The 108112-nt window shown below is 35.2% G+C and overlaps 3 protein-coding genes and 1 long non-coding RNA gene across 7 annotated transcripts; 1 reads left to right on the top strand and 3 right to left on the bottom strand.

The window, feature by feature from the left end:
- Positions 1–18285: 18285 nt before the first annotated feature.
- LOC121731141 (origin recognition complex subunit 3) lies at positions 18286–36091 on the bottom strand. Of its 3 annotated transcripts, none has more exons than XM_042120497.1 (13): positions 36055–36091; positions 35737–35858; positions 35508–35651; positions 34455–34633; positions 33667–33769; positions 33127–33347; positions 32321–32468; positions 31984–32109; positions 31585–31899; positions 30708–31085; positions 29535–29768; positions 28795–28979; positions 18286–18425 (listed from the first exon to the last, which is right to left on the bottom strand). In XM_042120497.1, exons 2-13 carry the CDS (start codon positions 35761–35763, stop codon positions 18329–18331), a joined length of 2157 nt encoding a protein of 718 aa, XP_041976431.1. In that variant the 5' UTR covers positions 35764–35858; positions 36055–36091; the 3' UTR covers positions 18286–18328. The 3 variants fall into 3 exon arrangements, with proteins under 3 accessions (XP_041976431.1, XP_041976432.1, XP_041976430.1); XM_042120498.1 differs by having other exon boundaries at positions 35737–35827; positions 35972–36085; XM_042120496.1 differs by having other exon boundaries at positions 35737–35817; positions 35972–36085.
- A 6234-nt stretch (positions 36092–42325) lies between these two features.
- On the bottom strand, positions 42326–72192 carry LOC121731072 (T-related protein). The gene is made up of 8 exons (XM_042120402.1): positions 72021–72192; positions 53578–53743; positions 50033–50153; positions 48451–48594; positions 46791–47067; positions 46257–46370; positions 44102–44423; positions 42326–42655 (listed from the first exon to the last, which is right to left on the bottom strand). The coding sequence occupies exons 2-8, from the start codon at positions 53736–53738 to the stop codon at positions 42421–42423; spliced, it is 1374 nt and encodes a 457-aa protein (XP_041976336.1). The 5' UTR covers positions 53739–53743; positions 72021–72192; the 3' UTR covers positions 42326–42420.
- Positions 72193–89422: 17230 nt separating this feature from the next.
- LOC121731078 lies at positions 89423–89687 on the top strand. The gene is made up of 2 exons (XR_006036186.1): positions 89423–89493; positions 89608–89687. It is a non-coding gene; the product is annotated as an uncharacterized LOC121731078 (long non-coding RNA).
- A 3810-nt stretch (positions 89688–93497) lies between these two features.
- Positions 93498–104486, bottom strand: LOC121731073 (coiled-coil domain-containing protein 6-like). 2 transcript variants are annotated; one of them, XM_042120404.1, is made up of 11 exons: positions 104303–104486; positions 104104–104233; positions 103873–103963; positions 103561–103710; positions 101075–101218; positions 100819–100958; positions 99660–99737; positions 99283–99397; positions 98091–98183; positions 96249–96371; positions 93498–93677 (listed from the first exon to the last, which is right to left on the bottom strand). In XM_042120404.1, the coding sequence occupies exons 1-11, from the start codon at positions 104325–104327 to the stop codon at positions 93546–93548; spliced, it is 1221 nt and encodes a 406-aa protein (XP_041976338.1). In that variant the 5' UTR covers positions 104328–104486; the 3' UTR covers positions 93498–93545. The 2 variants fall into 2 exon arrangements, with proteins under 2 accessions (XP_041976338.1, XP_041976339.1); XM_042120405.1 differs by having other exon boundaries at positions 99660–99728.
- Between the last annotated feature and the right edge of the window lie 3626 nt (positions 104487–108112).

The following is a 108112-nucleotide window of genomic DNA, read 5'->3' as shown; positions in this document are numbered from 1 at the left end:
GTAGGGAAGGGAATAGGGTAGGGGATTGGGCCTCCGGTAGACTCACTCACTCGGCGAAACACAGCGCAAGCGCTGTTTCACGCCGGTTTTCTGTGAGAACGTGGTATTTCTCCGGTCGAGCCGGCCCAAACGTGCCGAAGCATGGCTCTCCCACGTATGAATACTACCATAAATAAAAGAGTACAATTCGTGTGTATAGGCTTGTCAATCAAAATTTCCTAGTGTGTTTTGTAATGTGTGTAATGTTTTATTTCTTAAAAAAATGTGTGATAAAAACATAATTTCAAAATAATATTAACTCGGTGCACTCCTTCACCATATTATAACTGTGCAAAATTTCATTCACCTACGTTTCCGCATTTTTCGTCAAAAGGGATCCAAAGTTTTTCGCTCGCGTATTAATATATCTAAGAATAGTGTTTTCGATGCATATTTATATTAATTTTAATTAAACATTTTAAGTTTGTATAATATGTTTCCATTATTTTAGAAATGGCTATAAAACGCTTAAACATATTATTCATCTAAAAGTTAAAACAATTTAAAAATCTTACCCGTAAGTATTTTTACCGTCGATTGTAAAGTATTGAATTGCGTATTTTTAATATTATAACCAAGTTTTTTAATTTCCTTATTAGCAGCTATTTTTCGCTTATGACCTAATGTTTACTCTAGAGAATCGCTTTATCAAAATCTTGTGTTAACTAAAAAACATTATTATATTTCCTGGTAGCGGACGAAAAGTAATCGAGCTCACTTTAAAGCCGCAAGTTTATGCTAGCTACACTCTATGTATTATCATTAAATTTCCTGTTATCCATGTCCATTGTCCATGTCATATAAAAAATTTCCTCTGTCCTTCCCTTTGTATGTCTGCTTACACTTAAACTGATGAACCGCAAAATGACAGAAAACACATTTTTCCGGAAAAATGTACGGTTCCTGCTGTGCATGTAGTAATACTTAATATGCTGGACTAGGATTTAAGTATAAAACAATAAAGTGATCAATAATTTAAAAAAATTGCAATGGCATTGTGAAAACTGTCGGTAGTCTTACAATAAAATTAATTGCAAACAATTTACAACGCGATTACTACAGAAAACCGCATCTTGAGAGGCGCAAGAGGCGAAATAATGTGATGAGCACTTAACCTTTGCTAAGGTTTTTCGAGGCTCGTGAAATTTTGATTCAAGGTTATTATCGAAACAGTGGTCTCGACTCTCGAACCTCACAATACGAAATCGGTAAAGCTGCCAGCAGAAATAGGTAGATTCGCACCAAACGGACTCCAAAATCTGTACACTATGCAAAAGAATTTAATTAAGTAATTAGGTAGTTCGAGCGAGAAGTATTTAAACTATCAACGACCCATAACTATTGTGAATCCGTCTGTGCAGTTCGTGCATGAAATATCAAGGAAATTGATTAATGAGCAGGAGGTGGATCTAGTTTATTTGGTAGGGCTATGACAAGTCCAGCCGAGTGATTAGAAAATTGATTTTAATCCAAAGAAGAATCCCATAAAATAATTTCTATGATCGCCTAATCATGTTTTAGCCCATTGCGCAGACAAGTCAAAAAGGTTACGTAAATGTAATTAATAGTGAAATAATGACCATCTCTGTAGAATCTGATGATGCTGGGACAATTCTGTTGACCTTAAATTACTTAAGTAATAATTAATTGATGGCTGCGATAGAGGTGAAGTTTTAACACATTCTTATGGCACATCAAGTCACTTTGAACTTTAATAAACAGTCGAAATATAGCATCTTCGTCAATTTTAATTTAAATATAATACAAATTAGAAAAATATTAAATACAATTTGTGATTTTAATAAGAAAACGAGTAAAATAATCACATATTAATAGTCTTCGTGTCAATAACTTACTTGAAATTGTAAATATATGGAAATATATTTACAATTTACAATGTTTTTGTCATTTTACTTAATCGGTTATCATGGTTTTATTTTCTCGTTTTATTGAAGTTCACTAAAATATTTTTAAATATTAATCTTGAAATTAAACGTGTTTATAGAATCGTGCTGCAGAAATAATCATTAAAATTAAATAGAAATATTATATTCAGCATAAGTATTGAGTTTTCTGCATCTAATCATAATAATAATATTATAATATGGCTGACCCAAAACCAGGCTTTTGTTTGGATTAAGCTTCTGTATATAATATACAGAACCCTGAATCCAAACAAAAGCCGACAGACATCCAATACAATATGCCGATACCCTGTCCTGCATGCCGTGACAGTTACCTTTAGTTTTTTAAAGGCTTTTATTTAACTTGCTCTGTATGTATGTAAGTATGTATGTTGCGGTGGAATTTTGGAACTCAATTTTGAAGTAGGGAGATATATTTAACCGATTGAGCTGAAATTTGGCATACGCGTTTAGTTTGGATGACAATGTACGATATTATGGTATGTGGCATAGGGGGGGGGGGGGGGGTACATCCAATAGGGCGGCTCATCCAAGATACGGGAATAGTTATTTTTAATGCACTTCTTATGGGTATCAAATGCTTATTGAGTGTAAATTAAAAAGTAATAGTCAAGTCGTATCGTGTCGTGACGTATCATGTGTCATGCCGTGTCGTGTCGTGGCGTAACGTGACGTGACGTGACATGACGTGACGTGACTTCAAGTCAAATCCAGCTGGGTTTCAGAAATTGCTCAGTTGAATCCGGTCACTTTTGTTAAATTTTAACTTTTTAGTCATGTACAAAATAAAATATAACAACTCGCTAAATATAGATTTTTCACTGGTCAAAGTCGAGTACGTAAGTTAATCAGATTTTAACAAATTCTTGAAACAAAACATATTACTATTAAACAGACTATCTAGCCAGACAACTAAAAAACAAAAAAATAAATTATTAACAAAAAACTTTTTGAAAAAGCCTTTATTTAAATAAAATAGAATAAAAGAAGAAAATTTTCTCCTTAAATTTTTTAATTATTGAGTTATAATCCTCAATATAATATAAGAGTTGCATGATAGATAATAAAAGCTTGTCGCGCGATTTGTAAATAAACTAGTATCAATTTATCTGAGTAAATTGATGTTATATTTCTATTTTAACAAATTTATCAAGTACTGATAGATTGTCGTGCAAATCGTATACTACAGAGGCGTGGTTATAGTTATAGTCAAAGTTATGGTTATAGTTAAGGCTAACTTAACTTTAACCCTAACTTTGACCACAGAATTTGACAGATGTCTGTTGCTGGTAAGGCTTTAAATGAACGTGGGTGGGGGCGCTGCTGGTAAAGGAGAACTGTCAAGAATGGCGTTTTTGTATGATGACAGCGTTAGTTCCTTTTTTCGCCACGTTTCGTTTCGCCATTTTTAAAGCCTTATCGAGCTCTATGGTTATAATACAATGTGTCCCGACACCGGTGTCCGATCCTTTAATGTCATAATCTATGGCATATTTTATCGACAAATTAGCTCTCAAATTTTTTCTCTCTCTCACGGTTGTAAAATGGCAGCCATTTTAATTTTTCTCGGGCTTTCACACTAATCTGACCAGTACTTCACATGTAAATATCCTATGAAGATAAAAAAGGTCTCATTTGATAGCTGAATTTGTGGACTACGCTTACATAGGCAATATGTTATAAATTTCGTGGAATTAAACATAGAAAAACCCAAGTTGAAGAAAAAAAAAAATGTGTATTTTTTATTAATGGCTTTTTGTGGAAAATCTAGCCGATTAAACTGGTTCTTTTTTATTTTAAATAGATAGAAGAAGTTTTCATCTTTTAAAATTCTTTTATTTCAATGCTCTAAGTCAGATAGTTTAGAAGTTATAATGATTTTCTTATGGTGAGGTGGTCAGATTAGTATGAAGCCAGAGAAAAAATTTTTTGTTCAAAAGTTGAAGAAAAAAAATTTGAACTCATGATGTATGGCTTATATTAGTGACAAATTGGCTTTCAGATAATTTTTTTCTCCAACTTTTGAAAAAAAAATCTCTGGATTCATACTAATCTGACTACCTCATCTTAAGAAAATCGTTATAATTTCTAAACTATCTGACTTAAAACATTGAAGTAAAAGAATTTTAGAAGATGTAAACTTCCTCTATCTTTGAAAAATAAAAAAGAACCAGTTTAATGTGCTAGATTTTTTACAAAAAGCCATTACTTAATAAAAATACACAATTTTTTTTCTTAAACTTGGGTTTTTCTATGTTTAATTCTACAAAATTTATAACATATTGCCTGTGTTAGCGTAGTCCACAAATTTAGCTATCAAATGAGACCTTTTTTATCTTCATAGGATATTTACAAGAACGGTTCTGGTCGGATTAGTGTGAAAGCCCGAGAAAAACTAAAATGGCTGCCATTTTACAACCATGAGAGAGAAAAAAATTTGAGGGCCAATTTGTCGATAAAATATGCCATAGATCACGACATTAAAGGATCGGACACCGGTGTCGGGACACATTGTACTTATATTATATTTTAAGGAGAAATTTATTTTCGTCTTTTTATACTATTTAATAATTTATTTTATTTAATTTTTAATTTGTTAATTTTTCAAAAAGTTTTTTGTTTATAATTTTTCAAAAATTATTCGACACATATTAAGATGTATTGGGGCAATCTCGTAAAGTTTTTGGAAGAGTGAGTATATTGTGTCATTGTTTCAAGTTTAGAAGACGAATTTGTATATATTGTTACCTATAAGTTATAACTGTAACATTTTAGTTATAATAAACATATTTCCATGTCAATTGTATATTTTTTAGTTCAAAAGTATTTACGGATTCTGATATAACTACCCCTTTAAAATATAACCCTATTTCTACTTTTCATGGGTAATTTCGAATACTCAAGGGGTAATTTCGAATAACAGCCGAAACACGACCTAATGTAAAAATACATTTAAGGCACATATTTATTTTTATTCTATTTTACCCCATACATGAAACATTGTGCATACAAGCCATAGAAGACACCAAACTAATTTTTGTACCGAAAAATTTTCGAAATTACCCCATCGGGGATGCAGATGTCCTCAACATTTGGAGCAAAGAAATAAATAGAATAAGAACAATAAAAAAGCCAACGAAAGTGGTAGCTAACAGAGATAGAACTATTAACCTATCAATATACAGAAAATCAGCTGGTTAGAGTTGCGTTTTAGTGTTCCGTAGTCAACTAAGTTTTGTTGATTAGTGAACTAAAACGACTAAAACGGTACCCTAACAAGCTGTTTTTTTTTGTATAATGATAGGTTAATAGTTACATAATTCAAGAGTAACCTTGTCCTACAAATAGAACAATCCATATTTTAGGACCATCAAATCGGAATATTATATTATGTTGCGCACCCCTGCAAAAGACTATGAAAAAATTTTTGGGGAAATTTCGTTAACAAATTTACCCCACTGGGGTTATTTCGAATGTTTATTAAAAATCATAGCTAGAGCAACATAACCTATTCTTAGGAAAGCAAAAAACGTCAAAGCTTCTTTAAAACAAACAAAATATTACGTAACTTACCTAATTTCTGTGTAAAACAATACGGGGTAATTTCGATAATTTCGATAATCCCAAAAAAATCATAAAATTGCACTTGGCGCGAAAAAATGAACTTAGCGCACATACACTGCCGGCTGACGGCTCGAGGGAAAGGAAGTGGGGGAGGTGATTAAATTGGCGTCTGGGTTAATGTAGCCAGAGCTCAAAATTACTTTCTGTTTGGTAATTATTTGCCATTTTCGGAATATCCCCATTTTTTTTTTCTTCCGAAGTTACCCCAATGCACCTAGTACATTATATTTTTACATCATAATTCATAACTGTAAAATGTTACATTTATGATTAAACTTTCTAAGGACCACTTGTGCCTATCTGGACTATTTCGACTATTAGTAATCGTTTGTCCAATCGTTATGCTATCTCTTTCATAAACTGGAAGAGAATGATCGTAGCATCATGCATGTATTATGAACTAATTGACGCCCGCAACTCCATTGCGCCAAAATCTGTTTAGTTTTCCGGGTTTCAAAGTATCCTTTCAGCTTTGTCTTTTTCCGGGACTTAAAGTATCATCAAATTTCAGTAAAATCGGTTCAGCGCTTTGGGCGTGAAGAAGTAACGTACGAACGGACTTTCGCATTTATAATATTAGTAGGAAATTGTGAATATACGGTATACCCCAGATTAGCGAAAGTGGTTTTATGGCTTATGACTTAAGAGTCAGTTGGGTTGGTCGGACGAGCGTGGGCGTGCTAGCTCACTGTCACTGTCAAAGTATGTACAACGGATGTCATCTGACACAATAGGAGCCTGATGCAGAGTATTATGGTATTACCGTGGTATTACCCATTGCATAACAGATCAAGAAGTTCTCAGTAGGGAAAGATACTCATCTCTGAAGGTTGCGAAAGTATTTCGGAGAATTCATCTAAGCTCTACATTTTTATCATAATATTCGTAAAATAATCTAATATATAAATAAAAGCTTTTAAAATAAGTCGGGTTTTCCTTCCTGACGCTATAACTCCGAAACGCACGAAGCGAATTCCACGGTTTTGCATTCATTGGAAAGGTCCGGGCTCCGTGAGGTCTATAGAAAAAAAAAACTTCAAGAGAAAAGCAGGAAAACAGGGAAAATCATTTTATGGCAAAACAACGTTTGCCGGGACAGCTAGTTCTTGATAAAAGTCGGCCAACAAGTTTAATGAATGTAGGCTAATGGAATGGTTTGCTACGTCAATTTATTTGAAACTTTTTCTTAAAAACTTTGACATAGTTTTTTGTCTATTATTTTTAGTAGGATTATCACACAAACGCAATAAATACTATGTAAGAAATCCTTTTTACAATTCTTATCTTTTATGTTTAATCGTATCTATAGTATAAGGCTGCTACGAATTTCAATTTATAAATTTGTATTTAATGTAAATTTAAACCGAATTAATTCTAAAAATGTTTCATTACTTATTGTGATTTATTTTACGTCTAGACATATCACAGACGATTTGGTTGTACAGTAGGCTTTATCAACTTCAGTTTTCAAGGCTGACTTTGTGACACATTACCTAGTTTATGCTAGAGAGTATATTTAATGAACAAATATTACAACATATCAGTAAACTTATGTACCTACAGTCTGGTCAAATTACTACATTTTGGTGGGTATGCCGTATGTGAGACTTTCCTGTAACTCTAGTATTGGCCTATCTTAAGAAAACCCACCTGCAAGAAAATTCAGTTTGTATTTTACGTAAAGGTAAGAACCTTATGTAAAAAATAGGCCCAATATTTTCATATCAAGCTCTCATCTAGATAGGGGAATGTGAGGTAAAACGATCCCTACGGGTCAAATGATCCCTCTCCTTAAATCAAATTAAACCAGAGGCATTTTTTTTAAAGTGTCGCTCTGATCTTAATTAAGCCTGTTTTTGGACTTTCATAACTTTTTACGAATTCGTGTTTATTTAAATGTTATTTTGTTATAGGGTATTAATAGCAGTTACCTAATATTTAAACAGTTTTAGATCACCCCACGTGGTTTGATGGTTGTGTTTTGATCGATTTCTTGGAATTTGGTATATGGGGTGAAATGATCCCTATTTGTGTGTATAAAATGATCCCTGGATATAAAGTAGAAATTGGCGAATATTTTTTTTTTGATGAAATTGTTATTTTGTTTTAATTTTATTATTAAAGAACAAATGTATTATCAAAGACATTGATTTCAGAAGTCACAACTATCGTGTTTTGCCTTGAGACGGACCGATAAACCGACAGACAGCAAGATCTTAATAAATTTGCTCCCCTTTTTATCCTTTGGCTACCGAAGCCTAAAAAACTTGCTAATAAACTAAAATATGCGTGTTTCTTACTTACATGCTTAAATTCGCAATCAATAATAAATATTATCTCTGGGATTATTTTACCCCAATTCAAGGGATCATTTTATACATAGGGGTGTATAAAATGATCCTTTAGTTAAACTTTTACAAAAACCTCTAGTACAAAAAAAGTACGTACATATGATAAAAAATAAGTATGCTATCACGAAGTTTGGTAAATTCACTACATCCAGCCATATAAATATTGCGATTTTTCCTATAGGAAAAATCTTTAACTTTAACTTTAACCACGCCTATAGAATAGGCGTGGTTAAAGTTAAAGTTATGGTTATAGTTAAGGCTAACTTTAACTAAAGTTAACCTTAACTTTAACTTTGACCACAGAATTTGACAGATGACAGCTGGTCCGACAAGGCTTGAAATGAACGTGGGCGGGGGGCACTGCTAGTAAAGGAGAACTGTCAAAAATAGCGTTTTTGTATGATGACAGCGTTAGTTACTTTTTTCGCCACGTTCATTCAAAGCCGTCGAGCTCAAGGTTGTGGTTAAATATGGCGTCCATTTTTTACTTTAACCAAAGACTTGACATTTTGCATTGTAGTTATAGTTAAAGTTACAGTTATAGCTAAAGTAAGTTGGTGCAACCCAGGGTGGGTTAGGTTATTGTGTTTTCCCGTGTTTGGTGCGAAAACACGGTAGGTAAACGTAAAAGTTAGTGGATTGGTTAATTCAGACCTGTTGTAAAGTTACTTCAAGATATTATATATTTTTATAATACGTCCAAATATATTCTTTCATAAAAGCATAAAACTTATATTCATTGATGACAGTCTAACTATAAAAGAGTCTTTGTTTTTCTTGGTGGAAATTGGCTGGCGATGTAAATAATTTTATGATGTCCATTCCTCTATTATTATTAGCGCCAAGCCGGTTTTATCTTCGGTCAACCGACCGCAAAGAAAAAAACTGTAATTGATAGACGCAACCTAACGTCCTATTAAATGTTAACAAAAACTATTTTAAGGAATTATTTCAGAACTAGATAAAGCCTGCGACTCAGTTGTGCCAATTTTGTTTATCACGTGGGAACCGCCATTTCCGGGATAAAAAATATCATATGTCCTTTCTCAAACACAAAGTATCTTCAAATCTATCTCCAAATTTAATCAAAATAGGTTAAGTGGTTAAGGCCCAATTTTATTAACGTCTGTTAATGTTAACAGCTTGTTAAAATGGCATGTCTTCTTTTTTATTCGTATGAAAAACGAAAGAGATAACGTGATACTAATTCGAGCATTAACTTTAACAATTATCGTTAGTGAGCGTGAAGAGATAGAGACAGACAAACACACTTTCGCATTCATAATATTAGTATTGTAATTATTTATACCTATTGTGATTTAAAATGGAATCAATATTGCAAAGAATGGACATAATATATTATATTTTGAAGTGCTGAAAGAATCGCTGTAATTGAAAGTTCTGCCAGAGCTTGTATTGTAACGTGTATTAGGGTAAGAACAGAAGAGCTTTGAATTTGTTTTTTTAATAAAATTAGGGGGCAAACGAGCAAACGGGTCACCTGATGGAAAGCAATGGAACTCGCAACATCAGAAATGTTGCAGGTGTATGACTGCAATGAGCCGTTAGAAGCTTAGATTGTTAAAAATTTGATTACATTATTATAAAAAAATCAGTAGAAATTTGCTTATTAATAGAGAAAATTTTACGTACTTATTCTAAAAAATACAATAAGGTGCTCTTACAATATACAAACTACAGTCTAAAAGGTTCTAGTTTGTCTTGTGCTCTTTTGTAAGTACTTACTATAAAAAAATTAAGTATAAAACTTCTGCTTCAATTAGGTAGATATGTAGGTACTTAGGTAGGTACTATGTATTCCTTGGATGCACTATTTAAAGTTTCTTAAAAAACCTGTTGTAATGTTGTAGTCTCATAATAATGTTTTAAATAAGTATTGAACATATATTTTCTATTATTATCTGTACCGATTACTATTAGCTTAATTTATTAAAGAATTAACTAAAGTAAGAGGATTTCGTCTTATACTAAATAATATTATTATATTCTTTTTGGTTAGGTTAGATATACATGGTTTCCTTACGACTATCGAGGTGCAAGTTGCAACTGGTCTTAGGCAATAAAAATATGCGTTTCACTGTACATTAGGTAAGTAAAAACAGATTAGAAGTAGGTAGTCGCTTAAAATATACCTAAGGTAAGGTGAGAAAAACCTTTATAATATTTAAATTGAATAAAACTTTAATGGCAACCTGGTATATTTTTTTTAGAATACTTATATAAGAGAACTATAAAATGAAATCAGATAGTTTTATTGGTTTTTATTTGGCAATTTAATTTGCAAGGACTATTCGGTGGACATCACAAAGGACAAATTCCTTATAAACAAGTATCCATTAAGATTTTTTCCATCGTTTTGTGCACGTCCGAATTAAAGATAGGTTAAAATACACTTCGATTGTAGAATACAAATTTCGAATAACAGCCGAAACACGACCTAATGTAAAAATACATTTAAGGCACATATTTATTTTTATTCTATTTTACCCCATACATGAAACATTGTGCATACAAGCCATAGAAGACACCAAACTAATTTTTGTACCGAAAAATTTTCGAAATTACCCCATCGGGGATGCAGATGTCCTCAACATTTGGAGCAAAGAAATAAATAGAATAAGAACAATAAAAAAGCCAACGAAAGTGGTAGCTAACAGAGATAGAACTATTAACCTATCAATATACAGAAAATCAGCTGGTTAGAGTTGCGTTTTAGTGTTCCGTAGTCAACTAAGTTTTGTTGATTAGTGAACTAAAACGACTAAAACGGTACCCTAACAAGCTGTTTTTTTTTGTATAATGATAGGTTAATAGTTACATAATTCAAGAGTAACCTTGTCCTACAAATAGAACAATCCATATTTTAGGACCATCAAATCGGAATATTATATTATGTTGCGCACCCCTGCAAAAGACTATGAAAAAATTTTTGGGGAAATTTCGTTAACAAATTTACCCCACTGGGGTTATTTCGAATGTTTATTAAAAATCATAGCTAGAGCAACATAACCTATTCTTAGGAAAGCAAAAAACGTCAAAGCTTCTTTAAAACAAACAAAATATTACGTAACTTACCTAATTTCTGTGTAAAACAATACGGGGTAATTTCGATAATTTCGATAATCCCAAAAAAATCATAAAATTGCACTTGGCGCGAAAAAATGAACTTAGCGCACATACACTGCCGGCTGACGGCTCGAGGGAAAGGAAGTGGGGGAGGTGATTAAATTGGCGTCTGGGTTAATGTAGCCAGAGCTCAAAATTACTTTCTGTTTGGTAATTATTTGCCATTTTCGGAATATCCCCATTTTTTTTTTCTTCCGAAGTTACCCCAATGCACCTAGTACATTATATTTTTACATCATAATTCATAACTGTAAAATGTTACATTTATGATTGAACTTTCTAAGGACCACTTGTGCCTATCTGGACTATTTCGACTATTAGTAATCGTTTGTCCAATCGTTATGCTATCTCTTTCATAAACTGGAAGAGAATGATCGTAGCATCATGCATGTATTATGAACTAATTGACGCCCGCAACTCCATTGCGCCAAAATCTGTTTAGTTTTCCGGGTTTCAAAGTATCCTTTCAGCTTTGTCTTTTTCCGGGACTTAAAGTATCATCAAATTTCAGTAAAATCGGTTCAGCGCTTTGGGCGTGAAGAAGTAACGTACGAACGGACTTTCGCATTTATAATATTAGTAGGAAATTGTGAATATACGGTATACCCCAGATTAGCGAAAGTGGTTTTATGGCTTATGACTTAAGAGTCAGTTGGGTTGGTCGGACGAGCGTGGGCGTGCTAGCTCACTGTCACTGTCAAAGTATGTACAACGGATGTCATGTGACACAATAGGAGCCTGATGCAGAGTATTATGGTATAACCGTGGTATTACCCATTGCATAACAGATCAAGAAGTTCTCAGTAGGGAAAGATACTCATCTCTGAAGGTTGCGAAAGTATTTCGGAGAATTCATCTAAGCTCTACATTTTTATCATAATATTCGTAAAATAATATAATATATAAATAAAAAGCTTTTAAAATAAGTCGGGTTTTCCTTCCTGACGCTATAACTCTGGAACGCACGAAGCGAATTCCACGGTTTTGCATTCATTGGAAAGGTCCGGGCTCCGTGAGGTCTATAGAAAAAAAAACTTCAAGAGAAAAGCAGGAAAACAGGGAAAATCATTTTATGGCAAAACAACGTTTGCCGGGACAGCTAGTTCTTGATAAAAGTCGGCCAACAAGCTTAATGAATGTGGGCTAATGGAATGGTTTGGTACGTCAATTTATTTGAAACTTTTTCTTAAAAACTTTGACATAGTTTTTTGTCTATTATTTTTAGTAGGATTATCACACAAACGCAATAAATACTATGTAAGGAATCCATCTTTTATGTTTAATCGTATCTATATATTCGTAGCAGCCTTATAGGCTGCTACGAATTTCAATTTATAAATTTGTATTTAAAGTAAATTTAAACCGAATTAATTCTAAAAGTGTTTCATTACTGTGATTTATTTTACGTCTAGACATATCACAGACGATTTGGTTGTACAGTAGGCTTTATCAACTTCAGTTTTCAAGGCTGACTTTATGACACATTACCTAGTTTATGCTAGAGAGTATATTTAATGAACAAATATTACAACATATCAGTAAACTTATGTACCTACAGTCTGGTCAAATAACTACATTTTGGTGGGTATGCCGTATGTGAGACTTTCTAGTATTGGCCTATCTTAAGAAAACCCACCTGCAAGAAAACTCAGTTTGTATTTTACGTAAAGGTAAGAACCTTATGTAAAAGATAGGCCCAATATTTTCATATCAAGCTCTCATCTAGATAGGGGAATGTGAGGTAAAACGATCCCTACGGGTCAAATGATCCCTCCCCTTAAATCAGATTAAACCAGAGGCATTTTTTTTAAAGTGTCGCTCTGATCTAAATTAAGCCTGTTTTTGGACTTTCATAACTTTTTACGAATTCGTGTTTATTTAAATGTTATTTTGTTATAGGGTATTAATAGCAGTTACCTAATATTTAAACAGTTTTACATCACCCCACGTGGTTTGATGGTTGTGTTTTGATCGATTTCTTGGAATTTGGTATACGGGGTGAAATGATCCCTATTTGTGTGTATAAAATGATCCCTGGATATAAAGTAGAAATTGGCGAATATTTTTTTTTTATGAAATTGTTATTTTGTTTTCATTTTATTATTAAAGAACAAATGTATTATCAAAGACATTGATTTCAGAAGTCACAACTATCGTGTTTTGCCTTGAGACGGAACGATAAACCGACAGACAGCAAGATCTTAATAAATTTGCTCCCCTTTTTATCCTTTGGCTACCGAAGCCTAAAAAACTTGCTAATAAACTAAAAAATGCGTGTTTCTTACTTACATGCTTAAATTCGCAATCAATAATAAATATTATCTCTGGGATTATTTTACCCCAATTCAAGGAATCATTTTATACATAGGGGTGTATAAAATGATCCTTTAGTTAAACTTTTACAAAAACCTCTAGTATAAAAAAAGTACGTAGGTACATATGATAAAAAATAAGTATGCTATCACGAAGTTTGGTAAATTCACTACATCCAGCCATATAAATATTGCGATTTTTCCTTCAACTATAGCCATACTTAAGATTTTTCCCTTAAGGCGATCATTTCACCTCACCTTCCCCTACTTAGGGTGGGTTGCACCAGAGGCGTGGTTAAAGTTAAAGTTATGATTATAGTTAAGGCTAACTTTAACTAAAGTTAACCTTAACTTTAACTTTGACCACAGAATTTGACAGATGACAGCTGGTCCGACAAGGCTTGAAATGAACGTGGGCGGGGGCACTGCTAGTAAAGGAGAACTGTCAAAAATAGCGTTTTTGTATGATGACAGCGTTAGTTCCTTTTTCGCCACGTTCATTCAAAGCCGTCGAGCTCAAGGTTGTGGTTAAATATGGCGTCCATTTTTTACTTTAACCAAAGACTTGACATTTTGCATTGTAGTTATAGTTAAAGTTACAGTTATAGCTAAAGTAAGTTGGTGCAACCCAGGGTGGGTTAGGTTATTGTGTTTTCCCGTGTTTGGTGCGAAAACACGGTAGGTAAACGTAAAAGTTAGTGGATTGGTTAATTCAGATACCTGTTGTCAAGTTACTTCAAGATATTATATATTTTTATAATACGTCCAAATATATTCTTTCATAAAAGCATAAAACTTATATTCATTGATGACAGTCTAACTATAAAAGAGTCTTTGTTTTTTCTTGGTGGAAATTGGCTGGCGATGTAAATAATTTTATGATGTCCATTCCTCTATTATTATTAGCGCCAAGCCGGTTTTATCTTCGGTCAACCGAACGCAAAGAAAAAAACTGTAATTGATAGACGCAACCTAACGTCCTATTAAATGTTAACAAAAACTATTTTAAGGAATTATTTCAGAACTAGATAAAGCCTGCAACTCAGTTGTGCCAATTTTGTTTATCACGTGGGAACCGCCATTTTTCCGGGATAAAAAATATCATATGTCCTTTCTCAAACACAAAGTACTTATCTTCAAATCTATCTCCAAATTTAATCAAAATCGGTTAAGTGGTTAAGGCCCAATTTCATTAACGTCTGTTAATGTTAACAGCTTGTTAAAATGGCATGTCTTCTTTTTTATTCGTATGAAAAACGAAAGAGATAACGCGATACTAATTCGAGCATTAACTTTAACAATTATCGTTAGTGAGCGTGAAGAGATAGAGACAGACAAACACACTTTCGCATTCATAATATTAGTATTGTAATTATTTATACCTATTGTGATTTAAAATGGAATCAATATTGCAAAGAATGGACATAATATATTATATTTTGAAGTGCTGAAAGAATCGCTGTAATTGAAAGTTCTGCCAGAGCTTGTATTGTAACGTGTATTAGGGTAAGAACAGAAGAGCTTTGAATTTGTTTTTTTAATAAAAATAGGGGGCAAACGAGCAAACGGGTCACCTGATGGAAAGCAATGGAACTCGCAACATCAGAAATGTTGCAGGTGTATGACTGCAATGAGCCGTTAGAAGCTTAGATTGTTAAAAATTTGATTACATTATTATAAAAAAATCAGTAGAAATTTGCTTATTAATAGAGAAAATTTTACGTACGTATTCTAAAAAATACAATAAGGTGCTCTAACAATATACAAACTACAGTCTAAAAGGTACTTAGGTAGGTACTATGTATTCCTTGGATGCACTATGGAAAGTTTCTTAAAAAACCTGTTGTAATTTTGTAGTCTCATAATAATGTTTTAAATAAGTATTGAACATAATATTTTCTATTATTATCTGTACCGATTACTATTAGCTTAATTTATTAAAGAATTAACTAAAGTAAGAGGATTTCGTCTTATACTAAATATATTATTATATTCTTTTTGGTTTGGTTAGATAGGAGATACATGGTTTCCTTACGACTATCGAGGTGCAACTGGTCTTAGGCAATAAAAATATGCGTTTCACTGTACATTAGGTAAGTAAAAACAGATTAGAAGTAGGTAGTCGCTTAAAATATACCTAAGGTAAGGTGAGAAAAACCTTTATAAAACATTTAAATTGAATAAAACTTTAATGGCAACCTGGTATATTTTTTTTACAATACTTATATAAGAGAACTATAAAATGAAATCAGATAGTTTTATTGGTTTTTATTTGGCAATTTAATTTGCAAGGACTATTCGGTGGACATCACAAAGGACAAATTCCTTATAAACAAGTATCCATTAAGATTTTTTCCATCGTTTTGTGCACGTCCGAATTAAAGATAGGTTAAAATACACTTTGATTGTAGAATACAAAGTGCCAAATTATTCTGTTGAAGAATTATTTTCTATTCAGGTGAATTTTAAATATGGACATATATATATATACAAGAATTGCTCGTTTAAAGATATAAGATATAGTATGATGCAGTTACAGTTTTTATCTAAATTAGTTAAATTAGTTATAGGTAGGTACCAGTATAACTAGAAGCAAGGCTACGAATAATAAGTTTATTATACACGCATTTTGTATCTACCTACCTACTTAGGTAGGTATAAATGCACAAATTTATACGTGGGAGAGCCATGCTTCGGCACGAATGGGCCGGCTCGACCGGATAAGTACCACGTTCTCACAGAAAACCGGCGTGAAACAGCGCTTGCGCTGTGTTTCGCCGAGTGAGTGAGTTTACCGGAGGCCCAATCCCCTACCCTATTCCCTTTCCTACCCTCCCCTATTCCCTTCCCTTCCCTACCCTCCCCTATTACCCTATTCCCTCTTAAAAGGCCGGCAACGCACATGCAGCTCTTCTGATGCTGCGAGTTTTCATGGGCGACGGAAGTTGCTTTCCATCAGGTGACCCGTTTGCTCGTTTGCCCCCTTATTTCATAAAAAAAAGGATAAAATATATTGAAAATGTATGTAGGCTAAGGCCTAAGTCCGAAAAGGAAATAGATGGAAGGTAGGGTCTGAAAGGAGCCTTGAACACTATTTTAATAAAATATATGATTAGGGTACTAGATAATTAGGTAGAATTCACAAAAATTATAATCTGTATATATGTATAATGTTCTTTAAATCTTCACCACTTCACTTCAGACAATATCACGTACCCTGGCTGACAGTCAAGGTTGCGTTACCAATTTCTCCAATATTACGGGGAATCACGTACGTGCCCTCAGCGCTATGTGCCTACCTAGAACTTACCAGTCGCCACAAAGGTCATAAGAATACGAAGTTTTTTTTTTACTCAAACGCAAACTCTTAAATTTAAACGATTAATCTAAGTGACGGTTTTAATTTAATGAACATCTGTATTTGAATATTATTACCGAATAGAAGGTAAAGGTCAATGTCCACGCTGCTCGTTTTCAGAGATCCTTTAAGGCTGGCCCTGTACACACGTTTTCCGTATTCGATTTCCGAATTAGTTTTCAGTATTCGGAATTCCGTGAGACTATCACTAACATTCGTTTTTTTCACGAGCGAACGCGCCGGCTTGCACTTGAGACGTTCGTGTGGAATTCGTTGCGTTCGAAAAAAACGAACGTGTGCGCCAGTTAATGTATTTTCTAATGATTCTATGAATTCGGATTTCCGAATACGGAAAACGAATTCGGAAATCGTATGCGAAAATGTGTATATGGTGGCCAGCCTTAATGACGTAATTTTTTTAAGTAAATCAATGTCTATAACATTATAAAGGTCCCTCTTCATGTTGGGCCATGATGGATAACCACTGGGCTGCAGCTACTGCCCTGGCGGGAGACCCGCCGCGGGAGCTGGTTGCAAGGGTCTTCGCCGAGTTGCAACTCCTCGTTTCATAGAGGAGGTCGCTGGGCGAAGGTCTGCAATGGGAGGAGCTCCGGCGGGTCCGAAGGCTGGGAGAGCAGGCTGGAAGTTGAGGAGGTGGGGTCAGGATCTGGCCCAGGCCCAGTACGGTCAACGTACTGCACAGGCTCTATGTCCGGCGTGGTTTTAATGGGTAAGCCCGACCCTCTCGCTGGGAGTCCCATATACCTTTGGGGTGCTTCAGCTTAACTGAGGCACACCCCCAACCCGGGGCATTCATAAATGGTTTCCCCTGCACACCAAAAAAATATGGATAACCACGATTAAACCATGATTGCGAAACTGTATATAAATATCTATTAATATATTTTCGTCAAAATAAATTGATTAACCATAGAAACTTGGTCACGCGAATTAATTACATGGAAAAGCCTTTTTTTTTTGGGAATTTCCAAGTCGTAAAACAAAAATTGTTTAGAATGACCCCCTTTCTGCTGTATATGTTCCTTCCGGGATGAAAAGTAAACTATTCTACTAAATTTGCTGTTTTATGGTTAATTTCCCATACACAATTAATTTAGATTAGGTATTGTTTATATATATTAATACACATTTTCTTACTATTATTACCAATAATAGTAAGAAAATGTGCCCGTCTGTCTGCTTGTTATCTATTCACGCATAAGGATTGGCTGAATCGATTTAAATTAAATTTTGCCCGAAACGACATGAGATAATTTTCAGACTTACGTCTTGTATTCGGTGTATACGTACAGTCACTTCGTTAAACATCCACCAACTATCTAATTGCTGGTAGTTAGTTTAAACCCAATAGTTTTTAAAAATAATAATTACTAACAAATAATTAAAAAACCCGCATTTACATGGTACAAGAAGGCAATCTTAAATACTTTAATCCTTAGACCTTTAGGGTCAAATATTTTGTCACAGGCCGTAAAAGGCCTAGAGGTATGTTAATTAAAAGACATTAATAATAATGGATGACAAATCATTTATTAATTTTGACAATGAAGGTCACCACGTGAGGCGCATGACGTGATCGGTCTTCCTCTTCGACGACTTGATAAAACCTAGAAACTGCAGCTCCGAAACTGCGCGGGTGAAGCGGGCTCTGAAACAAAATTATAGATATTATAATATTTTATAGGCTTGGCTTCCTTATTACATTTCATGTTTATGGTGGGATATTTTATACTAGACTAAAAGACAATCCCGCGTGATACAATTCTTTTATCACGCGGTTACCTACGTTTTCGGGGGTAAAAAGTATCTGCATACAAAATTTTAGCAGTTCAGCGGTTTGAGCGTGAAGAGGTAAAAAAAAAGAGACAGAATCATAACAGAGACAGAAAGACGGACAGACACACTTTCGCACACATAATATTAGTATGGATGTTGGCCGCTATGTTGACTGCGCAGAAATACGTTTATCGGGCGGAAAGGTCGCACGGGTTTTTTTCGCTAAACGAAAATTAAAAAAAGCATACTTAATTATTATTGTAATATATAAAAACCGAGAAAGAACTGGATAATTGCATATTTTGGTGGTTTTGTTACAACTTATTATTATTCAATATGATATATTGAATAATAATAAGTTGTAACAAAACCACCAAAATATGATCATATTGAATAATAATAAGTTGTAACAAAACCACCAAAATATGCAATTATCCAGTTCTTTCTCGGTTTTTTTTAATTTAGTCTGGTTTTCCAGAAACATAAATAAAATAAAAAATATATTTAAATAAAAGTATTTCTTTTATTTGTATATTTTAGTTATATATTTTTTAGTTTTGTAGAAAAAAATAAATACTTACTTAATTTTTTTTATTTTTCTTAGTATCTATTCAAAAGCAATTATTAATAAAAAATTGATTTTTATTTATAGCTGATACTTGATAGATACGCCGGTTTCTACTGTATCATCGGTCAATAAATTCACCAAGTAAGTTTTGTAGAGAATCTGTTCAAATCACAGCAAAAAAACATAAGTGCCACAAGGTTTTTTCAAACAAAGTTATGTATATCATGTGAATTATTTTTTAAAAGTTAATAGCCAATGAACAACCGACAAGGAGGAACTAATATTATTATGGAACAAAATATTTATAATTGCTAATGAAATCTGTTTTGTCTGTGAAACATAATCAATTTGGAGGAAAATGGAAATTACTGAACAGCTATTGAATGTCTCCACGGCTTTTAGAATAGAAATAGCTCATTTAATATTTATAAATATTAAATACATGTTATAATCAAATTAACTCTGTAATAATAAAACTAGCGCCATGTCTAAAAAAGTATGTCTGTTATGTGATAAGTTATATTCTGACAAATCAGACATTAAAATTTATAATAGACGAGCTTTTGCCCGCGGCTTCGCTCGCGTTAAGAAGTATTATTATATACAAACTTTCATCCCCTATTTGAACCCCTTGGGGTTGGAATTTATCAAAATCCTTTCTTAGCGGATGCCTACGTCATAACATCTACCTGCATGCCAAATTTCAGCCCGATCCGTCCAGTGGTTTGGGCTGTGCGTTGATAGATCACTATGTCAATCAGTATATATATATATATATATATATATATATATATATATATATATATATATATATATATACAGTGGATTTCGTTAGTAACGACTTCGGTTGTAACGACATTTTGCTTATAGCGACGCCAAACTTACGCCCCTTGAATTTAAAGCATACTGTCGCAAGAAATTCTTTCGGAAATAGCGACTTCGGATGTAGCGACGATTTCGGGTGTAGCGACTTTTTTTATGAACCCTTTATGACCGGTTCCTAGAAATCCCATGCGGACATTGCGACTCAGTCGACAAAGGCGCAAAGACGCGTTAATAAAACCATTAAGCTTTCTTATCCTTTACGTTCACAGATGTTCAAACAAATGTTAAGCATGTTTCTTTAACTTGTGAATATGGCTCCTAGACGTAAATTTACAACCAATTATTACAATTATTATCAGCGTAAGCAATCTTTGTGGATTGTAAAAATTATATGAATATTGACATATGTGAAGTGAAGGCTAAAATAATTTAGATTTAGAAGGAATTGTGAAAATAGAATACACTCTACAGCGTGCACAAAAAACTAAACTTAAACAGTGCACTATCATACGTTTTTCAATAAAACCCATGTACTTATAATAATACTTAAATAAATAATAAGTAAATATGTACATATTATTGTATTTGTTTTTTTATTATTTCGGATATTGAGACTTCTGGATATAGCGACGACATTAACATGGTCCCTTCGGCGTCGTTACATCCGAAATATACTGTATATATATATATATTTTTTTTTTTGCGCAATACACAAGAGCACTCTGGTTGTTACGCAGGAGTTATGTTATAGTGCCCAAGTGTGTGCGCAATACACAATAGCACTCTGGTTTCAATGAAACCAGGCCAGTTAAGCAGGAGTAATTTTATAGTGCCCAAGTATGTGTGCAATACACAAGAGCACTCTGGTCGTTATGCAGGAGTTATGTTATAGTGCCCAAGTGTGTGCGCAATATACAAGAGCACTCTGGTTTCAATGAAACCAGGTCAGTTATATATATATATATATATATATACAGTGTGTAACAAAAATAAGTGATAATACTTTAGGGTATGTACGTGTTCCTTGTAGAGAGTTCACTGTGAAAGTAGCAGCGCTGAAAGACGAAACATTTTTTTCACTTTTGTATGGACAAGGGCGCGAGCGTCACGAGTTTCCCCATACAAAAGTGAAAAAAAAATTTGGTCTTTCAGCGCTGCTACTTTCACAGTGAACTCTCTACAAGGAACACGTACACACCCTAAAGTATTATCACTTATTTTTGTTACACCCTGTATATATATATATATATATATATATATATATATATATATATATATATATATATATATATATATATATATATATATATATATATATATATATATATATATATATATATATATATATATTTAATATCTATGGACGCTTCACACCTTCCGTCACACGGGCCGTCAGTCTGGCCCCGTGCTAAGTACCTAAAGGACTTGTGTTACAGGTACCCCAGACAACGGAGAAAGATCATAACGACAGCTCATAAATGTTCGGTAATTTATGAGCTGTCGTTATGATCTTACTCACGTACTCCTCTACATTTAAACATCCTGCTAGTGTAGTATTGCAAAGGTCTCGCAGTAGGCCGACCCGGCGTGTAAGCCCAGAATCGTCAAAAGCACTGGATAAATTAGTCCATACTTCTTTTGCAGTTGTGCATTCTTGAATATGAATATAGTTGATTGAATCAACAAGAAGTATTATCTTGGATCTAGCCTTGGTGTCACGCTTTTTGTCAATCACAATGGAGTCGTCATGTTCCACGCAGTCCCACAACTCTTCGTGCTCTAGGTAGGTTTTGACTGCAAAACGCCATGTGGCATAATTTTCACGGCCGGTTAATTTCACAATTAATGCAAGTGACTTATTTGCGGACACTGTGACCAATTTTGAAATGAAATGAAATGGAATGAAATATATTTATTGCAAGAATGTAGTGCATTACATAGGTCTTCAAATTAAAAATACTGTTCTATACATCCTGCCATCCAGGTGGCGTGCAAAAGTCAAAGTAAACATTTAATATAATATTGAAAATTAATTTATAGAATTACAAAATTAGAATCGATTACAAAACGAAGTCCGTAATTATTAAATTAGCATTAAAATATCCATTAGAAGTCAAAATAAGTAAAATTCATAAAAAATAAGTAGCAAAATGTCAAAATTACAGTAATAAATTCAATTATAGTTCATATATTCTTGGATACTATAAAAACTTTTTTCTGCAAACCACTTTGTAATTTCTCTTTTGAATACTAGGTTATTAAGGTCTTTAAAATGATTTGGCAATTTATTATATATTTTGATGGCATTAATATATACATTTCGTTTAAAAATATCAAGCCTACACTGGGGCATATATAATTCAAATTTATTTCTTGGTGGGGCGGTTCTTCCATTTGCATTTGCACTTAGTATAAAGTATTCTGGATGCTGTTTCACAAATACATTAATATCTCTTAAATACATACAAGGTAAAGGTAAAATGTGAAATTTTTCAAATAATGGTTTACAGTTATCCAGTGACCACGCTCCACATAAAAAAAGACAAATTTTTCCAATTTACTACAAACATGTTCTACGTGTAATTTCCAGTCGCAGCGATCATCAATTATTAGTCCTAAAAATTTTGTGTTATTTACCGTGTCAATGTTTGTATTATTATATTGTATGTCAAGGTTAATTTTTTGTGTCTTAGAGTGTCCGAATTGTATAATTTTTGTCTTATTTAGATTTACTTTTAAGTTATTGTTTTCAAGCCATTTTAATATTTTGTCAAGTATGTTTTTTATTAAGTTTTGAAATAATTTTTATTTTTACATTTAATTGCCAAAGTTGTGTCATCAGCGAATAATACTGTTTTATGATCGATAGCATTGGGAAGGTCATTGATATAAAGTAAAAATAGAAAAGGGCCTAGGATACTTCCCTGAGGGACGCCAAACGCATTAATTAAAAATTTTGATCTGATAACTCTTTTAAAACCATTTTTTAATCTGGATATTTCTACACATTGTAGACGATTGGATAAATAATATTTAAGCCAACTATTTGCCTTACCTCGTATGCCGTAACGTTCAAGCTTGTAGAGAAGCAGTTTGTGATCTACAAAGTCGAACGCTTTTGTCATGTCCAGAAAAATGGCTGCTACAAGATTCCTGTCATTTATCGACTCAGTAATATATTTAATGAGATCAAAGCAAGCTAATGTGGTATTGCTGTTCTTTTTAAATCCAAACTGTTCGCTTTTCAGTATTCCATGGTATATGAAAAAATCATATAATCGTTTTAGTATACTTTTTTCAAAAATTTTCGACAATACCGGTATCAATGAAATAGGACGGTAATTATTCATATCAGTAAGGTCTCCCTTTTTAAATAGCGGTTTAATAATAGATTTCTTTACTAATTCTGGAAAGCTGCCTTCCTCAAATGATAAGTTTATTAAGAAACTCAGAGGTTGGCTTATATGTTTGGCGCATGCCTTTATTATTTTAGTTTTAAGATTATCAAATCCTACTGCATTTGTGTTATTTAAGGTTTTAATAATACTATTTACTTCGTATTGGTCTGTCGGCTTTAAGAATATAGTATTTGTTAAAGTCGAATTAATATAGTTCCTATCAAAGTTAAATTTAAATTTGCACTAAAAGTTAAAACAACTGAACACGTTTTAATGGCAGCACGTGTGTAAAATTTTACAGCACTGATTTTTGCACCAAGTCTGATTTTTTACTACAGTGTTTTTATTTATCGGGCTTTCTGGGCCCCTAACCTGTTGTTTATATATTGAAATAACTTATAAGCACTGACAATAACACTTTATTTAATTAAGTTTTACAGAAATGCAACTCACGCTAATAATGTTCACAGAGCAGAGAGATGACATTGGTCATAGACCACAGATCAAATAAAAATATAAAGGGCGGGAAATTTAAATTATTACAACAAAAATATTTGGGTTATATAATTCGTCTTTGCCCTATATAACCTTTAGCTGTCAACTAGGTCTTGTTCAGAATATTTATGCGCCAAGTTCTGTTGGATTCTGAATAGTTTTCAAAAAAAGGTCTATGTATTTTAGGTTGTGTAACTCTAATAAAAATATAGCTGCCTGTCTCTGTTTTCCTTGACAAGACGCGAGATGTCGACTACAGCGCCTATAGAAAAATCTCCCAGCGCGAATAAGTTTTGTCACCAACGTATACAGGGTGTAACAAAACTAAGTAATAATAATTTATGGTCTGTATGTGTTCCTTATATGTATACTGTACTTATACAGTATACATTGTGTAACAAAAATAAGACGTGATAATACTTAAGCTTGCTTGGCTTGCTTGGCTTGATTGTGAAAGTAGCAGCTCTAAAAGATTTTTTTGTAATTTAAGTTACGTTTTAACCACTGCTACTTCCACAGTGAACTTAATACAAGGGACTCATACAAACCCTAAAGTATTATCACTTTGTTTTGTGACACCCTGTATACATTTTATTGCAAAAGACTTTGCGACGCGACGCAAGTTAAATAGGGAATGAAGGGTGAGCAATGAGCAGGAAAATAATATTCATTTCGAAACATTTGATTATCAATACTAATATATGCGCAATCATGAAATGTATAGAAGTCATTAAAAATTCTTACACAGTTAATCTTTTTTTTTGATAATCGATAACGACCAACAGAAAACTCATGATCGATGATCATCCCTCAGATGCAGTGCCGTAAATAGCCTTTTTTGCGCCCTGTGCGAGGGCGCCCTGTTTTTTTAGATACCTAAGTAACTTTTTTTTTTTTTTTTACGCAGAGAAATGCTGTGACGCATTCGACGCAGGGGATGGGGACTCCCACTGCGGATATGTGGGGCTCGCCGCGGCGAAGATGGTGAGTGCCGCGGCCCTACCCACTAAAACTCTGCGGTGCTCCTCTCCACCACTTTTAACGGTGACGTGGGAACTGTACAGACACCACATCACCGTCAGTGGACGTCTGCTTGTTGCAGACTCCTCTCTGTGGGGGCGTTTACTCGCCCCCCAGGCCAAACAGAGGCCCCTGTAGGGGCTTGCTTAGACCATTCCACTGCCTTTTGTCGCGATGCACACGAGCACCCTGCGCATCACGACCCTCTCGGGGGCTCAGTGCAATGGACGACGGCATCCCCATACCGTCGCCCTGAGCACCCCGGTTATGGCGGGACGTTGTTGTCGCCATTGTTGGCACGACGTCTTCGCCTTGGCCGTCTTCTGGGGTCGAGCGCCTCTCTCTCTCTTGTGCGCTCGGCCTCTTCTTTAGCAGAGATGACCTCTTCCGCGAAGTCTTCTACCGCTTTCCATTCCGGGTCACCGCGCAGCATTGAGCGAATCAATGCTGGCAGTGTCAAGTCGTGTCCAATGGCGGCCTCGAGGGCCGCACGTTGTCTAATCCAGGAGGGACAGGCCGTCACGGTGTGCTCGGCCGTGTCCCTGTCCGCGTCACAATGATGACAGCGTGTGGTCTCTTCTCTTCCAGCGATCTCGCACAGGTACCGACCGAAGCACCCGTGCCCGGTCAGCACCTGTGTGAGGCGGAACGAGAGTGCTCCGGCTTCTCTGTCAATCCATTCTTTCAGAACAGGGCGGATGGCTAGGATTAGATCCACGCTAACTCGTGGATTTTCTACCCGCTCCTTCCACTGTTCTATGGCCCTCTCTCTTGCGTCGCTCCTCCACCGACGTACGGCGTCCGGTAGGGGGTTGCCGCTCCCCGCGCGGAACGCTGCGCAACGCCAGAAAACGTCGGCGAGGGCACGCGCGTCCAAGTCCCAGGGGATGGCTCCCGCGAGTAGGCACGCCGCATCCTTAGAAATTGTGCGGTAGCCTCGAACGGCTCGGGTAGCCATCACCCTTTGCAGCCTGCCCAATGCGAGCTGATTTTCATGCTGCAAACGATCCGCCCAGATCGGCGCACCATACATGACCAAGATACCTAAGTAACTATGCTATGTATAGGCCTGTTTTATTTCATTCAGGGTGATAAAATAAAACATGGTGTTGACTGTTGGTAGACCAATTATTATACTATACTAAATTTTTGGAAAACATACTTTTTTTAAAGAACTGATATGGGCAAACAAGCAGGCGAGCCGTCTGATATCAAGTAGACCTTTCGCCTGTTATACCACCCACACTGTGCAGCACTAGGGGCGCAGTGGGAACTTATCAGAAGCAAAGCGAAAAAATAATAGTCCTGCCTGGTCTGGCGATTTTCGCGCCCCCTCAGAGTCTACGCCCTGTGCCTGGGCACCGGTGGCACCGCCCTATTTACGGCACTGCTCAGATGACGTCATATAATTACGACCAACAGGTTTATTTCATAGATATTCGTTAGGTAAACTGAGAAGTATTTAAAATATTCAACATCCGCATAATGTTCAGTGAAAAAATCGATGTGTATTCTAGTCAAACTGAGACACATGACTCAAGGTCGACGCAATTATTTAATCGTTTACCTTAATGTATCGAAACGTGTGAAATTATTAATAGTTGTTATTTTAATACGAATACGATTATCCGGAATCGGAGTTACTTAATTAAAAAATTGTGATATGACATCATATTAATATTATTGTTTTTGTCCTCAAAGAAGATATAAACTCGATATTGACCTCACTCAAATCAAATCGGTACATGCGTAATAGGCCGCTGCTTACTAGACCATGGCATTTTTAACCGACTTCAAAAAAACGAGGAGGTATATATATTCGGCTGTGGATATTAGATAAGTATATATTTTTTTTGTAAGTTCGACCACTACTCCGCCGTTTGTGAACCGATTTTCAAAATTTTTGTTTTGTTATATTAGGTTTCACTCCAATTTTAACGCATAGATAGCACTTCTACTACGGGGTGTAACAAAATTAAGTGATAATACTTTAGGCCAGGGGTCACCAAATGGCGACCGCGGTCCGCATCCGGACCGCCGACCCGTTGTGTGCGGACTGCGGACCAAGCATTTTCGAAGATGAACTTCGTTAAAAATATATTTTGGTTTCGACATACTCGGTCATGCGACATTATGCGACATTATCGGTCGATAATATCGCATGCGTTATTGCGATACCTGTTTTCAGTACATTTTGTATTAGGACCTAAAATGCATAGACGTTTTATAACAAAAAGACAGACTCATTCGCATTTATTAGTAGGTATAGACTGAGAATATGAAATATCAATATGGAAGCCGAATATAGAATATGGAAATTGAAAAGAGAAATTAATGACGAAAAGTTAATTATGAATTACTAGACGACGCCCGCAACTCCAAAATTCGTTTATCGCGTAGGAATCGTACATTTTTCCGGGATAAAAAGTATCTTATGTCCTTTCCCGGGACTCAAACACACTCCATACCAAATTTCAGCAAAATCGGTTCAGCGATTTAAACTTGAAGAGGAGGAGGAGACAGACGAACAGACAGACACACTTTCGCATTTATAATATAAGCATAGATATATATTAGAGGGTATAATATATAAAGGCCGGCAACGCACCTGGAGCTCTTCTAATGTTGCGAGTGTACATGGGCGACGGTGGTTGCTTTCCATCAGGTTACCCGTTTGCTCGTTTGCCCCCTTAATTTATAAAATATATATATATATATATATATATATATATATTAGACCGGTTCAAAAAAATCGACTATTTTTTTTTTCAAAACCCGCAGTGAAATATCTTTCTAGTAATGAAAAAAGAAGCCTGTGAAAACGGGAGCTCTTAATATCAATTTTGAAAGGTCGCTCATCGTGAATTTCTATTTTACGTTTAAATAACATGGGAAAAAAAAATTTTTAAATTTGGAATTTTACAACTCATTTTTGAATTAACATGTCGGGATGAGCGATACATATTTTTGAAGAAAATTGAACGCTCTAAATAAATTGTCTCTTATGTTTTTTCTGTAAGTTCACTCCTTCAAAAGTTATTCGAGTTTAAAATCCAACATGTAATCAATTCAACGTTTTTTTTTAATTTTTCTTAAATATTTCATAATTATTATTGAAAAAAAAAATTTGGCTTAAAATATTGAATCATCAAGTTTAACGTCGTTGATAAAGTAGATCTTTATGATTCTGCTATTAAAAATAGTTGACTTTTTAATTTGAAGTTTACAAAAAATTTGGATTGTATGTACATAAATTTTGGAATAATGACCAACTGTGGTTTATAGGAAATGTAGTGCACTTCTTTACCGGTGAAATAGAGATGTGCTGTAATATCAACTTACTTTTTCGGTACTGTTGCTCAATTGTTGTTCTGGTTCCTAGCTGTTTGTTATAATTACGATTTTGAAATGTAAAAATGAATGTAAATGTAATTTTGTAATGTTATCGTAAATTTTATCAACTGAAAATAATCGTGTTAAACGTAAAGCTATCAACTATACAATTAATAAGTGTACAATATTTTTTTTGAAGATAAGTATTATTATTATATCACAATTAAGGAAAAAAACGTTGAATTGATTACATGTTGGATTTTAAACTCGAATAACTTTTGAAGGAGTGAACTTACAGAAAAAACATAAGAGACAATTTATTTAGAGCGTTCAATTTCCTTCAAAAATATGTATCGCTCATCCCGACATGTTAATTCAAAAATGAGTTGTAAAATTCCAAATTTAAAAAAAAAAATTCCCATGTTATTTAAACGTAAAATAGAAATTCACGATGAGCGACCTTTCAAAATTGATATTAAGAGCTCCCGTTTTCACAGGCTTCTTTTTTCATTACTAGGAAGATATTTCACTGCGGGTTTTGAAAAAAAAAAAATAGTTGATTTTTTTGAACCGGTCTAATATATATATAAATTATATCATACTGTATAACAGGATCCTCGGAGCGGTCATCATCATCATGATCGGGGCGCAGCACAGCAGCGAAGGCCTGCAGCCAGTCGTACAGGTTGATATGTTTGCCGCACTCGCGATGCAGCTTGTACGCCAGACTTACGTCGGGTAACGTGTCAGATACGCTGTCAGTCGACGGGAGATGGCAGCAATTGCACTGGAAGATAAGTTACGGTAAACAAGGCTTCCGAAACAAGAGGTTTGAAGTAAATCCACGGACATACAACTCCTTCCCTTAGAAACGTTAGGAGTGAGGATCCATATTTGAACCAAGGAAAACTTAGAAATTGCATATTATTAAAATGTCTTTTTTTGAATGATTACAGGGAGATGCTACAGGCTGTTGTTGTATCCACAAAAATTTTATTCATTAATACAGGATTTGAAGCCCTTTAGTGGAACAAACATACATAGTACAGTCACAGACTACAAGTTCATTTATTATACCACTATCCAGTCATTACAGATAAAAATATGTAATGCCTGAATGAAAAAAATAGCAATCCAAAAAGTATTTTTGTTTTCTATCATGTCGCTGCGGATTGCCTTTAAAAGTATAATATTATATTTTATTTATAAAATATTTTCAAAACAAATATTTTATAAAAAAAATAAAAAGAAAGAACGCTGCTGCTTCAATTTTGTACCTTTTCTTTTAGATTTCTGTATTCTGACTATGATTTTTGTAGGTTTAAATTTATCAGCAAAATACCTGCAAATAATACACCGGATTGCTGAGAGCAGTATGTAGCGCTCCTCGTGGCGACCCAACAATCTGTTTCTTGATGTTCTGTACATCTGTGAAGAACATTATCTCGTAGAACGGTCTAGTATGGGGCGGCTGCAGACCCTTGTAGAACACCTCTTCTAAGTAACTAACGAACCTCGACCGAACCATCTCGTATTCCGACTCTACTTTCTCCACTTTAGTGGCTTTTAACAATTTCTGTAACATAAAAAATTGGAGAATTAGGTGTGAAAACATACATATAAAACATACATAAACAGCGTGCAGGAATGAGATTAAATAAATCTTAAACATATATTACGGTAACACAATAAACTCCTAACTAATAAAAATATCCACACCATATACAGAATATATATAATATAAAGAACACAATATTAAAACCATATTAATTACTAATGTTATAAATGCGGTAATGTGTCTGTCTGTCTGTTACCTCTTCACGCCCAAACCGTTGAACCGATTTTATAGTTTGGTATGGAGATATAAATGCGGTAATGTGTCTGTCTGTCTGTTACCTCTTCACGCCCAAACCGTTGAACCGATTTTATAGTTTGGTATGGAGATACCAAACAGCAAAATTTAAGTCCCGGGAAAGGACATAGGTTTTTATCCCGGAAAAATGTACGGTTCCCGCGCGATAAACGAATCTTAGCATAACAGAGTTGCGGGTGTCATCTACTACGTCTATAAACACCATAGTAATCCAATGTTTTATCCCTGTCTGATATCTACGTAAAAGTCGTTTAATAAAGACAAGGACAAAACATTGTATGACTATAAATAAATGTCTACATACAAAGTCGACCCTTATAGGACAAAACGCTGCACGCTGTAACCTGTAACACGTGTCAACTTGCAAAAAATGAGTTTAAAACTTTTAAGCTCAGCGCACGTCTTAGGGCACAGCGAAATGTAATATGGAATATTTTGGCCGAAAACTTGTCCTGAATTTTGTGAGTTTAATCAATACAAAGGTTACATCAATATTATTATTACAAAACGATGTAACCCGGGTTGCATTGTTTTGTCGTAACAGGGCTGTAGTGTAGATACTTTTATTAATAAGAGGGTCATTAAATAAGCCTCACACAGCTATAACTATACATAAAAGGATTTAAACATAATAAGACTTACCTCCTTTAACTTTGCTCTGCTAGAAACAATGTTTTCCGATACTTCCTCTTTCTCCATACTAATTTGTGTCGTTGCTTCGTTCCTAGCTTTCTCAATCTGTCTCAGAAACATTAGGAGATGAACACGAGTGTTCTCAATAAAATCTTTTCCTAAATCTGTTTCTTTTGGAATTTCAGTTACTTTATTTTTCATAGGAGACAATCTGAGTGGCTTCAGAGGAGAAATTGCTTGTAAAGATGCGTTCACTTCTTTTAATGCATTCTTGATAGTTTCTATTAATTTCATTTGAGATTGAAACTTGATTAGTTGCATACACTCCTTAAAGGCTGGAGTGCTTGATATGCTTTCGGTGGCACATTTCGTATATATTTCCCGTACCTTAAATACAAGAATTTAATGTTATACAATAAAATAATAATATTATGTAAGTGTTAAGTACAAAAAAGTTAAAGTAGCAAAATCATGTGGTTAATTGCGTTAAAAGCTGACAATGTTTTTTTTGAAAATAATCTGTACTTCACGCGAATCTGAAAGGCATATATCACAGGGCGTTTGGCAGCAGATTTTGTGCAATATATGTTGTCAAACGCCAGCCAGTCCAGCCCTGGATTTATAAATAGGCCGTATAGGCTGCGGCTACGGGCAGCCGCGGCAGCTTCCTAGAGGGGGGCGGCAGATTTCGTACATGGGGCAGCGGGAATAAAGTGACCTACACTCATAAAAAATTTGGATCCGTCACTACCCTTGTCGCATAGCTGTCTCAAGCGACGTTGTCACCCTATAAAACCCACACTTATAACATTTTTGACAAAATAATCTACTGGCGCGCACTTAGAAAATATTGTATAATAAGTTTGAATATTTTTGTATTACTTACAGTTTTTCCTAGAATATTCTTTGGCAAGTCTTTAGTGAATGCAGCAAATAATCTCACACACAGATAAAACACTACAGTATAATCATGGAGCTTGTTAATTTCCTTGAACAACACCTCCTTAAAATAATTATCATCCTCAAATAATTTAATTTTGGTTCTGCAGTCTTTTGCTTCTAGGAACGGTCGGAACGACATTAGCCGTCTTATGTTCTCCAGATCATCTTTACTTAAGTTTACTATAGCCTCATCTAAATCATCTTTTTGGCAGCAGAGTGATTTTATATTGTTTCCATAGAAATGTTCCATCATGCAATACTGCAAAATTAAAAACATATTATATACAAAGTAGCCCTTAATGTTATGACAACAAACTACAAACAGTACAAGTTAATATATTACCTTTATACTTTGGATAATGCCTGTAACAGAGAAATCATAAAACAGAAAAACATCCGTCAACAATTCAAAAGCTTTGCCCGATAAATGAAATGAACTGGTGTGAGTTAAAAATATATTTTCTAAAACCTAAAAAAAATGATAAACAAAATTAAAACAACACAAAAATAAAACATGGAGACAATGGTACAAAATAATAATTAACAAAATAAAATTAATTAGCTACATCATAATATTATAAAAATAATATTTCGTAAGTAATATTATGAAAACCTACGCACAAAATAATAATAAGGAGTTCCTTCATTTCAAAAATAGCAATATACAAGTTACAACTTACCTCATTCATATAAATATGAGATGGTGGTGAATGGAATACTTTTATGAGCAACTTGGCTGACACATTGTATGGTAACGACTTGTGTAATGCAGAGACAGATGTCGCTACACCAAATATCAGCAACAACGGAAGTGATGAAATGTAGGAACTGAAAGGCAGAGAAAATATTTATCATAATTTTAGACGAGAATTAAATAGCCCAAGTGCGAGTCGGACTCGCGCATGAAGGGTTCCGTACTATTATAGAGCAAAATTAGGCCAAATTTGTGTTTTTTGTATGGGAGCCCCTCTTAATTTTTTATTTTATATTAATATTATTATTAAATATCAAAGTACACATAAAACTAAGGATTGTGTGAAAAATTCAAGTACCTACTTGTTGCTAATATTGCATTAAGCAAAAAAGGCCAAGAAAAATCATATTTGTTGTATGGGAGCCCCCTTAAATATTTATTTTATTTTATTTTTAGTATTTGTTGTTATAGCGGCAACAGATATACACAATCTGTGAAAACTTCAACTCTCTAGCTATTACCGTTTTTGAGTTACAGCCTGGAGACATACAGACGGACAGACAACAAAGTCTTAGTAATAAGTTTCGGTTTTACCCTTTGGGTACGGAACCCTAAAAAGTGACATTTATTACCTTTAAGGGACTCAAAAGTGTCTTATCTATCAAGATTGATTCAGAATTTTAAGCATGAAAAGACAAACAACATAACAGACAGACTCAACCATGCAAAATTACACATTTTATAACAGAAAATCTCTACTTTAAAATGTTGGAAGAAATAAAAATAATATACCTCAATATCATGATAAAATCTTGCAGAATGTTGCTATTGAAACTTTCAAAGTCTGGCATTATAATTACTAGAGGTTGTAAAGGTTTAACAAACTTTCTTGGTGACTGTGTCGCCTCTTGCTCTTCGTACCACTTTTTCAGTGTCTTCATGGTACAATGACTTTTCTTAACTTTCGTCTTTATGGTGGTATTCATATCAAAGCTATCATCAATAACATCATCCTGTAAAAATATTTTGTTAATTTTAAATTATAGTAGTACAATATTATATTAACCAAATTCTAACATCATTTCCTCTGCATTTGATTGTACGGTAGAGTAACCAAGTCCCTTGACTCATTGTTTTTCAATGAGCAAGAATATTTTGTTTGTAAAATAATTTGTCTCTTATTTAAAGGAGGTGCAATATTATAATATCATTATTTGCTTTAACTCTAATGACTTTGAGAAAAATAGGAGAGTTCGCAACCTTGGTCTAAAAAAACCTATTTTTACCTTCTTGGATGTAAGTCCCACTTAAGAAAATCTAGGTTATAAATACCTGGGTCCTATTAATTAGCTGCCACACCGCATTTTCAACTAAATGTTTGATTGTTGTTGCATCTTGAGAATTGATCAAAGCTACATAAGAGGTCACATTTTCTCTGTAAGATAAGGCAAACAAATTTTTTTGATAATAAACAACATTATTCAAAATGTTAAAAGTTTTTTTTTATGATATAAGGGGGCATACGAGCAAACGGGTCACTTGATGGAAAGCAACTTCCATCGCCCATGGACACTCGCAGCATCAGAAGAGCTGCAGGTGCGTTGCCGGCCTTTTAATAGGGAACAGGGTAATAGGGGAGGGAAGGGAATAGAATAAAGTATGGAAGGGAATAGGGTAGGGGATTGGGCCTCCGGTAAACTCACTCACTCAGCGAAACACAGCGCAAGCGCTGTTTCACGCCGGTTTTCTGTGAGAACATGGTATTTCTCCGGTCGAGCCGGCCCATTCGTGCCGAAGCATGGCTCTCCCACGTATGATTTATAATAATATCTTAATATAGTGGAAAAAGTGCACGAAAAATTGTGTTTTATTAGTGTTCAACATGATTTTCCACCAAGAACCAACAGTAAAATCAATTACATATATTATTCAAAATAAGTTTAGAATATTAGAAAATTGGCTTCAATCAGACAATTACCTAATAAGTATTTTTTTTTAATTTTTATTAAATGGTCCAATATACCTCCTAGAATGCTTTTGCTAGCAATATTAGAATAGCTTGATAATAATCAACATAATACTCAAGTACAACAATGACTTTTGAATTAGAATATACTCACTTTATTCTATTAACTAAAGCTTTAAACTGGTTGATATGGTCAGGTTGATTGACTCCAGTGAGCAATGTGGCGCTCGGTATGATCCCTTCTAGAGAACTTAGATCATTCTCCTCGTAGAACTTGCCGACATGGTTAACTATATCATTGAGTAGTATGCTATATGTTTGTTCTTGTAATGCCTGTAAATTTTGTTTTAGAAGATAATAATTATTTACATAGGAACACTGTTATAAAATATTTGACCTCCATTTAAATGGTCATTCATTGACCAATAGTCCAATATAAACTTTTCTTCTTTAATCTATTTTATTTTTCCATAAATGTGATAAATAGATAATTGCAATGTGCAAGAAAAATACAATGGGCATTGTCCAAAAAAATCACATGTACTTTTATGTTTTTTTTCGTTAAAATAGGGTATTTTAAGAATATAAGTAAATTAAATAATTTTGAAATTCGTTGGCTAGTTTTTTCTCAATAAACTTTTAAAGTTTCGCTCTGAGGTCATCATCGGCCGCAATTGACTTCTGCAGCATGTTTTAAATTTCCTTTCAATCTTATTTATAATGGCTGGTTCGTCAAATGCAAGTTCTCATTATGTGAAAGCTGATACGAGAAGCTTACCAAAAGTTCGAAAAGTAATGTTGGTCGAATTTATTGCTAATTTAACGCCATTGAAGGTCAAACAAAGGTTAAACATATTTGTTTAAAAATATAAGTAACTAATGGGTATTTTTTTCGTTTAGATACAGAAAAACGATCACTGACCTTATTCCTCGAAATGTTTTTGTAATGAGCAAAATAAAAAAAAATGGACAATCCCCATTGTTGAGACAAATTAGCAATTTAGTGAGCTACAATATTCAAACATTCCCAAAAGCGTAGCATGCCTCGGCGGGGCCCCGTATATGCCCCGCGGGGGCCCCCCCTGGCCCCGGGGCCTCGTATAATTGATATGGCATATATGGCAGTAGCTACGCCACTGAACATTCCTCATAACTTTTAAAACTTTAAAATCTATGACAATGAATATTTATATTATCAAAACCTTACCTTTATTTGGCTCTTTATTAGTTGCCAGTTTTGGTTATAGGTAACATACCATGGTTCCTTAGTAAACATTGATTCAAAGAGGTTCTTCTTAGAATGTTTTTTCGGCTTTCCTTTTTTGAATCCATTGGGAAATAGAAATACCCCCTTAAAAATTAAAAATTTTATTTAAAAATGCTTGAGATACACGGATTTAACATTATAATGAGGTGAAACTACTCAGTTATTTTACCTTTGAAACTGAGACTGTTGGATCCATATTGATAGCCAATAAGCCCAGAAATAGTGTATATTAATTCGGGACAATGTTGAACTGTAATTGACTATTGTATTAATGAGAGATTTTAATTAAATATTCGACAATATTTCACTTTACACTTTTGAATAGTGATACATATTATTAGAGCAACAATATTATCACTTTATTGAGATTTAACTAAAGCTTAAAGCACTGAGATGAAACTTACAGTTACTGTGCTCTAATTTAATCAATTCTAGTTTCATAAATCTTAAATAAGAGGGTGATTTATGTGTAAAACATTAAAAAATATTTCACATTTCACCAGCCGCAGCTTGCATTAATGCGCGCTTGTTTTGAATTGTAACGTCAATGTCACACCCATGTCACACCACTTCAGCTGTCAAGTGCCAACTGTCAATATTTTTTTTTAATTGCTGCTACTTTCAAAGCGAACTCCATACAATATATTAATTTGAACACAGTGCACACCCTAGTCTCTACATTATAATTAATTATCACCTTGTTTTGTTACTCCCTGCAGGCTGCATGGTTGGAAAGCAACATTTTGGACGACACTCCAACATAAACCAGCGTCACCGTCAAAGTATCACCGAAAAACATTGACTGGCATTCTTTTGTAAACAGGGAGTCACCCTGCTGGTATCTTATAACATATTACGCCGGCAACGCACCTGCAGCTTTTCTGATGTTGCGAGTGTCCATGGGCGACCCGTTTGCTCGTTTGCCCCCTTAATTTATATAAAAAAATCAAAATAATCGGCCAAGTACGAGTATGACTCGCGCACGAAGGGTTCCGTACAGTTGTTGAGCTAAAATAGGCTAAAAATGTGGTTCCGTACCCAAAGGGTAAAAACGGGACTTTCTAAGATGTCCTAAAAACGCTTGCAGAAGACCAAACGAGCGCAGGATATTATCAGTCAATACGAAAATATAGTGCGTCAAGAATGTCTAGGAGGCGAAACTTTTTTTTTTGAGCAATAGCAACACTCTTTTGACATTTGTCCCTTTGTTGTATCAATACTCTATGACATAAAATTTACAAAACAAAGATTTTCAATTTGCTTAAATTTAGTTTTGCAATGTGAAAACTACATGTTACTGTGATTAATATGAATAATTAAAGTGAAAGACGTGTCATAAGTGCTGAAAATTTGAAGATTTTCATTGAAGAAAAATAGTAAAATGCGAAAATATTACTGAAATTCTCGCGTCCATATTTCCGATTCTGATCGCTCAATCACCATAGTAGCAGGTAATTAAGCGTTTGTTTTATAAATTTTGTTAGTTAATTTTATTGTTTATTGCAATTTTAAGTAGCCTGAGTAAGTATTATGTAGTTTATTAAAGCAATAATTTTACATAAACCCTATGTTTACGTAAACAATGAACTGTCAAAGAAATCTATCATATAACGCGCCTAACAATGATTGATACTTTGACTTAGGTGCTTTGCGTAATTATATATCTTAGATGCATATAAAATTCTCGCGTCACAGTATATGTGCTTAACTCCTTTAATACTTTGATGCAGTGTAATATAATATTACAATTTTTACTAGCCCACTCCTGTGATCTACAGACGTCTGACTGCTCATGCACAGAAATACAGCGAGTTCCTCACATTAAATACCTGGGCATTACTATTGACGAAAAACTAAACTTTCATGAGCAAATAAAAAACGTTATTCAAAGGATACGAAAATTAACGCATGTGTTTAAATGTCTCAGGCACATAACTGACTGGAAGCTGCTGAAGACAATATACTTCTCCCTCTGTCAATCCATCGTGAACTACGGCATAACAATCTGGGGGGGATCCGACAAAACGATAATGCTGGAAGCTGAACGTGCTCAGAGAATGCTTCTTAAAGTGGCGCTATGCCAGCCACGTCTCTTGCCCTCAGCAACTCTATATAAAATGGCAAATGTTTTAAGTGTAAGAAAATTATATATTCTAGAAGTAATCATTAGAAAACACAAAACTATAGAATATCAAGCCTCAAATTCCATCCTTCAAAATCGTAGATACTTTCACATTTGTCCATCCATTAGAGTCAACACTAGTTTTGCCAGAAAATTTTACAACTTTAGAAGTGGGGAAACTATACTACACTGCAAATAAATTATTTTCAATTTATCATTTAAACAACCGTGAATGCAAAATGAAGTTAAATGAGTGGTTGATGAAACTTAATTATGATGAAACTGAAAACCTGCTAACATAACATAGTGTTAATAATTACTTGTTAAGCTCCTAAACATAGACTCACACAAACACACACACGCACACGCATACACACACACACACACACACGCGCGCACACACACACACACACACACACATACACATACACACACAATAATTATAAAAGCTAGTAATACAAATTAGTTTTTGTTTTATATATATATATATATATATATATATATATATATATATATATATATTTTTTTTAATGTAGGTACAACGTTTCTTATTTATAACTTTTATGTATTGCAAACTCACTGTAAACAATTAAGTCATTAGTTAGTTAAGAGAACTAGAGAGGGGGAGCCAGGAGTCCCAAGGCACAGGGTAACCTAGTTTGGGCTCCTGTCTCCCACACAAGTCTATATAATATTATGTATGTCATATTTTTAATTTTGTTTTTATTTTCTTAATGTACTTGTTGTGGGAGAAATAAACTTATTTAATATTATTATTATTATTAATTTTTACGTTTTATGTTTACAGGTAGCAGAAAAAGCGTTTAACGAAATAACCGAAATAACTGGGAGAATATATGCTATCATTTTGAAAAAAAAACACTGAAAATAAATACAAGAAGTGGGAATTAACCCTTTATTAGGATATTGAAGAGCTGCTTATTGAAGATGAAAGTGCCTCTTCACTGTGACACCACTGCTGTAACTACATGGACCTAGAAAGTGGCGATGATTCTGTTTCCGGCTGTATTGTAGAATATTTGGATGATCATATTTTATTAAAATAATAAAACCGTGTTTTTAATTTATTTATTTTTTGTATTTTCATAAATAAGTAGCTCCTTAATAAAAAAGGAGTGAGCTTCTCTCAGCTTTCACTGGCAGTCATCAAAGTAGCAGTAGTCTGCAGCTCTCAGGGAGAGGGTACTTAAATAACAGGTGCTATAAATTCATAATATGTCTCACTACTGACTGGATGTCCCGGTGAACTTCGTTTCACTTATAAACCTTCCCTGGACTTCCAGGAATATTTTAAGACTAAAATTAGCCACATCGGTTCAACCGTTTAATCGAGTTATTGCATTTTTATATAGTCCATCAAGAAAGTGAAGAAATTAAAAGTGGAAACATCGTAATGTCATCCCTTTTTTCTTAGATTGATTTGAAAGGGATGACACTACGATGTTGCCACTTTTTAATTTCTTCACTTTCTTGACAGAGACAGACTATGATACAAAGATTATAATACTTTACATAGATTAGATTGTTTCTTGTAATGTCGTAAATTAAACACACTATAACTACATCATAATTATTTCAAATTTTCTTAACTACATAATATATAATTATAAATCATAATAATATTTACGTGTTTTTTACACTGTACTTAATATAAAGTATCAAAATCTTTTATAGTGACTGGATACAGTGTGGCCATAAGAGGCCACACCGGAAACAAGTGGCGACTCTATTAATGTCGTGACTTTTTTGACGGGCTGTACTTACGAAGAAGTCAAATGTAGGACTTATTTACAGAGAACGGCAATATTCATCAAATGAATCGGATGTCGTTGTTTTGGTCGATAAATATGTTTAGAAATAGGCTATGTTTTGATACGCTAGATGAATTTGTTTAGAATAAGATTATGATGTTTTATGGTACATTTTTAATGAAATAAAAATCATATAAATCATTTTTTGAAGGTGTCACTACTGACCACAGCCACTGTCACAACCGTCCTTGGGTTGTGGTCGGTTGTGACAATTTCCCTCTTTCTTTTATATTTGATTCCATGACTACCTAATACATCGCATTTTAGCATGATATGTTAGTATTTTTATGTAGACAAATAAATAAACTATGGTTTGTGACAAAAAATTTCTGGCTAGCTGTAAACAAAATTATTGTCTTCCATACCAAAATTGTCACAACCGTACCCAGTGTGAAAGTAACAGCGCTGAAATACCAAAAATTTTTTTCACTTTTGTATGGGGAAACTCGTGACGCTCGGGCCATTGCCCATACAAAAGTGAAAAAAAAATTTCGTCTTTCAGAGCTGCTACTTTCACAGTGAACTCTCTACAAGGAACACGTACACACCCTAAAGTATTATCACTTATTTTTGTTACACACTGTATACTTATATTTATAATTGGAATCTCGGAATCGGCTCCAACGATTTTCATGAAATTTTGTTTAATATAGGGGGTTTCGCGAGCGATAAATCGATCTAGCTAGGAATCATTTTTAGAAAATGTATTTTTATTCGTGTTTTATCGATAATTGATAAACTGAAAAATATGACTCTTCCTGACATCTATTGGCGAATAATAATACTATTTTGTGAGCAAGTAATTGCTTTAACGACACAACAGATTATATGATTTTTATTTCATTCAAGCTATTCCAGCAGATGGCGTTGTTAAGTAACACGAAGTCAATGAGTGTTTGCTATACCGAGCAAAGCTCGGTCATCCAGTTACTGGTAAATAAACCAAACATAATATGAAACACATTATAATTTTTGTATGTAACTGAATTTATTAATAAAAATATTTAGGCAAAACCTAAGAAAAGTAACTGAATAAAAGAATAACTACAAAGTAGATATTTACAAACGTTTTAAGTAATGTTTTCCAGAAAGAAACACTTATACATTTCAATAGTTTACGTCATTTTCTAGCTTCTATTAAAAAAATACTGTTGTAGGTAGTAGGTATGAAGACAATCTAATAAGTATTTATTTTTACTTCTTTTTCTCTTTTATCACGTAAAAGTTAGGTAGCTGTAGACATATTTACCAGTAGGTGCGTAAATAATTTTGTACCCACGCATTGCATGCACCTGTTCAAACTTTAATATACCTTTAAGGCTGTGTTGGCAAGTGGCAAGAATAAGAACAACATTGAGACAGCAGTCAGCACTGCTGTTTCCATGCTATTTCACCACTGACAAGTACGCTGGACTTATGATACCCACCTGCTTTTTGTGCCATTTTGAAGCGGAATCAGCGCCCCCAATGCGGGGGAAGAGAACTAAATCTGACGTAAACTTTAAATGGCCGCTTAATCGTTATTGGTTGTCATCACTAGTATTAGTTCCAAGTAATCTCACTAGGTACTGCTATCAGCGCCAATATACGTCATTTTTACGTCAGATTTAGTTCTCTTCCTCCGCATTGGGGGCGCTGTTTCTGCTTTAAATAAGCGCAAAAAATAGCTGTCATTTCAAAGGGTATTATAAGTCCAGCGTACAGCTCGACAAGGCTTTAAATGAACGTGGATGACATTGACGGGAGCGCTGCTGGTAAAGGAGAACTGTCAAACACATATCAAAAATGACGTTTTTGTATGATAGAAGCGTTTAGTTCCTTTTTTCGCCACGTTCATATAAAGCCTTGTCGAACTATACTTGTATAAAATATGGAAGTCAGTATGTTTCACACTCACAACGTCATGTCAATGTCACCATCATGCTGGTGTCATTTTGTGTGAAGGCTACTTCGCCATTGTCATAGACAATGTAATCCACGCGCCAAAACATCCTTGCAGGTAATATGCATAGGCCGTACTATCTCTTAAAAGATCGTTCGCAAACTACGTAAAAAAATATAAAAAGTAGTCTCGTCAAAATAGTTTGGGTACATTCTCTACAATAAATAAGTTTGTAAGTAAGTACTTTTCTATTTACTATGATACAAAGTTTGATATTGCTTCACTTTGGATTGGCACAACATAATAATTGAAAGATAATAAGGCACATATTATTATTTTATAGTTATTAGCACTATAAATTATTATAAACAGTTGCTATCTAATTCCATATTACAAAAATACTAACTATACAAACATTTCAATGTTAAATTAGTAGTAAGCCTTTGACTTTTTACAATAAACTCTAGGAATTACAACTAGTACAATAAATTAGACTAATATGACATGTCCGATGTCAATATAAAAACGATAACGAAATAAAAAAATGTGTGGAAATTGCATAATATTAAGGTACGTACAGACTAGCGTGACGTGAGTCGTGATTGTGACTTCTTTCTTTTTCGATTTGTGACTTACTTTCTCGGGATGGATCTTGCACGAGTTGCACACACTTACATAGGTATCGTTCTAAAGACGCCCAGTTTTTACTCCCTCTATGGGAAGTACCCAAAACACAACACGTCTAGATACAGGTGTAACAAAAGAAATTTCTTTAGAATTCATCAGTTCCTTTGTGTCGTTTTTCTATGTCAATTTTTAACCGACTTCCAAAAAGGAGGAGGTTATATATTCGGCTGTGGTTATTTTTATGTAAATAGTGTCTTGTGTGCAATAAATGTTAAATAAAATAAAAATATTATCTGTACCATTACACTGCTACACATAATCCCATTCATTCCTTAATTTCTGACTTCGTTATCGTTTTGCTACTGTCTGAGCCCCAACTTTTATCGTATGTCACTGGGGGGATCGAGGCGAGAGTGTAGACGCTTCGCAGGGGGAATGGCGGTCTTCTTCCGTATTAAACTTGTACTCCTTCTCCGTGGGCTGGTGTTCCGACGTCGGCGTGGACCGATGCTCGTTTGACGTGGTGGCTTCTAGGGGTGTAGTCGAGCTGAACGGTATACCTTCTGAGCTGTATACGTCGCCGGTACCGACGTATTCCGAGGGCTGGTAACCGTATGTGTTGAGGCTGGAAGGTAAAGGCAAGAATTAGTTTGGTATGAATGTAAATTATTCGTATGTAAGCGAGCCCCAAGACGATCAATTTTATAGTGCAATATCATGTATGTTATTGATCGTCTAGGGATAATAGTCCAGGGGCGTAGCTACCGCCGTATCAGCCGTATCAATTATACGGGGCCCCCCGCCTATGGGGGCCCCCAAGGTGCGTAAAATATTGTGCGTATTAAAACTGATAAAAAATTATAGAACTTTTATGGGACAGAAACGCCTGTCAGACCTGTCACTATTGTCCATAGAGGCAGAAAATTTAGAAAAACTAAAGTCATCAATCATCAGCTATCAATGATTTAATTAATTAGTTTGCAGAAAAAAGGCAAGGAGAGTTAATAATATTTAATTTGAATTGTTTTTTAAAAAGTGACAGATAGATAATTATGATGAATAAGTAAATATTTCTTATAATTTTAAGCAAACATTTTTTTCTTTTTTGAGAAATCTTTACCCTTCCTAAGGCCCCCAAACAAATTTTATATGGGGCCCCGCCAAGGTACGCTACGCCCCTGGATAATACCCGCCCGCCTTTCAAACTCATCGTCAAATAAATTGTTCAATGATATTGCACAATACAATTGATCGTCTAGGGGCCTACTAACAGTGCTTTGTTTGCCGAGAATTCTTTGTATACTTAGACATTATGCCTAGTACCTCATAATATTATTACTAGAAATAGACAGCGGCTAAGTATAATTTAATCTAACTTACCGTTATTAAAGAGCTAATAAAAATGACAAGTAAACAAATATAAATTGGTACTTAAGTTATTATTACGTTTTATTACTATTAAAATGGATTCTTTGAAGAAGCTTTATTCCCAGTAATTTACCTGCAGGTTTTCCACCGGATTTTCACTCTTGTGGTAACATTGAATAGTCGTGAATAACGCGAAATAATAACTATTACGTATAGATAGCGTTTAATTTGTTGCATTTGAATTCAGTAATCATTGCTTATTATCTCAATTCACTGCATATTTCTAGTATTTAATATTCAGTGCCGTAAATAGGGCGGTGCCACCGGTGCCCAGGCACAAGGCGTAGACTCTGGGGGGGCGCAAAAATGGCCAAACCAGGCAGGAGTATTATTTTTTCGGTTTGCTCCAGATAAAAGTTCTCGCTGCACCTAGAGCACGATTCCAACTGTAAAATAGACCCATACATTGCTTTGGGTAATATAATATCTAAAAAAGCAAGGGCGCAGTAAATTGTAGAAGCTCGCACAGGGCGCAAAAAAGACTGTTTACGGCACTGTTAATATTATCTATCTATTTACTCAAGTATCTAGTGGGCTGCGGTCACGGGCACGCTGGCCGATGGGGTGTACTAAGGGGGCGGAGGCGTACGCGTGAGACCTAACTATACACATAATATTTACTATTCATTAAAACTTAACTTACCTATTGGGCCAATAAGAGATGTCTTCAATGGTATGATGCGCATACGGGGCGTACGCGTGTTGATAGTACGGGGAGTGCTGCGCCGGAGTCTCGTACTGCAGCGGGTATAAGGGGGCGGGGGCGGTCGCGGGCACGGTCGCCGGCGGGGTGTACTCTATGGGGGCGGGGGCGTACGCGTGGGGGGGCGTGCGGTAGGGGGCGGGGGAGGAAGTGGGCTGCGGTGAGCTGTTGCCCTGGCTCCAGTAGCCGCTGCTGCCCGCCCACGTGTAGCTCCCGTTGGTGTTGGTGACCACGGTCGACCGCTCGCTGCTGCTGTATGTTGCTGGAAAAAGGAGTTGCGTAATTATTATTACCTTACACCAATATTGACGACTACAAAAGTATGGCGATAGTTGGACAGAAAAGCTAAAAGTTAAAACTACAATTGGAATATATTATTAAGGTGAGCTGCAAATTAATTACTTCATATTGAGATGAGTCGGGACTTTCCTAATGATAGTAAACTAAGACAAAGGGTGTAGGCTGATCAAAACTGAGTATAGTCAGGTTGCATTCGAAACGTTCGACTAATATAAAAAAATCGGCCAAGTGCGAGTCGGACTCGCGCACGAAAAATTCCGTACCGATAGAGAACAAAAATAGGCTAAAATAAATTATGTTTTTTGTATGGGAATTTAAGGGATTGATATAGAGCGAAAAAGGCCGAAAAAATCACGTTTGTTGTATGGGAGTCCCCCTTAAATACTAATTTTATTTTTAGTATTTGTTGTTATAGCGGCACAATCTGTAAAAATTTCAGAGCTATAGCGGTTCTTGAGATACAGCCTGGAGACAGACAGACGGACAGACAACGAAGTCTTAGTAATAGGGTCCTGTTTTTACCCTGTTGGGTACGGATTACGGAACCCTAATAAAATGAGTGGATTTGTCACAGATTGCAGACTCTATGTTACTTTTGATGCTCTGTGTTAATATAATTTCTAAAGCTTAGGCCAAACCTACGCGACCACGCGACTGCGAAGCGGGACTGTCAATACAAAACACACATTTGAAAACTTGTCAAATGTGTGTTTTGTATTGACGCTCCCGCTTCGCAGTCGCGTGGTCGCGTAGGTTTGAACAAAGCATTATTTATTCTATATCTGTTTAAAAGGGCCCATTCACGGCAGGACTGCACGGCAGGACTGCAAGGCAGTCCTGCATGGCAGTCCTGAATGGGCCTCACTCATTGGTTCACACTCGGTGTTGCCGGCGGAAATGTCGCAGCCGACTGGTTTAAATAGCCGTTCAATCAAACAGGTAGCCCTTTGACTGAACAACGCCATTCAATCACACGGCTATAAGTCGTTTAGCCGACTTGTTGACTACAACGTTCAACACTACAGCTAGACGACGCTTAGCCAACTGGTTTGTTTTTGTTTCGGCGGGGGGCTGCGCCCCCCGAGCCCCCCTTTCGTTTGACGGCGCGGCGGTCGCCGGCTGCTGCCGCAGCACGCTCGCTGCGCTCGCTCGGCTCCCTCTGTGTTGTGGTCTAAGTTCTAACCTAACCCAACCGACTTTTGGACTTTCTGGATTGTGTTTGTTTTTGTTTTGACGGGGGGCTGTGCCCCCCGAACCCCCCTTTCGGGGGAGGCTGCGTCCATCCATTTCATAATCCCGTAATTTCTCCTCGAATATTTGTTGTAATCTCTTTAATAACACTTGTAACTTTTATTAACTACTTCTTTCCGAAAAACAACTACAAACACAAACAAACACCTGCTAGTTGACGCCATATTGTAAATAAAACGCACCTAGCGCCGCAGCGGTGCGCGCTGAACTACTTCAATTAGACGGCGGCTTTTGAATCAGCTGTAGTGTTGAACGTTTTGAGCGACTAAAATATTCAATATAAAAGCTAGACGTGTGATTGAATGGCGTTGTTTAGTCAAAGGGCTAGCTGTTTGATTGAACGGCTATTTAAACCAGTCGGCTGTGACAGAAACACCGAGTGTGAACCAATCAGTGAGACCCATTCACTGCAGGACTGCCGTGCAGTCCTGCCGTGAATGGACCCTTTTACACTGCTTGACAATCGGTCCGATAAAAAAATATATGCTTTTCGACCTTATTAGGTACTCAGCAATAATGTTCAAACTGATAAAACTGCACTTACAGGGAGGAGAGAGAGTTCTCGGTCGTGACGGCGACCGCGGCGGATAGGGCGCCGGCCGCCGCGACGAGTTGCTGCTGCCGTATAGCGACTGTGACGTCACGAACCAACCACCGACTGAAAAAATGTCGACTAATTTTAAAAAATGTAATTGTGCTGACTAAAAAAATAGACAATGTACACAAACATGTGAATAGACTCTACATTCAAGTTCTGAGTATGAAAATTCAAATAATAATTGAAAGCTTAGATTTTAGTCGTATTATTAAATTACTTCAAGGGACTTCCTACAAAGTTTGGGAAATTTCGAACATTGTAGGTTTTTATAAACACTAACAAACTCGGCGTATTAACACTACATTCTAACGCGTAAGCAGAGATTACTAAATAGGTACTACGTAACCGTAAGGTATACCAGCAACCAAATTAAAAGCACGTTTCCTATGTTCTACTGTTTCCACATTTGGAGGAAAACATAGACTGCTGTCTTCACAAAATTCAAATATCCGAAAAATCATGTGGATTGTGGGTACTCACATTGTGGATACTGATGTGGCGAAGAACTCTGCTGGGGGTAATGTGTTCCAACGAAATCTCTCTGGTAGTACCCCTCTGGTCTCTCTTTGGCGTCGAGGAAAGCTTTCGCGAACGGGTTGTATTTGATCTTCAGTGACGTCACTTCCTCGTTCTGATACGCTGTGACTGCTATGAACTGAGTTTCGGGGAAAGGATAGGTCATGATCCTGCGCAGGTCCGTCCCGACTTTGACTAAGTGTACTCGTGGCTCGTACTTGTGGAGGGAGTTTAACATTATCTGTAAATCAAGAATGTGTGTATTAATATTAAGATCTTTTATGGTAATAAACAAAAGTAGTTTAATTAAATCGTGGATGAATTACACAATTTAATTGATCCATTAAATCTATATATATAAAACTCAAAGGTGACTGACTGACATGGTGATCTATCAACGTACAGCCCAAACCACTGGACCGATCGGGCTAAAATTTAGCATGCAGGTAGATGTTATAACGAAGGCATTAGCTAAGAAAGGATTTTGATAAATTCCAACTCCAAGGGGTTAAAATAGGGGATGAAACATTGTATATAATAATACTTCTTAACGCGAGCGAAGCCGCGGACAAAAGCTCGTTAAGTATATAACAATTGCGTCTTTGATTTTCTTTAAAAAATCCGCAATTACTTAGTTGCCAACCTGTAAGAATCGTTCAATGCTACATTTTTCTTTTCTTAAGTATTAATTATGCAGAATAATATCAAAACAGAAATCGACTGCCCTACAAGAAGCGTGCTAAACACAGACATAGATTAAGATCTATGTCTGTGGTGCTAAACGAAGACGTATTAAAAATCTTAGGTCAAAATCACAAAACATTATCGCCATATGCTCACAATGCTCAAGTCAAAAAACAAAACTATAAAAAAGAGATAAAATATATTTACTTAATCCAGGAGTTAGCACGTTAAATATAATCTACATAAACAGGATAAGCAAACATAGCGTGAAGACAATAATAATTATTACAAATGATAGTGCGTACCGCTAAACAGTGGGTAAAGCTACAGATTTCACACTCAGCCGCCAACATATGGATCTAGATATCAGCTGTTTGCTCTCATACATCAGCGTGAGAACGGCAAGGAAGTAGCCGAACTGTAGCATATAACACCTTCGTCCAACATTTCATTATCAAAAATTAGTGCGTTGTCAGTTCTCGGCTGCTAATTATGCTCTATTTTAAATAATGAGATGAACACAAAGAGAAAATTCGAGAACTTAAGTCAATGTTGCCTTTCTGTAAACATGGCGCGGGAATACGTGTGTGTAAATAGTCGAACAGTTATTGACTACAATGTTCGGATAGTACATAATATTTTGATCGTCAGTGGGACGGTGAAGGCAGAATTACTGGTTGGTTCAAGTGCAAGTTTGCCTACAAAAATATTATATCTGCCTTAGTTTAGGTTTCTTTACGAGTATATCACATATTATGGGTCAAAATTTTCTATTTTATTTAAAACTTGAACATCACAACAATTTTGAAATTTGAATACTACTCACCTCTACATTAAATTCATCCTTTTTTAAAATACGCTTAAAAAGGGATAATGTAATTACCTACTAATCACATGAAACTTAACAATACGAGTAGTAGGTAATTGTTATGAAAGTTACCTGGCCATTTCCATTGGTTTTATTCGTAAGTTTGACTTTAGCGAAGGATATGGGCTCCTTCATCCAATGCGCTCCGAAGTTGGGGCTCTCGGGATGTATGTAGATGGCGTTTGAGGGAGGCACCTCAGCCTTCCCGCCAGGAACCTGTTGATTGAGTATTTAAAGTAATATTATAAGAATATTAGAAGTATCCGAAAGTGACCCGGCCTATTTAATAATGAAAACATTATTAAAGAAGCCGTGTCACTTAGTTACGAGCCATCAAACTTGTGTAGGAAATTATCTACGAAAAGTTAGACGCCATCAAAAAGTGTTAGCATGTGATAGCCTTTTGCTATAGGCCCAATAGTATAGCCACTGTCAAAAAAATATTTTAAACATTTTTTAGATTTAAATAGTTCAACAACTCTACATTTTTAGAACTCTACTATTGAAAACGATAAAAATACCTACGTAGGCAGCTGTATTAGAAAAAAATGTCTGAATAGATTAATTAAGTACTTAATTTATTTAATATTATTAATTACAGTATTTATATAATATATAACATGACTAGCTGTCCCGGCAAACGTTGTCTTGCCATAAAATGATTTTCCCTGTTTTTCTGCCTTTCTCTTGAAGTTTTTTCTGAATATTTTTTTCTATAGACCTCACGGAGCCCGATACCTTTCCAACGAATGCAAAACCGTGGAAATCGGTGCGTGCATTCTGAGTTATACCGTCAGGAAGGAAAACCCAACTTATTTTTATATATGTATTAAGTTAAGACATAGCTTTGAAACTCTTTAAATAAAAATATTATAATAAATAAAAACCTTATATTATGTAATTAATACCTTATTACAACTAAAGCTATACAAGGTGTAACAAAACGTGATAATACTTTAGAGTGTGTAATAATATATGTTGCTTGTAATGTTATAGAGTTCACTGTGTAAGTTGCAGCGCTGAAAGACCAATTTTTTGTGACTTGTATCAGCAAGCGCCCGCGCGTCATAAATGCTTCCGTACAAAGATGAAATAAAAGTTATTCTTCTAGCGCTAGTATTTTCACAGCGAACTCTATAATAGGGGACCCTTACACACCCTAAAGTATTATCATTTATCACTTAGTTTTGTTACACCCCGTATACTAACTTTAAACTTATACACCCAAAAACTATACTACCATCTAACCTTTAGGTTGGGTTGCACCAACTAACTTTAACTATAACTTTAACTACAATGCAAAATGTCAAATCTTTGGTTAAAGTTAAAAATAGACACCATCAAGACGCCATATTTTACCATAACCAGAGAGCTCGACAAGGTTTTAAATGCACGTGGCGAAAAAAGGAACAAACGCTGTCATCATACAAAAACGCCATTTTTGACAGTTCGCCTTTACCAGCAGCGTCCCCGCCCACGTTCATTTATAACCTTGTTGGACCAGCTGTCATCTGTCATTTTCTCCGGTCAAAGTTAAAGTCAAATTTAGCCTTAACTATAACCATAACTTTAACCTTAACTTTAACTTTAACCAAGCCTCTGGTGAAACCCAACCTTAATAATTTAGGCCAAAAGCACACGCTCGTAAACTCACCCATTCGCCGTTAACGTACTTCCAGCGGTGTGTGTCCACCTGCACGAACTCCAGCAGTACTGTATACATGGCCGTCGGGTCCAGCCCACTAGCAGTTACCTTAACAACGGGAAACATCCGTCTGGAAACAAAAGATAAAATGAGGATTTATGGACCATCAATTCGTATGAGCCTTGACTCGCAAGCGTTAAAAAGTTGAAGCTCCGTACAGATAAATTATTTATTAATAGGCGAGGAGTTTCATACTTCGTTCGAACTAAAATGTATGTAGAATAAAATAATAAAATGTTTATATTTCGATGGATTTCGTACAGTATCAGAGTCAGTATCTGTATCAGTAACTAATGAAATGTTCCTATCGAATTGCACTTGTAGGTATTAATGTTGAAAATTATAATCACGTAGGTATATATTATTATCGGTAATAACAGCGATTGTTTTAACATCAGAGCATTAATAGCATGCATTAGACACAGTAGCCATATCTAATAATATCATATTTAATGGAACTAGGTTTTTTTTTATGAAATAAGGGGGCAAAGGAGCAAACGGGTCACCTGATGGAAAGCAACTTCCTTCGCCCATGGACACTCGCAGCATCAGAAGAGCTGCAGGTGCGTTGCCGGCCTTTTAAGAGGGAATAGGGTAATAGGGGAGGGTAGGGATGGGAAGGGAATAGGGGAGGGGATTGGGCTTCCGGTAAACTCACTCACTCGGCGAAACACAGCGCAAGCGCTGTTTCACGCCGGTTTTCTTTGAGAACGTGGTATTTCTCCGGTCGAGCCAGCCCATTCGTGCCGAAGCATGGCTCTCCCACGTATATGTATGTCGGTATATCTGTGTATATGTATGTAAACTGATCTCGATGAAATTTGGTATGGAGGCATTTTGAGCACCGGCAAAAATACTTATATTTTACATCAGCAAAAGAAAAAATACTTATATCTTATATATTATATTTTTCTATTATATTTTTCCGCGTTTCAGTTACTTATCGCAAGATAAACGAAGTTTCAGGCGGCCATTACCAAAAAGATGAGCGCTTGCATTTTTATGTAAAACCGTTTGTTTCTCCAATTCATGAAATATAGGAACAATGATGGCCAGTTAAAAGTGTAGCAGTTTCAAGGGTGACGGCTCGAGCGGTGCCATTTAGATGGCCTACGTTAATGAGCAAGACCTACAGCGCTAATCACTGAAACCGGCCGCCCGCTCTGTTAGCATCATACACAACTCTAAAACAAAACAACATGATTATAAGTATAGTCACCTAACTCCATAGCGAAGTTTATGTCCCACATAAATATACACGTACTGCAATTATGGGTTGGCTATAAAATATATTGTAAAGCATATTGTACGATTATACTTTACTCATTTGCTTCAATGTTGTATTCTGTCTGTACAGTTTGCCAGAAAATTCTTAATGATTGTAAAATAGGTGCGTTTTCAGTATCTTACTAATTTTTTTGTTATACATTGCATGTCACAAAAATTTAAGATGGTTTGGAAAATTATCCAATCGGCAAGCATAAAATAATAATTGCTCAATTCTTGTTATGATTTTATTGTGCGTGTGGTTATATCAAAAGTCAACGCGGACAGCAGTTTTTATCTAAATTATCTAAAATGTTTGTTACACAGTAATTAAGATGTACCTTTTTATGCGGATGTATTCCACTCATTTGTTTCTCTTTTTGTGAAAGCATGACCTACCTTTAATTATTATTATTTGAGAAAGGCTTTTGCTCGCGTCTTACGAGATCTTTATTTCCACAACACCCCAATACAACAAAATATTCAATTAAAATTCCTTATATTTTGGTGGTGAAAACCGCATGAAAATGAAAATAGACATTGTCTAGTAAATAAACAGATGGATATACATTATACATACCCGGAGTAATAAGTAATAAGTAAAGATATAATATATATCATATGAGGAAAGGATGGAAAAATATTACAAAATTTTGCTACATGGTTTCTTTGAAGCATTGAAAATCAGAATTCAATTATTGAAGCAAGTAATAACTAGTTACATATTATACGATAATAAACCTACGAGTTATAAAATTTATTGAGCATTTATAATACGCAGGTATTGGTAAAGAATATTAGAACGGAATTATTATACAACCTTGTTAGAATTATATTGACCTACGTCCTATTCATTTAAGCTCGACAAAATAAAGTTCCAAGGATCAATGCAGTTATAGTGGGCCGATGTAATATTATGTATTTAATATCTGTTGCCCGCGACTTCGTCCGCGTCAACATAGTATAATAACAAAGATGGATAGTCCGCTAAAAAATATGAAAAAAGTAAAATATAACCTCCTCCTTTTTGGAAGTCGGTTAAAAAGTAGCCTAAGTTACACCTTACTACATCAGCTATCTACCAAAAAAAGTCCCGGGAAAACTGCACATTGATGGAATTTGGTATGGGATACTTTGAGTCTCGGGAAAGGACAAGAAATACTAATTTTGTCCCGGAAAATGTACGGTTCCCGCACAATAAACTCTTATGATTCTCGCCTAAACTATTTAATTTATTTTGATGAAATTTGGCATGGAGATTGGAGATACTAATTTGAATCTGGGACAAGGAATGTTTTTTATCCTGGAAAAACGTGCGGTTCCCACACAGTATACTTTTCTGATTTGCGCGTAAACGACTCAATCGATGTACGGGAACAACTATAAACTGGAGTTCACGCGGACGAAGTCGCGGGCAACAGCTAGCACTTTATACCTAGGAAACATCACATAGCCTGAGATTCGAAGTGTGAGAATTAGTCTCCTCGATTAAAAAGTACTCTCTGATCTCTCGGTCGACGAACCCGATTTTTTTTGGTGTTGTAACTATATATCCACGTTAATAATTGTAAGAAGTTTAGCAAGTTAATAATTAAATACACAATACATAAATAAATAAATAAAAATTGTTTTATTTCTGAATAAATATTTTGAAACAAATGTTCTCAGAAAGTCTACACGGTGCCTACCACCGGTTCGGGAACTAACCCGGCGAGAAGAACCGACCCTTTACCAAAAAAGTAGAAAATAACAATAATAGCTTGAGCTAATAATTTAATATCAGTAAATACATTCATTTAAAGTAAGCAAAAAATACTTGTCTAAATTTCCTATACTCATGGGGGCCTCTTAATTCTAGTTTAGCTTTTCAAAAATAGTGTATAATATCATCTTTGTGTATATATAATATTATATATCCTATAAATCACCTAGCTTAGCATAGCCTACTAAAATGCGAAACAGAAACGATATAAAAATGTTGATGATAAAATGACAAAAGAGAATGTTTTTAAATGTATGGAGTTTGGTCCAAATTTCCACCACTAGCGAGACCTATATAGTATAAATGTAAGTAGTAATGTAACAATAAGTCAATATGGATCTCGTTGGTGGTGGAAATTTGGACCACTTTAATCATTCTTCTTTCTTTTGTCAATCTGTCTCTTCACCTACTAACCATGGTCGCCATGATTTACTATTGGGTATGAGATTTGGTTACATAAACTCACCGTCCATTCTTAGTGACAATCATCTCATTGGTCAGAGTCTGGAATCTGACCCACAGCTCTCTATCGTCCAGCGCCACGTTGACTTCTCTTTCCCGGCCCGCGCGCGATCCCCCGCCGCCGACCGTTGGTTCCACCGCGCTTAGGATATGCGATGCCGCCATTTTTACTAAAAAAAAATTAGTAAAGAATAGAAAATTCTTTATTTGTACAATAAAAAATTAAACTACCATTTATATAAAAGAAATTGAAGAATCCGTACAAAGAGGCGGTCTTACCACTAAAAGTTTCTGCCAGACAACCGTATACAAAGATTTATGAGATGGGAAAAAAATGTGAGCTCCGGTTGGGAGCAATAATTATGCCGCATAGACATGCGGCACCGATTTCATCTCGTCTGTGTGACGAGATGAAATTGGTAATTCCAGTTGGGAGAATTGACACAGACACGCTAAGCTGATAGTACCTGGCACTTGCATCTTATCGTCGGAAGTATAGTCTGGCATAAAAAAAAAGTGGCAACATCGTAGTAACATCCCTTTTTTAACCGATTTCCAAAAAACGAGGAGGTTATATGTTCGGCTGTGGATATATTTTTTCTGAGATTGATTTGAAAGGGATGAAACTACGATGTTACCACTTTTTAATTTCTTCACTTTTATGCCAGACTAAGTTTTTTTTGGTTGTAACTTGTAGGGCTTTTTCCATACTTGACTAAACTATTGCTTGTGAGAGTCGACACTGTTACTAGCTAGTACCTACTATTACTATTGTACTTATACGGCGGTGCAGAGTCAGAGAGCGACGCGGCTCTATCTTGTGTGTAGTAATTACCTTTTCACGCTAAAAATGATGAACTGATTTTGATGAGTTCGGATACATTCTAAGTTCCGGAAAAATCATAACATAGGACAGTTTCTAACATGGAAAATCGTTGATAGTCTCGATGAAAATAATTTTTGAGACATAACTAGTACATGACTACGTATTTAAATTTCAAATATTTACTTTACCTACGGCTCTTTGATTTTTTTATCGCATTTTGATTCTGTATTTAGAAATTTAGAGTTCGAGACAACTTTTAAAGCTGAGTCATGACATATCGAGTTTTAAAAAGCCTTATCATTATACAGCCTCATCTGTCAATAAACCGATGGCTTTCACGATGCATCCATCAATAATAAGTACTAGTAAAATTTTATACTCGACATTATACTTGTTTCAATTCGAAATAAAATTTTCATATAAGCTTTTGAAACGAGTTCGAAACCCTCCAATTTTTAATGACTAATAAAAATTTTATTTCATTTTTCTTTAAATTATAAACAAATAAACTCTATTATGTCTTAGATTGTTCCTGATTTGACAGTCATATTATTACTATACATAAAACTTATTTGAAATTTTGAAGAAACAGTCACGATTATATTTTTTTTTGACAATTCAATCACCATTAAAAACGTTTTTTAAAGTTTTTACCTACTTAGGCTTTACAAAATCTTCAACCTTATTAACAAAGCTAAAGCTGATTTATAAAGATTAGAAAAAGTACTAACTACGGGGAAAAAGATTAATAGTGAAAATAGTCTGTGCTTACAATAATAATTATGTACTCTACTACTACCACAGTCTATGGAACTTATCTTTATCTTTATTACGCTGTGCTACTACTCTTACTCTTCTCGTCGGTTTAATTCCAGAACCGGTGGTAGGCCTCATGTAGACGTTCTAAAAGTGTTAACTTTGTTAACCTATTTAGAAATATATATTTTCATTTCATTACTGTCTATGTAGTATGTAAGTACTATCTACCTATCTAACTAATATAATTATAAATGCAAAGTGTGTCTGGCTGTCTGTTATCTCTTTACGCCCATACCGCTGGACCGATTTTGCGAAAATTTAGTATGGATTTTTTTTATGTAATAAGGGGCAAACTAGCAAACGGGTCACCTAATGGAAAGCAACTACTGCCGCCCATGGACAGATCAGAAGAGCTGCAAGTGCGTTGCCGGCCTTTTAAGAGGGAATACGCTCTCTTCTTGAAGGTTTGCAGGTCGTATAGGTCCGGAAATACTGCTGGTGACAATTTGTTCTAAAGTTTTACAGTGCGCGGTAGAAAGTTGCGCGAAAAACGCACGGTGGAAGACTGCCACTCATCAAGGTGATGAGGATGGTAAATTTTTGCGTGGGGCAATGGCGAAAATAATAATAATAATAAGAAACATTTATTCAACATGTAAACACATTACACCACATTACAATAAAGATTACGCAAGGGAAAAAAATAAGTAAGTAAATTAAATAAAAAATCAAACAGAACATAGCAAAACAAAAGAATATAATAATAAGAATATAATATTATGCACTACGCGAACCCCAGCTGCAACATGACGTCACGTCATAGGCCATAGCTCAAAACAAAACAGCTGGCTGCTGGAAAAGGTGGTTGCAGGAGGATACATGATTCCGAACCATTCCTCAGAGCACTCCCCGTGATCGTGAGCCGTCCAGGCTGTTTAAAACACTATGGCAGTCAACAATTCGAGCGGCCCTTCGTTGGATATGATCCAGAGGGAGCAGTTTTTTTGGCGTCCCTGCCCAGAGATGAGAACAATAATCCATATATGGCCGAACCTGCGCCTTGTAATAGTTGTAGGCGTTGGTTCGGACTGAAATACTGTCTCGCTCTGGATATACTTTAAGTCCCGAGAAAAAACATGGGATACTTTTTATCCCGGAAAAATGTAGGTTAATTTTAACATTTGTAAATAATAATATTATTTACCATATTATCTAGAACTTAAAGTAACTAAGGGCCTGTTTCACCACATCCCGATAAGTGACGAATAGGCTATCCACCACTTAGCTTGACAGTTGAAGTATGGAGAATCTGTCAAAAAAGTTGTGAATAGCCTATTCGGCACTTTATCAGAAAGTGATGAAACAGGCCCTAAGTCTTGTGACGTATTTTCTCTACAGTAAATGAAAGTCAAACAAAATAAACCACTTTTTAACTTGATGCACCACTCACGATTCGTTAAAAGTTTAAAGTATTTCTTAACATGAGCTTAACTGCCTACTCTGCTACTTATAGTTCATCGTTCTACGAATGAAAAAATTTAAAAATATTTATAAATTAACTTATGGTAACAGTTACTCTTATGCTAAATACTCACATACGGTTTTATTCGATAGTTTTACTCCAAATCGAGCAAAAACCACAGTGTGGACCGCAAAACTTACAGCTCGAAGGCTCACATCGACCCAGCTCGAAGGCTCGCATCGAGCCGTCTCGATGGAATTAAATAAATCGATTTTCCTTCGATTTGGAGTAAAACTATCGAGCAATGCTGAATGTGTGGACGAAAGCCCGAGCCGTGGGTTTTACTCTACGTGATTGCTCGATCGAGCAAAACCGTATGTGAGCACTTAGCATTGAGTTTATTTTGAGAATTCCTACCATGCAATAATGGTGAAAAATTCTAATCTGTGCTTTTACCGCTTGTAGGTAACTAGATGACGCCGGCAACTCCGTTGGACCAAAATTCGTTTTAAATCGCGCGGGAACCTAAATTTTCCAAATTTCAGCAAAATCGGTTCAGCCGTTTGGGCGTGAAGAGGTAACAGACAGACAGATAGACAGACACACTTTCGCATTTATAATATTAGTATGCATTTTCGCGACGAATAACAAATAATTAACTCAGATTGTAGTGTCGTTAAGTCATATATTGGTGAAGGTGATGAACAATAGTGTAATACTCGTAAATAGAGGTACTATCTACATAGGTTTTATGTTGGCGTTAGCATTTGCCACAATATCGCAAAAAGGGGAAAATATTAGCTTTAGGTTTATAGGTATGTGTTTTTTTTTAAGTTTAGAATTTATTTCATCGTAAAGCTGTAACGCTATAAGAACGAACTTGACGAACACAATATCGTTTTAAAACTAAGGCAAATTGTGCTTACAAATATGCATCTACTTTCAAAAATATTAAGAACAGATATATTTTTTTGGAAATTGACTTATTTTAAATAACAGTAAACAATAGTTAGTATATTAGCTATAAATAATATCTTCCAGCATTTATATTCAACTTCATTGTTAATATATCTAGTGATACGGGAAGGTTCCGGAATGTTACAACATTTAAACTTTACACAACAAGAAAGCCAGCACGCGGTACTAGGTATAAAGCCAAGTAATTACAGCACTAGCCAACTCCACTGTAGCGTCATTATTCATCGTTTTACGACTGCATGAGGTATAAATATTAAACTCGAGTCGTATAGAGGAATTGCGAACATTTTCTTTTTAATGGTCGACTTAAACACGGCGTTCGGGCCGGGCCCGTTCTATCTAACTCTGTAACGAAACCACTCCGAGTACACAAATGAGGCATAAACGTTTACTGTGTTTTAATTAAATGTAATGGAGTTTCATCGACCGTACCTTCAATATAAACTCGTTTGGAGCCCTAATGCGCCAGGAATGTCGCTCAATCGTTCGTTTTACTGATACTATAAAATATCAAAGATAACAACTGAAGGCTGTAGAGGATCAGCGTTTACGACGCGCTTTGTGCGGTGACGCGGAGACGCACAGAGGCGCAATTGTCCGCACCTAGGGCAGGCGAGAGGTGCTAATTGTCGATGCAAGAACCGAAATCGGATCCATTGAAACAATATGGCCGGTGTTGTCTCTTCCAATTGTAAAGTTTGCGGACGGAGCGCGTAACGAAGGCCGAGGAGCTATGCAAATGCCGAATCCGAGTATTTTTAATGGTCTTGCGTCATCAACGTTTCAAACTTGAAATTTTATTATCACTTGGCATGTATACAACCGCAGCCTTGATATGTTAATCAAACAATAGACTAAAACCAAACAACGCAATTCGTGATCAATAAGGTGTAACCTACGAATGTCACAATAAATTACAAATATTGTTTGCCGTCGTGCTTGTTGCCTAAGTAGGAGTATATAATACATACAGGTATCTAGTATCTACATTCTACTATAAGGTACGTGAAAACTATAATATTTTGTATTAACTGAAAACCCAAAATACTCTACTTCCAAAAATATATAAAAGTGTATTTTACAATGCTTTGTAGTCATTCGAATCCTAAGGAAAAGCGTCCGGGTGAAATTCAAATTCATAATTTAATAATATTTATTATTCAGTTTTTAGGGTTCCGTACCCAAAGGGTAAAGACGGGACCCTATTACTGAGACTTCGATGTCTAGCTGTCCGTCTGTCTGTCTATCTCCAGGCTATAACTGAAGAACCGCTATATCTAAACTTCTGAAATTTTCACAAATTGTGTATTTCTTGTCCCGCTATAACAGCAAATACTAAAAACAAAATAAAGTTATTATTTGGCCAAAAAGGCCAAAACAAATCACAAACGTGATTTGTTTTGGCCTTTTTGGCTCGTAATCTATTATAACGACATGCAGACACTTGCAATTTACACATCAATCCTTAGTTATATGTGTACTTTAATATTTAACAACAAAAATAAAATAAATAATTAAAGGGGCAGTAAGTAATCCCATACAAAAAACACAATTTTTTCCTTACTTTTGCTTTATAACGGTACGGAACCCTTCGTGCGTGAGTCCGACTCGCACTTGGCCAATTTTTTTTATTCAGTCGTCAGGAACTCAAAATAATTTCAAATTAAAATAAGAAAAAGTTATGAGCTTTTCTTGTGGCACCCAGATTCGGCTTACCGAGTAGCTTTAGAAAAACTTTCAAAGTTACATGTACTCGTATGCTAATAAAGTTGCTATAGACACATCAGGCTTGAAAATTAGTTGAGCAATATGTCTAGTATACCCCTATAAAATAAATAAATACAAATATCATTTTGTAACATTTCCTAGAGTGCATAGTCCTAGACTGTTAAAATCCAGAAACTTGCCATCCTTTGTTGTTTGCTAATCTTTTTAGACTACAGTCTTCTCGATTACAAATCTGCCAGTGCCTTGTGGATGGTGGGTGCACTTTTATTTTTTCGACATTTCAGTTACATAATATTGTCGCTGCTGCAGCAAATACACGCTGACTTGTCCAAGACAATACAAGTCCAAGAACGATGAGAAGTGATAAGTAGCCGAAAAATCGGAAAACAATAAATAAAATATTCGCATATAATAATCTTTTTGTAAACTTTCGAAAAGTCAAATATTGTCCTACTGGAAGAAGAATTCTATAACATAGGCGAGTCTGTAGATGAAATTTGACATTTTAAGTCAGTTTCATGCATTTCATCTATAGATGGAGTCTTGTGCTATCAGAGAAGTTGATTCCTAGGCAGATGGCGGACCTAAGTAATTTGGTCGCGTTACGTCAAACTCATCCGACCGATCACAGCTAACATTGATTTAACATAAACCGACCAAACGACGTAGGTCTATCAACTGCCTAGGAATCAATTTCCTCGGGTATACGTATAATACAAATTGCACCCGAACCAGCTAAGACGGGTCGCTACATCATAAAACATCAGTGACTTTAGGACAGGCTTCAATCAGTAAAAACCCGACGCACTCACTCTGTCGTCGGGGAGTGATGCGGTAATAAATAGTTGTTAGCGTCATAAACTTGAGGAAGCCACTACATTCCAAATAACCTGAGTGCACCATCCCGTTGTATGAGTATATGAAAAATAAGTTCATTGAAACGAAGATTTATTTATGACAAAATATTGATAAAGTTTGCAATCCAGAGGGAATAAATATTCGTTAAAAAATCCAAAAATCGATTATTTTAAACAAAACATATCCATACTTAATAATAATAGCTCCCACACCTGTTTCGGTGACGGTGGCCGGTTTCATTGAAACCAGGCCAGCTACGCAGGAGTAATTTTTATAGTGCCCAAGTGTGTGCGCAGTACACAAGAGCACTCTCTATTCCTTTACTCTCATAACCCAGTGGGACGGACGACCGACACGACTGGCGAGAGATCAGGCAGGACCGACTTTTTACATGCCCATCCGACGCATGGATCATCTTACTTGTCAGACAATCAGGTGATCAGCCTGCATTGTCCTAACCAAACTTGGAAATAACATGTTTCCAACGCGGGAATCGAACCCACGACCTCCGAGTCAAGAGCCGCGCTCTATACCACTAGACCACGGAGGCGTTAAATATAGATCGTGGCGTTAGATAATATCCATACTAATATTATAAATGCGAAAGTGTGTCTGTCTGTCTGTCTGTCTGTCTGTCTGTTACCTCTTCACGCCCAAACCGCTGAACCGATATTGCTGAAATTTGGCATGGAGACACTTTGAGTCCCGGGAAAGGACATAGGATACTTTTTGTGCCAGAAAAATGCACGGTTCCCACTCGATAAACGAGTTTTGGCGCAACGGAGTTGCGGGCGTCATCTAGTTATTACATAATTTGACAAAATTTTGACTTGTGAAATTTTCAATCCAAAGAAAATTTATTACAATAAACGAGAAAAAAACGCATACATACAGCGAAGGCAAAATAAAAGTTAATGATTTTGGTAGTTTATGTATATGGGTGTGGATGACGACCTCTGTGGCTCAGTGATGAGCGCGTTGGTAGCTCAAGCCGGGGATTGCGGGTTCGAATCCTGCCGACGGAACAAAAAGTTTTTAAAAAGTTCCTAGGTCATGGATGTGTATTAAATATGTGTATCATAATATAATAAAAATCTTAAATATATGTATAGTATAAAAGTATTAAATATATTTCCGTTGTCTGGTACCTGTAACACAAGTCCTTCAGGTACTTACCACGGGGCCAGACTGACGTAGTGTGAAATGTCCATAGATATTATTATTATTTATTATGGATAATTTAATAAATTTTAACAGATGAGATATCGATAGAAAATGAAAAAAGTTTCAGCTTCTTACTATAAGATGGCGAGATGAACTGGATGCCTATAAGTCAGGCTGGCCTGCGGTGGCGTTAGAACAAGATAGATGGAAGCCCTTGGGGGAGGCCCAGCAGTGGGATAGTACCTATAGGCCAGCGTTAGAAAACAGGCGGACCGCGGTCCGTACGCGAACCTCGAAAGGGCGAATCTCGGATCGCGAAATATTGTAATGTATTTTAAAATACCAAGTATCAATTAATACATACATAAGGTATACGTATACTATTATAAATTGAAATAATATTTTTAAGCTACAGTACAGGACAAGTGTATTTTTTCTGGACCTTGTAAAAATTTTGCCATTGCATCCGGACCCTACCAAAAATTACTTGCCGACCCCTGGTATAGGCTCTTCACAAAAAAAGCTTCTTACTAGTCTTGAAACTAGTACTACACCTGCTGAGTGCCCAAGTATGTGCGCAGTCTTATTTACTCCCATAACCCAGTGGGACGTATAACCGACCCGACACACTGTTATTTAGTAAGTATTACTTTTGACACGAGGGTGCAAACGGTCGTACGCTTCGCGCCTCACTCATTAACGACGCTCCAGTAAATCAAAAGATAAATAATCAATTCCTAATTTGTTTTAATGAGATCTCAATTGTTTTATAAAGATTTTACATGTTTAACCTTACAATCCAAGAGTGAGCGACAGCCAGATTTTCATTATTTAATAGAAGCTTGGAGTTTGCCTGTATATGACACCTATATAGAAATAAGAATGACCAAACACTATGGAGTTTCGGTCGCGGTTACTATAGGGGTTCCAGTTCTTAAGGTCTACCTAACCTAACTAGAGATGGGCGGGTGGGTAAAAATCGGGTAGGTAAAAATTGGTAAAAATGGGTGGAATAGGTAAAAATTAAAAAATACCCATTCTTACCGGGTATAAATTAAAAATACCAGGTAAATATTGATGAGTCTTTAAATATATGTAAAACATTACTTTATTGGCGAAACCCTTAATATTGCGATTTACTATGTAAAATTTTGAGTTATAAAACTCAAAATGTTAATTTAATATTAAAAAAAAAACATGCAACAGATTAAAAAAAGGCACAATAAAGAAAAAAATTAAACATTATAATTATTATTCATCTAAAATAAAGAACACATAACAATCATTATTATTATAATTTTTACAACTCTTGTCGTGCACGATTTATATATTATTATGTAACACTTTTTTAATCGCTACATACAAGATGAAGTACGTAAATAATAACAAATATAGTATGTGAATATTTATTAAAAAAATAGGTATCATTTTTATTTATCAGAAGAGTCACATTATCTGTTTTAGCTAATATTTTAGAGATATAAACTGATTTTCATTTGTACCCGGTATAAAATGAAAATGGGTGGGTAAAAATAGGTAATAAATGGGTATTTACCCGAGCCTCGGGTTTTTACCGGGTAAATGCCCATCTCTAAACCTAACCCCTAAATGACAGTGAAAAGCAACAGTCATAAGTGTCATAAGTATCCGGCAGTGGGAGACTTTGTACTTTTTCCGAATTCCAAGGTTAGGTTAGGTTAGATTTGACGACCTCTGTGGCTCAGTGGGTGAGCTGTTGGTAGCTAGTAGGGGTCATGGGTTCGAATCCCGCCGACGGAATAAAATGGTCGCTTTGCGGGGATAAAATGCTCGCTTTGAAGAATCATGATATGAATCATAATATGACTATTTTTTCTAAAATCGCAAAATGCAACTCATTTCTGTATTTTTGTACTGATTTGACATTTGTCATTTTGACAGTTTTGGCAATTCATTTGCTGAATTGATTAAGAGGAATTGCTAAATGCTAAATGCTTTTAGCCCCGCTCGTCCGCATGCAGGTGACAACATGCTCCTGGCCGCGCGCGTCTGTTTTATTTTTTAACACGCTTTCATTAGCTTCACTGTATTGTAACTATATGTTTGTAAGAAAATCTTGGATCTTAATTTGACCCACTTCCCGGTCTTCGATTAGGATGAAATTTCGCACACGCTCTGAATTCTGATGACAATACATGACTAGCTAAGAAACGTCAGTACAAATCCAATATAGCGGCCTCCCCAAGATGGCAGACAGGCTACTTGAAATGCACCCCCATGATATTATGGGTATCAAATTTGCTGTCAGAAATACGAAAAAAATAGTCACGTGACTTTAATCCAACATGGCGGGCATCCAAGATGGTGGATTGGCTACAGCATGTTTTTTTTTAATTTTTTTTAAACTATTAAGTATATTATTATTATGGCTTTACATATAATAATATACTTAATAGTTTAAATTATATATTATACTAGCTGTTGCCCGCGACTTCGTCCGCGTAAACTGCATACAAAAAAAGTTAAATATATCATCCTCCTTTTCGGAAGTCGGTTAAAAAGTAGCCTAAGTTATTCTTTACTACATCAGCTATCTGCCAAAAAAAAGTCCCGTCAAAATTGCTCCAGCCATTTCGGAGATTAGCCGGAACAAACAGACAAACAGACATACAGACAAAAATTGTAAAAATGTTGTTTTGGTGTATGTATCGCATATACATTCAAATGCATGTGGTAAAAAACGGTTCTTTCAATATTACAAACAGACACTCCAATTTTATTTATATGTATAGATGTATAGATTATAGTATAAATATACATTTTGTCTATCTATTTTTAACCGACTTCCTTTTGTGTTACAAAGGCTCTACACCAGACTTCTTAGGGTACCTACTACATGGGGCTCCTTTCTGCCAAAGAATACACTCTTTGTATACCTAGATACGCAAATAAAATCTGTAATTTTTTAATCTCAATGTATTCTCAAAGGCTGCAAGCGATAAAAATGTAGGTAACAGTCAGTTGCTATAACGGCAACAATCCGCCATAACCCAATCTCTAAATATGAGTGTTTGTAACATAATATTTGCGAAACATTATCGCATATAAAAGTGGACATTAATAATAATTATGTGTGATAAAATCTTATCTTTCGTAGACAGTTATTAAATTCGTTATTAAAATATTTCGTCATGCGTGCGCGTTGAAGTCTTTTTTATGTATGCCAAAACTATTTTATTTAATGATTATAATTAAAACGCTATTTTGTATTATAATAATATGTTACATTTATAATATGATTTTAATTAATATTTCAATGTAGTTTTTTTATTAATTTTATAAGTTAAAGAAATAAGTTTCGATGTTCGAAATAAAATATTATATGACTTTGTCGAACTAAATTTAATTTATTTCCAAATATTAAAACTGAGGCATTTATGAGCAATTATAATAATTAATAATATTATAGAGTATTAGAAAAGTTAATTTTTCATTTTTGTGTAGGTGTTATATTATAAATGTTGAAATAAATTTTGCTGGTATCGCGGTAACATGCAAGAAATACATAAATATCAAAATATTGATTGCTGGATCTGGCATATAAATATATTTTTAATTGCTTTTGGTTTTGTATAGGGTAATTATATCCTGAAAAAGAATGATTACAAAATAAATAAAATAAACCTAAAAAAGAATAATAGAGGCGGATTCTTAATTTTTATATTACAAATTAAGAATACGCCTCTATACTTATTATTAATAAAAATTACTGGCGATATTTCCAGGATATTATAATATTGGGAGTGCCTCCGCTGCCGGCGCCGGTTGCCGAAATGGCTGCCGGCGCCGTTTTCCGAAGTTTGCCGAAGTCACGCGAAGTTTGCCGAATAGGCTGCCGGCGCCTATTCGGCAAACATTGCTTGTTAAATGACAGAACAATGATCAAAAACATCAGCCTTGAGCTAAAGAACTATGAAAAGTACAAAATATTATAAGATCATAATGTGAGGATTCATATTTTAATGGTAGTGATGATGACGATGATGATAAATATGATCTGCATAGAAGCATAATATTAAAGTACCTTTGCTTCTATAAACAACGCTGAAACTCTCTAACGTGTATAAGGAGTCCGAAGTTCTGTTCAGTACCTTCGGAAGTATACCACAGGGATACTGTGGTGCAAAATCTTACTTTTTGGTAGCTAAAAAAAGGTAGTTAAGCTAAGGTACATGAAAATGCATCTTAAAAAACTAAAATATCCACAGCCGAACATATTATAACCTCCACCTTTAGAAGTCGCTTAAGAAGTCGAATAAGTATTTGAAATTATAATTATTTCTTTTTAAAATTTGTTTATCGGCACAGCCCCCGTAGACAAGTGGCAAAACGCTTACGCTAACGCTAACGCTAGCGCTACAAAATGTATGGATTTGACATTAGTATTCGCTAGTGAAGCGATGACTTATGTCAAATCGCATACATTTTGTAGCGCTAGCGTTAGCGCTTTGCCACTTGTCTACAGGCCTAACCTAGCAATTTACGCATTATCACCGGTTCCCATTTTGAGTGCCAGCGCCGGCAGCCGTTTTTTTATATATTTCGGCTGCCGGCAGTTAGGGGGAAATCCCTTAACGCCGGACGGCACCTAGCGTCGGACACTAGTTATATTTTGATAATTCAAAACGCGGTTGTTTGAAAGACGTGTGAGAGGGGTGCGGGGGACGGTTTCAACGCCGGACCTCATGGGGCAGCAGGCCACTGGCCCGCGAGCGTAAGCTAGAGAGGGTTTTTGTATGTGTAGGCGGGAAAACGTTGCACCGCATAAGATTCAGGTAACTATTAAGCTCTTGGTTTTTTATATACTACTATGTTACGTTCTCTTATACACTAAACATGGCATGATATTCCATGTAATCTAAAAAAAAATATCAACTTTTATAGTAGTATTTGTATGAATTGCATTAATTTTTGACGTTCTCGTCCCCTAGTACCGGACAAGGGCATTTCCCCCAGTACCGGACACGAACATGCTTCTTAGGTATTTTATTTTCATTGATATTTTTAACTAAATAATTTTATTTTACAGAAAATACTGTCGGAAACTAAAAAAAAATGAGAATGTGAAAAAGAAAGGACAGTGAGACCCAAAGAACTTACAAGAAGCGATCGATAACGTGTTATCAAAAAATGAGTTTAGAGGACTACGACGAAGATTAGATACAGTGGTCCAACTGTCATGGGTGGGCTCACGAAGAGTGTGCAGACATTCGTGAATGCGCAGGTTGCTATACCTGCGATAGGTGTTTGATTCGCTGATTATGTCCAGCGCTACGGGTTTTACTTGATATGCGTCCGGTACTAGGCGCCACTTTCAGAAACTGATTTATTTTTCACCAAAGTTCAATTTAACCCTTCAGTAAGTGCCAAAATCTTTGCAAAGTTCCTAATTATGTTTAAGCAAAAATTGCTGTTTTGTTAGTTTCTATTGATTGTATACTCTGTTACTCTTGAGATCTCATGAATAAAAGTTATTTTTTTATTTTCTATAGTGAACTATTTCCAAAAAACCTTAAGTGTCCGCCACTGGGGGACCTCCCCCTACTACCGCCGCCCGCCGATTACCATTACTGATATTTTGGCAGCCGGCGCCGGCAGCGGAAGCACTCCCTATAATATTATGTACAATAACGTACTTATCTGTGGAAGAGTCCTAAACTTCAAGACAATAACATGTTTAAGCATTTTCAGATGATTTTGCTGAATGTTTCACGGCTACGTCTATAAAAATACGCTACACAATTTTTCATTTTCCAAGCCATACGCGGTCATCTTTCAGGTTCTATACATCGGTATTGCACTAAACTGAACAGCATAGGCACAAATGTTTTATACATAATTCATAGCTAATTACTGTAATCCAGATCATTTAAAAAGGCCACATCATGCATCCGTTCCACAACTATTTATGGCTCCGATGACTCAATGCGATAGAAAATTTTCAATGTAAATAATTGAAATTCGGAAGCTTACAACCGCAATCGGGCCTTTTTGAGTTACGTATCAATTAAATTTTATTCGTCAATCCCGTGGTCGTAAAGTTTAGAGTCTGACGAGTGAAGCCCATTGAGGGATTGATATTAATTCAAATAAGTCGGGTTAAAAAGTCGGGGTTTTATGCGCGCTGTAAAACTTTATGGTGTTCTTTGTCGGGCCTCGCCGAACACGGAACCGCGGCTTCGTGCCCGCGCCCGCGCGGACCTGCGCCTGCGCAGCTTCTTACTCACTTTAAGAAATATTCTGATAGAAATCTTCGGTATTATCGGGTATTAATAATAAACAATCCAATTCCATACTAATATTATAAGTGCGAAAGTGTGTCTGTCTGTCTGTATGTCCATCTGTCTATGTGTCTATGTCTGTGTGATAATGCCTTCGTGGTCTAGTGGTATAGAGCGCGGCTCTTGACTCGGAGGTCGTGGGTTCGATTCCTGCGTTGGAAACATGTTATTTCCAAGTTTGGTTAGGACAATGCAGGCTGATCACCTGATTGTCTGACAAGTAAGATGATTCATGCGTCGGATGGGCATGTAAAAAGTCGGCCCTGCGCCTGATCTCTCGCCGGTCGTGTCGGTCTTCCGTCCCACTGGGTTATGAAGTAAAGGAATAGAGAGTGCTCTTGTGTACTGCGCACACACTTGGGCACTATAAAATTACTCCTGCGTAGCTGGCCTGGTTTCAATGAAACCGGCCACCGTCACCGAAACCGGTGTGGGAGCTATTATTATATTATATCTGTCTATCCGTCTGTCTGTCTGTCTATCTATTACCTCTTCACGCTCAAACCACTAAGCACTTACCCGATTTTGCTGGAATTTGGTACAGAGATAGGTACTTTGTGTTCCGGGAAAGGACATAGGATACTTTTATCCTGAAAAAGGTACGGTTCCTGCGCGATACACGCATTTGGGCGCAATGGAGTTGCGGGCGTGATCTTGTAGGTAAATATTTTTACTGAGAAAGAATTTTATACAAAATATCTTCTGAATGTCAAATCTAAAATAATGCTACTGGGAACTAGGTAACCCGACTAGAAGCAGGTCTTCTAAACCGAACCGGCGGAAGAACGAAATATCAAATAAGGTTTGATTGGAGCTGTGCTGGGCAAATTCTGAAGTCCACTCTCGACGGCCGCTGGAAAATAGTCGAAACGTGGGGAATAAGAAAATTTTCTACTCTGACATCAACGCTTGCATAAAATATGAGTAGGTTGTACCGTCGGGACAAAAATAGGAATAAAAACATTAATATACTTTGTTGTGACAAAGTTTTTAATTTTTTTCAGTACTTATGTGCCATGCCAATAGCCATCGTCCTTTATTTCATACTAGTTGTTTCCCGCAACTTTACTCCGTTGCGCAGGTTTATCTGGTTTATTGCGCGTACATTTCTACGGGTTAAAATGTTTCCTATGTCCTTATATTTTACTTTTACTACCCGAAACTAAAAATATCTACAATAAAAAATAATTGGCCAAGTGCGAGTCGGACTCGTGCACATAGGGTTCCGTGCCATTATAGAGCAAAATTTGGCCAAAAATTGTGTTTTTGTATGGGAGACCCCCTTAATTTTTTTATTTTTATTTTAACTAGAGATCGCCCAATGATCGAAATTCGACCTTAGTTTTAGCGAAATTAGGACTACTACCCATATTTAGTAAAAATATTGACTTTATCATATTTTTTTCAACTCTTGTCTCTGGGACTCAGCTGATCTCAGACTGGCTGTGTAAGCATTGTCTAATAGTATCTAAGATTCAATAAAAAACTATTATCCATTTTCAATTGGTCACCTTATTGTCAACAGCTTCAACCATAAATAAAAGAGTTTAATTCGTATGTATAGACTTATCACTCGAAAATCTGTCATTTTTCCTAGTGTGTGTGTTGTAGTGTGTGTAATGTTTTATTTGTTAAAAAAATGTATGATAAAAGCATAATTTCAAAATAATGTAAGCTCGATGCACTCCTTCACTATATAAACTATAACTGTGCAAACTTTCATTCACCTACGTTTCCCCATTTTTCGTCAAAAGGGATACAAAGTTTTTGACCCCCCTAATTATATTTAGATATAATATTTAAATATTAAAGTATAATAATAATAATTACATATAATTAAGGACCTTGAGAAAAAATCAAGTACCTACCTATTGCCATTATTGATATAGAGCAAAAAAGGGCAAAAAATCACGTTTGTTGTATGGGAGTTGTATGTATAATGTAAATATTTAATTTTTATTTAAATATTTGTTGTTATATCAGCAACAGATATACATAATCTGTGAAAATTTCAGAATTCTAGCTAAAGTGGTTCTTGAGTTACAGCCTGGAGACAGACGGACAGGCGGACAGACGAACAGACATCGAAGTCTCAATAATAGGGTCCCGTTTTTACCCTTTGCGTACGCAACCCTAAAAACATCAACATCGTTTAAGTGGCTTATGCCTGAAAAAAAATAGGCAAACGGACAGACACGCTTTCACATTTATAATATTAGTAAAGATTCTTACATCCTTACTTATCCTTACTTATATTATTGTATGTAATTATAATAATTATTATAACGGCAGAATTGGACATAAAATTCTATCATTATTTCGTCTCGACGGCAACCTTGCATAGTCGCAGTGTATTGATGCAACTTTGTAAAGTCAGTACTTAACAGTGAGAGGCGGCACGGGACATAGTCTAATATAGAAAGATCTATCTTTCTATATTCGTTTGTTACTATGAAGATTGAACAATATTTAAAAATACCGAAAATAGAACGAAGAATTCTGCTGAACATTAGTTTACAAATCAAACAGCAATAATATATATATTTTCACTAACATCAGTACGGACCAAAGAATGATTTAGAAGTTTAATGATTCGTCTCAAAGTTTTGATTCTAAAAACTCTATGTTAATATATTATATACGGTTCCTGCTAGGACCGTCTAACCACTTTTTGAAATGTAGGTACCGGATCTCTTAACAAGATTAAAATGCTGGACACCGGCCTGCTAGTCATCTACCCTACCGACCGATAATAATTATTGTTAAAGACAAAACTTAACTTTTCCAGGATAAAAGTATCCCACAAAAAACATTTCTTGTAACATGTTGCCGAGACGACTATAATATATTAAAGTTAGTTTCTGATCTGAAGTTAGTAACAAAACAGCCGAGCCATATACATATATACATTATACATATTTACTGATATACATAGAATTTGTTTAAGTTAGGTTCAGTTAGAGTTAGGTCGTGTAGATTCAGAAGCTTGGCTCTAGGTACATGAGATCTCATATATTTTTACAGGGTGAATCTTAATATGTGGTCGTCTCGGCAACATTTTACAAGAAATGTTTTGGTGGGATTTCAGATCTTCAAGTTGGTTCTTGGAAGTACTTATTTAAAGGTTTTAGTTACTGTCTACAGTCCCGTGTAAACTCTTGTTTTATTTCATAAAATTGGTGAAAGTCTCATTTAAAATCCCCCCCCCCCCTTTTTTTAGGGGATGGGGGGCGAAAGTTATAAGTTTATGAACTTTTTTGTTGGTTTTAAACTAAACTTAGATTACATACCCAATTTCAGCTTTCTAGGCTCTAGCACTTCAGGAAGTAGCCAAACATTTTGATGATCATCAGTGTGATAGTGATTCAGTATGTCAGTGACGAAATCGGTGTATTTTAGTATCAATAAAATATTTATATTGATACTAAAATACAAATTATAAAGTATTAGAGATACATATTCAATTGAGACTTTTTATGTTTAATAATGTAAGTCTATTATTGACATCTGGCACATCGGAAATCAACTCGATGAGGGTTCGAAAAAACGACGAAACACTTCGAGAAAAGGTAGTATAGATAGTGCCCTTGCGCTTCGCTTGGCTCGTCTCGGCAGATTCTCATCATCGGCTCGGCGGGTCTCATCAGATTTTAAGCCTATGAATTTTCTTTCTTCCACTACTAACTAGTGTCTTTGAAACCTAATAGCTACTACACATGTAATTTCAGAATGTTTTTAAGTGAGCTGTGCCAAGGTGTCAGTGATTAGTAATAGTGCAGTTATTTAAAAAAAAAATCTACTAGATGACGCCCGCAACTCCGTTGCGCCACATAGTATGGTTGCGCTGAAATTCCTTTATCGCGCAGGAACCGTAAATTTTTCCGGGATAAAAAGTACCCTATGTCTTTCCCCGGGACCCCAAGGTATCTTCATACTAAACTTTTGCAAAATCGATTCAGCGGTTTGGGCGTGAAGAGGTAATAGACGTTGCAGAAATAGACCGGTACCTATAATGTTTATGCACCCAGTACCCCCCTTACATAAGTAAATAATGAAACTGAATTGGATTTTTCTCTCATTTAAAACTCAGTTAGTTGAGAAAAAGCAACCGCCTTACTTAGACCTATGCTTAAATGGCTGATCTCTTTTTTTTGTTCCCATGTTATTTAAAACTGTTAAGAAAAATCTAATGTTGCTAATTACTTAGTAATGGGTAACGTGTCGCCACTTACAGCATATAATAAAGTAATCTGTGGTCGCCACACTAATGTAGAGTAAAAGACAATTTTTCATCAGTACCTTAGCGCCGTGTGTTGAGGCCGCAGCTTATTAATTTTCTTATAGAAACTTACCGAAAATATTTAGTAGGTAACTCCGTACTGTAACGTTCAGTAGACTAACATATCAATCAGTTCACTGCACTTCACTGTAGTTTATACATCCAGTAACGCATTATCTAACACGGAGTCCAGTTAGGGGCTCGTTTGTCACATTACACAAATCAGTGCTGACGTGCCAACTGCATGACCAACTACCACAAACTCGACCACTACACTTCATTAGCATGTACACAAGATAATAATATAACCACCATTTGGAGCCTCGCAACGAAAAACCAACCGTATTCCCCAATCATACACATAAATTTACGATAGCAGTCTCGTAGATATAATCAGCACGGCCGCCACGATTTTCAGCTCTATGTCGTTGTGATAAAGCTTATTTTGGGTGACGCGGTGCGTCGATCAAACCCACATACAGGTGACACAAGCCCCGCCCACCACGTATTGACAAACCTACTGATTGGTGGCGAAGCCTGACCGCTACTGCGACAATCCTGCGCGCGCGCAGCTAGACGAACTCACCCAATAACTCATACATTTTATATAAATTAATTTAGTACCGTAACTCTACATTTCAATATTAATATTCATTTCTTGATAGGTGTGTCCGAATTAGAAACATAAATATTTATTAAGTTTTTTAATAACTTTATAACCTTAGTATAGATAATTTTGTGAATGGAATTTTATTATCCGTTACCACACACATTCTTGATGTTGACATGTCTGCAAAAGGTCTGCGTCATCCATTTATCAGCAATGTCAATTCAGGGGCGCTGTCCAGTTGGCAAGAGACTTTTAGTTTGTATATTCATACAGTGGGAATGTAGACCATAGATTGCAGAACAGTCTTTCTTTTTGTGTATATTTTTATTTAAAATTGTATGTGCAACAAATTATTACTTAAATAAAAAAATTAAAATAAAATAACATTATCTAGTCGCAAAACAACGTGACCAATTTACAATAGATATTTTACACATACCTACATATTTTTAATTCTTCCTGTAAATCTTTCAAACATTTAAAACTCTCCCTTATTGTTAAGTGGTCTTCTTTGGTTTCCAACTTCTAAAAGTATTAAAGTGTGTTGAAAATAATAATTATGAGATTTGAGATTATTTATTAGATATAATCCTAATCAGTGCCGTAAATAGGGCGGTGCCACCGGTGCCCAGGCACAGGGCGTAGACTCTGGGGGGGCGCAAAAATCGTCATACCAGGCAGGACTATTATTTTTTCGCATTGCTCCCGATAAGTTCCCACTGCGCCCCTAGTGCTGCACAATGTGGGTGGTATAACAGGCGAAAGGCCTACTTGATATCAGACGGCTCGCCTGCTTGTTTGTACAATGTACATATCAGTTCTTTAAAAAAAGTATGTTTTCCAAAATTTTAGTATATCATAATAATTATTGGTCTACCAACAGTCAACACCGTGTTTTATTTTATCACCCATGAAATAAAACAGGTCTATACATATCATAATTGCTCTGGGTACCTATTAATACTTAGGTATCTAAAAAGAACAAGGGCGCACTCGCACAGGGTGCAAAAATGTACCTAATAACTTATTACGTTAGAAATGGCCTTATATTCGGATTTCAGCATAAAGTTCCTATTACGCACCCACTCTCTCTTAGGTATTTTATAGCTTAGGAAAAGTCAGGGAAATAAGATTTTGCTTTGTCGACGCAACGACAACGACCTTCGATCTAAGATGAATATTCTGAAGAAATGTTATGCGTGTAAGATCAAGAATTTTTCACCTAACATTATTGAAAAATCAAAATTCAATTACGTCACTTGCATTGAGGAAAATAGTCACTGTGTTGTGCAAGTCTCACATTTATTGTCTACATCCGCAACAAAAATTTGAAGCACTTTTAGTTACCATTTGAAGCTATATCTTATCAATTTTAATGTATTAACATAACAATAATGTCTGGACTAATTATCTTCTCTTTGTTCTACTTATTGTGTTGCAAAGTAAAATCCTTTGTGGTAGAGCCGCCCATTGTAAAGCCTATTATACATTTTTTGCAATTTCTATGCTCATTGACAAACATGTACTGTGTTATGCAAATTGGAGATTAAAATTAGTAAGAAAATTGTTTGTGGGTAAACACAGATTTGCATAATGTATTTTAAATTTTTCTTAATGCTGTAAAGTCTTCATATGTGGTGCTTATTGTATGCCGGGTAGGTATTTTTAACCGGCTTCCAAAAAGGAGGAGCTTATATGTCAAAATGTTTTCTTTATACGTACCTATCAATTGTTTTGGTGTGTTGTATCAAAATAACGTCTCTTAAACATTCTATCTATAATTCACTGATGTAGGGTTTTTATCATGCTTTATTCCTATCTTCTGCTCTTACATTTTACATTTTAGAGATCATCATCCAACTCTTTGCTCACTAGCTATACAGGCTACAGCGTCCCTCCAAGACGAACCAGCCTTCGCGAGAGCTACCCTCAAAATTCAGAGTATCAGCACTTTCAGGATATTAGCTAAATCAAATTAATATTCTAAGTAATTTTTTATATATTTTAGTAGCTGCTAGCCGCAGTTAACAGTTTCCTAATAATATGAAAAGAGAGGATTTGAAACTAATATTTAGAACTGACCCTGCCTACTTGCCTAGGGCATAAAAAACACTTTTCTATAAAATTAGAATAACCGATAGCAGATGATGATACTTCATATATTAGTATATTGTGACATACTCAAGAATTTGAAACGAATATTTTAACTTGTTCTGTCCAATATTCATGGCATTTAAACCACTTTTTCTATAAAATCTCAATAATCGATTGCCGAGGTATTAGCCAATACTTCACATTTTGTAAGCTACTGCCCCGGAGCGTTCAAAAACGGCTTTTTGTAAAAAATCTTATTAACCGATAGTCGAGGTTGCTTAACAATACCTCGCACATTGTAAGCTAGAGCTTATAATAAAGAATTTGGAACCAAAGTTTTGAAACTTACTCTGCCCCAGTCTGTCCATGGTTCTTTTAAAAACCACTTTTTCTATAAAATCTCGATAACCGATAGCCGTTTCTCAACAATACCTCCCATATTGTGAGCTAGCCAGCATTCCAAAGTTGCCTCACCCAGTTACGGTCCGCCGGCCGGCCGGGTGCTAATTGAAAAAGGAAACCTCAAACAACGACCGAGCGCAATGCTCTCCTCAGAAACGTTTTTAACTCGACCGTTATCGATGCAAGTAGTTTGTACTCCTACACATACTTGTAATAGACATGGCTTGAAAGTAGGGTTCTTTCGGTGTTTTTGGGGCCATTTTGGTATTTGAAGTTTTAGATGTGGAGATAATATTATGAAGATTTCTCTCTATCAAATACTTTAGGTGATATATCCTGAGTTTTGAAGTCTGTGCTCCTACTTGCAAATTCGAGTAAACCATGTGATTCATACGTTTATTACAATTAAAATAGTTTAATTTTTGCGAATAAATCTATAACAATGCGCGTTAACTTTTTAAGACTGTACCAGTGGTTCCATGTTACACATTATTAAGTAAAGCGAAGCAGTATAATTGTCACTTGGAGAAATAAGAAGTCTAGCCCACGATTCACAAATAGTAACTACTCCTAGGACCACCTTAATTGTAGGCGTCCCAAAAACCTTGCCTCTATTATTTTTTTAAGTAAATAACGTGTTTAATTTTTTAGATTTTCTCCGAACCTGTCAAAAGTCCGGATGACCCTTTGTTAAATCCCTGTCCTTCGTAGAAGCTTCTGAATCTGAACTCACATATTGTTTGTATAAAATATAAGATAAGTACACACAACCCTTTTTCTTCTAGTTCTATCGAACAATTTTCCGGTGTAAAGGTAAAATCAGGTAGTGCATAAACTGCAGCCCACAAACCACTTCGTACCTACATGATTATTCACAATTCCATGGTCACCAAAATTTGTGCCGAAATTCATATACGCAACTTGACTAAATTATAAAAACCTTGGTACTCTACACTCCACAGCTCGGTATAAGAGTATTTAATATTATGTCTACGACTCTCCTTTGTTAAAACTAAGTCTAGTCGTAGATTTTATAGCTATTAAGATTAGACTAGCTATCTAGCTTTTAGGATTTTTTTTTATATTTATAATTATGATCCAAGTAACAAAATATTTTGCATGTTCTGCTGAAGGAGTTCAGTAAAAAAAATTTGGTAAGTAACAGTATCCGACAATCTTTGTCTACAAAAAAAAAACATACACAGCCGAACGTAGAACCTCCTCCTTTTTGGACCTTGATTAAAAATTACAGACGACGATGCCCTAAAACAGGGGTCACCAAATGGCGGACCGCGGTCCGCATCCGGATCGCCGACCTATTGTGTGCGGACCAAGCATGTTCGAAGATGATTTTCGTTCATCTTAGGATTTCAACATCTCCAGGATTTAATCGATATCTACAGCTTGCACCAATATTTCACTCCAAACTTCAGAGAGATAATTATTAGCTACAAAAAATGGTTTCTTTTCTCATTGATTGATTACTAATACCTTTGTAATTTCCGTAATTACCTTTGTTTTTTTTATGTCTTAAAACGGACCCCCAGCAAAACTTAATTGGTGTCCCCTGCCCTAAAACCTTTAACATAGTAACACTCTCGAGCATATAGCCAGATGTAAGGATCGGGTGTGCACGTAACACTGTTTGTTCGGAGCCCCGTGCTAACTCTGTCGTTTAAACACTACGTGCTAGACATGAATTAACTTTTCATATAAATAAAATTCACGCTACTCTAACCTCTCGAAATTAACACCTCGGCGTAAATACTATTTAGTCTCGTTATAGCTTACGAACATGGTGTTTCTTTTTACTTGGACTCTTTTGGTAATGGTAAGTTGGATTGTCATGGTTTGTGTAGTGTAGCCTGTAGGTAAAGGTTACTTACTTAGCGCTAGGTGAGGTACAATTTGGTAAAATTGAAACTTGTGTTTTATCACTTTTATCATGTTTTTTTTTTAATTATATAGAAACGTTCTCTGCTTCCTAATTCATCCATACTATGCACACTTCCATACTAATATTATAAATGCGAAAGTGTGTCTGTCTATCTGTCCGTCCGTCTGTTTGTCTGTTACCTCTTATCCCGGTACTTTTTATGCCGGAAAAATGTACAGTTTGGCGATAAACGAATTTTGGCGCAACGGAGTTGCGGGCGTCATCTAGTAATGAATATAAGTACTTACTTAATACTTATCCCAAGAAGCTAAGTACCTACCATGTGTGATAATAAATTACTCTTTACATAATTTATAGATTTTGAAATTCCGAATAGCTATGTCCACACTATGCGCTTTCGTCTTCAATTTTCGTCATCTTCTTTCATTCAACTTTCGTTTTGACGCATTCAATAATTGAATGCGTCAACGAACGCAACGCCAACATTGTCATTTTTGAAGTTTTGAATACGGTCAGAGGGGTTGCGTCGCGGGCATGCCTCACGTTCGCTGTTGACTGCGCTATAACGCATGTGGTATGCCCTTGACGAACAGAAAAAGGCACAGTGTGGACAAAGCTATTAGGTAATACTTTCCCGTTGGTCCAATACTCTTAGATACAATATTAAGACTGAAGCTATAAGACAGGATTTTTTTTTTGAGGCAGGGTCTTTGACTTTGTTCCGAAATCGATAGGTAGTCAAATATTGTAAAACATTGTTTAGACTTCCAATACTTCACTTTTATAGCGGCGTGACTCATGGATACCAAATACCGACGTAGGAAATTTACCAAGAACAATATTCCATAGATCGGTCTCTATCGCTTTACCTACAAAAGCTGCCTTATAAAATACTAGAAGACGTTTGCTACTTCGTTGCGCCAAAATTCGTTTGTCGCGCGAGAACCGTAAATTTTTCCACGATATAAAGTATCCCGAGAAAAGTCTCGGGACTGAAAGTATCTCTATACCAAATTTCAGCAAATCGGTTCAGCGGTTTGGGCGTGCAGAACTAACAGACAGACACACCTTCGCATTTATAATATTAGTTATAAAATATCAAAGAAATATAAATAGAGAAAGCAACACGTAAGAACATTACAGCGTCTTGTTGATTTTTGTTGTTTTCCCGAAGAGTGTTGGGGGTCTTAGTCCCTCCAACTTCCTCTTTTTAACCGACTTCCAAAAAAACGAGGAGGTTATATATTCGGCTGTGGATATATTTTTTTTTGGTGAGAAAAGTATCAAGAATCAAGATCGTCTTATCAGCGTTTACTTGACCCTTCGGCACCAATCCTCGATGACTCAGTTCTGACTGCATTAACCCAGCGACCTCTGATGCGCATTTGCCCACCACTAGAGTCGCCAGGTCGTCAGCGTACTCTTGAGCGTATAATATCTTCTGAGGTTCAATTCCCTTAGTAGGTCAAGAATCAAGAATCAAGAATCAAGATCATTTATTCACAGATATGTAGTCAAAAGGGTAACAAAGGTTATAATAGTTCTTACATATCCTACCATAACAATGGTGTGTGAATATCATTACTGTATACAGAACAAATTAAAATAAATTTAACATTATTCATAAATTAATTAGATATTTTTATACAAAATTATTTCTACATATTAACCAATCCAGTATTTCATTTTAGTCAAGAGTATCACATTTTTTGTCAATATAAATATTATACATGTCAACTATTATAATATAAATGTCAGTAATTTAGATTAGATTACAATTAATACAATTTATAGAGTTAATTTAGGTCGGGTAATGTTTTCGTTCTGAATACAACAAGTAGTCGTTTAGGTTATAAAAACAGTTTTCTAAGAGCCATATATTTAACTTTTTTTTGTATGAATTAAATGACAGAGATTTGAAACAGTCAGGTAAGTTATTATATATGTCAATGGCTTGTATGAATGCATTATTTTTATAAATATCTAAATTACATTTTGGACGATAAAGTTTATATTTAAATCTGTTATTTTTACGTTCTACTTCTGATTTTAATTCAAAATACTGTGGATGAAACTTAACAAAGATACATATTTCTTTAATGTACATGCAAGCTAATGGCAATATGTTGTATTTTTTAAAAAGCGGTCTACAACTGTCCATAGGCGAGGCGCCAGAAATAGCTCTAACACACTTTTTTTGCACTCTGAAGACTTTTTCAATTTCTACCGAATTACCCCATAGCAAAAGACCATAGGAAAGATTAGAAGAAACGTAGCCGTGGTATGCCGTTAGAGCCGCTTCTGTGCTCACAGTTTGCCTTAATTTTTTAATTGCGTAAACAAAACGGTCAAGCTTGTCACAAATGTATTCTACATGGACCTTCCAATTGCAATATTTATCTATCATGATACCTAGGAATTTTGCGTTATCTACCTCACAAATTTTTTTGTTGTCATATTTTATGTCTAAATTTATTTTTTCTCTTCTATAGTTTTGAAATTGTATAACTTGTGTTTTGTCAGTGTTTATGTGTAAGTTGTTGTCATTAAGCCATTTAACAATATTTCTAAGTGCTAGGTTAATATCTTCTTCGTAAGTTTCTCTGTTTTCACATTTAATGATTAACGTTGTATCGTCGGCAAATAAAATTGTTTCATGGTGGGTGACGTTGGGGAGATCGTTAATGTATAGCAGAAACAAATCGGGCGCTAATAAACCTCCCTGCGGTACACCATATTCGTTTAATTCGTATTCAGATCTGCTAGAGACTTTGACATTTCCGTCCATTTTAGTTATTTCTACACACTGAACGCGACCTGTTAGATAGCTTTTGATCCAATCATAAGCAACACCTCTGATCCCATATTTGTCTAATTTTTGAAGTAAGAGACCATGGTGGACGAAATCAAAAGCCTTACTCATATCGAGGAATACGCCGGTCACTGGTACATGGTTATTAAGAGACTCGGTAATTTGTTTTATAAGATTGAAACATGCCAAAGATGTGGTGCTGTTTTTTCGAAACCCAAACTGCACGTTGGTAATGATGTTTTGCCTTGATATGAAATTCTGGAGTCTTATTAACATCGCTTTTTCAAAAATTTTTGAGAAGATAGGGATGAGGGTGATTGGGCGATAGTTACTAACATTTGTTTTATCTCCTTTTTTGAACAGTGGCTTCACTATTGATTTCTTTAAGAGATCCGGAAATTTACCTTCTTGAAATGAAAGATTGATAACGTAACTTAACGGTTTACAGATGTATTTTGAACAGAGTTTAATAATATTAGTGTTAATTTCATCGAAGCCTACCGAATTTGTTTTATTAAGACCGTTAATTATAGTGTATATTTCAAACGGATCTGTTGGATTAAGAAACATTGTATTTGTATGCGAAGCTATAGTTTTACTTAAAGAAGAAATGTCAATTTTAAGATTATTATTATTAGTCGTATTTATAAAGTAATCATTAAATATTTTGCTAATGTCAGATGGATTTCTGTAATATTTATTGTTATGATAAATTCCGTCTATGTTTCGATTTGACATAGGATCACCAGTATTTTGATTTATTATTTTCCAAGTCGCTCTACATTTATTTTTATTGTTTAAAATGTAATTTTTATTTTGTAGTTGTTTTGATTTATGTAAGCATTTTTTTAATATTAAAGCATATCTTTTATATAATTTGTAGTTGTTGTTTTTAATTTTTAAGCATTTTAAAAACAGTAACCTTTTTTTTATGCAACACTTTTTTAGGCCTTTAGTTAGCCACGTGCTTTTCGATCTTGTGTTACCGTATTTTTTTATTGTATAGATTGGGAAACACAAATTAAAAAATAATGCAAATAATTCGTGTAATTTATTAAATGAGTCAGTCAGAGTATGTTGTTCATATACTTCAGAGAATGAAATTGAGGAGATAGCGTCGCAGAATTTCATGATGTTTTGTTTATTAAAATCCCTAATTTTTTCACTCCAGCTAGTTAAATGTATTTTTTTGTTAGTGTTTAAAGTAAGAATTTGGCATGTTTCATGGTCTGAAAGTCCTAAATGAGAAATTTCGGTTTTAATTTCTTTAATGTTGCTCGCGATCTGGTCGAGACATGCATGTTGACGAGTTGCTGATTTTATATGCATCTCTATGTTGAAGTTCTTTAGGATACTCATTAGGTCGTAGCAATTTTTATTAGGCTTTAAGGTGTCAAAATTCCAGTCTCCGCACAAGATGATCTTTTTGGATCGATATGACATTTTTGTGAGAAGTTTTTCTAAGTTCGATATGAAAATATGGGGGTTACTATTTGGAGTTCTATAAATACAAATCACAATTATCTTGGGTTCTAATAGTTCGATTCCGCAGCATTCAAATTCAAAATCACAGGAATATTTATTAATACAAGTTAAAACTTTAAAATTCATAATGTCATTCTTCAAAATAATGCAGGATCCTCCTCTTTTGGTATTACGCGAAAATGATGTGACTAATTTGTAACCATTTAACTTCAATAGGTTTTCACTCCCCTTTTTTATGAAGGTTTCAGTCAGACATATGATATCAATTTTTTTACACTGTTTTGATAAATATAGCAATGCGAAGTCAATTTCTTCGGTTTTGTTTATTGCACCCGCTATATTTTGGTGTAATATTCTTAAATTATATTTATTGTGTTTTGGAACGAAATAACTTATTAGGTAGAGTATCATGTGAGTCAATTTCTGTAGAGGTTGGTATATTCTGTTTGTCACTTTTCCTACTGTCCTTAGCGCTATGTTGGCGATTTGGAGTTGGTTTAAAGTAGAATGGGATAGTACCCTTTTGCGAGCTATTCAGCGTATTATTTCTATTTCCATTGCCTGACCCTTGGTCATCTTTTTGTTTTATACAGTAGATGGGAGACATTTCTACATATTTTTGTTTAAGCGTTGATAAGAATTCTAGTTCTACCAAAATTTTAAAACTTAACAATCGCGTAAAAGCGTAATGATTATTAAGAGAGTTCCCATTAATAATATTGCTACCTATGTCTACAAATTTGCAATTCTTGTAATTTTTTGCAAGTAGTTTTATATTTTTGTTTAACATGTTTTCATTTAAATATCTATTATATTGTGTATTTATAATAAAAACATTATGGTGTCGAAACAGATAGAGCGAATTGCTTAAATTCGTGAGAAATTTTGTAGGGTTTTTGTCTTGTGACCCGAATATGAGGATGACTATATCATCCTGGCTAGCCGATTTAATTAGATTTTCACAGGATTTAAGCAATTCATCACTCTGTGCCCATGGCTTAATTGTGCTTAGAATGTCGTAGGTTTTCTTCAAGTTAGACTGATGTCGCTCTTGTTGGATAAACAATTGAGACGCCAATCCACGTGCTTGATTGTCTCCTATAATATGTACGCAGTTTTTCTGTTTGTTCTGCTGTGTGCTTTTATTGCAAGATGATGAAATGACTTCCTTGTCGAACTGCTGGTAACTTCTATTTCTATTGGTCCGTTCTTTCTCTATATTATTTTTAAGTTTTAAATTACTTTCATAGGCACTGGGAGATAGAGATCGTAAATTGCGATTTTTATATGATGGTGTAGAGGGACTATTTGTTAAAGTGTCGTCAGAGTCGTACAGCTCGAGTTGTTTATTTTTTTCCTGAAGCTGTTTACGTAGGCTATAAATTTCTAACTGGGCTTCAGAATATTCTTTTTTTAATTCGGAAATTTGTCGTTTCAGCTCTTGTAACTGACTAAATATATCTTCTGTGGTAGATGTTTGAGGTTCAGCCAATGCTGTTTCCTCATATAGACTATAAGCCCTTTCCAGATTTATGTCTTGTATAGTATTATTGTATTTGTTCCTCTTAGCTCTTGGTTTTCTTAAGGTTATATTTTTCGACAATGCGTCTAAGTTTTCCATAGTATGTGCCCTCTAAGTACCAGGAGATGTAAAATATAAAGTTGCCTCTGAACTTCAGTCAGTGAAGAAAATATAAGCGCCCTCTAGCGGCTAGCTCGTGAGATCTATAGATCTATAGCTGACTGAACTAGCTCATGAAATAGTTAGAGGTTTTTTTCGTTAGATGGCAGCAGCTTGTATGGAAAATTTGAATTTAACGACTTGAAGTTAAGTAATTTTTCGGGAAAATTGTTAAATACACTCAGAATAAATTGGTATTGTCAATTTGCACTCACTTTTTTTACTGTTACTTACATTACATTATGATTTTCATGTTCGGTTTACGTTTTATAGCTGTTTTGTCCTTTAAACTACTGGCACTTGTTAAATATTGTAATCACAGTTTTTTAAACGTTCACACTATTGTTTTGCAAGATAACAATTACACTGTAGAGTCACAACTTTCTCTTTAATTTTTTACACTTTTTTGTTTAAAATTCAACAAATAGCTAATAAATTTGATTTTTTGACGAGAGTACCACTTTTTTGTGTGCTATATGACAGAGCGCCATCTAGCGAGCCCTAGGTCATCCACTACCAGGGACCATTCCACAGGTGACAGCACGCCTCCTTGAGGGCAACCTTGCGTCAGGCTGCTTATGAGTGTCAGGTCCATGATAGTCGATGAGGCTACCCTATTGTCGAGCGTGGCTTTGATCCACTTTGCAGTAGTGGGATCCATGTTCCTAAAACCCAGACTATTTGTGATAGATCTGGTTGAAGTGTTGTCGAAAGCGCCTTCAATGTCTAGAAAGACACAGAGTGCAATCTCTTTATCTTCAATTGCTCTATCAATGCGATCTACTAAGTCCATTAGTGCCGTTTCAGTAAATTTGCCTTTTTGGTAGGCATGTTGTCTTTCATGCAGAGGCTTTTTAGTAGTAGAGCTCTAAGAGGGGAGTAGTGTTATAGATACGGATACACAGAGCCATCTAGCGTCAGACCAGCGCAACTTATCGAAGAAACGTAGACAGCTTAAATCCGCTATTCGATACTAGATGGCGTTAGGCTTCCAGAAATATACATAGGAATGTTCCGGAACATTCTGAGATTCGCCTCGGCACATATAAATAGTCGCAGGCAGACGGGCCGAAAAATGATTCAGTTCGAGCGATCGTCAAGGCGACATCGGAGTAAAAAGCAAGTGATCAAGCACTTTTGGACCTAGTGCTAGTGATTAAAGTCTTCATAAGAGTCAGCAGGTCTTTCTCCGAATCCTTCGAACCCTAGCACGTAACAAAATTACTCGGCTTCTTACCTTTTGAACATAAAACACGTGTAAGGTTTATTTGGAGTACAATAAGTTGTGACGTATAAAACCGTATTACATAATATTAAGTAAACCACGTGTAATTAGCGAAGCCATTAAAATATTTGCCACCGAATCGAAAATAGGCAACAGCCATGGTGGTATACGATGTTTGTTCGCGCTATGTTTGGACGCTCGTATGTAAAGATGATTTGTGACAAAATTGAATGCATAATCATGTTTATACTGACGTCAATGTAACTTATGGGTATTGACTATTTAGTTTCTCTTTGGTTTATCTGAATATATCTGCTATAAGTTTGCGCAATCATGGTTCCAACGCCGTTTCCGTCAAACAGTCACGTTTTGTACAGTCATGAGAAGCATCATTATACAATCGATTTTCACAAATGTTGCATGTAAGTACAATGAAGGTTTTCGATATTTCTTTTGCCGCTGGGCGCAGACACAAATCACACAAAACGGTGCCTGATGATTTTCAAAAACTGTCATTAAAATTTACTGACTGCCATGTAAAAAGTCGGTCCTGCGCCTGATCTCTCGCCGGTCGTGTCGGTCTTCCGTCCCACTGGATTATGAAAGTAAAGGATTAGAGAGTGCTCTTGTGTACTGCGCACACACTTGGGCACTATAAAATTACTCCTGCGTAGCTGGCCTGGTTTCAATGAAACCGGCCACCGTCACGGAAACCGGTGTGGGAGCTATTAATTATTCTGTATCGATAGTATCCCAGTAAATATCTTGTCGTGTTAAACATCTGTCAAATGCCACGAACTTAAAAACCTAGATGTAGACGTGACAAATCACAATAGAGTATAGACCCAGATCCCAAAAGGATAAGACATAACTTACTCTCGGATAGATAAAACCATAATTATAGGTTCTTAGTAGTGCCTCATGTACTTAGAATACCTACGTGTATATAATTTGTAGAATATATTAATCGGAACTAGTATCATGCAGTGTAAAAGACTTTTCAGTGACCAAAACTTTTATCAGACGCTTTAAAAATAACTTTGTTGCAACTTTTTTAAAGGCGTTATTTTATTTTATACTTAAATTAATATAACACCTTAGAAAACAATATTGCAAGAATTTATTTTCTTCTAGCTGTTGCCCGCGACTTCGTCCGTGTCAGCATAGTATAATAACAAAGATGGATAATTTTCCCTTTTATGGTTCCTTACCCAAAGGGTAAGAACGGGAGCCGATCACAATTAAGATATATTTTCAGCCTGCCCATCTGTCTGTCTGTCTATATCCAGGCTGTACCTCCCCTTTCTAACATGTACCTAGTGATTATTATTAAAGTATGAAAACGATTGAGTATTTTTGGTCTTATACCTAGTCAAGTGCTTACCTGTTAGACCCAGATCCCAGAGCGATAAGACATAACTTACTATGTATCACATTATGGATGAAACCATAGGTTGAAGGCTCTCAGTAGTTCCTTATGTACTTGCGAATATAAATACCTGCGAATTTGTGAAGCTCTACCCGTGTAGAGCGCACGCAAACATTTTGGAATGACAGTAGTGAGTATAGCTCCATAGCTATACTTACTGCTTTCATTCCAAAATGAAATTCTTATTTCAAAAATGTGTAAAAATGCCCGGTGTCATTTGTAGAGCTCCACAAACACGCAGATATTCATCAAGTACATGAGACACTACTAAAAAGCTATAGTTTCATCCATCAGCGAGTAAGTTATGTCTGATCCTTCTGGGCTCTGGTTTTACAATAAGTGTAGGTACATAGCATGTTGCGTCATGCGTGCCTTACTATACGAGGAATATACTTTCAGTGATTTTAATGATTAATTAGTCATGGTTACTAAAACTTCAACCAAAATAGTTAACCAAAAAGCTCCTATTTCATCGTCTGGCATGTAAGTTGCTAAAAATACTATTAACTAAATCGCAATTAATTAAAAGACACATTAAAGTAAATTAATGACGTAAATAAACGAAAGTCGTTAACAGCCGTGCGCGTTGAGCCTTAGCGATATATTTCACCATTTATTTCTAATTTATGTTAACCACTGTAAAAATTCTCACATTAGGCCACACTTAAATTGCCTTACAGTCTTATATCATTAAAGTGAGCATTGCAATTAACAGTATGTGAAAATTCTAGCAGTACGAAAATTCACATGGCCGAAGCCAAATATTAGTGTAACTCGAATGCAGAGCTCCGCACGACTTACTATCGATAGAAACTCGTCAAATATGAAATCCCGTAACTGTATTTTCACCGCTTATACAGGGTGCTACGTGACTACGCTATATTCTTCAGATTTAAAACAGATTTTTCCCGTTTTATATACTAGCTGTATACTAATTAGTAATTACTATCTACAAACTTTAACCTATATCACAAACGCTTGTTCATGAAAGTATAGTAAGCTAACTAAATACAATTTTTAGTAAGTAAAGCGTTAGATTTTTATTATCCTTATTATCCATAATGGGAACTGCTAATTGGTTGCTGTTAAGCATTAGTGTCCTAACCCACAAATTTTTTTGTTGATAAATTTTAAATGCAGGGTTGTTCTAAATCATCTAAAGAACATAACTGCATTCATAACTCAATACTTAATTTTTATGTGGGTTAGTACACGAATGCTTAACAGCGTCCAATTATAATATTACCATCAGTCTGCCTCTACTTTTTTTTAAAGCGTTTTAATCTACTAAAATTTCAACGACGGCTACATAATATAAGTCGAATATAAATATCTTCAGGAAGTGTCCAGTTTGCTCAGCCAACTGCTGATTCCGAGCGTAAACTAATAAACAAGAGTTCATAACTCCGCCATACTTGTCCGCTTGTATTTAAACATGTGCTTAAATATTGTGACAAGAAACGTGGCCGATAATTATTGGAAGGATCAATAGTGGAGCCAACTATTCGTGCTTCGGCAAACAATCTGTTTTACGATCGCCTCGGACCAACGTTTCTATTTGAATCTTAATTTTAAACCGGGTTTACTTTAAAAACGTTTTATTTATTTTTCGTGTGGACACCATTAAATGTTTTTTGTCGTACTCATGTACTTACCTACAGAGGTATAAGCTGTCGTTGGTTAGTTATTCGCAGTAGTTGTACTTAATTTGGTAGAGTCCAGGTTCAGTTCCCTTCAAAAATCTTTCACCATTTTTTTCAATGACTGCCCAGTGTCCATCAGTTAGGTATCGTCTTGAGCAATTCAGTGTTAAAGTCGGGACTTCGAACAGAAATTTTGAACAACTATACGTGAGAGAACCACGTTCTCACAGAAAACCAGCGTGAATCAGCGCTTGCGCTGTGTTTCGCCGAGTGAGTGAGTTTACCGGAGGCCCAATCCCCTACCCTACCCTCTCCCCTATTCCCTTTCCTTCCCTTCCCATCCCTACCCTCCCCTATTACCCTATATACCCCTATTACCCTATATTATTATGGTTGTATAGGACATCGTTAATTCTACCCATTTTGTGACAATGATACAAGTTCAACTTATTAATCAGTATTTTTCTATGTTTTAGATAGAATGTAATGCTTTACCCTCTTAAAAGGTCGGCAACGCACCTGCAGCTCTTCTGATGCTGCGAGTGTCCATGGGCAACAGAAGTTGCTTTCCATCAGGTGACCCGTTTGCTCGTTTGCCCCTTATTTCATTTTGAAAAAAACTTGACTCTATCGGTCTTTCCTGTCTCGTCTAGATCTGTGAAAACAAAATAGTGGTAAATTCGCACGCTAATGGAAGAGACAAATAGTGTGCCTCTTTCAAAATTCTTTTGGACTTTGAATGGACGTTAATAAAGCAGCCGTATTCTGTAAAAAACTTTCAAAAAAGGAAATTAATAAATTGTTTTTGAAAATGAATATAATATTTTCAGAACCTCCTTGAAGTTCTAATTGGTGCCTACCACCGGTATCGCTTTGTATTAACCCGGCGAGAAGAAGCTCGTCACTCTTTGATAGCTAATTCTGTAAACAGTCTTTGACACGTTCCTCATTTCAGTCGGTAAGCTATATCAGAATGCTGCTAAAAACAATTGTATCAACGTGGGAGGTATTATGCAAAACCTACCTGTGCACTGACTGGACAGAGCAAACACATCCTGGGCCCACACTCCAGTTTACTTAGGTTTATGACGCGCCTGTAAACTATTGAATATTGATCCACTTTGGGCCGCACCGAAATGCCGGCAAGGCGACCCAATAAAAATTTGCATATATAAACTAATTTAATAACCCATTTGAGAATGCCGACAGAAAGATCTATTCTGTAGCGTAGATGTCCCGACAAATTTACTACTTACTTGTACGGCAATGGCCACCGACCAACTGATTAAGTTTCCACTCACACTGGGGCAGAGTCGAAGCGACACGTTATGTTTTTCGGCGAAGCATAATATTCATCTCTATTGTTCTATAATAATATTAATTAGTAGAAACGACGATTCGACTCTGCCGGCTGCCCCAGTGTGAGTTGAGCCCAAAGAATTTTTGTTCCTTGACTCACATATCGACGGGACGGAAAAACTTACTTAAGCTGTAACTTATATTGCATATACACTTGGGCACTATACAATGACTTAATTCAACTTTAGCTAAAACTAAATTAATAGTCAGTGACTATTATTCCATTATAGGTAACTTCATTGATTAATTATTTTATCAACTACGTACTACATAAGTTTAAAATCAAAACGCACAAATTAATATTAATGAATATATTTATCTTTATTAACATTAAAAAACTTTGAAGTGAAAATTTAGCATGTTTGAGTCTGCGGGCACACGGCGGCATTACTTCCACGGGGAAAAAAACAACAACTTAATCAAGAGCTCAACACAACTCGTATAAATCTGAGCTTACACTAGCGAGCCATTATTGTAACATAAAGGTATTTCATATTTTTTAGATACACCTACACACTGTCTATTAGTCTGTTATGGACGGTTTACATTATTTCAATGCAGTAATCGAACCAGCGCTGGATTACTGGAATACTGTTAACGCGTGCTGGAATGCACTGGAATGCAATTCATTCATTCCAGTATCCGTTTACATTATTCCAACAGCAATCCAGCGCTGGATTGGATCGCTGGATTGAGACAATGTGAACTGGCCATTAGTAATCTTAATAGCGGCGGCGAAAGATAATCGTGAGGAAAATGCGTTTCGAAGGAAACTAACAAAGGCACGTGAAATCTGCCAACTACAATACCTAGGCAAGACGGAAAGCTTAACATAAGAACTAAGAATGGTCCTAGAGGCTAGATATTGTGTAGTTTTGTATCTTTGGTTACAGTAGCAGCTCGCTAGTTGTTGCCACAGATAATAATAAAATAGAAATAGCTTCTATACTTCCGAAGAATAAAATCGAAAGGTTTTACACCTGACATTGTGCCTTTTCTATATTATTATTAATAATTCTGTAGGCACAGCTTATACATCAAATCTCATAACATACAATTAACAAACAAAGCTCGGAAGTAATGTGCCATTTCCCAAAATGCGATAGTTACAGAAAAACACTTCGATATAAATATGATAAAGTTTTCATAACCCGATGTAGTAAAAACATTCTGGCCAGTTTTACATTCACGTGTAAGTCAACTTACGCTACACAGCTGACCAATCATTAACGAGTGACAACGCGGAGTAGCGTAGTTTGATGCATGTGTGTGCGTAAGTAGGTGTTAAATACTATGTGGTTTCAATCACAACAATGGCCTGAGTAGTCAATTTTATCACTTCTTATCGCGAAAAAAAAGTATGGGGTCACAACAGCGCCCCTAGTGGCAAACCATAGTAACTAATTTGAACACCATACAAATTTTCGTAAAGTGATGAAACTTAACTCTGGTGTGACGATATAAATGCATCTGTTTCATATCAAAGTGTTTTCCTGCAACAGATTACACAATGTATACTACAACCGTTATTGACCAGTAACTTATACAGTCTATAGTTCTATACATAACCCACTGCCACAGCGAAGCCCAGTAGCCTAACATAATAATCAGTACACGTATTACGCTATGAGTATAGACAATTTTGAATGTCACATGATTCTCACAACAAACGTTTTGGAGTGATTGTTCTATCCGATAGAATAAAAATCAAATATTCGATGCGATAGTCTATCTCTATCGTATCGATCGAACATGAATAACCTTACTAATAAAAATTACGATATACAATGTCCTTGTGTAAGAGTTGGAAAATAGATTGACAGAAAAGGACGAAACATCGTAATATTTTCCTTTGTCTATGGTACAGCTTATTTATTTTGTAACTTTATTCGTAAGGTGGATCATACATATTTTTATAACAAATGACAATTATAAAAGTTACACAATATACGCACTAGACCACTAGTACAATGATTATTATGTACTTCCATAAACCAGAATATTTTTTGTAGCGTACATAAGTTTTGGTAAAATCAATTTCAGAAACTTTGCGCCTACCTTTGCGCATATATTTTCTGCTTATTTAAGGAAATCTTAGATGTAATAAAGTGATAGAACAATCAGACAACATAATTTCGAAACAAAACAAACCATTATACATAACCATAATGCAGTGAGAAGTGAACCAATGCAGTACATCTATGTATGAATATTAAGAGTAAGCTATTACATAGTAGTTAAGCTGGGTATTAGTACAATAAGAATAAAGATTTATATATTTTTCTTTAAAAAATAAATATTTTTATAATATTTCCTGTAAAGTACTTAAAGTTTTTAGCTTCTTTTCGCTACCTTAACGAACAAATTATTTTAAAACGTCCCAAGAAATAGCGGACAAAGTCCAAAAGTAATCATGATCGAAATAGTAAGGACGGGCTAGAGGCGAAAGCAACATAATACAACCGCATAAAACAGTAGAACAACTTTGCACAACCACGCTGCGATTGCTTTGTGTGTATACGTGATGACATACTTATAGTTGGAAAAATTGCCCGTAAACGTCCATTTAAGCCCAACATAGATATAGATAATATAGACATTTTCCCATCCCATGAGTAAAATAAGTAAAGCCCATAAATGCCTAAAATGCCCGGACCTTTTCCATCTATAGCTGCGCCTATTTCGCATTATAATTTTTTAGCCGAATGGCGTGTTCTGCACGAGTTCTGCTGTAGCGTTTGGAAAAACACGCGAGTTGTATCCGCGCGCACAAAAAAGGCGCAAAACACGCGCAGAAAACGATTTGATCGAGGCGCTTTTTGTGAAATGTTCTACTGTTTTGTACTGTGATTACACCTAAAAATTAGCCGCACTAATATATAAAATGATCTTAAATTAAAAATATATTAACGTATCACTTAGTCACTAGTGCTTTTGTAGCAAATCAATATAAATATTTTGCGCCAAATGTTTCCATTACTTTGTAATTTTAGCGTATTATAACGTTAGAATGACGTTTATAGTTTCTAAAGTGTGAGCGGACTATGAGTAATCGATTTTGTATGATATATTCAATCATATCATTAACAACAGATTCAAAACTATTTTGATTACAGAACCATTGAAATCTATAGTGATTCTACAAAACAAACATGACTTTAATAAGAAAACAGTTTTTCAGAAGCTTGCCTTGCTAAATTTGAAAAGTGTTTTATGTTTTTGTCACCGGATTTGGTTACTGTTTATTCTAGTTTAACATATTAAGTAGTAATTAGATTTAAAAGTAAATTTATTCGTTGCTTGTAAGGCTCAATACACTGTTTTTAACTGAACAAAATACAATTGGTATTTGAAAGTACTACTTCTAATCAATTTATACATTGGATAGATACATGAAGTATGTTTTTAGGAAAATTAAATTAGAATAAAAGTTAAATTAGATTTTAAGTAAGAATCCCAATTATAAATAGCAGTAGGCCATGGCAGTACAATATTATTGCTCTAAGCATAATGATTATACAGAGTGTACTTTTTACCTTCATAATATTGAAAAAATCGCAATAAGATTGCAATTAAATTATACAAACTCAGTACTAAAATTCTTGATCATTGTTAAATAATTAATATAGTCCGTGCAATCCACGAAGACGCGCCTCACTATTCCTCCTAATCGTTTATTTATGTGTGCAAGCTTTCTCCAATGTTTGAGTGTTATCGGTACACACTAATTACCTATGAGTGCACGCGCACACTACAATAAACAGACCAATTAAGAAAAAGCGTCACGGTCAAAGGGAAAGATGCTCACCCAAAAAATGGTGGGGCGCGTCTTCGTGGATTGCACGGACTATAATAAGTTTTATTTTGTGATGTGACATTTTAAGCGGGCTAAATATTTAACACTACAGAGATTTTCATCACAATAAACAATATTGGCATAAATATAAGTAAATAATGAAAATTTTATAAACGAAATTATCAAAGATGAAATATAGAAATTCTTTTAGAACTGTCTAAACCATCCTTAAGATCTTGGCTAGTTCCTAACCACCTAAGCTGTATCACAAGCATCCCGTGACATAATATTAACAAGTTATATGTTTCATTAAAACAAAACGAATTAAGTGCATACCTATTTAAACACATGGTGAAAATTTAATTCTTTTATTCTATTTAAAAATTGAATATTTTAAGACAATTGGAATATTTTAATTACGTGGAAATGACATGCAAAGGCAAAATTTTACAACAATCGAAATTTTATCCTACTCTAGATATCGCGATTTTGAACACGTTTCTAGTCAAAGGACGTTCTCAGAGAGGTTTGATGATGAATTTAATTAATATATTGACATAAGCTCGATACATTTAATGTCAAACTCTTTATTGAATATAAAATTTAAATATCTCTATGTGTGGCTGGTAGCTTTCTTCCCAATACAAGGTTATTCGCGCAATATACTTACGAGCTTAAAGAGAATTATCAACATTTACAGAAACAATTGTAATAAAATGTAATATTTTCGTAAACATTAAAATTACGAATTCGTAAGAGACAAAAATGTAACAAAAGAAATAAATTTTCACACGATTTCAGTTCCAACAATAAAGAAAGTTTATGTAATTACTGCAACCAACGAGAATGAGCCCTGGTGGCAAAACTTGGAACTATAGGCGCCATTTGGAAGTTGGCAATCCTTATCGAGTCAAGATTTTATGTATTTTAGTCTAACTTTTACCGCCACAGTCCCCAGATAGATTAAATGATAAATTAACTTTATTTTAATGAAGATATTGACATAAACTCTAACCATTTTAAGTCAAACTCTTCATTTAATTAAAATTACGTAATCACTTTGAGTGCGACATAAGCTTTGTTAAAGGGTGACGTTTTAATAAAATCTTTAAACAAAACGGCTCATTCTCATTAGTCGGTTGCAGTAACTACATCAGGGGCGTATCTAGTCCCTAGAGGAGGTGTCCATGGGGCTGGCAGGGGCGGATGGCGACGGGGGCTGCGGGGGCGCGGGCGCCTCCAGCGGCCGCCCACCTGGCACCGCCGGCTTCACGAAACGTTCGCTTGGGCGACGCGCCTGGCAACAATAATAAGTATTAGATGATTACTATTGAAAATACTACATGCTCTGATATATTTTGTGTAATCTGCTCAACAACCTGTTTTGACTACGGAACCCTAAGAAAAGAATACTAACCAGCAGTTTTTTTTTTTATATTAATTGGTTAATATTTATATAATTTAACAGTTATATTGTCCTACAAATAGAACAATCCATATTTTAGGATCATGAAATCGAAATATTTTATCCTTTTTATCTCTGTTAGCTACCACTTTCGAGAATTTTCGACGGGAAAATTGTTGGGCGTCTTGTCGAAATGAACCTACTTGATAGAAATGAAATGAAAAAAATATCTAGGGAACCTGGACTATAAGTAAAGTACATTTAGGGCCTGTTTCACCACTTTCTAATAAAGTGCCTAATAGGCTATTCACAACTTTTTTGACAGATTCTCCATACTTGATCAGTCAAGTTAATTGGTGGATAGCTTGGCTCGTTCGTTTTGGGACAGATTCTTGTTTCGACAGATTCTTGTTATGGCAGATTCTTGTGATGGCAGATTCTTGTTATGACAGAAGTATAATGACCAACAAAAGTAAAAACTACGTATGGTATGGGAGCCCTAGAATTTTTTTTTCTTATTACTATCAAGCTAACCTGTTAGGGTTCTGTTATAGGGTTCTGTAATCAACAAAATTTGGTTGACTACTGAACCCTAAAACGGAACCCTAACAAGCTGTTTTTTTTTTTATATTGATAGGGTAGTTATATAATTTAAGAGTAACATTGTCCTACAAATAGAACAATCCATATTTTAGGACCATCAATTCAAAGTATGAAATCCTTTCTATCTCTGTTAGCGTAGTCTTACTTTCGAGATTTGAAAATGAAGCTACAGACAAAAAATTTGCTTGATAGTAATAAAAAAATGTTCTAGGGCTCCCGTAAGTGGTAATTTATGTTGGTTTATTTTAAAAATTAAAACTTAAACCATTAAAAAACAAATTCTAACTAAATGAGAACCCGTCAACAACTGACTGGCGAAAGTCTTAGTCACTTATTTTTTGTGGGGGGTGGACAGAGTAGTAGTGGATCCAGACAAATTAGAAGTAAGGGTGGACGGTGCGGAAGTGGGGAGGATAACGTGGAAGTGGGGGTTGACATGGTAGAGTAAAACTAGTGGGGGTGGAAAAGTGTTGGATAGTTTGGAAGTAGGGGTGGACGGTGTAGAAGTGGGGAGCATGGCGTAGAAGTGGGGGCGGACGATGTGGTTGCAGGGAGGATGGTGTGGAAGTGGGGACGGACGGTTTGAAAAGGGAAGTTGACAATGCGGAAGTGGGGAGCATGGTGTGGAACTGTGGGCGGACGGTGTGGAAGTGGGGGCGGACGTGATACAAGAAAACTAGTGAGGTCGGATGGGGGGGAAAAGGTAACCTAGAACTAGGAACGTCCGCCCTCACTTTCACACCGTCCGCCCTTGTTCACCCCTCTTATTTGCCTCTCCCACGTCCACAATGTATTCTAATTAATTTGTAATTAAACTGATAAAATTTATTATTACTGAGTATTTAAATTATGACCAAGTCTTTGCGACAGTACTAATTCTGCCGAAACAAGAATCTGTCGTTACAAGAATCTGTCCAAACCAGAATGTCCTAAGACGAATGAGTCGATAGCTTTATCAGGAAGTGGTGAAACAGGCCCTTAATCAGCGAAATCGATTTTGCTGTAGAGTGCCGTTCTCATGTCACGAGATCGAGAAAGGACAAGAGAATAGAAATGTTTATTGCAGAAAATAAAGTTTTGTCAGACGATAACCGAATCTTTGCGCACCGAAGAACCAGTCAACATTAAGGAACTACAATGGAACGGCCGCGCGCGGGTATATGACTGTCGTCGGCCGCTCGCGACAATAGTCAGAGTATGAAAAATGGCACAGCTTCCGTGGCTCGCGAAGGAACGTGCCAAGAAGTGTAAAAATACGACATAAATTTCAAATTAAAGGTAATATTGAATTTTACCGGTGACACGTTGAATGAACCCGAATTTAAAAATTTCATATTTTGTGTAATTGAAGGTAGCGAAATAAAAAATCCTTGTTCTCGAATCACGCGTCGAGAACGTTACATATTCCCATCCAACCCTACTATATAAAGAGCAGTTCTGCCTTCGCGAGCCAGTGTGTAAAACGAGCCTCTTTTACAACGAACCTCTGCCCGCCGCGCCTCTGAGAAATTTAACCTAATTTCTACGTCGTTACTATGCGCGATAGCCTATAGAACTATTTAAATCAGCCAAGTGTGAAAAAATCTGTGTCAAGCCAAGAAGAAAGGAGGGCCCTCGAAGCAAGCAAGCTACAGAACGAAAACCAGCAAAAAAGGATTATCAGGTCAGATACTGCTTTACCTCTTTCCTTTTTATTCCCAAATTACAGTCCACTCGATTCAAATTAATCACAAATGGTATTAGAGCTACCACACGTAATATCGGTAGCTATTTTACCTTTTAGTGTGGTAGCTATTTTATGTTTCTATGTTGAGTATTTTCCAGTAAAATATAACGCAGCCCAACACAAACAACAAATACCTGCGAGTTAAAATGCAGCGAGTTGCGGCCTAGCGGCATGCCGGCGGTGTTGGGCAGCAGCGGCGCCGCGTACGGCGACAGCGGCCGCGACCCGCCCGGCGACGACACGCTGCGAGATCTAGCCTGTAATACATACATCTTTAGTAATGCATACTAATACTAGCTGACCCGGCAAACATTGTTTTACCATATATGGTAAGTATGTACCAACGTTTGCCGGTAATTTCTAATATATAAATTATTTCAAGTATCAATATAAAAAGTAGATAAAAGCCTATTCTCAGGCCTAACAAAGGTACGTACAAAATTTCATTAAAATCGGTTAAGGCGTTTTGGAGGAGTTCGCGCACAAACACTGTCACACGAGAATTTTATATATTAAAAGATTAGATTATAAATGCGAAAGTATAGAGATACTTTTACAAAATTACAGAGGTTTATCTATATCATCTCACCAATTCTGTTTAGATGGATTGTAAGGAAACTTTGCACTAATGTACAGATAGCGCGCGAGTTCAACGCAGAGCTCACGGATGCGGTAGTGCTGTGACCTAATTAGAATTAATAACGTCGATACATTTCAAATACGCTTTTAGTTCAACATTATAATTTTCGAAAAAAAAAACAAGAAAGTAATTACCTATCACACTTTTTTATTACTTAAATTCAAAATCAAATAGAAAAAATAGTTTTTTTTTTTTAACAGAACTTGATGGACTCGTCATTCAGTCATTATTATAAACAACAATTACACGCGGCTGTAACTTGAATATTGTTGAAACTCTTTTATACAATTTATTCTTTATTTTATTTACCAACATTTTTTTAATTTAAAATAATTTTTGTTTCAACAAATAGTAACACGTTAACAGTTAACACACTACAAAAATGATAGCTGTCAAGTTCCGCACAGCACTACATTGCAGGGGTGCGGTCGGCGAGGGGATTGCCCTCGCCCTTCGTCTCAGGCCCCAACTGCATTCAACTCGCGCGCTATCTGTAGGCTACATTTTATCCCGGTATTCCCACGAAAACGAAACTATTTACATTCACGCACTACCCACTTCCCTGCCCAACAGAGGTGAGTAGAAACAACGCAAAAGGCAGATTGCGGGCCTACGTCATTTGGTCGGGCAACTAGCATTGACTTAAAACGAGACCAGAGTGTGTCCAGTATCTGCCTAAAAATCAATTTCTTTGATGTTTGAGCCGGCCCCTATGATTGTATTTTAAACTTTATGGGCGCTTATGCCGGCCAAATACTTGTACCGAACCCAACAGATCGACCAGATAAATAGCACGGTCTCACAAAAAACTAGCGCGTTGTGTTCGATTTCGAGAAAACAAGACACTTTAAAGCACCTTTAAAGCCCAAAATAGATTAGTATATAATTTTAAGAACCAAAACACTATTGTATGTTCGCTTACACAATTTTATATCTGCTCGGCGCTTACTCCCTTTCAAACCCGGACGTTTTTAAAAGATAGAGAGAGCCAAGTGTGAGTCACCATGGGGGTAGCCAGGATTCTATATAGGGACCCGGGGGGCAGATTAAGAAAATCCTAGACTTCGAATTCGTGATTTTAACATAATATGAGTATCTCACAATAATACCTATTGAAGGTGAGGTAAAAATTAAAAACAACATATGAGCAAGCTAACTGGGATTGAATGGCTCCTCTCACCCTGCAACTCTCTTCGCTTCACGTTTAGGTATGAAACTCGTGACCATTTGCGACCGACCGCTCTTGTAGGGGGCAGCTGCCCGTGCATCGCTACGGTTATGTGAGTCACCAAACAGTGGATAAAAAAAAATTGATGGGTGTTTACTGCTTACTTACATTCAAAGCCTCATTGAATTGCCTTTCCTCCTCCATCTCCAATGAAGATTCACTCTCCGATAAATGCCGACAAAGCGCTTCTCTCCTTTCAACCTAGAAAATAATAACAATTAAATTTATTGCACAACATAATTAATAATTATATTATGATACAACATGTAACAAAGATATTATTTTATTTTAAAGGAAAACTTACAGCTAGTACAAAGGTAGAATTCAAATGTAACAATACAAATGCCAATTAAAAGTTTTCGCGACTAGGTATTTGTTTAGATTGTACATACATTTGTTTGACGTCAAATTGACGCACTGTGGTGAATATATCTAATATCATATATATAAAAGAATAAAAAAGAAAGACAACAATAAAAATAATAGCCTATACTTGGATCATCATGTATCAGTAATGTGCAAATTATTATCATAAACTAAATTAGCTTTTGTCAGTAGTATTAAAGAAATGGTTTGTTAAAACTTTTCTGAGACTTCTAATATTAGTATTAAATAGATCTACGTCGGTACTTTGAGACGCTGTATTGTACGCTTTGCTAGCTCGCACGATGTACGCATTTTGCCGGTAGGTGGTAGGGGCATATGGAACGTGTAGGAGTTGACGTCTTCTGAGAGAGCCGGAGGGTATTTTGAGCTCAAATTTACTGACTAGTTCCGGGCAATCAATTGAACCACTGAATATTTTGAAGAGCAACGACAAGTCGGCAATGATTCTTCGTTCGGCGAGAGGCAAGATGTGAATTTTTTTGCATCTTTCGATATAGTTAGGTAGGTGGGTATTTGACTTAAACTGTATGAATTTTAAAAACTTTTTTTGAATATTCTCAATTCTATCAATGCGTAGTTGGGGTTCCATACGGGCGAGCAGTATTCCAAATGACTACGAACGAATGCACAATAAAGTATTTTAATTGTTTTAATTCGCGTAAAATCAGAGGAAAGTCTAAATATGAATCCTAAGGCTTTGCGAGCTTTTTTAATTATGTGAGCAATTATGTGAGTTATGTATTATGTGAGTTATGTAAGCAAACAAGCCATTATGTAAGCAAATAAGTCATATAAACTTCATTCTATATTAAAACGCCGTAAAGGCTTCGATCACTAATATACGGTAAAGTAAAAAGTAAAAATGTTGTTATTTCATTTAAAGTATTATTACTTTAAATGAAACAAAACTAACCTCCTGTTGCAGTTTTCGATGCAAGCGAACATTCTCCTCCCGTATGTATTTCTCTTCCAATGCAAAGCGTTGCATTTTCTCCTTATTCTCATTCTGTGATACAGCAAGTTGGTTCCTAGGAAATAAATCACAAAAATTAGAAATAGAATAACTATAGGGTGTAACAACACTAAGTGGTAATAAGGGGGCAAGAGCCCCAGCGTCACGAGTTTCGCCATACAAAAATTTAAAAAAATTGTTCTTTCAGCGCTGCTACTTTCACAGTGAACTTGCTATGAGGAACACATACACACCCTAAAGTATTATCATTTTGTTCCAACCAGTATATATACAATAGTAAAATATAAAAAAAGACATGTATGTCATGTCATTCTTACCTTAATTTTACAACTTCAGACCGTAGAGTCTGTATATGCGTGCTCAAATTGGATGCTGTATCACCATTACTAATGTCCCTGGCAAGGTAAACTTAGTTTAATTGAAATAATAATAATTACATAATAAAAACTAAAATATTCATTTAAATAAACATGCATGACCTAAGTCCAATTATGATTTTTAGTAGTCGGTACAATGGCTGTATGAAATGAAACATAAATTGTTAAAAGAAAAAATATCTTTATACATAAAGTACTGTCACGTAGCAGTAAGCAGTATCACTAAACTCCAAAAGGGAAATCACGACCCTCAGCAATGAGGAACACGACGCGAGGAGGAGGAAAGTACTATCATTAGATATAGTGACTACAATGAAATAAGTAAGAGCTAAATCTCTTAATACCTAACAATTATAAATTTACAGTATATGGCTGTCTGCATACACACGTTTTCAACTACAATTATTTTAATTAGTTAAATAACAATAGGCATTTTTGTATGGGACCTAAGCTGTAGGACATCCAGACATAATATTATGTCAAATGAAAGGGCTTGAAAAGTTGTACATTTTCCTGTATGACATAAAATTTCTAAACCATGGGAGAAAAAAGTTAACAAGGGTAGGTAGGTAGGTAAAGGTAAGAAAAAAATCACAAAAAAACAACCAAAAGGATGTTTTTTTTTATTTCTAAAGAAAAAATAAAACACACTGTATTATTGCACCATTCACTAGTATTGCTTATTATAAACAATTTTTCCAAAGTAACAATATACGGTAAAATCCAAGAAAGGTTAGTTTTTTAAGGTTCTATTGTTTTCCGATACATTTCTTTAAAATATGAAACAATATACAAATACAACACTTTCCTCAAGTTTGCCATATAATATTACTTTCCAGAATTGATTCCTTACCAGCAACACTATAAATTATTGATGCAATAATACAGGATGTTTTTTTGTGATTTTTCTTATCTTCTACTCTCATTAACTTTTTTCTCCCATGGTTTAGAGATTTTTCGCCATACAATAAAAATTTTCAACTTTTCAAGCCTTTTCATTTGGTATAATATGTCTCAACGTGCTACATTGGTGGGTACGAAATGCCCCTCCTTCTTTACAAAACAAAGCATATTATATATTATACATAACAGAATTCACCTAGGACTAGCGGGATCTGACACAGGTTGGTCAAGCCGTATTTGTAGTGACCTTTTCTCCGCTTCAAGCTTATCCATTCTTTTCCATAATCTGTTAACCAATGCCTCTTGCTCCTGTTCCAGCGTATTCTCCAGTTCTACCTATATTTCATTACAGAAAGATATTTAGAGATGACAGAAAATATTATTATTTTCGTAACTACAAAATTTCTTTAAAATACTACATGAAATAAATATAAGATACTAAAAAGTTATACCTTTTCCCTACGGAGTCTTTCCAAATTCGTTTGCTTAGCCAATGTTTCTGCTTCAAGTTTCTCTATTTTCCGCATAAGTTTGTTCACTAAGCATTCTTGCTCCTGCTCTAATGTTTGCTCCAAGCGACACTTTTCCTGTCTTAACTGTAAAAAAAATTAATACATTCATTAATACCTAATAACATTGACAGAAATAGAATTTCCAAGCCGCTCAATAGAAATACATAATTGTAAAAGAAATTGTTATTTAGGTTAACATGAACATTATATTATATCTCGCACAAAACAAATTGTTATTTATTTGTTTATTTCTATAATTTTTAAATGACATTTGTATGGTGGTAAGAACTTGCTACCATCTAGCATGAAAACATTTCAGTAATATGTCCTATTGTTGTCATTACTTAGGCATTCGCATATTCAAAAATCCAATTGAATGTGTGAAAAAAGACAAGTTTGGTGCGTATTATGTGCAGTACATAATATTATGTGTTGTCAAAAACACAGAAAAGAACAAGGGGCATTTTTGTATGGAAGCCGTACCCAAGCTGTAGCACATCCACTGTCCACACATAAATCAAATGAAAGGGCTTGAAAAGCTGAACATTTTATTGTATGACGTAAAATCTCTAAACCATGGGAGTAAAAAGTTAACAAAGGTATAAGGTAAAAAAAATCACAAAAAAACACCCTATATTATTGCATCAATTTATATGGTGTTGCTGATAAGCAATCGTTTCTGTAAAGTAATCGGATATGGCAAACTTGAGAAAAGTGATAATATACGATAAAATACAGGAGGTTCGATTTTCAGCATTTTATTGTTTTCTCATACATTTCTTTAAAATATGAAACAACATACTAAAATACAGCACTTTCCTCAAGTTTGCCATATACAATTACTTCCCAGAAATGATTCCTTACCAGCAATGTTATAAATTGATGCAATAATACAGGATGTTTTTTTGCGATTTTTTCTTACCTTCTACCCTCGTTTACTTTTTTCTCCCATGGTTTAGAGATTTTTCGTCAAACAATAAAAGGTTCAACTTTTCAGGCTCTTTCATTTAGTATATGTGTCAAAGTGCTACTGGTGGGTAATGCTATTAGTGGGTATGAAATGCCCCTTCTTCTTTATAATATAAACATAAAAATTATGAAATTATTAAAAGATACATTTTCTGAGGGCAGTCTGGATAATCCCTAATCTATACTAATAATACATATTATACATACAGACAAACCTGGGTAAGTGAGAACTGTATAAGTGAGAAAACTCTATAAGGGAGATAAATAGCCAGGACCTGTCATTTTCAGCTTCCAAAACCTCTATTAGCGAGAAACAGAAACATCTGTAAGAGAGACTCGTTTTTCCCTCATAGACCTTTGTGAGTGAGACTGCTACTTATCTGTAGCTATAAGCGATAAAGCGACAGTAGAGCTTTATTTATTTACACACACAGTAACAAAATATGACAAAACAAATTACAAATTGAACATCTGCTATTTTTAAAGCTTTTTTCTATTATAAGACTCATTCTTAACTTTCGTGAAACTTCCTACAATTGTTTTTGTATTCTTTTCTTGTCAATGTTATACCCATTCTATTTCATGGAACTAAATATTGTTGTTATTTTATTACATTCTCTTTGAATGGACTTACTCAGTTTATAGTTAATCAATTATTGCAGAGATGGAAAGTTCTGTTCTGTATAGAAAATTAAAGTACTGTGATAAACTTAGTCAATGCGTTTGAATCCAGAAAAATCTCAAAATGAAATTCAGAGGGAGTTTAATTTACGAGGATCCACCTATTAGTAAATTATAAAATCAAAAGACTCTATAAAGTCTGAGTGCTAGGTTTGACTGTATAACTAAAGGACGGAATATTTTTTTAATTTTTTTACTAACCAATATAATAATATAAAAGATACATTTTAATATACAGCAACAAAAAACCCTGACTGTTTATCTTGTTGCTGGTTCACACTCCTTATAAAACTAAATAAAAGCTACAAATTACTAAGTTTCAAAGTACATAATACAAACCTACATTAATTTACAGTTTGTCAAGAAAGAGTAGACACAGTACAAAATTTTTTCTAAACGTAATCATTCTACGTCTCGACCGTCTCGTTACTAAGAACATTATGAGGCGCGCGGCGCGGGCGCAAGCGCAGTTTTGATTGATTTGATTGATTGATTCGTAAAGTAGTTCATTAGGACTGTTTTTATATTGAGAGGTGTTATTTTACTTTGTACTTCAGGGGGCATTGAGTTTCTACAGTACTGTAAATTTTTATTTGTGTATGTGTATTTTTAATGTGTTATCAACTTAACCGGTTGATCGTGGAAAAACGAGATACAATAGAAATTTAATTGTGTCTCGGTCACCAATGACTGTATGGGGCTTGATGAATTAATGTCATGATTGAACAAACAAAAATCAACATTGCTTTGTGGCTACTTTAGTTCTAGAAACTCACTTGATTTAATTTTCTAGACAAGTCATTTGTCAGGCACTCCTCTTCTCTTTCATAATGATGAGCAAGAGTTTCCTTTTCCTTCTTTAAAGCTTGAATTTTTTTCAATAATGTGTTTGAAATATATTCTTCCTCTTGTTCAGCCTTTGCTTGCTGAAATGTACAAATTATATAATCAACCTTCTATTATAATATTTAAAAAAAACTATTTCAACCTTAGATACTACACTGAGTAATTAAAATATTTCAAGTTATAAGAAAAAATATTTTCAGCCCAAATTTTAACATAGTATAAAAATAAGAATTTTAACTTACAATTGACACAGAAGCTTGTCTTAAAGCACGGTTTTCTTCTTGCAATGCTTTAACTCTTAATTTATAAGTATCCAGTTCAACTTTGAGCACTCTACAAAACATTGTAAAATATAATATGATGAATAAACACAATAGTTAGGTAAAATGAATACTTATTTTAGATAGAAAATTACAGGATTACGTACCGAAGATAGAAACTTCTATAATATATTAAAATTTAGCTTTAAGTACCTGTTTTGTTGTTGTAAAGATTCAATTCTTTTTTGCAGCTGATCTCTAGAGACCGTGGTAGGAGGCAACATCGCACCACCATCTAAAGAGCTCGAGTCGCTTTCGGATGCTGAATCACCCATCTTATTACCTTGAAGAGGAAAGTCAAGTTATAGAGAAAAACTTAGGCATACTTTATGAATAGTAATGTTACAAATACCTGGTGAAATTACTGTATCATCCATTTGCACTGATCGCAAGTTTTAAAGACGGTAACAAAATGTCATCAAATTGTTTGGAAAACAAAATATCTCGATAAGCTATATTGAAAATAAACCTTAAATCTTAGATAGACAATTTAATAACTTTTATTTTTGAATTTTATGTAAATAAATTACTGCACATTACAAGAAATCAGAAAAGTAAAATAAAAACTTCCTTCTTCTCATGCACAGACAATTTTTTTATTTGCTTTTTTTAGTTGAATACAAGCAGCAAGAGGAATGTTTGTCTACAGCATGCATGCATCAAAACGTCTGTTGTTTTTTTAATACTCATTTTTTAATCCTGTAATTGACAACATTTCAAAATTTTTAAGCCTTAAAATAAAAAATACCGTTTCTTTAGTTTCTTCTCCTGATATCAAAAAAATATTCAAATTTTTTTTATATTGCTTATTTACTGAGAAGATAAAGAAAAACTGAAAAATACGCTGTGACGTCATACTTACGGCATAATATCATACAGTTTGTTTGCCTGGTGTAAAATAGTTTTAAAAAGACAACATGAAGCATAAAAACAAAAACGTCAATGTCAACCACCTGTCAACACTGACATTTCTAAAAAATAACATTACCTCATTGGTTACCTATCCTCCAGGTTGACGATGACATTGACAGACGTCATAATAAACGTAACAAACTTACATTGACAGATTTTTTCTTTTGTTAAAGTGTAATAGAATTAACCGTTCAGACGTAAGTATGACGTCACTTGGCGCTTACGTCTCTTTAGAATACGAAGGATTAAAATCTATTTTTTAGGTATCATAAAAACATAATTTTGAAAAAGCAAGAAACACGTGTCGCCTTATTTTAAATCTTCTTTTATATAAAATAATAAAAAAGCCATGTTAAAATTTTGAAATGTTGTCAATTCAGATAATAATTAATTAGACATCGGATTATACATAAACTTATAACGTATTAACTTATAGTATGTAACTGTCGTATAGACCACCTGACAACCCGAAAATGCGTGACCATTTTTGATCTGTCAATATGTGCGTGTGCAAGTGATGTATATTTTACTATCGATAGTATAGTATTTTGCTATCGATAGTTTAGTCCGTTCGAGTTATATTTTACCTGAGTTTCTATAAGAAATAAATAATATGCAACTTTGACAGACTATTGTATTTCAAATTAGGTACCATAAATTTTAATTGGCAAAAAAGGTGACGATTGATGATATCTACTTTAGATATACATTTTCGTTTGGAATGATTTTTCAATCGTCATTCATCGGATATGCTATGACTTATGACATGAGGTTCTTAAAGGGGTAAATTACATACTCATGCATGACACATTATAAAGTTACTTATTTATTAGTCAGATAAAATCTATCTGGTAAATCAGCCCTTACATTGCTGCATTGAAAGTAAACGTTGAAAGTAAACAACACACATAGTATATTATATTTTATTCTTAAATACATATCATAAAATATCATAATACATTTGGGAGTGCCTCTGCTGCCGGCGCCGGTTAGTATACTGCCGTAAGTATACTATATAACTACGGTAAGTATACTGCCGGCAGCCGAGATATAAAACAACGACTGCCGGCGCTGGCACTCAAAATGGGAGCCGGTGATAATACGTAAAGCGCTAGGCTTTATTACAATTATTTTTAACCGACTTCCAAAAAGGAGGAGGTTAGACGTTCGGCTGTGGATATATTTTTTATGTATGTTCAACGATTACTCCGCCGTTTGTGAACCGATTTGAAGGTAAAGACAATAGTAATATCATACTTAAATGAACTAAAAAGTATTAAATAATCCTTATTCTGTACTCAGTATTTCTGTTCTCAATCTTCATAATTTTGAAGTCGGTTTCAGTCCTATTAATAAGTATAATATAAGTTGCAGTTATATCTATTCTGTCAGAGAACTGTCTAATAAATTATTGAAAGCTGCATTCATTGAGTATTACATTCAAGTGACTGATCTATGAAACCTTGATTTTATACTAGGTATGTCCTTAAAAATAATCGTTAAAATAAGATAATATGTCCTTTTTAAGGTGATAAATATAAAGGTAAATGATTTTTATTTTAGTTTTATGTTATTGTAAAATATCGATAAGCATATCGATAAATTTGATTCAAGCACTAGCGTATATGTAAAAAATTTTAATGAAAAATTTTCTTCAAAATTTGTGTAATATAAGAACAATAGTAACTTTAGTTACGCAAAAAAAAAGGGAGGATTCACAATATTTTATTTGAAATAGAGAGCTAAAGACAGAATAGAGCAAAAATAAACACATCGTAGCAATTAGGACATGAAGATTAATTACCTGTGAAATGTATATTTTCAGGATTATTCTTATTATTTACACTGCAATCAAGTACACAAGAAGTAACCATTTTTAAATATAATAATAATTATTAAAAATAACAAACAAATTGAACAATATATTGGAAATACCGAAAGGGCATACAAACGATTGACGACTTTTGACGACCTGTCAAACAAAAGTTGCTACAATTTTCATTAGACTGCCTCTCTCTTTTCATCTTGTTATAATTCCATAAAGGATTTTCTTCTCTCTCGCACTCTTTGTTGGTCTATGCATTATAAGTGTATGGGATTATATGCATTTGCATACTTGCATATGCAAATGCATATAATGGCACTTTTTAGGCGATAGTGCATATTTTGTACATATTTTTTTGTTGATAGTGTATATTTCGGTAGTTTTATGCCCTCGTAGTCTCCAAACTAGCTATGCATGATATACACCGAGGCATGGGCGTACCGAGGAGGGGGCAGGGGGGGGCAGCTGCCCCCCCTGGATCATGTTGACGTTCCTACTAAGTATATTATCTAGTACTTTTATCTATAAAAATTAAAAATTAAGAACGAATTTTTGCCATTTGTTTGTAATACAATATTTTTACAACTAAAAATTATAATTTTTTTATTCTTTATAAACACCTAGCTTATGAAAAATCTGATTTGCCCCCCCCTGGCCCAAAACCTGGGTGATTTGCCCTCCCCTGGCACCAGAACCTGGGTAATTTGGGGCTCCGGTAAACTCACTCACTCGGCGAAACACAGCGCAAGCGCTGTTTCACGCCGGTTTTCTGTGAGAACGTGTTATTATCCGGTCGAGCCGGCCCATTCGTGCCGAAGCATGGCTCTCCCACGTATAAATCTTTGTAGTTGGCAACAGTAGTAAAAAAATTTAATAAAGTAGTTAACGATTTAATAAACTTCCATGGGAATTAAGGCGCTGTGGTTGTTGCAACTACGAAAATAGTTTTTTATAACACGTTTTTAGTAAAGGAAATGTCATTATTTAAGTATAAAATAAGTACCGTTTAAAAATTGAGAAAATTTCGTAATATATACGCGAAGGTCAGTACTACACAATTTGAAAAATTCTGCTCGATAGAAAAAAATCTCAAAGACGACTGATATAACGCTGTTTTTAATAATTAAATTATTTTATGGCTAAAAAAAATTTAGTATTATAATAATATGTGTCGTAACGTTATTTTAATGTCCTTAACGTCGATATTCGTACTGACAGACATCGACCTGCTTATTTTAGGGACTACTGGGCCTTAAGATTGCAATCGGAAAATGTTGTTAGAAAATTATTATAATTGGTGTGGTTTCAGAAATGAAAAATCCTGCATTTGTAGAAATTATAAAAGTTGGCGCTTTTATTAACGGCACCACCGGAAAACTCCAAAAAAATAATAAATTTTAATATTAGTGACTTTTGATTGTGCAT

The sequence above is a fragment of the Aricia agestis genome, chromosome 10, assembly GCF_905147365.1.
Source record: "Aricia agestis chromosome 10, ilAriAges1.1, whole genome shotgun sequence".
NCBI lineage: Eukaryota > Metazoa > Arthropoda > Insecta > Lepidoptera > Lycaenidae > Aricia > Aricia agestis.
This window is presented reverse-complemented; position numbering and strand designations above follow the sequence as displayed.

What these genes read in the sequence shown, in the direction of transcription:
- LOC121731073 (XM_042120404.1), bottom strand. Translation starts at nt 104,327, where the DNA reads ATGGATGATACAGTAATTTCACCAG. An exon ending in AAAGACTCCGTAGGGAAAAG is followed by an intron (nt 100,959 to 101,074) that starts GTATAACTTTTT and finishes AATGAAATATAG; the next exon opens with GTAGAACTGGAGAATACGCT. An exon ending in CGCTGCATTTTAACTCGCAG is followed by an intron (nt 93,678 to 96,248) that starts GTATTTGTTGTT and finishes TATTGTTGCCAG; the next exon opens with GCGCGTCGCCCAAGCGAACG.
- LOC121731072 (XM_042120402.1), bottom strand. Translation starts at nt 53,738, where the DNA reads ATGGCGGCATCGCATATCCTAAGCGCGGTGGAACCAACGGTCGGCGGC. An exon ending in ATTGTCACTAAGAATGGACG is followed by an intron (nt 50,154 to 53,577) that starts GTGAGTTTATGT and finishes TTTTGTTTCCAG; the next exon opens with ACGGATGTTTCCCGTTGTTA. An exon ending in GCCACATCAGTATCCACAAT is followed by an intron (nt 46,371 to 46,790) that starts GTGAGTACCCAC and finishes ACATTTTTTCAG; the next exon opens with TCGGTGGTTGGTTCGTGACG.
- LOC121731141 (XM_042120497.1), bottom strand. Translation starts at nt 35,763, where the DNA reads ATGGATCCAACAGTCTCAGTTTCAAAG. An exon ending in CAACAGTCTCAGTTTCAAAG is followed by an intron (nt 35,652 to 35,736) that starts GTAAAATAACTG and finishes TTAATTTTTAAG; the next exon opens with GGGGTATTTCTATTTCCCAA. An exon ending in TAATAAAGAGCCAAATAAAG is followed by an intron (nt 34,634 to 35,507) that starts GTAAGGTTTTGA and finishes CAAAATTTACAG; the next exon opens with GCATTACAAGAACAAACATA.